Here is a 144,179-nt window from a genome sequence, read left to right as displayed (position 1 = left end):
ACGCACCATTTTACCTTATGGTTTAGCCAACTGACTGCTTACTCTTTGTTGTTGTGTCATTTTGTATTGATAAAAAAATAACAAAGTTACTGTAATAAAGAATAAAAAAATAAAAAAAGATAGACAGACAGACATTTACACAGACAGATAGACAGATAGAGAGCATGGACACTGAACAATTAGTGAGAACAGACAAACAGAAAACAGGTGCTGGTGTAAGTGGAGCAGAACAGCTCAGTGGTATTTTGCTCTGAAATGGAGCACTAAATTCAGAGGCGACACACTCGCACGCACGCACAGAATGTCAGGGCGTCATCAATGACACACAAGTCTGTGGCTTCAGATCTGCACTGACAACACACACACATACACACACACACACACACACACATCTTAAAACCACACAAAAATAAAAGAAAGAATTGTCACAACCCCAGCTCTCTGTTGTGCTGCTGTGGGTATACGTAAAGGAGATTGTGATCGCCGAAATTGAATTTCCCATCTCCCTCTGTCTGCGTTGGTATTACGATGTCAGGGCGAGATAGTTCCCTGTTTGTGGCTATTGTCAAGACGCCGCGACCACCCTCTCTGAGAGGGCTTCGTTGTGTTGGGCTTGAAACCAGAGGTTTACCGCACATACTTCTACCTCGGGGTCGCACATCGGTTCGAGGACATTGACAAACCTGACAACACTAATGACAATAAATGAATCACAAACGGGGCTCGAGTGCTGTTCTTCTGTGTGCTGTACTTGTTCACAAAAAACATTTCTCTCTGTGTGTGTGTGTGTGTGTGTGTGTGTGAGTGTTTAGACAGTGACAGAGCAGTCCACATTAGCAGAACACCTTTGCTCTCCAACCTGCTATCTCATTGGCCACCTGTTTCCAAGGCAACCGATAAGAGGTAGCTGATTGGAGCAAAGAGACAGGAAGGTGCAGTCAACTTAGGATAAGCATTTTGATGACTTTATTAGCCTGTATCGATACGGGCGGAGAGAGGGAGACAGAGAGAGGAAGGAAGGAAGATCCAGGCAGACAGGGCTGGAGCTGGAGGTGTGTATGTGTGTGTGTGTGTGTGTGTGTGTGTGTGTGTGTGTGTGTGTGTGCGTGTGTATGTGTGTGTGTGTGCGTGTGTGTGTGTGCATGAGGCATCTAACATGTTATCCTGAATGAGGAGGCCTCACTGCTCACTTTGTGTAGGGCGAATGACATGGTGCTTTGTTGGTATTCTATTGACTACATGGACACACACAGGCACGAAAACACACAGCGAGCTGCAAATTCAGCATTAGAGATTCAGCGTATATCTCAAGGTCTTGACCTCATTTAGTCTAAATAATGTTCCGCTCACAGAGCTCCTCTCCCCTCCATCCTTTTCTCTCATACTCTCTCCCTCACTCACCATTTCCTTCCAGCTTCCCGTTTCTCCGCCTTTCTCGCTTTTCCCTTTCATCAATTTTCTTTTGCTCCGTCCAACTTTTCTTTATTGCCCTCGCTCCCTTCTCTCCCGTCTCTCGGCGAGTAAATGAGTCATAGAATTATAGTGCTTTTCTCAGTGGGGGTGAATGAATTTACCTTAAGCGGAGCCAAATGCTGGAGGTAGACAACGCTGCCAGTATCAGCACGGGGATCAGCGGTGATGAGAAAATCTATTTGGATAATACAGGAGACTTTATGTGGCAGAGATGCCTTTGAAAACCTACCACTGGTCAACGACGGTGCCAAACCTCACTGGCTATTAAATCTCAGTGATCGGTACCATTGACACGACTTCAGCAGAATACCTTCATTTTGAAACATTTAGAAGAGCTCGCTCGCCGCCGCTGCAGCTGAAAGGATTTCTGATCAGTATTCATTATAAAAAGGAGACTTTTCAATGTTACAAAGTCAGAACGTTGTTTAAAAGACTTTCACGGGTTGGGAGACTTTTTTCTGTCACACAGAGTGAAAGCACATCCAGAGCCCATTCGGTCTTCTGCAGGCTCATTGCCTCTGAAAATGGCTTTTGGGTGCAGTTTCGTTAGCACCAGTGAACACAGAGCACAGAGCCGTGCCCACACCGCAATAGAGAACATCTGATCAGCTGTGACAGAGTGTGTTTCTGTGCACATCAATATCCTGTTAATATTCTGGATATTCAAGGATTCTGCTTTGGTGTTGCCGCATGTAAACACATTTGTAAACACAATATCCTGTTTACAATAACCCTGATTATATCTTCTCCCGATAACCAGGCTGCACTAATACTGGCATTGGCGTCTCGGGCCTTGGTACTGTTTTCATGTTTTGGAATTCTGGGTCTGAGTTGGTTTTGTGCCTGCAATTATATTCAGACACTCAAGATGGAAGCTGAAAAGTATTCAGCATTCTGCGTTTTGCTTAAAGGTTACCACACAAGAGATCTAAACAAAATCCCCCAATCTCCTGGAAGCGATGTTACAAATAAAGTTTTAGATCAAAATTCATCCAAACAATTTCAGATGACATTGACAATCTCCTTGAAGGAAACTTAATTTATTTATTTTCTATTCTGTTCTACTCACAGTGCCTCGTACATTGGAGCTCAGGGAAGTCGTGTTCTCATATTGCCACCGAGTGAAATAAGAAAACAGGGGGGGGGGGGGGGGGGGGGGGGGGGGGCTGTGAGAACTAACTCATCTTCTGTCAAAGAATAAGCATCAGCTTTGGGAATATTTGAACTGACTTTAACTTCTCTCAAGATTTCAATTGTTTCAACTGCATACGTCCATCTGTGAGCACACTAGCATTTTCATTTCTAGTTTCAAACTGTTGTGTTAATGACTGATTAAGAACTACAGGGTGGCAATAAGGGTGACTGACAGTTTATGTTCGTGAGATGTAAAAGGTACTTGTTGTTCCAAACAATTTCTTCCCTGGTTGGCAGCTTCCCATTTTTACCTTCGCAGCGCCGGAATTAAACTCAGTCTCTCAGACAGACACCGTTTTTCTTCTTTTTCTTTTTTTCATTCTGTCTGTGGATTTGGGTTACCTAGTTACCGCAGCAAAACTGAAGGATGTTCGGAGTGAGAAGAGAAGAAATGAAAATGGCTCCACGTCAGCATGAACTCAAACAGGATCCGTGACCCGACAGGCCTGACGTGCAATAACTTGTATAACTTCCCCACTTCACCTCACGGAGGCATGTAGCTCATTCCGAGCCGTTTTTATGGGGTTTTATGTGCACAGTGTCACAGTCTATTCCAGGAGGCAGGATCTCATTTCCCACTTCTTAAATGCACTGTACAGCAGGTACCCGTTGCCATGGCAAACACAGCAAATGTGGGTAGTTACTGTATGCAATAATAAACTCAGCCAAACCAAGAGACATTATCTTAAGGAAAGGGGGAGACTTATGGTATATGGATAATCAACTGTCAAATGTACATGTTCCCGCTTCTCCACAATTGTTGGCCGTGACATCTTTCCCCCCGTCATAGCCGGAACACAGTGTTCTGAACAAATGTTTGCAATGATGCTGATGACGGCTGCAAATTGGGCTTGGTGCATTGCAGATACAACTTTTACTTTCTCAATGTCATCCCAGTTTTATACTGAGGCACAGTGCCATGTTTTCAGTCTCCACCCTGCCCCCCAAAGTGTATATACAGCTTCTTGGGAATGGCTCCAGTTTGCTTTAAAATCAGTTTTGCCTGCGATAAGATGAATTAGGTGAATTGAGTGCTATAGGATGGCATAGAAAACAAAACACAGTGTAACCAGTGCACTTGAAAAGGTCACAATAAATAGCTGAAATGAGATCCTGATAAACAATCAAATACATTTTCTATTACATTTAATATCAAATAAATCTGATTAATAAACACAGAAGGCACAGAAAGGACACTTTTCCACAACCACATGTATTACTACATTTAGCTGCCATCTTGCAGGTACAGACCCTCCTAGAAATCTTACAGATAACACGGGGCCCAAAATGATCAAGAGGTCCATAAAAGCGTAGGGCTACATTAGCCAAGTAGAAAGGGAATGCCATTAAACTAGAAAAAGATGACGGAATCATCATTCTCTCCTACAATAATCAAGTCACAAACGCTCCCCGAGCAGAGATTTCGGAGAACACCTGGAAGTTTTTGAAAGGAGCTCAGGGAGATATTAGTTGAATGTCAAACAGCTGGTCTTTGATAAGGAAGGGAAAACCTACGCCGCATAGCCCGAGACCAGAAACCCGGGGAAAGCATCGGGGGAGGAAACCTTTCAGAAGAGCAAGGACAGATGCCAGGGGAAGGCAGCTATAGGTCAGTCACCCGGTGACGCAGTTTGCCCTTCGCCGAGGAGGAAGGTGAGGCTGCATTTTGCCAAAACAATCACGGTGGAAAGTGCTGACGGCACCGAGTCGTCTCCCTCAAGGTCTGTAAAACTTGTAAAACTTAATCAGCCCACGGGTTGATGTACGGGCAACATTTCAGTCGATCATGACGTTAGTTAGATCCATAATGAATTCTGTCCCGTTGCCTTAGTCTTAAGGCCCGTGGAATTGTAGCTCTAGTTCTGCGTCTGTAAGAAATCTTGCTTTGTAGTGAACGCATTGTTTTTCATTTTCATTATTCAGGCAGCAAATTGTGCTGTGATGAAGATGTCACATCCACTGGATCAAATCTGTTCATGTGCTGGTGAGGCCTGCTTAAAGAGGACCAGTGTGTAGGATTCATCGGCAAAAATGGAATACCATATTCATAATAATGTCCAGGGAACTCCAGAAAGTCAAAAATATTGGGTCCGGACCTTTTCTGGAGTTTGCCGTTCACATATGCCGAACGCAGCAGGAGATTGTCAGAGTCAGACGTGTTCACAGCAACATTTCCGCATCCTTCTGTGGCGTCTGGGTACTGTACCGCTACTGCAACTCCAGGGGGGTTCCTCCCCGGTCTACACCCATGGACCGCCCACCTGTACTGTACGCCCATACAGTTCCCATCCCATCCCTTTTTGGTGTCGTCAATTCCAGCCTCCATATCACAAGCTTCCCGTTAGCTCCAAATTATAAAATACACCCTGTGAAATTGCCAACTGCGTTTGTGATTTAATCTGAGCAATCCGCCTCTGTGCCTCTCTGTGACTGTAGATAGGTACAGTATTTTCTTTGCTTTTTAAATAGAATTAGTGAGTCTGAGAGTTTTCTGTGGGCTACCAAGTGGTTTTATGATTTGTCACCAGCCATTGCCTTTGTTCCTCACATCCCGACTCCTGTTTTTCTGTTGACAGCTCATCATTTGTTTAAACTAAACAATCCCGACTTGTTTTGCATTTCCATTATGAACTACTGTTGCTTCCTTATCCCTTATTCCTAGACGCCTGCAGGGTTGTAACAGTAGCCTCTAGAACAGACCAACCCAACACTGCCTCTGGAGAGGGCCTGCAACAATTTTGGAACTGCCATTTACCTTCTCTTTATCACACGGAAAATGTCATTGTTACCTGTCTTAATTTGAAGAATAAACCAAAAAAAAGCAAAAAATAAAACACGAAACAACAGGAGAGGTTTTACTTATTCAGCAAATATGGGATTAGTGCTGTAGAGCACAGCGGTTGCCTCGGCTGACTGACATTCAATTCTCATACATTGTTCCTCTCCTAACAACAGCTATGAAAACCAATCTGGTCCCAGTGCTGCTTCCATGAATACAATTTGTACCTAGCATGACATCATTGTCTGGTGTCAATGACAACAATGCCACATTCAATTCGGGCAATGAAAATGATAATGAAAACAACGCTTGATATGCAAATGATTACGATTTCTGACTTTCCTGGTGATGAATGAACAAAACCTGCAAAACTGTTTCTGTCCCCAAATTACAGTTTATGAATTATTGTATGTTGATTTTATCTAACTGACTAAATGATCAGTATGTTTCCTTCTGGTTTGAGAAACCATTGCTATCCTCCTGCTTTTCCCTGGATTATTTTCTGATTGAACGTCACACCTGATGCTTCACAGTTTCCTTTGTTTAAAACGTTGTTCTATTATATTTGAACATTGCCTGGCTGTGTCCTATCAGTCAGAAATCATTCACTGAACTATGTGAGTGTGAAATTCAACATTTTAGTTTAGGGTTGATTTTTTTTCTTCAGTGACCTAAGAAAGGAGACCTAATAAAGTTTTTACAGCCTATTTTGACAATGTATACTGCATTGGATTTGACGCCAGAAATATGTCAAGGACATGAGCCAATTTGGAGCACAATATATTTGATGATGGATGATGAAATTGTTCAGTATCTAGTTAAAAGTGACTGTAATGTGAGCATGTTCTCTCAGACAGCTTGCTCGATGTGGATAAAAGGTGTCGCACGCAAACAAGCAGGCGTATTAATTTCCTCTATGTGAATCCATAATGTTTCCTAGTCAAGGTTATTTGACTGTGTGCATTGGAAGTCTGAGTGTATCCAGGTTGTCTGAGCACCAAAAACAACAGTTGGTGATTTCACAAATTATTTTTTCCACTCTAATTGAAGTTAATGTTAAATACTTAAATGTTTACTTACAATCATGCACTCTAATCACAGATGTCTTTTTGTGAAATAGCATTAAATCATCAGTCTATGTATGTGCTATTAACAGGTAGAATTAAAACTGAGAAAAAATGTAAATTGAGAAATCATTGCGCACTCGTTAATTTGCTACACTCTTGCAGCTCAGATATTAACACTGTGAATCAAACTGTCATTTAATTCATCAAAAAGTGGTTTGTTGTAACAGACAAAGCAGTCATTACAAGTTGGTTAATCAGCTTCAACATGTATGATTCGACATGTATGCCAACTGAAACATGTGATCCACGTTGAGGGCCAAAGGTCATTTACTCGTCAGATAAATGTTCTTATTTCATATAGAAATAACAAGATTTGGTGGACTGTCAGAACTGAACCTCAACAACATATGAATTAATGAATTAGGAGGGGACAGACTACCCAGGGCACAAGGTTGGGAAAGGCCCCTGGAAAACCTTGAATTTAAAAGTGTTTTGTTTGTTTGTAATTAATGTTTTCTAAGTTATTAGTGTCATAGCATAAATTAAAAAATTTGCTGAATATATTGGTTGAGAAACTGAAATACGTATTTCAAAAAGTAGTGGAGGTTCTCCGAGGGCCCTCTCATTCCTTACAAAAGGCGCAAAAGGGTTAAGTCTGCCCATCACAACTCAGCATGAGAATCTGACAGCTAATCTACTAAAACAACTGTGAATTCATTTCTTTCAAAAGAAAGATGAGCTAACTGTAACTTTTACTAGCTGAATACAGTAGGAGTTAGGTAGCTAGACACTATTAGAACACACACTGTATCATAAATTAATCAGCATCCTAGCTGCGGGGGGGCCCACAGAGACATAGGGCCCAGAATTTGGTGCTACACCATGCATACGCCTCAGTGGCTGTTCTGACTCTACGGCACATCTTCATCAATTTAATTGCTGTCCATCTGATTTTTGGAAAGCTACCAGCCCACCAGTCACGACTGTTCCCTTTTGCCCTCATTTGTTTTACCGCGAGAGTCCGTTAACCAGCCAGCTAACCAGTAAAAAGGCTCACAACCAGTCACTTAGTCAGCCAGTCGACTGGTTGGACGCATGTTATTAAGCAACCCTGACGGTGCTTCCACCAATTACAGTAAACCAGCCAGCCCCAGTCGGACTGCGGAGTGTGTGCTCATGGAGCATGACAGTGTTTCCACACACCAATTACAGCGAGACAGTGGTACAGCTGTGTGGTGGCTTGGCACTCTGCCACACTAGAAGTACCGCTATCGATTGACAGAGAGACACAGCGAGTGGATGAGGAGAGCGGGCGAGCGGATGCTAAGTGAGGGGGGAAGATGCCGAATGGAAAATAAAAAGAGGCAGGTAGACTGAAACTCCCGAAGCCTTTCTCGCCGCCCCGTAATGGTATAATGATGCACGCGGTCAGACTGAAGTGTCGGTTAGTTTATGGAACGCGCGTCTATATTCATATGTGAACACCCAGAACAAAAAACAGCGCTACAGCACAGAGATGCTCGGGATGAAAGTGGCGGGCCTCCCTCATTCCCGCTCTTTAATCCTCTCTCCGCTTTCTCCTCTGATCCTGTTAATTATCGCAGTTCGACAGTGCAGCAGAGGAAGAAATTCGGCGGGCGGGGGGAAGAGACAGGCAGTGGAAAACAGAGAGAGTGAATTTGATTTTTTTCGCAACAATGAAATAAGACAGAGAGACAATGACAGAGACACAGAAAAACACTGAGATAGCGAGGGAGAGTCTCCAGCCCATTCTATGTGAATGAGAGTGAGAAGTTATGAACTTAACGGAGCCGAGACGCTTTATTCTGCTCTAAAACAGATGCCGCCAAGTTGCACAGTCACCCACCATTACCTGATCAATTGCAGCAGGCAAAGAAGTTGACATGGTTGTAATACACATGAGAATACATTAAAGTAGCGAGGGTAACTGTAAGAGAGCATCAAGTGAATAAGTGCATTCGATTCAAAGCACTCTGTCACACTTAGAACAGAATTTAACTACTGCACATTACACCACACAAAAACTCATTGGCAGAAACTCACACACTTCAACCAGGCTTTTTTTTTTTAATTAATAGCTAACTTTGGAGACACTAAAAGAATAGCAACAAACAATTTTGTTTTACCATTGCATGAGTTAAATAGTCTCAATGTGGTTTTTTTTCTTTTTTTGCTTGATTTTCAAGGAAGAAAAAAAACATTTACAAAAGTACAATATATAAATATTTATATAACATTGAATGTATTAAAGTATTTTGCAATATGCAAAAAAAATTTCACCAGTAAATGTCTGTTTATTGCTTCCACATTTTCACAATGGAGGCCACTGTGAGCAACAGGCACACCTGTTAGTTAGAAAGGACATTTCAAGCCATAAACCCCAATGTCACCACATGTATACCACATTCAGGTACTTGAGTGTGAAATTACAGCGCCTGCTCGAAAGTACTTATTTAGCTCAAGTACTTACAGCCAGCAGTATCTGCAGCGAGGAGTGAGCCACCTCTATGAACTGGAAATCCATCAGACAGCCAGATATAGATATATACCGGTGGTCCTCGGGTGCCCAGGAGGGGGGAGGGGTGATGGGTGTCACCCTGCACCCGGGGCCGTTCTCCATCCACCAGGAGCGATGCATGGACACGTTAAAAGTCAGCACAAGGTCAGAGTCCTGGCAAGACAGAGAGAGACAGAAGGTGAGTTGAATTACACCCTCTGAGGAACAAGGCAGAGGTAGGCTGAATGTCAGGGCAGGGTCTAACCACGTTTTAATTAAAACCAAACTGTTTGTCATATCCAGGTCTGAGATATAGACAGACATAGAGACAGAGAGCAAGGGGGAGGGCTAAATATAGATCTCAGATTTATGAATCCAGTGATCTAGGCTCACTTAGAATAGATCTGAATCATCTAATCATCACGTGCAGGGCAACAATGAGGACAAAGAGAGAGGGCAGAGAGGAGGAGGCTGGAGGGAGAAAGGAAGAAAGAGGGAAAAGGGAGCAATTGGGAGAAGCTTGATTTGATTTTGTGTTTTGTACGATGGTTTCCGCCTGAGAGAGGAGAGATTTGTGTTACGGTGTCATGGAAAGGTCAGCAACTGAAATGTTACTGTTTGCGGTTTTTAGCAACACCGTTGAAACCACTTATATAACTATGCAAGCAAATCAGTTAATCTGCCACCTTGGAGATTGAGATTAAAATATCTCAAGAAATGTATTACCATAAAATTGTGTAAAGTAAGTGACTCTTAACCGAGGATAAATCGTACTCTTTGGTAATCCCCCCAACATTTCCTGTGGTGCTGACATGAGACATTTGCAGTTCTGCGTGACAACTGTTCTTCGACTTTTACTGTACACTCGAACTATAGGGAGGATCGATACGAAATTTAGTTTGAGACATTCATGTTCCCCCTCAGTAACTTGTTTTGCTGAATTATGCACCGCTCCAAAGACTCGTCTTAATGTAGACGTGGAGATGTTTTCTTCGCTTTAGTAGCCCAGATTGTCCACCACAGGATGAACAGCCCCATCACTGAAAGAGACAACTTCAAATTACGAACGGAAGCTGCAAAAAAAAAAAAAAACGACAATAAAACCCAGGCACAACTGACAACCAGTAACTAAATAAACACTCTGTTCCTCGCTGTTTGAGTTCTACTTCACAGCGGCACAGAAAGGCCACAAACAGAAGCAATGGCCCCTGCAGTGACGGTGTCTGCTCGGGTTCCTCTTCAATCCTTTTAATTCGCAGAGCCCGAAAGAGGCACAATAAATCAGTTATGGCAGTCTTCTTGGTTTAAATAATGCACATATTAACGACTCCGCTTAGCAAGGAGAGGCGAAGATCATTCATCAGACATCCGCGCAAGCCGCCATGATGACACACACGGACGCCCAAACACACAATCACCTACGCACGCGTTTGCTCTTGTGCTGTTTTTGCCATCAACAAATGAAAAGCTGTTTGGACGCACGCAGGAAGCTAAAGATAACTCTGACCGCATTTGCACGTTTTCTGTGTGGTGATGCATCTTTTTTACGACGCTATCAGAAGACGCATAAAAACTCAAAAATCATAATACTTTGAATTCCCAGAAAGCCATATATTATATCTCCTCGGTTATCTCGCTGAGGAGGTAGTCAAATGGCCTAACAGAAAGTCCATCTTTGCAGGGGAGCGCGCTAATTTTCAACAGGAACCACATTGTCACAGTATTAAAAGCAACTTAATCTAGTGAAGGACACAAATCTTTAAACAGAACTTTAAATAGAGACTCTGGTCGTCCATCAGCACCGAGTCAATATTGTCTGTATCTACACTGTATATCCCACTTCATCTTTTTCTTCACCTGTCCCACTGATCCTCCCACCACATCCTCTCCGTCACCTCCCTCCACATTGTTCATTTAATCCCCCCCGTTCTCCTCTGTTAATTTATATCGTGGTCTCTCTCTCTTCCCTCGCCTTCCCTGTTCCTCTCCCCTCTTTTTCTTCCTTGGCCTCTCTCTCTCTCTCTCTCCCTCTCTTCTCTATTTCAGCGTAATGAGTAAACGCCTCATTAGCACAGAGCTCTGATTAATGTCATCTCCCCTTGTTGTTCTCCTCTTTTTAATGAGTGAAATCTCTTAAACTTCTCTCTGGCTCCCTCTCCGCCATCACTCTCCCGTCGTCTCTTACTGTTACTGCCTTTGCTCCAAATCTCTTTTTTTTTTAAATATTTCTTTCCTTCACCTCTTTTCTTTATTGCCCTTGTGTCTGTTTCTCGCTGCTCTCACCATGGGATCGGGGGGGGGGGGGGGGTAATAATTATTTCATCACAGACTGTATCAGTACTTAACTAATGAGCCTCTTGAACAAACACACACACACACACACACACACACACACACACCTTTGGATAAAGCCATGGGGGCTGTGTTCCGGTCTGTGTGCTAATCCAAGCTATAACAGCCTCCTCTGACCTCCGTTGTACCTGCACTGAAACAACGTCAGCGGGATCTCAAATTGTCTCTGTGGTTAGACTGATCAACATCAATACGTGAACACGACAGCTGACATCAAAAGGAGACCGAGACGAGCACGGTAGACGTTCCCGTTCCGCTTTTTCCATTGCTCCGTTGTGTCGGAAGAGTTCATTGAGGTTACAGGGTCTGTTATATAAATGGTTATTCCTTTAAATAAATGGTTATCTCCTTTCTATTCATCCGGCTGAAGTGAGCCACTGTAACGAGCCTCTACCAACACAGATGGAGAAAATGTGAAAAAAAAAATTTAAAAATAAAAACACACTGGGAATTAAAACCTATTTTTCTGAGGCACGTATAGCACAAGTGTTTGGAGGCAGTGCTTTTGTAATAACAAATAATCCAAACATGGGGAGTCTCCGCGTTCACAACCTGCACAAAGGATTTGGGGGCTGAAATTAGTCCATACTCACCATTGGAATGGAAAAAATAAATACAAATAAAATGCAGCTGTGTACTGGCATTGATGCATTGATTTTAAATGGTGGAATTTCTTCAGCATTGCAGAATTTAACCCATCGGGACGATGAAGCCATGGCGCCAAAATAATTATGAGATATTAATCTGCCTGGTGATGAATAGCCTTTTTGTAACTGCAAATAAAAAATATCAGCTAGATTTGTGTTAATATTTAATATCCAACAGTGTGTGTGTGTGTGTGTGTTTGTGTGCGTGTGTGTGAGAGAGAGTTTCTCAAAATGCACCATCCATTTGTGACTGTTAGTCTCCAGTCTCTCAACATCTTCTCTCCATATATTTCCTCACTTATTTTTTACATCTCTCACCTCTCTTTCTCTCTCTCTCTCTCTCACACACACAGACACACACACACACACAGTCATTTCGAGTGTGCTAGTCGAGGATCATGCACTTATGCTCTCAGGTCTTTGTCTCTGACTGTGGGCTAGTGACGCTCCAATGAACCACATCTGCTTTTCCTCTGCCTCTTTCCACCTCTCCCTCTTATTCTGCCCCCGCCTTTCTTTCTCTCTCTCTCTCTCTCCCTCTATCTCTCTCTTCTCTTCTCTTAATTTCCCCTCAATATCCCACCTCTCTATTTTCCTTTGTCTTCCACTCCCAAGAGATGGAGGGATGGAGAGGGAAAAGACCACTCAGAGCGGTAATTCCTCTGATGGTCTGTTCGGCACAGGAGGAGTGATGCCCTTGTGAAGCAACCTGGAGCTAAATTTAAGACATGATTTAACAAAGGCACAGACAATTTGGGGGGAAATGTGGTTACAATAAAAAGTTAAAGCTCTAAACCTTGGCAGCGTTAAAAAGGGGCACTGGGAAATGAACAATTAAGCTACATGGTGTTTGAATCGGATTAGAGCCGACGCTGATTAAATGTGAGTGTGTGTGTATGTGTGTGTGTGTGTGTGTGTGTGTTAAAACTGGATGGGATACTACTAAATAATAAGTTTAATAATTATTTTACTTATTTAACAACGTTCGAGTAAATTGTGAATGGCTGGACGGAGGGATGGATGGATAGATGGGTGGCAGAGGGACAGAGTGCCAGGTTTTTCTCGACAAGTAGCTTTAGCATCTGCTCCCTGGACACACAATATACCAACACAAAGACTTTAATAGCTTCTTACGCACAGTAAACATAAAACTGAAGCTCCGTCAATCATTCAGTGACACAGACAGGCAGTATATAAAACATTCACACACTCTGCCATGCTGCCAGATAACAACAGTCAGCCCGGCATCCACTCCGTCCAGTAGACGTCCACGTCAAACTAAAGGGCAGAAAATCAGGGGACAATATTAGCTTTATTCTCTCTAAAGACAATTTTTCACTCTATTTAACTAAACATCTTTTCTCTATCTGTGGCTTCACCCCCTGTTTCTGTTATTTTCTCTCTCTCGGCTCTCTTCCATTGTGTCGCTCCGTCTGCGTTATTTCCCACCAATATCATCAGTCACGGTGCATCTCCCTACATTGTTTTGCTGTGATTTCCCATGGGTGTTAGATGAGGCCTTAACCCATAAAGCCTAAAGCACTTTTCTCCTATCAGATTGGTCGGGGGTGTTAGGGAATTGTTTGCTTGTGTGCGTGCGTGTGTTTTTGTGTATGTGCGAGTGTGCGTGACCTGTGGGGTGGGTGGGTGCATAGAGATGAAGTCCATATCCGAATCCTGACCTAACACCAAACCCATTACCAATTCTACCCAAAATGCCTCTGCATGACCATTTTAACCAATTCTATCTTGTGGTGGGTTAATTACAGGGCTACTCCCCAAACTCCATGGGATCCACATATGGGGAGGGGGGGCATCAGACATCTTTCAATGGGTTAAGTGGCTTTTTATAAACCCTGTGGTCACACCTTAGGCAATAAATCAGATCTGTAGTAAATCAGAGCTGACATATTACTCTGGTTCATTAACGACCACAAATACATCAGCTGCATGTTAATACTGTTATAAACAAAGATGTTTATATTTGCTATTGATCAAATGTGTAATGCGGTGCTTGTACTGATGAAAACAGACAGAACTAAAATACTCAGAGAACGCAGATCTCCGCCAAGTTGGAGCAATACCCCGCCTACATGATTTACCCAAATCTACATCCCTTCTCCATCTGACCTACATATCTTTAAAATTAAGATGTGGCTCTATAGCTGCTTTCAGACGTGCACTTGATGTCCTGAAATTTTGCAGAGGGACGGTACGTGAGAGCGCAAATATCCACAAATGTTGCTCCGCACATTTTCCACAACTTTTCCTGCCAGCCGTCTAGTAAATTCTGCCGCAAAATGTCAGCGTGAGCCCATGCGAGAATTCAGCAGGAAAATCTCTGAGTAGGCATGTAGATGACTGTAAACCAAAAACACTGCTTTCGATGGCCATTGTCCCGCCCCCCGCTCTGCCCAGACAACACGGAATTTTCCAGAGTTCATGTCTGAAAACCGCCTAAATGTCAAGTTTTGCCTTATCTCACAATAGTGAAGAATCCTTCATAAAAATTCCTGGATCCAGAACCGTCAATCACATTTTTAGAATAATCCAGATCATGACCGATGCCAATGATGGAAAAATAATTCAGAATAAGGCCCAAGTCACAATAAATCAGAATTATCCTTTAACGTTTCAATGAAAGGAGCTTCTTCGGACCATTTTCCTTTCCACAGTTCCGAGGAGGCTCATCGAACAAATCTGCACAAAGTAGAGATTAAACCGGTTTTATAGTACAGGCAGTTGAGCAGTTTCCTCTGGCGCGGACAATAAAAACATTACAGCCACGCTAAATCCATTACAATCAGGCAATGAAATTATTACCAGCAGCCATCACCCAAAAAACCTGCAGCAAGTTTAACTGCAGCAGTCGAGTCAATCAAATTACTGTTATCTACTGCGGCGTACACACAATCTCTGTTAAATCAGCCTGTTCCATTTGGACAAGTCAAAAATAACTCCTGTCGCTGCACATGAAACGTACGGTTACAGTGAACAATCGAAACGAGTCGCCAGTTATAATAGCTTGGGGCTCTAATGATAAAATTGGCTGGTGGGAATCTCCCACTATAGAGACATGTTGATGAAAAAAAAGGGGCAATTTCATGCCATGATTCCAACAAATGCATCCATTGATCAAACACAGTCAGAGTTGATGCATCAACTCGGAGGATCGGGGCAGAGGATTATATACACATATGATTAAATGTGTGGGATCCTCTCATTCATCGTCTCAATCAGTGGTGAATATTGGGGGGGGGGGAAGAATTAAGTGACTATTAGCATTCAGACTGGCCCCGGCAATTTGTTTTCCGTTTTTTTCCCCCTCTACATTCTTCAGGGATGAATTGGGTGATTTGCAGTTTGATTTACTGTCATATTTTTACTCTGCAATTTATCCTGCAGCGGAAGCTCGCAGCTCGCCCTGCCCTGACAACAGCAGCTATTGATGTTGATATTAAATTGATATGAAAGGGATTTTCTTCTTCTTCTGTTGGATAAGCAATCCTGTCCTCCTGAGAGCTTTTGTTGCTCCAACTTTCTCTGTTTCCTACTACTTCTTTACTCCCCTGTTGTCTCTCTCCTTCCCCTCTCTTCTCTCTTTCCTCTGTTGAAAGCAACACTGATTCACATGTGGCTCCGTGCCACAGCGCATCATCTTCTATAGCTCCTATCATACCTACGCCTGTCTAAACCTCTCCGTCTCTCTGTCCGCCCCTGATGCCTCACTTCTCTACCCCCAATCTTTCAGTATTCTTTAGTTCCCCCTCCTTTTTCTCTTCCCTCCATTTTTCATTTAACTTTCTACCAATTTCCGTGCTGCCCCTCCCTCTTTCTCCCTATCCCGCGGCTCCATTGTGTGTTCTTGGAGTTAGATTAGACGCCCGGACAGACGAGGGATTTCGCAATGGCACTGTTGTGACACCGTCTGGATTTGGTGCATGCACATATTCTAGCATGTGCACGTTTCCTTGTAACTTATATAATGAGTGACAGTTGCTCCAACAACTGGCAGAGCAAAGTGACACCAACACACACACACACACACTTGCAGATGCACATTTTCACACATACAGTATGCAAAAAAGGCATAACTCCCCCCCCCCCCCCCCACTGGTAAATGACAGACATATGTGCATATCTATGTGTCTGTATCTGTATAGTCTCATCTGATGCCCAGAAGGTGACTGCATCTTTCATCTTTCTAGCTGTCTAAAACTGTGCGTGAGAGATGTGCATATGCAAGTGTGTGTTTGTGTGTGTTTGAGTGTGTGTGTGTGTGTGTGTGTGTTTGCAACCAAGCGACAGTTCTCCCTCCACAGGCTCCTCGCCAAATCTATCAGGAACAGCACATGCAGACATCTTGTTAGAGATTAATCCTATGGCATCGCTGCTATATTAGATAGTGTGGCGGCGAGTGACAGGAGGGATGGGAATGTGACAGACTGACGGTGTACGGTACAAATCTTGGACCTAAACTGAAATTACTGTCACGACAGGATGTAGGCTACACCTTATTTCGCCTGTATGGCTCGACGGGGGCCTTATGGAAGGAAAGATACACATTTGGTAGAAAGATCTACCCAAACGAAAAAGGTTTAACAAACTTGCACTTGTTTGGGAGAATATTAAAATAATCAGTGTTCTTCAATTTATTTTTCCCAACTCCTAAAATTCCTAGAAATTGGCCAAGGTTTCACAAAGCTTCATTTTTTTTCTTTGTTTATATCATCCTAAAAGTGTTTTTTTGGCACTGGTCACACCACATTAGCAATTATAATGGCTGATTATGCTCGAAACAAACTCAGCATAGTGTAGTCGGAATAAACAGTAGCTGCTTCCAATGGCCACAGTCAAAGGCATGGTGAAACGCCTCGTGCCAAATGAGGATTTGGTCTCTTCTCCACAAACAAAAAGTAGAGTAAGTTGTCGTATGAGAGTTAAAAAAAAAGAAAAAGAAAGTGCTCAAGGCAGAATTTCAGCCTACTTTCACACCTCCATACACCTGGCCAATCACGGGCCTCAAGTGGGCGCGCTCGTTAGACAGTCACACTTTCAGAAAGATTTTCCGACACGGCCTCTCCAGATTCAACGGCGAGAAGGTGGAGGGTGTTTCACAAGCTGTTCCGCCATCTGACACGCGTGTCAGTACAATTCATTCCTGTATGTTTACTTGAAATATACACAGTATGGGAGACTTGAGACATCATTTTGGTCTATATGAATTATATTTTGTCACCGTTGTCGACATCAACAACGATTCAATCAATTCGTAAGTTTTACGAATGTGAACGTTAAATTTGTGTGATTCTTTTGCCGTGAGTGATGATTTATAAAAGACCACTGCTCTGTCTGTAATGTGTAGTGAATTAGTGAATGAGGGAGTGATTGTGGACGCAGAATGACAGATGCTCAGAATCGGGGAAAGCCGGTGCATCTGCGTGTCTACGGAAAAAACGACAGGCGCAGTCTGCAGATGACAACCACGCTATGTGGTTAGAGTAGAGATTCTCCTCAACTTCTGTTTCTCGTCTCAAGAACAACCTGTCAAACTCAAAATAATTCATGAATAAAAAAAGGCGAGTTACATCCAACTCTGAGTTAGAGCCCCACCGCATGCGTGGGGACGCTGTCAGTGACTCATCACTGACGTGCAACATGCTCCTCACCAAGTCTTGTTACCTCAGTGTCATGATGTCTCATCGAACCAACTTTTACTGTGATCGTAACCGCAGACATCCGTCCCTCTGCCCAGCGGACTTCAAACTGCGCTGACACACTCTGACACATTTCCCTCCCTCACCGTCTACGCCACCTTCATTCTCACTGTCTCGGGTTAACTCGCCTCATTTAGAAGAAGTGTTAAAGGCAAACCTTTGCAACCCTCATCTCTCTGACTTTTGTGCCTCTGTGCTGCTGGGAGTGTTCAGCTGTCTGTTCTGTGCTCCCGTCACCACACAATGAATTAGATGGATTTGTTGTCCTCGCCTGCAAAAATCTCAAGTTCCGAAATACAACACAAACGTTATTGCATTGATTTGTAATGCGAGTATCCACTTACCACCCTGACAGCGTGATCATTGTTCTACTGAACCTATGCTGCCGGCACTGGGGATGCATCTGGATATTTACATCTTTTCATGGATAAAACTGAATGCTAGCACTGGAGACACGCACACTCACACATACATCAAGGATGATAACGTGGCATGAATCAAAGTGGGGTTGATTTTCTGCCTCTTTCATACACAGAAAGATGCCTCCGGATCTCTGTAATGAAGAAAAATCGAGTCTGTCGCTATCACTCTTGTCCTGTGACCCCGAAAGCATTGGCCTGAGCGTGAGAAGTAATGTATTAAACTGGCACACAGCACTGGCCAATGCATAAAGCCCCGCGCTATGATTTCCTATTGACCATAAATAGCAGTGCCTTCTCGACAGGGACACACTTCCTTGGCTTTGGAAATATTGAGGAAGGGAGTGAATGAAAAGGAGGCGAGGAGGTGAAGAAGAGCACGGGAAGGACTTTGCAGAACTAGATGAAAAAGACTTGATTATAGGGTGAGCAGAGGGAGAGGAGGGATGAATTACATGGAGATGAAGAGAGTGAGACATGGGAGGGAGGGAGAGGGGCCAAGAAAGAGTGAGGCAGCCTGAGGAAGCAACAGAGAGGGAGACGGTGTTCTTATGCAGCAGAGAGCACACCATCATTACCCTCATGAAGAACAGATTCATTCTGATCCGGTGTGCAAGATACAGAACAAGAGGCGAGGCTAAGGAGGGAAAACACGCCACTAGGACCAGGGTCCAACATCGGCACCTGCTGCCAATTGCTAAATAAGAGTCACAACGTACAGATATGTGGATATGTGAGTGTGGGGTGAAAGAAAGTGTGAAGCATTTTATTTGTGGTAGAAACTGTAAGGTGGGAGATTTTTAATCTTTGGAATTTTTTGTCAGCGTCCAGAAGGGAAAGCATAGATTTTCGAGGTTTTGAGTTTTTAAAATAAACCGGATCGATTGAGGAGAATTCAGTGGGGTTTTCTTTTTGAAGTTCTGCTCCACGCTCCAGCATGGTGCGTGTGGCGGCAATGCACCTAAAACACTAGGTGCCTCTCGCCATCACACCATGTGAAGACGACGAGTAAAGAATGTGCATTGGCAAACACATAAATGAGGTCGAACCCCACAAGCAGGCTGTTGAAACAGGCTTACTTTTAAAACTCACTTTCATTCAGCCATAGCTCCACACAACAGACGTGATGATGTCATTGTTGGCACCATAGGGAACTGTGTCGAGCTGAACCTGGCAGTAAGCGCCTACCACTAAGAGAGACTGCAAGTACGTGGCGGAACATTGCCGGTCTCTTATCAGTGTTAACATTTCATCTGATCCAACACATTGGTGACCATGCAGGCCCATCTCCTCGCCCTCTTAGGTCCAAGCTGGTTTCCCTTAGCTCTAATCCCTTAGCTCTATTCCCACTCAGTAACTACTATACAGCAACCTGATCTTATCCACACACTTTATGGCTGGCTAAAGTAACGTGGCTACCACTAATGGGATACACTTTTTCTGTGACTGTAGCAACATGCTGGTACTTCTCTCACACCCTCTAAGCTAAGAGTTTGTATTAATTTATATAATTACTGTGTGCTGGTTTACCTCCATAGGCAGAATGGGGGAACGTGGACTCTGGATTTTAGATGGTTCTTAGGACGGGGCAGATGAGGAGACAAGAGAGGAGGCAAGGAGAGTAGAAGAGGAAAGGGCAGAGGAAATAGAGAAAGATGAGACATGAAAAAAATCCAAACATATGAACTATATGGATCGGGCCCGGATTGCTGACAAATACGTGTTTTTCGTGATTTGTTGCAGTTGTTTTTCAAGGGTGTTGTTTTCACATTCATTTGTTTCTTTGTCAGCGCAGAATTAATCAATTAATCCCATTTCTTATCATTTTTCTAATAAAAATAGAAAAAAATGGTGCCCGATATTAAATTTACCAAAATGAGGACAGAAACTTTTCTAATAGCAGCTAAGGAACCATTTAATTTTGTAAATCTTTTGCCCCTTTTTTATTTTATTTTTTAACTGTGTGGCAGACAACAATTGTAGTCATTCTAGTTGTACACGTGGTCCAGTGTGAAAGCCCTCATTCAGTAAACACCCTCAAAAGGACAGTGATGGATTCGTATCTACAGTAATACAACAGCTGGAGAGAGGTGGGTGGTGGTGGTGGGCTTTTGTGGCTCCCTTCTTCCCCAGTAACTGGGTCAAGGTTGATATGCCCTTGAGCGAGGCGCACACAAACTGCTCTGGTCATAAAATCAAGCTGTTCGGCATCTGGTCTGAGCGTGCCTCCCTCTGATTGGTTGGCGGTTAAATGATAACGGTGTTCCTAATTAAGTGGCCGCTTCAACTCCATTAAAAAAACACATGTGTTGAATTTAGTCAGGAGACCTTGAAAAATAGTGTTTTTTCTCTCTTATTAAAATGAAGAGAAATAATAGAGTCATATTGTTTTTATAATTTAATGTGAATTCTAAATGTGGTTATATAATTGAAGTCATTCTATCTGATTAACCTTTGACCCATGCTGCTATATCAGATGTTGCCGACTTGAAGTGGGAGATTGGCTTGTAACTTCAGTGTGATAGACAGAAAAACCCCACACATCACTTCCCAACTGTTCAAAACCAGCCTCAGGGGCAGTGACAGATGTAAATATCATTGAAATGAGAAATCGTTGACGGTTGAAATTTCGAAACAGAAGATGGAGGGATTTTATACAACTGTAAAATTTGTGGCAACAGTTTGGAAGGCAAGAAAAACTTTACACAGGCTCACAGGCTGTGTTTGTGTTTGTGAGCGATTATTGAGCACCAGAGGAAACGAGGAAACTAGCTGAAGATTATGCGGTAGTTACGCTTCGGTCCAAACTGGCACTGATTAAGATTTAAAAGCTAGAAATACCAAAAAGATGAAGATGACGTGTGATATGTGGTACAATTACAGAGATTGAGTCTGATTTATGAAATGAGTCGAAGGTATATTACATAACTGTCCAATAGGACGAGTAATTAACAGCAAACTGTGGTGAGAAAACTGCAATCTTCTTTAAAATGCCCCACCACAGAGTGTAATCAGCCCCAATCAGCGCCCCCATCAAACGATTTCTTCTGTTTATGGACGCACTGATTGGCCCTGATTCATTTTCCAAGGTGATACAATTGAAATGCTGTTTGTTACTTCGGAACAGCTTAACTTTTCCAGAGACTTTAACAACGTCTTATGTCGTATGTCTCATATTGTAAACCGGCGTATAACACCAATGCGAAGAAATGATGCGCTTTCAAATCAGGTGGTGAGAATCTGGTTGATCAAACTGATATTTGGTGGCAAAAAAGAGAGTAAATGCTGATGAGAAACATTAAAGATGGGACGCGATCCGCTTGCCTCAAACTGCCACATTTCAACTAGACGTTGCAGAGGCGTGGGAGTCAACTTTTTCCAAGCTGCGTACCTCACCTTTACATCTCTCACTGTGTCAGCAAGCGGTCAGTGGAAGTAGCCCACTGACAAGGTCCTGATCCTGCGATTATAGCCGCTGAAGTTACACTGAAATTGCTCTGAAATTATTTGACCTTTCCTGTTAGAAGAGACAGGAAGGGAGAGACGTTTCGGAGAGCTCTGCCCTCGCTGTCAAAGTAGGGACATCACTCCACAGTCACACACACACTCAGAAAGGTGTGTTTGTCAGAAATACAATCGCCTCGTTTCAGAGAGCAGCAAGAGAGCCGTGTGAGAGAGTGTATCTCAAAACATGACTTTACACAAAGGTGTAATATGCAATATTCACAAAATATACACAGACGGGGGTCTGATGAGAAACGTGAGAAAACTTTGAGCTCAACTTGACGGAAGGTAGACTAGGCCAGCGTCTATTGAATGAACCTGAGCTGACTACAGCCCAACTTTAAATGAGCTAAAAATGTAGCAAGGCACTGTCACAGAAATGCAACAGCTGTCAACTTTGCCCGACCACCCACACCCAATGTCAGCGCGGTCAGAATCTGTCGGTGGAGATTTGAGTTGTGCACACGTCCATTTTCTTACACATTGAAAAATATGAATTCGTAACTGATTATGTAGCTGCGTGAAGAAGACGGAGCACAGCCCTAGAGCAACACCGTGCAGCAGCATTCATGAAACAATCTGGATGAAGTGAGAAATATCCAGAAATCACCTATATTGCATTTTATTTATATACATGCTGCTCCGAGTGGTCAGCAACTCTTCTGGCGACGGCGGCGTGTCTCCCTCACAGGCAGGTGTGTGAGATAGTTACTATGGCTACGGGGAGGCTCTGCCTTTGTTGCTCTGAATCTTTCTAATAATAATTTGTAGGTTTTTTGGTTGGAATGAAATCATAAATGTAACTGGTCTTCATCAATGAAACATAACACAACAATCTGAGTAACATTAATTAGCCTCATCGATGAAGTGACACTAGAATCACTATCACAAGTGTGAAAATCAAGCCATCATCATGAATTGGTGGCAGTTATCTCTTGTTTAATCTGACAGTGCCAACAGGTTAATAATTTCATCAGGTGTCAGAAGATGATCAACCTATAGTCTTATCAGTAAATATGTGTAATATTGTACGATGTGTTTCTCTTTGTTATGTTTTTACATTGGGATAAGAACATAACAACAGGCTGAGGGCACAGGCGGCCGAGTGAAATCTATTAAAAATGCAGCCAAGTGTCGGTGCACATCAAGCATTTAATTGACAGTAACTATCAAGACACAAAAGCTGGAGGAACGCTGTCCTGGTTATATTAATGTGAGGTGAGAGAGAACAGTGAGATGTGAAAAAAAATGCTGATATTTGAAAATATATGAGTAAATGACCATAAGCATTTTATTCAAAGGCAGATGTTTGGCAGATAAAGGTAGACCTGCATCTCTATTCTGTTCACACTCCAGGCAGCTCTGTGCCCATCAACACCTTGCAGCTCTCACTACATTCGAGCGGAGCGGAGCAGAGCAGGGAGAGTCAAGTGAGATGCAGCTATTAAGTGCAGGATAACTGAATTGAGGCTCGAGTCTGAGGCTTCAGGCCCATTCTAACACCTAGTTTAAAGTATGAGCTCGCTCTCACTCTCTCTCTCTCTCTCTCTCTCTCTCTCTCTCTCTCTCTCTCTCTCTCTCTCACTAAGATTTCAATACACACAGTACAGTTGTGGATGAAGTAGAAACGGTGCCTTGAAGTGGCGCAGTAGCCTTATGATGTGTTATAACATCTCAAAAGTTCATTATTGAAGGCATCCCTGTGCTCATCAACGCTGTTGCTTTTACTACGTTCAGGAGGACAACACAGCAAAATTAGACACAGTAATATTAGTGATCTGGCTAAGAAATATGCAAATTTGTGTTTCAACGTGTGAAAATTGTGATGAAAATTGGAGTGAAAATGATATGTCTGTTGTCATTCAGATGGTGAACAAATCCTGTTAAAGGATAAGGGAAAAACATTGACAAGAGCACTCAAAGGGCGCAGACCTCCTCCAAGACTGAGCGGTTTGGCAAGATCTCGCAATGGTGAACAATCCTTCAAAATATTCCTAGATCCAGATCCGGATCTGTATCTCTCCCAGAATTCCAGACCCTGGGCATTTTTCTTTGGTAACATTTCAATGCCAAAACCTTTTGAGGAATACTGAAACACAAACAGACAAATACTGAACCAATCACATAACCTCAGAAAATTAGAGACGAAGAACATAGTAGGTTTTAACAAACAGATTAAACTAAAGGTTAAGCTACAGTTCTCATATTCCCAGTAATGAGGGAACAAGTCACAACAACCATGTGGCTCATTGGAGCGTTTTTCATCGTTTCTGGGGGATGATGAGGTTGATAGGAACAGAGGAGTAACATATCCAAGGCTTTAGGTACACAGCCAATGGGATCAATTCATTGCTTTGGTCTTTAAAGGGATTTATTGACCAGAAAGATGAAACAGACTTTTGCCAGACTGCCTGCATCTGAATTTTGTTATGAGACACCTGGATTAATTGTGAATGAGTCAGAGATCCGACCCTAAAACTCGACTCTAAATCTGAACTTGTACAGTAGAAGAGCTGATGAGGATACAGAAATAGGAGGAAAATGTTTCCTTACTCTGGACAGATCCCCGACCTCCAGGTAAAAGCAGATGATGAAAACATTCCAGGTCATCCACACCACGAGCCAGGCTGCGTACTGCCGAGACACAAAGAGAGCGAGGGAGGAAATTGAGAGGCAGACGAGAATTGACGGGGCTTTGCAGAAGTATTATAAAAGCATCTTCATGTCTTGCATCCGGAGCGAGCAGGATGGAGAGAAAAAGACAGAGGGAGGCTTCACTTTTGATCTTGTTAAGATGCAGAGAAACAAAAACAACAGCGAAGAGAGCAACCAATCACCTGAATCAAGCCAGACAGCGAGAGAAAATGGATCGCACGACTACGAGTGTGTATGGGCGTAAAAAACCCCAAAAAAGACTGACTGAAAGATGGAAGGAAGGAGGCAAGGCTGCATTTATAAGCTTAGATCAGACTTTCACAATCTGAATCTTCTCACTGAATAATGAATGTGTGTGCATGTGTGTGTGTGTGTGGGGGGGCGGGGGGGGCCCTGCTGTGGGAACCTGTGAAAGATTTCGGAAACATAAATGATTTTATCGACAGCTGCCAGAAACCGCAAAGTGAAGCACATAATTCCACTCGGTAAAATATTCCTACTACTCCCACGACATATCACCGTTCTAACCTTTTATTTACTATATGCATGATATATTCAAATTTACATTGTTTTCCTTCAAACTTAGATCCACCAGTAAGACATGAGTCAATAATTAATGAAGGCAGACTCATATTCCATGTTATATATGAACCAGGTGTTTTCCACATTGGAGAGAGGATCTTATAATAAGCTTATTATATATAACATTGTTCTGTACACAGTGCAGTTAAAGATATGACTATGATGCAGTTTTCATGGATGGTGACACTATGAGAGATCTACGAATTACAAAATAAAGTGTGTGTTCAACCCACCCCAGTGACGTATCTCGGCCTGAACTGAATCGTGCCAAACAGGCCCAGGATGACGACGATGATGTGGAGGAAGTTGGTCAGAATGGGAGCCCACTGGTAGCCCAGGAAGTCTATCACCTGACGCTCCAACACGCTGACCTGAGAGGAGGAGGAAGAGGAGGAGGAGGAGGAGGAGGAGACGTGATCAGTGGCAAGATATCATATAGTTTTCAAGTTTTACTGGGAGAATTAATAATGGTTTTATTGGACAAAACAAGCAATTTGAAGACAAATTTCGAGGCAAAAAAAGACAGAGAGACAATAATTTCTCCAGTTGAAGAAAACCCTGTTCACAAACAGGGGTTTATAATATTAATCTGTGATTAATCTCAGATAACTCAGGGTTAACCAGAATTCAAATGACAGACAAGTGTGATCCACAGCGACGGACTTAATAAAGAAGACATGGGGTTGAAGAGGATGAATTTACAATAAGCGCCTTCATCATAATGAAGTGAAATGTAATCAGTTATCTATGCATTTGTGTCAGGATCACAGTGCTCTTCTCTCTCTCCAAGTCTGTGTGTGTGTGTGTGTGTGTGTGTGTGTGTGTGTGTGTGTGTGTGTGTGTGTGTGCGTGCGTGTGTGTGTGATCATTATCATTCAGGCGCTGGCGCTTCATGCTGAGATAGTTAATGAAGTCAGCACAGCGTATGATATGGCACTGCTAAATATATTAACACAAGGGCTGACCCAAATGCTTCGAAGCTTCGACCGTTGCTATGGTAATCGATATCCAACTCTGTATTTGCATGCTGCGTCTTTTTGGTACATTAAGACGGACGGACGGATGGACTGACAGACAGACAGACAGACAGATGGAAAGAAAGAAAGCGTGCGTGCGTGTGTGTTTGTTTCCATGTCAGGGCAGGTCTGCTGTGCTTGCACTTGACAGCTTGCTGTTATTGGACACACTGGGCTCAGCTGGCACCACAATGTGTGTGTGTGTGTGTGTGTGTGTGTGTGTGTGTAAGATAGGGAGACATTGTGTCTTTGTCTTTGAGTGGCTCCATCTCGGTCTCTTTGTGTGTGTGTGTGTGTGTGTGTGTGTGTGTGTGTGTGTGTGTGTGTGTGTGTGTGTGTGTGTGTGTGTGTGCGCGTGTGTGTGCGTGTTTTCTTTGTGTCTTTCAGTTTATTATGTAAAAGTGTGTCCTCCTATTGACAATTATAGTGCTGCAATTGTACCTCTAACACAAACACACACGGTGCGCATACAGAAGCCAATATAAGAAGTCAGAGGCCTCCCAGTCCATTACTAAGGCCCCTGGGGGCCCCTTTTCCATCACCAATAATATAAACAGTCTTCACTCCAGATGGGACACACACACACACACACACCCTAAAAAGTACACACTAAATCACACGAACGTAAGTGGAGGAAAGAAAATGTGATAGGAGGAACAGAGAATTTGTTTGCATTATGTAACAAGCACATTGATTTCTCCTGGTCATTAAAACACACATCCTGGTCAGTCAGCAAAAATCTTTTTTTCTTTTGCTGGTGTTTATGTTCTGACCTGGGTTAATATGGAAGCCAATAAAGAGCAATATCCAAAACCAGACCATCTGTTCCGTCACATCACACTCAGTTTTTGATGTGAAATCCTCATTACATGGCTCAGCTGCAACACAACTAACCTCAGCTGTCTCGGTACATCACTCTTTGTAATTAAGTCACTGAGATCTCATGACATTAGAATTAGACAAAGAACGCATATAGACCCCACTGCCGCAATACCAGCATCCTTTGCATGCGTCAAACGACAGAAACTTGGAGTAAGATGTGAAACCGCCCGACCTTTCAACAGCCAAGGCTCTCGGGGGAGAGAGACGGAGAGGTGCGCGCACGGAGCATATAGTCGCTAGCAGCAGCTATCTTAGTGGATATGGCAGTTTTGTGACGTGTGCAGCTGATGAAAGCGTCGGCGTTGTACAGGTGGAGCTTCAAGCTGGCTGGCCCGGTCCGTTGGGATCGTCAGTGACAGGCTTTGATGCTGCTGACAGAGATGCTCATTTCAGTGCTGCTGCTTGAAGCACAAGCGCAGAGGCATGCTCCCATTCAGCACGTCTTAATCGGGGTATATATACTGTACCCTGCTTCCACCTGTGGACACAACAGGTTAGTCATATGCATTGTTGTTTTGTTTTTTTAGTCCATCATAAAGTAGATGAGGCTGGTCTGTGGTCAGTTATTATCATTTATACATCTCTATATTTTTAGAGATAAACAGTGTTTTATATTTGTTTTCGGTGTATGTAAAACTTCTGCAAAGTTAAAGATAAGCCTGTGGTGAAGGGAGCTCCTCTCCTCTCCCCGACAGAAGACACCGCTCCTGAAGCCCCTGAAACGCCTCGTCAGTGATGCTCCTCAAATTGGCCTGCCCTAGTCTGGCAAGATGATATGATTCACGGCAATGATTTCAGAAATAGTTTTTTTTTTTTTACTATAATGTTTCAAGTTTCATCTGATATCGTCAAATAAATATTTTTCTTTTTTTTTATTTGAAAGCAAGTTGAAAAGTTTCGAGCTGGTTTCACCTGTGAAAGAATGCACAGAGGGAGGTTGGTGTAATAACACACCCTTGAGTATACATCTACATCACTGCATCAACGTGAGATGGGGTTAAATTGCTCTTTCAAAATAGCCGGGCGTAGCCAGACTAATACTCAAATGCGTAATATTCTATACCGACATTGCCTCCGGACGCAACTGGATAGACGAGAGCAACGAATCATGTGATGTCTGTTGAGCGACACTGAAAATGTCAACAGACTAGAGCAGAGAAGAGATGCCTTTGGTGATGATAATTCAATAATTTATGTGTTGTCGTTATCGTGGGAGAAATATGAAAATATTCTGTACTTTTAGTCAAATGCTCATTCATCAGCGGCAGCCATCTTGGTTGTTTACAAAAGTCGCAGCTCTCTGCGTCATGGTATAAACCTCGCCAATTATCAGATAATCTGTTGTGATTGGACTGTCAAGATTTCAGCCGCTTGGAAATCACTTCACAATCAAATGAGCTCCCAGAATTCGTCCGGGTCCCGGGCTACTTTAAAAATGCAAAGAGACAGAAATTTTTCATTTATAGTGTAGAGGATATTTAACATTGCATGTCTATACAGCGTGAACCAACACATTCTGCCACAGAACCACACACACACACACACACACACACACACACACACACACAGACACACACACACACACACACACACACACACACACACACACACACACACACACACACACACACACAGCTGAAGTGATATAAAATGACACTCACGCTCAAACACTTAGGGAATAGATTGGCAGCAGAATGTTGAAGGTGATGAAAGGGACAGCAGAGAGAGGCAGAGGAGACTGAGTTTGGGGAAAGATTTTGGTCTATTTGATAATGAAAGCTGGAGTGATATCAAAGAATTATTATTGCCCCAGACAGAGGGACAGCTGCACTGTGTGCCCATTATCAGACACTGCGGAGCGATAGAAGTGTCTCTCATCTTAAACAGAAGAGGAGGACAGAGACGAAGTGGGAAAGGAAAAGACGGCGAGGGACAGGCCAAGAGATCTGATGAGGGAGCCTGAAGCGACGGAGAGGTGATTAAGATTTGATGTTACTCGGCAAAGGGAAGAAGATGACAGTGAGACTGTGGCTGAGAGGAGTGAAAATGTCTCATCTTCTGTCCCGCTGTCACACGATTCCTCCTTCCTTACCTTCTTCCCTTTCCCGCCCACTCTGTCCTCACTCGGATAATCACCTCTCATCTTCTCATTTCCTCCCTACCAGTTTCTTCTCTACTCTTTTAATTTTCACCCCCTGCTCTGCTTCATCGTCTTCCCCTCCTCCTTATTTCATATGCATTCATCTTTTACCAGATCTGTTGTGTCACAAAACAGCAAATTGCCTCATCTGCCTCCCCTCTCTTTTCTTCTATCTTTCCTCCATTGCTGCACTACCTTCCTCTCCTCCATCTCCATCCCCATCATCTCCATCGTGTCCAGCATCCACCAGTCTTCTCTCCAAGCCTTGTCTTCCATTCCCTCACTCCTTCCTCTTCCTCACTCGATTCTGTCGGCCCGTAATCTCTCCCGTTTGCCTCCTCCCTTCCTCGATCTCATCCTTCCCTCCCTCGTTCCCTCCGGGCGATGTGACTAAGAGTTTTCGCTTGACCTTTAAAAAACTGCTGATCAAATTCTGCTGCTCATCCCATTATAGACGACAGAGAGGAAGGCAAAGGGGAGGAGGGATAAAGGGAAGGAGCCGAGGCCAGACGGGGTAGGGTGAGAGACAGTGAGGAGAAGGAGATTGTGGAGGAGAGGAGACGGGAAAACAGTTGGGATGGAGTGGAGAGCGAAGCGGGCAGAGGAAGAGAGAAAACATCCAATAAACACTGTGACTCAGACGAGGCGCATCACGACTGAGTCGCAACAACAAGTAAATCAGAAACACGTCGAGGTAACCATCTACCCTTTATCGCTCCTCAGCTTTCATTCTGAAACCATATTTTTTTCTGTCTTTGTAATCATCTTAAACTTTATTGTCCTAATAAAACTCCGAAGCAATCGTGGTTTACTGTTAACTTAATTAAGGCCACCTGCCTGTGCAGTATCCCACTGTGTACAGCAAAAGCAATCTCCTATCGATTCAGTTTGCACAACGATCAATTCATCTCCATTGGAGGCTATTAGGGACCATTTGTGGCTACTTAGGGCTCGGAGAGAGAGGGAAGACGGCGGGGTAGACGGGGCGGGCAAAGCGAGAGGGGAAAGGATATAAGGATGTAGTGAAAGGGAGGAGGGGAGGGATAGAGGGAGGGAGGGAGGGAGGGAGAGCAAACAAGTGGAAGCAAATGGCGGAAAAGAAGAGAGGGAGATGGAAGAAGGGCTGAGATGGAAAGAGACAACGATGATCCAGGCTGAAAATCTGTCCATTAAATATTCAATTTCCCCCCATTCAGGCCCACTCATTGTCATCACAACTATTCAGTCATATCTGTAACAGCCATAATGTCCTCAGTCACTCAGCTATAGATAGACTACACAACTCCAACCGAGCGTCCCACTTAAATTAACATCACCGGACGGCCATTAGGCTGGTATACTTTTGGCTGTGGTAATAAACCTTAAAGCAGGGCCTTAACTGGAACAGGCACTGGTAAAATACCGGTGACTCACACCAGCTGATGTGGTACCTTTGCATGAGTCGGCTGAACTTTCCAGAGCTTGTGTTAAGCTCCGTCTGAGCCCGGTGGCGCACACCTTTCAAATATCCCGATCTTAAGGGCTTTCTGGGCTGGTGAGGGAGAATATTAGGAGACGGCTCAAATTTTTCTTCTGTGCAAGCATTTCATCACACCATCATATCTACAGCTTTACATGCGGAAAACCCACACTCATATGGGTGTTCACTCGGTGGAAGTACCAATGTTTAATGGCTGGAATTCAATTTTGTGTCAGAATCTATAGATTTAAATTTGCTCCACACATCTTAAGTCTGAACAGGTAAGTTGTGAGCTGCTTTTAAAAAATGTTCACCAGAATTTTTTATGGAATTCTTAATTTGAACGGGAGACAATGTAAAGATGTCAAATGTCAGGTTATGCTTAAGTTTGTTTGCTGTCCACAGACCCACACAAGTGTTTGTAGCTGTTCAGAGATGGCCACACTTGACAAAAGTTGGTTTATCGATAGAAGAAAAATGCAAGACAGAGCAGTGGTGAATAAAGTATGGTGTGAAGCATGCAACTTCAGACTTCAGTGAAGCTTCCCCTTCACAGTTGAGACTGAAAACAGCGGCAGACAACACTATCACATCCATGTGAAGTGAGACTGTAACGTTCCTTGAATTAATATATTGAACAAACATATATGTCATATTTAAATCGGGCTTTGTTTAATTTACATTTTATTTCATCCATTTTCTTTAAATTTTAAAAAACAACTGAGATACATTTGGATAAACATCCCCCAGGAGACGTTTGAGACACAATAATCATTTGATTAAATATGTGGACAATAGTGCAGAGTTTCAGACAACCTCTCCTCTCACAGAGTTGTACCCACATAAATTAGTGTTTTCCCTACACATATCTGGTCAAAATCTTTGGAGCAGCATATTTGATCACTGGCAAACAAGGTGAAAAGGGATTTACAGTTGTCTAGACATGGCACAATAAGCAAGTGTATGTACTGTTAGCAACATACTTGTTGCAAGTTGCAAAACACATTGATGAATCAAACACTTTGCATGCTGGACACCGAAGAACGGATCACACCTGAAGCTGTTTCTCTGGACAATTTACTATTGACATACTGTACTATACTTTGCAAATGATCTGCTCATAGTTCACACACCTTCTAAGGATTTAACTAAAACAAAATGTTGTTATCATGCAACAATGTCTGGTTTTATTCCCCCCATTAGAACGTATCAACTTCCTGGTTTTAAGGAATCTCTCGGATGGCCTTGGATCAAAACTGATCATCATCTATTGAAGGATAGATTGTAGTAACAGTGACAGCGACTCAAGAGGTCAAAGGTTGAACAATGAAGTTCAAAAACATGGGCCAGACAAAAGGTTTGTGTGAACGGTGGAAGCAAAAAGCAGCTCAGTCCACGAGTTTCAAGACCAGTGACCCCGGGCGGCTTCTGCACCTGAGTTTGAAAGGCAATGATCTGCCCTGCCCAAAACAAAGACTTGCCATGTGGAACGACTGAGATGAATGAAGAGGAGAGTGTGTTAACGAAAGCTGTGCTGTAGAGGACAAGATGTAGGCTGTCAGTACGGTCACTCATCTCCACGCTAGACAGACTTCTCGTAAATATGATGAGCAGCTGCTGGCCCACAGGCGAAATCTTGTTTCTCACCTCAGTTGCAATAACACTCTCCAGAACCTGAGCAAATTGTAATTACAATTTAAGTCCCACAGACATCCGGCATACTTAAACATTCTTGTCATTGGAAAGACGGACACACGGACCTCACGTAAGTCTTATTTCTACTACCCAGCCAGAGATGCCACAGTGGGAATTCCCTTTCTCCTTTACCGTGTGTCTGCTTCTCCTCTCCTTGTCCTTCAGACATTATCACTGTCAGCTTGGAAAGTGTTCTCACTTCAAACAAGTACAGTAGTATCACGGTGCCTCACGTTGAGGAGCTTTTTCAGCCCAGCAGTCAAGATGAAGATGTTTCAAGGTAGACAGCATGATTTCACCTATTATCACAATGGGCTGCGCCGTGTTCAGACCATTGACTTAAAAGATGGCTTTGCGAGAGGTTTCATTTTACAACCTACTGTATGCTCCAACATCAGCATCCCCGCTACGTACTGCTACTTTGGAAAAACATTAAATAAATGGTATTTATCATGTTTTGCTGGTCCAATCATGGTTTGTTGAACACCATTGGGTGTTGAGGGTCATTTTCACATCATTGTCTGACAATAAAGAAGGAAAAGACTTGGAGGAGAATAATAATCATAAATATAATAACTCACATAATTAACATTTCAAAATATCGTAGTTCCTATTTTTGTGACATTGCCATCGATACCAATAATACACCGTGCTTCCAATGCTCCCTCTGCATTTATCCCTCATCGTCTCTGTCCCTCGCCATGGATCCATCTCACATCTCCTTGTGAATTAACATTACCGATTAATATTCCTGGGAAACATTTCACTTTATGTAAACGTGGCATTTAAATGTCAGAAACACTGGCTAATCAGTTTGGTATTTCAACAGATCTTCCCTCTCTGTCTCCGACTGTCCACCCCTCTGTCTCTATATACTTCTGCCAGTGTTCTTTTGTCTTCTGTCGGGTGGATGCTGCTCTCTATGCTGGGAAACTGCAATGAAAAGAAAAGCTCTAGCTGAAATATATATGTTTTATTATAAATAATGGTACTGTTATTTGAATGTCTTTGACATTCTTTGTCTTAATAAATAACAATAAATAAAACAATTTTATCATTATATCACTCAAAGGTCCCCTTAAAGGTCTTTAGCCAGGTGTTAGATGGATATAATATGAATGACAATATTCCACAGTCTGGGGGGTCTGGATGGAGAAGACAGTCTGAGGCGATGGGATGTGTAGGCTGGTGCTAAACCACACAGAGCTACAATAACAAATGAGAGAAGCGTCATATCAATTGCAAGTTTGACGGGTAACTAGTGGAGGGAGGCCAGTGCAGAGGAGAAATTATATCTCTCAGCTACCAGTGGGGAGTGTCACCGCTTCTCTGAAAGACTCCTGAAAGGAAGAAAAGGATTTCTTTGCTGGTGATGCGGAGATGTAATTGTTTATTGTTTGTCATGTGTAGCAAAGAGTCAGAGAAGAAACCTAGATTTCGGGCATGTGAGACCCCAGAGAGTTAGGAGGGATATTGGCCGCACCGATAATAAAATATTTTGTCATTTAGCTGAGGACATTTTGGCCATGCATCCAAAATTGAATATCTTCAATTTAATTTGACTTAAACAAGATTTAAGTTCCGGAGTATCCCTTGGTGTCGATGAGAAGCACAGTTGTGTGTCGTATGCATAGCACAGGACAAGGAACAATGAATGTCCTAAAGACAGAGCCTAGCGAAGTCATATATGATACACTATTAGAAAGATAACTGGACTGACGTATGATGATGCCGTAGTCTTGTACAGATTTTTTCCATTTTTCAAAGCAGGATAAAATCTTTTTTGGACAGATCTGCAGAGTCAGATTTGCATTTTTGCGCGCGCGCGTACTTTTTTACTAACCTGACAGAAATATAGGGAGCATTGTATTTTCAGTAGAGTTGGTATCATAAAGGACAAAAGGTCCATTCGTCCAATCAAATTAGCTGTAACTTGTCAAAGCAGATCTACAGAATACCTTCAAACTGTGAAGCACAATTAATGACATGTCCCTGTGCCACTTTACGGACAGCGGGAGGGTTTATTTATCTGAATCATGGTGCACTCACAATTGTATGTACACCCACACGCATTCACATCTACACAAATCCAAATACACAGTTGAGCATGGACACAAGTTAAAACCAGACAACTTGAGTATGTAGAAACACACACACGCACAGGGCTGGAGGACACTGTCTCTCTGCAGAGTATCAATCAGATAAGAGAGTGTGTGTGTGTGTGTGTGTGTGTGTGTGTATATACTGAGCTGAATGTGTCATTAGTAATAATTGTAGGTTGCAGCGGAAGCTCCTCACTGTTATTTAGCATGATTGACTAACTGCTAATGATTAAAATCACACGCACCATCCAAAGAAATGCACCTGCGCCTTCTTCTCACTTGCCTCTCTTTTTCTACCTCTTCCCTCCTTTCTTTCTCTCATTCCATTCCTTTGTTTCCCCTGCCCGGTCATCCTCTCTCTGATGCTCTGCCTCTGCCTTATTAATCAAACTATGTCGTGGCAAATTGAATGTCTTTGATGGAAAGCTTGACCATCTGTTTGTCTCCCCGATGCTGCCTTTGAGCACTTCCCCTATCAGTCTGTCAGATTAGCTTTTTTTCCCCGTCTGTGATCAGGACAGACCAAAGAATCTCAGACATTATAACAGAAAAGCGGAGAGAGCGAAACGCTCAGCTTTGTCTCGATAGGTTTTATCTGCTCTGATGTAAATTGGACCGATTTTCGACAAAAGCACACGTGTGCAGAGAAGACAACCGAGACGGACAAGGCTCACGTGCGCTGCCGTTCGGATCAGATAACTTGCTCGGAGAACGAGAAGTGGGGGGTTCTTAACATTTCAAATCATGTCTCTGATATGCAAGTAAAAACCTTGTGATAGATGTTTGAGCTGTTAGGAGTGAAACCTTCTCTTGTGCTTGTACATTCAAGAATTTGCAGTAAAGCCACAGTGAATTCAAACATTGTTCTTGTGCGTTTCCTCTCCTGACTCTTTAACGGCTCAGGCTCCGTCTGCTTGTTGCCTTTTCCCTCCGTTTTTATCTTCCAACCCTCCAGTGACGCTCCCTTTCCCTCTTCTCACTCCTTTTTTCTTCATTTTATCAAAAAAACCTCTTCCCCTCTCGCTTCCTGCTAGTCTTTTTCTACTTAACCCATCTCTGCTTTCTCTCTCCTTTCATTTTGTTTCCCCCCTCCCTGACTCCATCATTTCTTCCCTTCGGTTCCTTTTCTGTTACTATCAGCCTTTTGCTCTTTCTCTCTCGCGTTCTTGCCCCTGCTTCCATTATGTCCCCTTCCTCGTATCCTCTCCTCACTCCCCACTCCCTCCCTCATTTAATCAGTTTCTGTGTTACCACACACACACACACACACACACACACACACACACACACACACACACACACACACACACACACACACACACACACACACTATCATCCCTACACAGTCAGCCTGTAAATGAATTATCAGCCCGCCAATAGTTTTCTGTTCGTATACTCTTATATCTTAATGGTCAGTCTATGCAGGCAGTGCTTTTATGAGACTAAAATGCTTGTGTGTTTGAAAGCGCGAGAGAGAGAGAGAGAGAGAGAGAGAGAGAGAGAGAGTGAGAGAGGGTAAGAATGAGCGGGGGTGCAAATGCTGCATGATAAATAGTAGGTATTAGGAGGCACCTCTATTGTACCCAGGGGCTCTTGTGGTGTGTGTGTGTGTGTGTGTGTGTGTGTGTGTGTGTGTGTGTGTGTGTGTGTGTGTGTGTGTGTGTGTGTGTGTGTGTGTGTGCGCGTGTGTCTGTGCACGCGTCTGTGCATGCGTGCGTGTCTGCATCCCACTACTTCCCAGTGTGTGATGTAGTGGGACATGAAGAGTGGAAATGACACCAGACAAACCCACAGATGGACGCCCAGCGGGCGGAGAAACATTAAGACTGCATAAACACATTAACACAAATTAACACACACACACACACACACACACACACACACACACACACAGTCACACACACACACACACACACACACACACACACACACACACACACACACACACACAAGGGTAAGTAGATACTGGCCTCTCCTGCTCCCTGACAACCTCATGGGAACAAAATGAAATCAACCACATCATTGGTGGTTGTGGTGTGAGCATCTGCGTCCATATACACATGTACAAGAGCAGGATGCAAGTGAGTGTGTGTTGCATAATTTCAGCTTTTTGATAGGTCCTTTTTCTTTGTTACTAAATGATACAAAACACCCACGGGTGCTATTCACATGTTAGTCTATCGTGTCTGAGAACTGACGGCAGCATGAAAACAAGAAGGTAGACTTTTCTAAACACAAGCTGTTTCCCACAATGTTTCAGCTCCTTCAGTAAGTCGGAAGACAAAAGAGTTATTGTGTGCGATTCGCAGGCCAAGACTAAATTAACTTTGTGTCCTGGGCTGAATGGGGAGACATGAAAAGAACCTGTGGTGCTGACAATGAACTGCCGGCCAACTTTGTCACCCTATTTAAATGTGCGTGATTGTGCTGGCACTGCTCATAGCATCAATGGGCACCGGGCGCCTTATTTCCTCCTGCCCACTGTTATGAAGCAGAAATGTGGCCATATTTCCATATTATTACTCAGGGTGCTATCATCAAGACCACATTGCTGATCGCCCTAGTCACCGTCGGTGGAGTACATCCAGCCAGTACTTGCTCCCGGTGCATGTGGACACGGAGGCTCGTCTGTGTGTTTACTGTACAAAAACACCCACGAGCAGCCTGCACTTAAGCCAATTACGACGCCCGTAAATCTGGAAGCCTTTGCAGCTTTACCGTTAGCAGGCTACCTGCTACTGCATACCAAACAAACAGCGCTTTTTCCCAATGAGGCCAAACAAGTTCTCCTGAGTGCTGAGCTGAACTTGCCCGATATCTGCTTCCCTGGCACATTGGGTCATGGTTTCCTGTGCAGAGTCAATATGGGGGGTCACCTGTGGCTCACACGTTACGTCTACAAATCCTGACTTTACCCATGGTTCGTTTTGTTCATGGTCACTGACATATCTTCACAGAAAACTCAGAAGGAGCTTTGAGTCTAGGGTTAAGGACAGAGTGTCACACAAATTGTGATTTGTGAATATGGGTTATACAAATAAAACTTGATTGATTAATTAAGAAACAGATTCATAGTATTTCTAGCACCAAGAGTCATGACGTGATGATATTGACCAATAAACTCATATAGGCGGCGACTTCTGAGTATTTACATTGTTGATTAATCTGCTGGTTAAATTATTTGGTCTATAAAACGCTTGAAAATACTGTGAAACAATAACTATTCCAGCGCCGAAGGGGGTGTCTCTGTATGGCTTGTTTTGTCTGACCAACAGTCCGAAACACAAAGATATTCAATTGAATTTACAAATAAATAAAATGGAGAGGTAGAAAACAGTAGAACAAGCACATTTATGAAATTTGTCTTATCAATTACCATGCTATACTATACTATACTAAATTACTGTTACTAGAATTACACTTATACACTTATCCATATTGTTAGCGATTACTCCTCTCTCAGTTGACTAAATACACACTACTTTAACATATTGCAGAGACAAAAATCCAAGCTTCAGCATTGTTCCGCCTTCTCAGACACAGAGGAAAACAGAAGGGACAAGTGTGTGTCAGCATGTGTGTGTTTGTGTCTCCATGTTTGTTTTTCATTAAGTTAATGGCATGACAGCACTCCCGTTTTGGTGGCCTTCGGGAATAAGAACTATGGGAGTGATGTGTTATTAAACTTGACTGATTAATTTAAATCAAAGTAATTATCATTTTTAGAATCTGCTTTTTTTTTTAAATGAGGAATTCGGGGGAGTCTTTGTTTCCACACTATCACCTCTATGGTTGCCATCACACTGATGGCTGTGTCTATTAACTGCTCACTCTCCTCTTTTACTGATCACAATAAGACTGAATCACTAACGTGTAATACCACCTCAGCGATCGGGGGAGGATGTTCATTATGGAAATGTCACGAACACTAAATGGTATGCGTATAGAACATGGATCTGAGAGATATAATGAGCTCAGAGGAAATCTTTAAGTCCTCCATTAAACTGTTTGCTGAGCTTGTTTTTTTCCCTTTCTGTATCTAATTCAGTTTTTCTTTTTTATCACAGCCAATATAAACTCACTCCAGCTTGCAGCCATTACAAATAGTCTTCAGCGCTGAACAAAAAAAAAAGAAAGATAATCTTCAGCCTGATAACCTAATGAATATAAATCAGTGATGCTACATAAATTAAGCCTAGCATGAGTTCAGACAGGCCACGAAGTCAAGCTCGGACACGATCCGGTACATCAGCTGGCAGTAGAGATCTCTGCACCAGCCCACATCAGATGATGGCTCAGCTGATCCTCATCTACTCATTCAATTCAATTCAATTGGCAAAACTCATATTTAAGCTGCTTTAGCCCGTCTACTCTTCCTGCTTTTACTGCACGTCATACCCTTCCATGAGGGCTCATGGAATGGTAGGGAGGGTTGCATGTTATTTACCATCATAACAGCAAGGCCTTGTCCCCCAGTTTGAATGCAAGTGGCACTAGGACCTGGGGAGTCACTGACCTGGCAGGCACACTCCCTCACACACAGATACACATTAGTTACGTTGCATCTCACCTATCCTGCTGTGTCCTCTTGACTCTGCTGAAAACCAAACCCTACACACACCAGCCTCCATTAGCCACGTGTCTGCCCTGTCACACACCCTCCGTCTGAAACCACAGTCAGGGACACAGGCATGCACGCACCCACGCACGCACATTCATCCACACCTCAGTGCAAACAAGCACTCATATTCACGCAACCCTTACTGACGAATTAGTGCACACACATCACTTTGAGGGTCACAATTAGCATTTCTAATAATAACCAAAATAGAATCTAAAATAACTTGCGTACTGAAAACACACAAACCAGTAATTATTCCAACTTCATTCAAGGAGACAACTGTAATGACACACAAGAAAAATGTAAGTGTGACTCCACAAAAACTGAACGTGGACCTTGAATTATTGAATATACAAAATTGTTTCGCACAAATAACTGGAATGTATTAATGGTGTGAACCAATTTTAAATAAAACTTTTAATTGTCAGTGGATGAGCACTTTTTTTGTAAGAAAGCAGAGAATTGTCATGTTTCATACAAGGACCATTGGTTTGGTTGAGCCAAATTATAATATTTCTATCTCTTTTCTTACGGTAAATGAAGTTAGTCTGTGCCAGGACATTGTGCATTTACTATAAAATCAATCTCTCAACACGCTGAGCCATTAGATTAAATCCTATAGCAGCTACACTGCTTCACAGAATTCCCTTTGAAGAGAGGAAATCTACTACAAGGAAATCTAAAGGCATTGTTTGAGTGAGTATTGAGTGAGTATTGAAGAGATGAGAAGATTAAAACCACTCTCAGGTCTGTCTTTTTCATCCGAGGTTATATGCAAAACTTGGCCGAGAAAATAAAATAAAAAGATTCACACAGAATAGTTGTAGTGTGTTTATAAGTAAGCTTTAGGGCGCCTAGTGGGTGAATTACTTACTGCACTTTAGCAGCCATAGTAGTTGGGTAGGTGCTGTGGATGGATGGGTCACCAAAACATAGCAGTTTGTTTCAGGTTAAAAACTGTCCGAGAACTGTTTTTTTTTTACCACAATCTTTCCATGGCCATAATGACTTATTTTTAATATTGTAACCAAGGCAACAAAGGTCTCTTAACGGCGAGAAAATGACTTATTTCAACCATAAACTCTATGTCCTGGAAATTGAAGCCAAAGCAGAAGTCCGTGACACCTGTATTCTCTCAAATGACCAGCAGGTGGCGACTCCACAGTTTGTAAAAAGATGTCTATGAGAAAATGAGAAAACATACATTGATAACATAAGGAAACATTTTCCTGTGGAGTTTATCTTCTCAATCTGTAGTTTCAAGTCTTCAAAACAGCAGCTTACAAAAGCAAAGGGTGACGCCACGGTGATCTTGTCCTAAACCCATGTCTTAATTTCACCAAATCTTATTCGCAGTATTGTCTCATCATAAATCCTATGTATGTGTCAACAGTGATTGTGATTCGTTTTTGGAGGCACCGATGTGTTTTGTTGTTGGTCGTGTGTGTAAAAATAAAACCAACCAGTGATCTATCAAACAAAGCCAAAGCCTGAAAACCACCAACACTTAAAATATGATTTTCACATTTCAGCAGAAATGTCACTTGCTCAGTTTTTGTCTGTGTGTGTGTACACCACTTGCTGTATACACATCTCTTGAGCTTCCCAGCAATAAGCACATATCCCATATCCCCCGCCACACCATAACGTGTCCTTCACTCCTCTCTGTACATTCATCCTTCCTGCTCCCTCGACATCACCCCTCTCTGCTCAAAAAATGACTCCTTCCATCTCTTTCACACCCATCCTTCCCTTCCTCCCTGTATACTTTTGTCCTCGTCCTATTTGTCCCGTCTTCCTCCCCTTCATAGCACCTTGTCTCTCGTTCGCCGCAGCTTTATTTAACCATCCATCCATCTCCCACACCTTCCATTTCTTCTTCGGACTTTGTCTGGCGCACATTTCTTTTCCTCCCTCCATCATCACCTGCACTCAGGTTTCCACAGCAACACGCACAATCACATGTGGACAGACTGCACCATCACCTTTACACGCACACACACACGCGCACACACACGCACACGCACGCTCAACACCATAATCAACCCCTCACTTGCAGACTCACACACCGCTGTTTTGTTTCTCTGTTGTGCCTACGTCTCTCGTACAAACTGACTCCCACACACACACACACACACACACACACACACACACACACACACACACACACACACACACACACACACACACACACACACACACACACACACACACACACACACACACACACACACACACATTCTCTCAGATGTAATCACCGTGAGTGCTGAGAGTGCAGTGCAGAGGTGTGAGACTTCTAAATGCTACCGCCTGCCATCAATCATAAAATCCTTTCTGGGGATTCGGACAGCTGACAGTGTCAGCATTACGCATCGTCTCCCTTTATTTCAATCAATCATGTCCTCTGCTCTGGGAAAAGGCCCACATATTGCAAAATGATATTGGCTTGCTTTCATCAGACCTAGTGAATGATTATGTTGGAATCAGTGGAGAGACTCGCTTTGTGTTAATGTTTGTTCAGGATTTTTTTTGTGTTTTATTCTTAAGTTTTATTTTTTTCATTTGCTGCCTCTGTTGGACACCGTCAGTATAATTACTACTGCTTGCGATGCTATGATATGGATTCGACTGCAAAGTTTGCACCAGTATAGAATGGATTTTAAATGTCACGCCGCAGAGTGCAGCTGCTTATGTAGTCAGTGTCAGTGATGAAAAGTCTATAAAAACAGACGGCGATACAGACACAGTGGGGCCTTGGTTGGTTTTTAAAAGTTAGATGCAGAAAAAGTTATTTCCAGAGGCAGTGACATTAAAAATAAAAATGCATATTACCTCAATAATTACACATTTACATTAGTATGAGGGAAGTGATGGTCAAATGGCCAAAAATGTTAATCTAGATCATGCAACTACAGTCTCTGTAGGTCTTCTCCCACTGGCATCTCACTGTCATCAGTGTTGTCATCAACTTTGTCGTGACAGCGGCAAAATTGAGCACAGCATTATACTGTATGTTGCTATATCACTACGATAAAAGTCTTCAAGTGAGGTCAAGGAGATGGGTGGACGTAAGTGTTGCCAAAAAGACTCTTTTAAGAATAACAGTGATCTTTCCCTGACCACCATCTTTTTCTAAACTGGTTAAAAATCTATACCTAAACGTAGGCATGGCAGAGCAGGTATGAGTCATTTTTTCCGTTATCTACTGTACAGTGCATGGGCCACTTTGAAGGCACTGACAACAACTGACAACAAATTCTGGTTTACAGTAGGTGTGGGTAGTCCCAAAGGATTGTTCCCACACACAAATATACCAGCAGAAGCCACATTCTATTGGTATGATAAGGGAAAATAAATACCACATAGTGAGATTTATCTCACACACCAACATCTCTCATCCTGATATAGGTCGGGTGATATCCAGATGACAAAACATATCTCAATATAGCATATCATCTGTAAATTCAGTGAATGGTTTAAATGAAATGAAGGTTGATTTCCTATTATATTCAGAATGATAAAACAGTGCTCATGAATCCCTGTATGGTCTGACATGATTCCTGCTTAGGTGGAAAAAGAGGTTAGTGGTGTCTTCAGCCTGTTGCTAAGACCGGTTTGCTCCATTATTGTACAATTTTCCTGCTCTGTCATCCTTTTCATACTCTAACCACAGAAGAAGGAAGCCTCTCTTTGAGGTGCGAGCTTCTCGTTTTGTCTTGGCTTGTCCAATTCCTTCCCCTGTTTTGCGAAATTTCCCCCGTTCCGTGTCACGCTCACTCTCACTCCCCCCATCTTTGCTTGTGTTGCCTTCAAGCAAATTTCCTGGCCTCGTGGATGAGTGCAAAGCAAGAGAGCACACGAGACAGCAATAGTATTTTTGCCTTTAGTCTTAATGGCATGGAGCACAGTGTTGTTCTATACACAGGAATACAGTATGTGTGGACCTCTCTCCACACACACACACACACACACACACACACACACACACACACACACACACACACACACACACACACACACACACACACACACACACACACACACACACACACACACACACACACACACACACACACACACTGATGCCACCAACATGTCTCCCACATTCCGTGTTTCTATTCTGGTTCGACGTTACCACAGTTTGGATGATGTACTGATGCCGAGCCAGGCTGAAAGCCGAGCCTGTATCCGTATCTCACTTTAGCTGCTGTATTCAAAAAATACAAGAGATTGCCAGATCTGATTACTAGGTGTGTGTTAGTGCGTGTGTGAGTACGACAGAGGGAGCAGAGGAAAAGAAATAGAAGGCAGTAGTCATTGGTATACAGTATGTGTGTGTGTGTGTGTGTGTGTGTGTGTGTGTGTGTGTGTGTGTGTGTGTGTGTGTGTGTGTGTGTGTGTGTGTGTGTGTGTGTGTGTGTGTGTGTGTGTGTGTGTCTATGTGAGAGTGGGAGATAAGAGTGGAGCCAAACCAGAGGGCAGGTGTGTAAGGTAATAAGACTAAATCAATTCATACTGAGAGGAGCGGAGAGAGGGATGAGCAGAGAGAGGGATGAGCGGAGAGAGGGATGAGCGGAAGAGGAAAAACGATTACAGGTTAAGATGAAAGTGTGTTGTTGTTGTTTAACTCTTCCTCCTCTCAGACATCAACCGATACCATTGCTAGTCCTTTAAATGACATTAAAAAACACTGCTGCCTTCAGGGACCACGCATGGAGAAGAGCAGCATCTTTATAACCGGCAGTGCATGGATATGAAATTGTGGATTGCATGACAATGTTTGTTAATTTGTGCGTGTGTGTGTGTGTGTGTGTGTGTATGTGTGTTTCAGAGAACAAATACCCACGTAATATATTTATAGATCAAACATAATGGCAGCTTTTGGAGAAGCGACAGGAGACTTTGGCAGGCAACAGTGAAAATGTGACCCGTTACAGATTAAAAACAAAGGTTCTTAAAAAACACACTTTTGAGCTTTATATATATAATATTTTTTTTCGTGGTACATTTATTTTGGGGGATAGGGCATGAAACTGAATATCCTTCGTGACAGCCATTTCAAACTAATTCCTGCCACTTTTTCAACACGATCAACTAAACTATAATATGTATAGAACAATTCATTTGTTTTATAAGCTTAGCTTAGCATAAAGACTGGAAGGAGAGCGTCTCACGTAACAGCTGTATATCTTTGTGGACTTTCCAGTAAACATGTCGAGACGGCCATCTATTGTGCAAGCAGACCAAATGTGTTGGACACAAACAGTCTCAGCATTTATAAATCAACTCTATAGTCCCACTTGAGGGTCTTTTTGGCCTACTTAGGAAAAGTTCAGTTGTACAATAGCGAGATTCAGCACAATCTGGTCCAGATGTTTTTGGCAACAAACATGTGACAGAGATATCGAGCAAAAATGGGAACTGAAAAAACTTTTTTCTGTCGTCTAGGAGAGACTCTGTGAGGTGCATTGTATTATAATGCAAATAAATAGGCATACTTAACCTCCATCGTTTCTATCTTTTGTGCAGAATCTAATTGCTCTATAATGAAACCATCTTAGAAAAATGTTTCAACTTAAACGTACCGTCTCACCGTTGCTTCGCTCACAAATTGAAATTATAGGGCTGCCTGATTCCCTGACTGCAGCTGTCGTAAAGAGGATCTTTGCATCGATTTCATCCGTTTCTAAATGTCCTGCAAAGTTTTGCCCGACAAGTTGTGATAATACCTTTTTTTTTAAAGCATAAAGTACGAGGAGTACAAAGAGAGTGTTTTAGGTATTATCACATTAGGCGTGGTGCTACACTACCTTGAGACAGCATGAAACACATGCCGTACCATCTGTTGGGTTGCTGCACTGAAGTCCAGAGAAGTGCCAAAAATAACTAAGAAACTTAAACTGCTCGACATTTAAAGTAACATGGGGAGAAATATGATTTATTTATCTGCATGAAACTGGGTGTTAGGAACGCACATGTCCCACGAAACTCACACACACGTTCACGATGCCGACATTGCACCAGATTGAAAGGGTCGGTTAGGTCATACTGACTGCAAGAATAAACTCAGAATTGGAAAAAATTAAAAAGTATGTCCAGGACAAGGACGTACAGTATAAGAGTTTGCAGTTTCCTCTTGCTCCGACAGCCGTGGACCGATGGGGTCAAGGTTCAAAATTAGATCTCTGATCCTTGTGTGAATCGATCGATCCTCTGAACCCGAGGAAGAGTCTGTATCGACCAATTGAGGGTAAATCTTTCGTAGGTAAAAATCAATATAAAGGTCACAAACACCGTATTGGACAGTTACTTTATCAGACAATAACGCTTGGTCTTGGCATCGTTCTCAAAACCTTTGTCACTTCCTGGCTGCCATCCACCGTCTCTGACTGTGAGCCAGTCACCTCAGAGAAAAAATGAAGCGGCTCCACATCAAACGGGAGCCTTGTTAGAGACGGACACGAGAGACTCGTTTAAACGAAAGAAATGAGCTGAAGGCCTCGTCGGGACACTTCCAGCACCAACGCTAGCTTGTCTTGGATTGTGAGATTGCTGGGGGGGTAGAGTGGGTCGTCCAGCAACCAGAACGGCGGCAGTTCGATCCCCAGCACCTCCAGTCGTGTGCAGGTGGAAGTGTCCTTGGGGCGAAACATTGAGGCCCAAATTGCCCCTGATGCCTCTGCGGGCAGAGTGTGAATGATGTGATAGAGAAGAGCTATACATAGAAGCGCTGCATGAATATGTGTGTGAACGGGTGAAAGTGCTTCGAGTGGTCGTTAAGACGAGAAAAGTGCTACATAGACGCAGTCCATCAGCCCAACGCGCTGCAGCAGAGGGGGGAATGAGGTGAAGCTTGTTCATCAAGCAGCTGCGTTTCTATCTCTCCTTTCACCTCTGTTCAATTTCGACACAGTAATACTGTCATTTCAGCAATTTCAGTCATTTCAGCAACAATTTTCAAAAGTATTAAGGTGATCATAAGAGAAACAAACCATCCGCTCAATGTAAGTGACTCGTCAGTTCACGACAGCTTTACCAGGATGTTTCTCTCAAACTATTTAATGTGTGCGAGTGCGTGGCGAAATATCCGATTATAATAAAATCTTAATAATGCCGCATTGTCAAACCCACAGTGGGAATCTATTGAGGCTATTGGATGAGATAAAAATAAAAAGGTGTGGATACAGTCCACATGTAACTGTGACAAAAGCAAAGTGGTTGTATAGTTGACATGCATTTTTTGGTCTACAGTCCCAGGGGTTGCAAATTTACAGTCTGTGCAAGTAAGATTTCCGGAACATGTCAGCGAGCCCATGTGAGAATACAAAAAGTAAAACTCATAGAGAGCGAGTGGACGCGTTGACGACTGTAAACCGAAACACTGCTTTCCAGAGCGCAGTTATCGCCATGTCCTGCTGGTGTGACTCGGACAATCTCATGCTGAGTTCATCGTATTAGACAGGTGAACTCCAGGAACTCACTGTCCCGATTTCCTGTCTGAAAACAGCTCAAGTCTGCTCTCCCGTCAATTTTTGTGTTTTTCCCTGAACCCAAACATACTCCAACCACCGCTGTCACCCAGTCGACACCCAACCCACCGGCTCCCTCCGCTGCGTGCCCTCTATGACCATTACTGACAACTTTGCAGCGTTATAAGCGGCCCATTCAGCCATTAATCATCTGTTCATCCATACATCTTGAGGATCTATCGTCATTGATCCAATCCTCGCTTGTTATCATCTGCACCTCCCCTCCTTCCCCAACTCTTCTTCCCCAGCCCTCTCCTCCATTTGTTCGCGCAGACCTCGATCTCTTCATCCCAGCATCGATCCATACACAGACATTCATCTATCCTCTAAAAATATATCTATCCAAGCATCCTTTCTTCCCTTCCTCCCATGGCTCCTTATCCCAGTTGAAGGGCTTCTACAGCAAGACTTGACACGCTCCACTACCTCCGCTGTCGCTGCAAGTGAACACACACACACATACAAAGGCCCTCCCAACAGTATGCAGAAGCAAAGACACACAGACATCGTTTTCACAGCTCTTCACAGCTCCCTGAGCAACTCAAATGGCCCGGGAGAGACTGTGCAGAGCAGCGAAAGAGAGAACAAAAGAGAGAGTGAGAGAGACACAGAGAGAAAAATTACAAGGCAACAAGGGCAACAATGACACAGAAAGAGACGCAGACATGGTGGAACAGCATAAGAAACCTAAGAACAGACATGGTGAATAGACTAAAACAAGACATAGGGGACAAGTTTTTTACCATGTTTTATGTAATTGTAGATGATATGATAATCTTTTCTAGACTGCCTAAGATGTTTAATCAGAAGTAAGTATTGCTATGTCGTTAAGAATACAATTTGTTGCTGTCTGAGAAAAAGAAAGAAAAAGAAAAAAGAAAGAAACTGAAAGAAATGAAATTTCACCTCTACTCCCACCTGACAACCTTGAGACTCACTTTTCTTCCCAGCTAAATTTACACTGTTGATAACATTAGTTCTTTCTGCGCTGAGCAAAAATTCCCAGCCCCATGAAGCAAAACAACAAAATATAAAGAGTCATTCTGCAAACACGGCTGGTTTCTCTCCAGATAGAGGGTTATCGTCTGACGGCAGTCATATCTCCATCTCATAATTATGTGTAATGACGCTCGAGGCATTGCTTCGCAGTCGCTCGCCATTATAATTCAAGAATTCCTTTGATGTAATGAGATCAAAACGTCTGCGCAGGAGAAATATCAGGATTCACAGCGACAACGACGACGACAACAGCAGCTACAACAACTACATCAACGGGATATGAGTTCTCAGAGAACAATGGAGGAGTATTTCACCTTGAGGGCTAAATAACAATACAGGAGCAAGCAAAGGGAAAGTCGGCGCCACAACAGTTTGAAGTGTATTAAAATAAAACACAAAGAACAGAAAGCGTCTGTCGGCGCGTCTGTCTGTCCACCTGTTATTTCAGACCGCCTGTCTACCTGTGTGTAAATATTGAGTCGGCGGCATTTGGCCGAACACCATCTCGGCTCATCCGTCATCCGTGGTCGCGCACAAGGTCAGCTCCCAGCGCCGCTGATACACGTTTTAGCAGCTCGGCGGGAACACACAGTCGGTGATATGACCTTTGTCGCATGTCGCCACCTCACTTTCCTCTGCCGAGTGTCAATGCGAGGCTTGCGGCGATTGTTCGCAGATGGGGTCAGGACTCGGGGAATATGATGCAGGGAGGATTGAAATGGGCCACCGGATCGCTCTGAAGGAACAAGCCTGCGAGAATGTGACTGGCTGCAGTCGCTGCAGTCCGTCTCCTCCACTGGCGCAGCTTGAGATGGAAGGTTCAAACATCACTTTGAAATCTATTAAACATCTACACCAGTGTGTTCACTGCCTCTGTGTTTCTTGCATCAGCGAAAAACTGAAGATTAAACTTCCCGCATCTGAAATGCAGCGCCATGGGAGACAATGATGAACTGCGATTTTAGGAGGAGGTCATGTGGGGAAAGGCCCATTCATTTTCTTCATCAGACAAACTAGGTCATTCACAGTTGGAACATACAAAACTCTCCCAGTCCGACAGGACAAAAGATGAACAACTACATTAGAAAACATCTGGTTCTTTGATAAAAAAAATCTGTGTACGTGCAGACACAAATATGAGACGTTGACTACAACTCCCTAGGTACATGTTTCTACGAATCATTAAACAACTCTCTTTTTTAAAACCTTTTATCGTTTCCAATCGATTTTTTTTTCTCTATTAGCAATGAACTACATCAATCTTTAAAATGACAGACATCGCTGTCGGAGGGTAGGATCAGCCAGAACTAATTAACGTTAAGCCTTTGATGACCCAAAATGAAAAAGTTGGACTGTTCTGTTGTTCTTCTCCTCATGCCCTCCCTGCAGCTGGTGTCTGTGACACATCAGTCAGTAACACCACTGCATGAACCCCAGTGTTGAGCAACTGTGTGTTTTCAACTGTCAGTGTTTCTGCCTTCTCCGCCAACAGACGGCGATCAGGCGTCTTTGAGTTGTAATCATTTTGGCCTTCGGTTACTCGCAAAACATTAAAAGGGTAAATTCTGACGAGATTGTACAAGCAGTCCCTTATAGAATTCAACATGGTGCATTTGATTGAGATAAAATAATATCAAACCTGATCCAACTTCAGTAAAAAAAAGGCCTGTAATATTATTGTGTTGAGAAAACTGATAATCGCCACTAACACAATTTAGAGCCATAATTAAGCCAAACGAGAAAATAATTCAAACTGAAAAATGTGTTTTTCTGTTGAGTGCATGAAGACACGATTAAAAGAAGAAAAAAAATTGTGTAACAAATGAGGTTTGAAAGCATATCTGGACAAAGGAACACATTTACGCTGGCCATGAACCAAAACCTTGTCCATCTGAACCAATTAAGCACGGCATTCACACTACTAAGTGATAACTCACAGTATTTGCTGTTAGATAACAGTGTGTGCCACAGTGCAGTGTCGTACCACTGCCACACAGAGTCACAACAGCGGTCTATGCAGCGGCTGGGATTTCACACAAACCGAGTGTCAGTATCACTGAGACTACAGAACATATAATCCAAATGTGTGAGGGTTCAGTTTAATGCCTCCACTGAGCTGTGGAGGAATATAGATTGAGTCAGCTTCTCCAACTGAAATAAAAAGATTTCATTTTTTCTACTGATTCCACTTTTCCACAGCTCCACGGATTGTTTTACGATGACAGTGCGAGTTGACACAGCATCGTGGTTGTGCACCCGCTCCGCGAGCCTCTGAATGCCTTAACAAGACGTGCCAAAATCTCAGCTGGGAAAAGAAGAAGAAAAACTGATGTTGTTTTTTTCATAAAAAAAGCATTGAGGGTGGAAAATTGCAGTCTATGAGAAAAGTTTTCAAAGGAGAGAAAAACAAAGTGGTACACTGGGGTTGCTGTGAGCCTGGTGCTGGCGAATCCGTCTTGTTTAAAAAGTTCAAGACATATACTGTATCTTTAACTTATAGGACAAAACTTTATTAAAATATCCTGCGCGTGTTGTTGTTGTGTTGTGTTATTTTGGGTTCTCGTTGTTATTCCTCAATACGACCAATGAATTGCATTGTGAGGAACATGGACACAGTTGCTTTTCTGTTATTGGATGACATGGGTAAGTGTTCAAATTCAAATAACATTAGGTGTTCATGTACAAAAAATAAGCATCGCATTTGAAATGTTGTATCTAAAAAGTAGGAGACATACTTATGGACTACGTCACAAGTTTTAGCATTTAAGAAAAGGCAAATGTAAGGGAATCTCTGTGTGATAAAACATATTGAATAACAGATGCTAATGGAAGACGAGTTAAGACAGGGGAAGGGTTGACAACTCTCAAGCGACTAATTGACGTAAATATGACACCAGGAGCTAAGAGTAGGCACTGGAATCACTAAACAACACACTTCCGTTACTCTATCTGACCATCAAAGATCAATTGGTGAAGGGTCATGAGAGAGAGGTCCCGTCACCTCCAGATGTTTTGTGAGCGCACCTCGTCGTCAGGCAGCAGCAGTCAAACATCCTGGCTGGGAGGATCTAACAGCCTTGGACACATTCCAGAGTAAAAACTTCACCTTACCGCACATTTTCCATTTTTTAAAGTTGGTCTTTTTCCAAACCTTAATGTATTGGCTGAATTTACAGAGTGCAGCTTGTGAATGGTGCGTGTGCCGTTTTGCTGACAGCTTTTTGGATTGGCTGAACAACAAATATGGTCTCACACTGACAACCACAGAGCATAGATTTCCCATTGTGCAGCATGATTTGCTCAACTATTGATCACAACTCTACACTTTCCAGATATACAAGTTCTCTTTATCAACAGCTTCAGTTGGAAGCATCCTTGTTCACAACATCCAGGCGTGGCCAACCATGAATTATTTTAATTTCCTTTAGTCATCAGTGGAACATTGAAACTAGTTTAATACATTTATGGACACATACACTTTTGATCATTAACATCTCAACCAACTCAATGTTAGCTAGAGGTGGTCAAAACTTTGGCCTCAAAATGCAAAACCTGCTTCTTCTTCTTCTTCTCTGTATTAAAGGACCCATTGTTTAAAAGGACATTGTGTTCTGTCGACAGATGAAAGGAAGAAAAGTACAATACCACTTATTCACCGAGAACAACCTGAACAGCACTGACCGCAGCTCGCTCTGATCTACAAGGTACGAGGTCTGATGTCAGACGTATTTGGCACAATGGAACTACCTCAGCAGGATCGGCAGGTGAACGCTTGTTTTGTGCAAAGAGACATTGAATGAATCGCCTGACAAGTCTGTGGCCGAGGTGTGATGGCTGCCTTCCTCCGAGCGAAGACGGGAAAAAACAGGAGGTGGAGACCGATAAAGAAATGAAAAAAAGGACCAAAAGAAAAAGATGGTGAATGTGGGCATACATGAAATGACAGAGACCAGGGGGTAGAGACTGACAAATTAGAGACTGCGCTAAAAGAAAGAGCGACGAAAAAATCTGCAGACTCAGAGCTGAGATTGTGTGTCCCCTGTTGAAAGCGACATTTTCCATAAAGGATAGCGAAGCCTTTTTATCTCACAGAGTAGTGCAGATGAGGAAGGAGGTCTGAAGATTACGTTCGATGCCATAGTGCGGAAGCTGCCTTTGCTTTCAAATGGAAAAACCGCCCTCACAAGGATTTGCTTCAAAATTCTGGAAAACCTGACAGCATGAGATGGAGGCACATTACAGAAATAACTGAGACCGACTATTGCTAATATAGTCATAATGATAAGGTAGTTGAGCAGGAACCAGGCTGAGTGGGAGAACCTTTTTCGTGAAACGGCCATGTATTGCAATTTACAAAGAAATGATCAAACTCGTGTCACCACTAAATGTTTTTGAAATTGGATGTTTTGACGATAACCTCGGAGTCAAAATAACTTTAAACGATGTTTCTGGAAAATCCAGCATGTCAACATCGATTTATCCCCCCCGGCCCTCAGAAAACGCCTCCTGGATCAGTATTGACTTCTAGGTTTGAATGTCTGCACAGTCACTGTTTTGCAATCAGGTACAACGCAGCACACGAGCGGAGGTATCGTTTCTGCATTCATGTCACAGCCTCCATGTGGTAAATTATTCATCATGTCCCTCAGTGTTGGAAATGTCAAAGGAATGTACTGCCACAGACAGACAAACATTGTGTCTCCAGTACAGCCTATGGCTGCTGCATGGCCAACCTTGTTTCATGTACAGTGTGGCTTTGCCTTGTTCACTTGTACTTGTATCTTTAACAATTTGTGTTATGCCTGATTTTTAAGTAAATGTTTTTTTAAGGATTTTTAAAAATAATTTCTATTCCACTGGGTTATTAATTATCATCTCACTGTGATTGTGCACGACGTTAAATCACACTGCTACACTTGTAGCTCCACTCTATTCAATTAACTTATACACCAACAACATAATTAACATTGCATCAACATTAACACCCACCGACCGTCTGCACGGGCTCCTCTGAACCAGCCAATGGAGCGAGGACACCAGTTGCCATCCTGTTACCTATCACACCATTGGATTATTTAGTCAGCATCTTTTTGACAGCAGCCAGTGGGTGTGTGGACTGATATAGCAACAAGGACCACAACCATTGCCACAGCAAGTGAGTCACCAGTGACATGTGTGTATCTCCCTGCGTGTGCATGTGTGTGTGTGTGTGCGTGTGTGTTTGTGCGAGTGCAAAGGTGTTGGTATAAAAAAATCATCTGACCTGCTACGATCATTTTACTCTTTTCTTTTCCAACATCATAATTTTTCCCTCTGTTCTGCTCACCGCACCATGACACACTTTGACATGACACAGTTTGTATGCCCTTAGTCTCTGTCACCATATCACTGTTGCCATTTGAAAAGCTTGTAAGTTGAACATAAGTGAAATTAATGAACTAGGAAATTGGCACTGTTACTTTACAACTCATACAGACTTAAATATCCCAGTAATTTTAATGAAAAAGTTCAACATTTTAGGAGATACTCTTGTTCACTTGGTTGCTGAGAGTTACTGTAGACAGTAAGATTGATACATCATATATCTTTAATTTAACTGTGCAGTGACATACAGGCATTTCTGCTGGTTGCCTTGGAACCTCAAATTAACAACAAGACTGGTGTCACTGCCCAAAGTGAATGAGTAAATGAATGAAAGACTGTCAAATATCTAAATTAAATCATATGATTATCATACTCAAGCAATCCTCCAATTAGAGTGAAATACCGAATATGAGTCGCTTAAATGGAGGATCGCCGATACAGCCTTTGAAATGTAGACGCAACACTTAGTCGATTCACTGAAATGTTCTAATGACAGAGAAGACATTTGCAACAATGATGTGAGTAATTCTGTATTATCTGGCCATTTTTCCAGCAAAAGGGCAGATTGTGAGGATTTATAAAAAACTTAATATCTTTGATCTCATATATCTATATAATACATATATATATATATATATATATATATAAATAGATATAGATATCCAGATATCTTTATCTATATACTATATCTTCTGTCACCTTGAGCTTTAGGAATTGATGATGGGCATGTCTGAGTATTGCCTGACGCATTATAGATGTAATCATTACTTGAGAATATAATTAGCAGATTAAACAATAACCAAGATAAAATTCTTTGTTACAGCCGTTCTTTAATATGTCTCAGGGGTTTCCAAAGGGACCAAAAAAAGGTGTCCAGGGGTCTAATTAATAGACACTAAGAGTTATTGTGGGAAAAACAAAACCAGTCTGGTGACCAAGTAAATTAAACTAATAAGCCTAGTGCACAGGAGAACACTACATTTGCTTTAATGTGAATTACAACCTGGCACATTGTCATCTGACGGGACCAGCCTGGCACTTGGTGACGTCAGCTGCGAAGCGGACGCACTTCCTCTCCCACCTTGGACCATTGATCCACACTCGGCTATAGTGACATCAGATATCTCACCAATTAACCTGGCTAACGAAGCAGGAACAAAAACTGCTGTTAGCAGCTACATTAAATATCAGTTCCACTACATAAGACACACTGACCCGCATTGTTTTCCACTCGAGGCGAGGTCAATTATTAGGTGGAAGCTCACGCAGCTAAACACTGCTCCCTCCGACAGGGCCTCAAGTGGAGAAAAGGAGAAGCGCTGACTTCTTTAATCTGTGGTCAAAAAGGGTTTGATATTGAAGTCAGTGTGGTTTCCTGTGAGCTCGACAGAACTACAGCTTGCGTGAAAAAACGCCAACCACATAACAATATCTGTATCATTGCTTACAATGCAGAGGATTTATGCATTTACCATCGGGAGGCCTATGTCTAAATGGATTCAGCTCTAACAGAGCTAACTGTGCATGGCCAAACTGTAAAAATACAGTAGTGTTAGACCTCCAGCTCAGCCAGTGGTGGCATCAGCTGGCTTGGCTATTACAACAGTCAGCGGTGCAAAACATGTTGTTGACTATGGCATGGCATTAGTTCCACCACATTAGACACAATGACTATCACTATGACAGCATCTCATTTACACACACACACACACACACACACACACACACACACACACACACACACACACACACTTTTTTTCGCTTATGGAAATACCCAGTATCCCCATTTACAGCACAATGGTGTGTTTCATGCCTGTACAGTGCATGTGGGAAATCTCATTGGCATTCCACTGTAGACATGTTGACTTAAACAGCCGTTGTTCCTTTTTTTTGGGGGGGGGGAGATGAAAACATGCACAGCGATGTCCCATTTCACAGCACAATAGGCCTTCTACAACCACACACTTGCACAGAAAAAGGGGTTATTCACAGTAAATTAGGTGGCTTTCATGTATCTGGTGGTACTGAACACAAACACACACATCCGTGCAGACACACACACACACAGGGTATTATGTCAGCAACAGTGCCCAGTATTCAGCATGACAATAGGTCTTAAGTTTGCACACACTTACTGTACATGACTCCATGAGCAGAGAATGCCACAGCACTCTCGTGTTTGAGTCCGTGCACATGCTTGCACGTATACAGCGTCCTATTCTATATGATAACAAACCATCAGTCTCTCTACACACACTTGCGGGAAAATTACACCCTACAATCCTCTTACGAACGGTCCGCCTGTGTGGTTTAGAAGAGAAATTCAGGATACTTTTTGAGATGAGTGGTACGTCTTTGCCTAAACCTCTCTCCTCTGCTTTTCCTCTGATCTCCTTCGTTTCCCAGGGTAACATAACCTGCAGAGAATCCTGGAAGCCTGGACTTACTGCTTGGTCTTGGTCAATGAACAGTAATAATGCTGATATGGTTTCGGTGTAGCCAAGATGAAGAGTTTTGCAGTAGTAACAACAAGCAACCAACTTTCTTTCTTTTTTTTTGCATCTTAAGCTGTTTTCAGGAGATGTTCCTGCTGCATTTGGACCTGGGACTCACTCAGAGAGTCTCCGGATATTTTACTAGGGGCCTGGCAGGAAAAGTTCCCGGTGAATGTCCGGGGAAACATCTGCGGACATTTGAAGTCTCACATACAGCCCCCAACGGAGAAGTTCACGACAATGTCCAGACTCAAGCGCTTGTCTGAAAGCAGCTTTTGTCTAAATATCTTGTTGCCGTCCAACATATTTTTGGGTTATTAAAGCTGCAATAATTTAAATATTGAGATGAACTATGGGAAAATTATTGTTTGTAGTGCCTAAAGAAAGTATCACCCAAATCTTAAATTCCCTCCGAACCTGCCAAGGTATTCCTGTTAGCATCCTTTTGGTTATTAGTTGGTTGGTTAGGGGCCAGCAAGTTTTGTTTTGGTTCACAGTAACCTCTTCCATTAATCTTGTTTACAGCTGCAGCTGGCAGCTATTGACAGTGAAAAAGTTTCTGATAAATTCACTCTAGACACACACTACCTGCCCAGCACAGACGACGGAAAAAGACAAGGATAGGGAATAGCCGGTGAAAATATGGCGGGAATTTGGCAGCTGTAGTGCCCAATAATTTATTTTTTTCCACCCTCAGGCGTCATTGGAGACCGAAAATAAAGCAACGGGGGTCAAACATTTGTCCACTGATCAAGAACATGATTCTAAATGAATGCACCTTGGCAACCGCTGGCAGCAATGCCATTAGCAATGTCTGCCACTTATTAGGCCATAAGAGATCAGCGTTATCTCCTTCCACTTGGCCTAAAAATCGAGGAATGCTGCTTCAAGTTTGTCTTTATTTCCATATGATTATTTTTCACTTCTCGGACTACGCTTTCTCTGAAAATACATTCCACTGTACTACAGCTGTATTGACTCGACTGAAGATCACCAACACGTGGCCATTTTTCTTGTAGGAAATAGAAAGGGGGACCCGCCGCCAACAAGTATGATATCATTGTTATTGTTTCAGGGTGGCTGCTCCCCTTATTATTAAGAATTTAGAGGCCTGAACCGATAGAATAATTGGTGTGTATGCTCATATGCACACTTCCTACAGACCCATTCCTCCCTCCCTCCCTCCCTCCCGGTTGTCTTGCCTGGCACCAGTTTCCATTGACACAGACGGTGATGGGAGAGAGAGAGATACAAAGAGGGAGAACGGCAGCGGATGATACCATCAGTTTATATCATGTCAATCCATCCCGTTCCCGTAATCCATGCATTTCTATCCATAAATCACACCGCACCTGCTCCCTACCTCTGTCTGCCATACACCCACCCATACCACCTTTCTATTTTCCTCCCGGTGTGTCTTCATTTATCACTCCCTGCCTCCTCCGTCTATCCATCTCAGCTCCCGCCGACAGCCATCCATCCACTCGTCTCACATACTCGTCAATCTGTCTCTGGACGCGGGTCCTGCCTTGAATCATGACCTTTTACGCACCTATTAACTTCTGAAACCTGACCTCTCAGTCATCCACATTTTTTCCGCCCTCCGCCCACCTGTCCCTCTCCTTCGCGTCAAGTCACCAGGATGAAGATGCGTCTTTGTCTGTTCACCATCTCCACTTGTTTCCTGTTGAATTCTTACAAGACGTGAAAAACAAACAGACCACTTTTCGTGTTCCTGCTCGATCGTCCCGTATAGCCACCCTCTCGCAGGATCAATAGCAATCTTACAACACTTACCAGCTGCATGCCACAGATGAAGGCCAAGGTACACCTGCCACTACAGCACCCCATGGTGACCTCCTCCCTCTCTCCGGTGGCCCACGTGGTGAAGAAGACTCTGGGTAACTCCCAAATCTCCAGCAGGGACCTTCAAAAACCCAGGCTCCCTCCACACCCCCCGGAGGGCCGTCTGGTTGGCTGGCAGCCCAGGTACAGAGGCGCAGAGCAGAGCGCGGCCCCCTGTACTCGCTGGAGCTCAGGGGAATGAAAGGCTACTGCTTCATTCGGATGGAGGAGCCGCTGACAGGTTAACAGCCTGAAATGTGGTCCCGTGGATCTCCGACACACAGGGGTCAGCGATCATCAGACGGAAGGTGGGCGATTCATGTGCACAGACTGTTCCAGGTTGCAGGCAAAGCACTTCCCAAGCCTCTGCGACCGAAGGCAGTTCAGTAGCTGGATGGATCAGGTGGTGTGGTGCATTTTCCGATTGATTGGTCCAAAAAGGCTTCGTTAACTCAGATTTCTGATCATGTCAAATTCTTGGATTAAAAAACGGGGGGAGACTCCGGCATTGAAGAAAGGTTACAGCGACTCATCTGTGTCCACAAAGGCTGCACTTGTCCACACATCACCTTGTGGTCTACAAAGTCCGGGAGACGATCACCTCCATAAGTAGCCTCCTCGGCATGGTCCTGTGACGGTGGCCACTTGATGAAAGACAGGAGAAGAACTGAGGCAGGGCAGAGAGGGAGAGGTGATGAGATTAGATCATCTCTCCTTCGACCAATCCGACTGAATGGCACTCGGATTAGCCGGATTTGAAACACACCACCGGTCTGTTGGAGGGCGGAGGGAACAAGTGAAAGTGGTCCCCTGCCTCCTCTCGTGGACCAGCTCCTCTCCTCTCACGGCAGCATCACTTAACCCTGCGGCTGCGTCTTCTTCTTCTTCTTCTTCTAGATTTCTGAGTGTTTATCCGTTCAGGAAATGAAGAGTGGAATTGTTGCCGGGGGGGTAGTGATGTGTCACCAGCCAGTGGGGAGCAGTCGTCGGTGTCTCTGCAGGCTAACAAGTCGTCCTCCTCCTCCTCCGGTCCATCTCCCCGTCAGCTCCACGACACCACCGCCGTCGTCGGATCAGCCTCCTCGGTTCATTCACCGCCTCCTGCGGTGCAAGCGAGTAGAATCCCTACAGTGTTGAAAATAAAAATTAGATGAAATAAAGAGACAGAGAAGCGTGTCCACGTTTCGGTTGTCGGAGGGACAGGGTGAGAATTATTGTTTTTGTTGAAGGGTCGGTGGAAGTCTCTCAGCGTTAATTGCGGGGGGGGGGGGGGGGGGGGGGGGGAAAGGAGCGCTAAGTTTAGTTGGTCGTGTCGGAGCTCGTCTTCAAGGAGTGAAGAGGAGACAATGGGAACCGGGACGGACCAACGGACCGAGGGAGGGAGGGGGGGAGAGAGAGAGAGACAGCCGAGAGGAGCGTCTCTCGCCTGCCATCTGTGAAGTCAAACACCGCGGAACGACAGTAGCTCTTCCGGATGGGATTTCCACAATAAAACGCTCCGGCTCCGGCTCGTGTTCCCACGCACGAGACAAGACACGGTCCGCCGGGAACTCTGTGTCGAAGGGAACTTCGACAAAAAAAATGCAGAGAAGAGTCAACAAAACACAGTCAGAGTCCAAATCTTCATCAAAACTAAATCTAAAAGGTTATAAAGTCGGAGGTTGAGGAGTTCCAAAACGGCAACAAGCCGGAAGCGGAAGGGGAGGCGAGTTCCACCTGACATGGAGGTATGTCTGACATGCCACGTGACAAGAATGAGGTCATTCATTGGTTCATTGGCCCACGCGTTTGCTGTCATTTTATACTCATTTTAATGCTGCGATTAGCTCCAATCGAGTTAAAGTTGAATTCCACCCTCGATGCAGAGTGAACATCAAGCGGCAACTTTTTTTATGACCTTAAAATGAAGAGTAGGCTATATTGTTTTATTGGTTATTGGTAAAGAAACTTAATATTTTGAATGTCAACGTACATGTATGGTACCTCTCTTCTTTTGCTTTTCCGCCATATTTGAATATCTGCCACAGTCAGAGGAACCCATCACGTTGCGATCTCTTATCGTGTTGTGGCCCCACAACAGCGCCTCAACCATTGCTCCTGAAATGGCCGCCCAGAGGCAGCTTCATACCACAGTCTACAGACATGGGAATAGTTAATAGTAGTTAATTTCCTCAGTGACATCTCTCTCTACCCCTGCAGGCTGGTAAAAAAAAAAAATTACAAATTTCTAATGCTTCCCTTTTGGCTCTTTCATTTTAACATGCACTGACTTGCTTGCAATCTTAACAGGGTCTTATGTCACTCAAGACCCTGATACTGTAACAATTGTCGAAATGGTCCTGTTGATTGGTCAGTTTTATTGTCAGCTGATCGCTTGTAGCTTCAGTATTTAAAAAAAAGACCGGAGCAAACTATGAAGTTAGGAGTCAGGAGGAAGTTGGGGGTGGATGATTCCCACGTGAAACTGATTGTCGTTGTTGTTTCAACAACTTAGACTGCTCCACAACCTTGACCGCATTGTATACAACTGTATTGTAGTACCCATGACAACAAAAGTCCTCTAACCATAACGAAGTGGGCCAAACCATGAAATCTGCATGTTTGGTATTACAGTGATGATGATGGTCTGGCACATTTGCCCTCTGATATGTTCCTGTGCAGTATCAGAGGATCAGGGGCACGTGATCGATATGGTCATTTCTTACTCTGGCTGGCATCAATGAGTATTGAATTCTTTGCAATGTTAGTTGGACAGAGGCATGCTCTGTGCTTTTATGTTGAAGGCAGCCGGTCCTGACACCCATCCCTGTTGCAGCTGCCTCTGGCCGCCTTGATGGGGCTGATGTTCCGCTCGGCAGGGGAGCGACGGCCCTTTTCACTCACTGAAACACACAAACACAGATGCAGCTTTTGGTCGGAGTGCAGCTGCTCAAGAAACATGGCCTTCAACCATCCAACCTCATAATGAATGAGACTGAGTGCACTCAATCTCCCTCTTCCTGTGGAGAGGCCTGTCTGACTTGTCAGGATAATCATTTTATCATCATCTCTCATTCACTTAATTGAGGGCTAAGGGGTTCCCGATAACCTACTATTAAGACTGAATATTTAAAAAGGAGGAGAAGTGTGCAGTTAGTTCAAAAATTGCATGTAGCTTATTCACACCGTAGTCCCAACTCCATCAGTTTTATGGAAGGAGCCGTGGGGTAACACTTCAGAGGCTGATTGCCTAATTTATCCCTGTGTTGTCCCCACAGTGTCTGGAGTTCAGCAAAGGCATCACAGCGGCGGACTACAGCCGAAAAAAACAAGAAGCTGCCGAAAACAAGAAGGTTCCCTCCAATTAAAGGTGGAGTAATCAGTGTGCTGTGGGGTCACTTGTGCCACGACTATAAAAGGGCCAGCAGTTTAAACAGACATGATGGTGGAGAGGCTATCACTGCTTTGGCTTTACAACATATGGCCCTGCTTTCCCCTAACCATCAATCTATGTCATAGCATACCCCTCCCACACACCCACACACCCACACAGACACACACACACACACACACACACACACACACACACAGGAAAACAACTCACGCACTCGGATTCACACACCCATGCGCACAAAGGAGTGCACGTACACGGACACACATTTGAACCACATGCAGTGCAGTTAATTATCCCGCTAATCTTGAGTGACAGTGGGATGTATAATGGCTGATTCCCCCAGGGCCGTGTGTCAAATCATCCACCCATCCACCCATCCGTCCCTTCTTCTATTTATCATCTTACCTACATAGTCATCCACTATCACCCCATCCACCTATATTTCCACACAGCGCCTTCATTTTTTTTCATCTTCAACATCCTCTGCCTTTTGTTTTGCATCTTTCCCTGCTTCTCTCTTTTCCTTTCTGTGCCCCTTTTTTAATAGTTGATCAGTAAATTCAAATGTAATAATTTTACCTTTTGTCTTATATCATCTGCTCTTTCACAAAGGTCACTGACCAGGCCAATTGGGCCAGGTGGGGCCCCTGGTGGTCAGAGGCTTGTTGGCTCATTGGTGAATACCACAAATATTTAACTGTGTGAAGCCTACATGCGAATCTGAGAGAACATTGGAGCCAATAGCACGATATGCAAATTTGCACTGAAATGTTATATTAGATTAGATGTGAAGATGAAGGACAAAATGAGTCTGCAGCAATTTTACAAATCAGTTAACAAAGGTTCCAGTTTCTTACATGTGACTCATTTCTGTTATTATTTGTTCTCTACGATAGTGAAAACAAGGCATTTGATGTTGTCACCTTGGCGCTCCATAATGAGCATTTTTCTCTATTTTCTGACATTTGTATAATCAAGGAAATAATTGATTAATCCTTAGTGAAAATATAGCTGCTTCCTTAGGAGTTTAACCACGTGATGTGCCAATTGTTTAAAAGCCCAAAAGCCATACAGAATACAGATCAGTCAAAAAGGTGGTTGTGAGATTTGCTTCTGAATTCTGCAAAGAATTTCTGTAACGGAACAGCAAGTTTGTCAATTTGGTAAATGTTGCACTGTCATTTGCTGTTGTGATATGTACATTTCACATTATTGATATTTTATATGATTTGTATCCAAATTTTGCAACTGCAGGAGTAATGGGTGCATCAATGCACAAATCCACAAATGGAGCTGTCAGCTGTATTACATGTTCTTCCTCGGCGGATGAAGTTGTCCATATATATATATATATATATATATATATATATATATATATATATATAAATATATATAGTAATTTTACATTCAGTTGAAAATACAATTTTAAATTGGACTGTGACGGAAAGAAAGAAAAGGAAATGAGAGAGACCATGATCAAAGACGGAGGAAAACAATAGAAAGAATACATAATTAAAATAAGTGAGGACAAAGGGGCCGAAATGACTTTGTCTTTGTAAATGTAATGGCTGATACATTACTGTAGGTCACTATCTTTTAGTTGTGGTTGCAATCACTTACCTGAAGCATTGTGCTGCTTCACCAACATGTGCTGCTGTGACAGAGATATGTTTAAATTTGATTTCGACAGAGGAAAAATGGAACAAAGGGAGCGAGAGAGTGACTGACACACAGAGAGAGAGAGAGTGAGAGAGAGAGAGAGAGAGAGAGAGAGAGAGAGAGAGAGAGAGAGAGAGAGAGAGAGAGAGAGAGAGAGAGAGAGAGTGGGACAGAGGGAAAGAGATAAAGATATACAGAGTGAGAGACAGGCTGCACCTCCTTCCAGATAGTGAGATAGTATGTGTTTGTTACTTTATCTGTCTGGACCAGATGTCACCAGATGCCTGCTGCTGCCAGCCTATCTCAACCCACACACACACACACACACACACACACACACACATACACACACACACACACACACACACACACACTGACCTTGTGCCACTGTGACGTGCTGCACCTCCTCCTACACCTTGTCATATCTGAAACCAACTTACTGCATTGCCAGATTGTTGAAAATAGTCCCTGTGGATGCACAATATCAGGTACAGTTATTTGGGGCAGGGAGAGCAAGTGAGGGGTAGATGAGATAATGTGCTGTTGAGAGAAGGGAACCTCTATGTTAAAGGTTTTCTTGTTAAAAATAGGAAAATTAGGACCACATAGGGGCAAAAACATGAAAGTACGATTTACTTGTGTTATAGTGACGGGTGGGGGGTTGGAGATTATTTGGCAGTAGTGGAGCATAGGAATAACAGATGTAAAGAGAAGGACTTAGACTTCAATACTGTTAGAGTAGATGTGACGACTTACATTGACTGATCAATGATGGGTTGCTGGACAGGCGGAAGAAATATCACAGATTTGGTTAGATGTAAATAGACTTTTTCCGTATTAAATAAGACTGCAATCTTTCCTAAAACCCGACCAAGTGCTGTGAGTGTCTAACAATGACCATTCAAAAAATTCCAATGGTGCTGTAATCACTACAAGCGAACACTGTAATGCTAGAAGAGGATAGAAGAAAGGATACGACAGAGGTGATACTGAACGAGAACAGTAAAGTTGTGGGTTTTAAAAACACATAGAGCTGAAGAAGCTAAAAAACGCTCCATGACACAGAGGGAAATTACTGTTTGGGTGATAATGTTCTCATTCATCACTGAGAGCAACAACTTTGACTTCATAATTTGACCCACTCCATTTTAAAACATAGAAGCCTTTAAAATTAGTAATTTTACAGTTTATTCTAAAATCAGCTGCATGGTAGAAGTAAATTACCACAAACCACGAAAGAAGGCAGCCTCAGTTTGTGTGTGTGTGTGTGTGTGTGTGTGTGTGTGTCTCTGATGTGTTTAGTGTGGTTATGGACAGTCATACCATGAATCACACACTAATTCGGTTATATTTTTGCTCCTTGTCTGAAGAAACATTTTACCTTCTTGAGAGGCTGACCTCAAGTTTGTGTTTGTGTTTGTGTGTGTGTGTGTGTGTGTGTGTGTGTGTGTGTGTGTCTGTGTGTCTGTGTGTCTGCCTGCCTGGAGGCAGAACTGTAAGTGCTATTAGACCTGGATATTGCAGCAGTAGCTCACAGGAGTTCGATACAATTTAATGCATTTGTTGTCTAAATGTATAATATAAATCACAACAAGCTGTAAGTCCGGTTATCAGATTCAGCCCTAGATTCATTTTATATCCTGCATATTCAAATTATTATTAGAAATGAGTGCAGTTTATATTTTGAACTGTTTATATCTTTATGTCGGTTTAAGAACAATATTTAAGTTCCCGTTTAAAATAGGTAAGCATCTTACTGTCGCTTTAAGAGAAATAGCTAAGTGGCTTTAAAGTCCCTTAGTGCCGCTCAAGTTTGTTGGCTCGTTGCTTTGAAGTTATCTAGTTTGTTCAGTCGAGGTTCAGGAACCAACCGTGCCACATGATTTTCTTACCGTCGTATACTTCTCTGTACAAGGGATACTTGGCTCTGGATACTCCTGCAAGCTTTCGCCATTTGCGGGATAAATGTTTTTGTTTTCTCCTTTACACCCGCGTCCTGTGAAACTATTGCCTGCTACGAGGAGTGTACGCGAGTCAGCCCAGGGAAACCGACGAGACTCAACTCCCAACAATGGCCTCCATGCCTGACGTGACCCTGGGTTTCCTCGTTGGCACTGCACTCACCATGACTCTCAGATAAAACTTGGATTATTACTTCCCACCTGGAGAAAGGAGTGGATGTACAGACGAAGAAAACAATCCAGCGCCCGCGGTTCCTTTCCGATCGGCCCAATTCAGCAACCGCAGCGCTGGAAGCCAATGTAAGGGCCCCTGCAAGGACGGACCTTACACCCGTGGTCAGCGCTGCTGTGCGCGTGGTCAGGTCTGTGGTCAGAATTGCACGTACATTAAAGATTCCTGACGCAATTGTAAACTGCATTGCTGCATTTGTGTAGTTAAAAGCAGCTGTGTCCAGCGCTCTATCAGCTGCGTTGAACATTGTGGGAACTGTTACTATCTATTTAATTTCTTCAGTCAGTAAATGGTTAACCAGGTAGTTGTATGAGCACGGATGTTGGGCTACAGTGCACATCGGGGCACCCGTTCCACTAGTTCTCCATCCATCTGAGATGCACGTCCTGATTTTGCCAAGTGGCGGTTGTCCATGAACTAGCAATTTTTTAATATGGTAAAACAACTGCCCTCAGCAAATCAATGCTAACCCTGAACCCCTAACACTAACCCCAACCCTCTGACCCTGACCCCAAACAAAATCTTGGTCTCAGGACAGCCGCCACACAGCGAAAATCAACAAAAGCCCGTCTGAGCTGCAGTCACAAGAAGGCAAAGAAAGAAAAAAAAAAAGCAGCTCTGGACCAGCCTGACCTCCCCAAGTCCCGCCCTGTCCTTTCACCCCCTTTCCCTCTTTCATACAATTCCTTGTATTCCGTTCTGTATCAAGGTCACGTGTGGGTGTTCCGGTTTGTCCCACAGTCCCAAAAACATTTAAAGGGGATTTTGTTTCTGTAAATTCGATCTTTGAAAAAAACTTTGAATTTAGCTAAAACTAAATCACCGTTCAGCAATAATAATGACAATTATTAAATGCATAGGTGCATTTTTTGTTGTTGACCAAGCAAAACAGAATTCAGTTGTATTAACAAACTGGAGGAAAATAAACTGAAAAATTGATGAAATTTAACAATATTGTCCTTCCAAGCACTACTGTACATTGTACATCTTTACCTATTCCGGTCGGGGAAAAAATGGGAACAATTATAATATTTCCCATCTTTGATTTCTATGCTTGAAATGCAATCTTATTAACATCCTATTTAAAGCGTCAGTTGAAGGAATTCCATCTACAGTCTACCTACTGCTTCAGGTTTTGTTACATGATTATCATTAATTTCACAATTAGAATTATTTAATTTGCCTCCAAGCATTTTCCTGAATGAGCCAAGGCATATTTACCCTCTATAATTATTACAGTGAGGAGATTACACCCTGTTTTCTTCTCCACTGATTGTGCTTGTAGACTAAGAGAAGAATCGTATTTTTGCAGCAATCAAATAGGTCATTTATTTATTTTTTCGCTGACTTTGATAAATAAGCAGAGGGACTGAATTTTGGCCCTCGAGAATGGCCTTCAATATTTTTCTCAGTTTACCTTGAAGGGCAAGGACATTGAAATACAACAGCAGATGCAACGAAACCAGCATTCACTTAACACCACGTGAAGTCTCCTTATAAAATCCATATTTAATCGTCTTACAAAACAGTGTCTGGGAAGTATACAAAAAAATTGTGGCCTGCTACAGGTTAGGATGCAAAAATGAACGCAGCCTCAGTGTGTGTGTGTGTGTGTGTGTGTGTGTGTGTGTTTGTGCCTGTGCCTGGAGGCAGAACTGTAAGTGCTATTAGACCTGGATATTGCAGCAGTAGCACACAGGAGTTCGATACAATTCAATGCATTTGTCATTTTGTCAGTCTAAATGTATAATGCAAATCACAACAAGCTGTAAGTCCTGTTACCAGATTCAGCCCTAGATTCATTTTATATTCTGCATATTCAAATCTGCAGTTTCTTGCATTTGTATTTCTGTCAGTTTGCATTCATTGATTCCCCCCAAAGCACAGTGGTTGACATCACTGATTAGCATTCATGCAGCACTTTCAGCAATAAATGCAATTTCATGTTTAGAAAACTTAAGGCAATATAGAAAAGTTTTCATTGCTTGATTGCAGTATACCCAGCAGGAGCAGGGTATTCATCAACCCTCTCACGATTTTGACCCCCTGACCCTTAATCCTTATGTGTGGGTTTGAAAATAATAATAAACATGCATGAAGTAAGCAATAAAAATGTCTGGACTTACATGATTCAATTCTGTTGCATACAAGAACTGCTTGTAGTCTTCAGAACAGTGATGCATGCACTGTAAGAAGAAAAATTAAAATGGTTAAATTTCTGGCAGCAGTGGCTGCAAAACATATACCATGCAAAAACGAAATTACTAAAAAAGAGAATTCCCCTGCTATCAACCATCTTCAATCAAGTTTTGCAGAGAAACGCTGTTATCTTACAGACTTTTACAGGATTATTATGACCTTTAATAGCAACCAGTTATTCATTGTGCAAATCAGCAGATATTAGCTGCTCATTATTAGATGTCATTCGTGTTCATATTTCCCGTGTTATGACTTTGGGGTGATACTTCATACAGAAATTGTTGGCTAAAATTTTGTCCTGCAAACATGTAAGAATGAATGGGGCAGAGAGTTTTTTGCCAAATGCAAAGTGCATGCCGTGTGATGGGTCGTCGGTGTTTTTCTAGTCATTTGATATACGTCTCAGCAACAGATCGGTTTGCAAGTGGCTACTGCCTGATTGCACTCGAGGCCTGGTGAGATGTGAATTTGCAAAAGAAAAGTTGCGGCCACCTGCAGCTCAAGTGAAAATGTGTCCTATTATCAAATACTGTTCTGTTCAATTTATTTAATTCTTATGACAGACAACACTGTTTGGTCAGGCTTGCCCTCTCACAACCACATCTGTGACCTGCTGCATCTCCAACTGAAAGCAACGCAGAAATACCTTTTCAAACATGTTTGTCCTCTTAAATATTATGCCCACACCGATATTGCTTTGAGTTCAGTGAATCAAAAGGTAATTTCACCTCAGAATGTGTGTGTGTGTGTGTGTGTATGTGTTCGTGTTATGTGCTTGCAAATACAAATGTGTACTGCACTCTGATGTGCAAGTATAAATGCTTGGGTACATTTACCAAAATTAAAGAAAAAATATACTCACTTTTTGTTGTATCCATACCAACTTCTAATAATCATAATCTTCAGAACACACCGTCAACACTGGGGCAACTGTTTCATATTTCTTTGGTAGTATAGCAGAAGCTCCAGGGTTCACAGTGTGGTTTTATGCGTGGTCTGAATTATAATAATCCTGACCCTTGCATTATTACAGTAAGAAGTTAAACTTTTTTTGTCATGCAATTTTTCAAACTAATGAGCATAACCAACATCATCCTGTGTATAGTAGGGGCAAGCAAAATTGCCCAGTGTTTCAAAACTTGCACAAATTAAGCCAAAACAATTCACATTGCATTGATATCCGGAGGGAAAGAGAGAACATATGTTAAATATTTCTTTTTTCTTTAATCTTTTTAAGGGGTGGCTGCAATGGCCTTTAAATGCCTATGCATGCATGCAGGGGCCTGTGCTCATGTTCTTGTTCTAATTAAGACAAAGTAAATGGTTACTGGTGAATTTTAAAGTTAGTCAAATGGGGAAGGGCATTTCCAAGCCCTGTATTAATTAAAATACCGAAAGAGCAACAAGAGAGAAAATAGACAGAGAGAGAGGGGGATTGGGGGATTGGAACAAAGAAACACTTAAGAGCGAGCGAAAAAGAAAGCAGAGAGGGGACAACAGATTGAGATGAGAAAGATAGTGTGGCTAGAGATGGGCCGAGAGATCCGACAGGGTGAGATGAGGGAGACCACACAAATGAATCAGCTTTGCAGCCATTCAAGGAGAAAAGGTAACGGAGAGAGAAAGAAACCCACAGATACAGTACGAAGAATACAAAGTTAGGAGGAAGGACGCCAAGGACGGAGAGAGGCCGAGACAAATGGTGCTATACAAAGAGAGGAATCAAGAGACGTAGAACAGTGGATATTGATCGGTTAAAAATGCATGAGGTGTCTGCTGTGCAGCTTCTCATTTCTACTGCCTTCTGACCAGACAGGCCGAAGTTTAGCATTGTCACAATGAATGAACTGTCTTTATGTCGATCGCTGCGCTGAATAAAGTCGGTCTGGCAGCCAGACAGGCAGACAGGCAGACGGAAACACGCGGTGAGTAATTCAATTAGTTTAGTTTTCAGTCTCTAATCAATCAGCGAACGTGTTAGCCACTCCGAAATGAAATGAAGTCACTGATTGAAAAGGGTGTCCGCTCTCTGTTGTTGTAAAGGCAGTGGATTTTCCGCAGTCAGATGCCAACTACAAATAATGTTCATTATTCTGATGAAAAAATCGTCCCTAATGAGCCATCAAATATGTTGTTTTACCTTGAAACATTGTCCCATGTCCCTCCAGATTTGAACTTTCCATTGTCTTTCCATTTGCCGATCAGCCGGGGAGCAGTGGCGATGACGCTTTGTCGGAATTCCACACTAAATTCTCCGACAATACCAACAAAAAACTAACAAAACAATCGAGAAAGAGAGCAGATTTTAGCGAAAGCTTGTTGGTAAGTCAGCTAAAGCTTGCCAAAAGATAAGACAAAAATAGCTCCTTTTTTTACCCCAGTTATTAACCATGGTTGAATTATGACAATTTTGATAAATTAACTCTTTATTAGCCTAATTTGTTTTGTTATTCCGCATGAAGTGGTCACGCTAAAAGGTGGGCTAGGTGAGCAGAGTGGCGGCGACTCCCATCTCGGCTTTTGTTCATTTCACCATGAACACTATGTGACACGATGGAAAGCTGAAAGAAAACAATATTTGGTATTCGGTTTGCTAAAACACAATTTGTATGCCAATCCATCAATTAGATGTAGAGATACATCACTGGAGGGGGGGAAACGTCCAACCTGCTGGTGTCACTGGATAAGAAGTCAGGGAAATCACCTAAGTCATTTGGCGTCATCATCTGGAAACCATGGATATCTGCAATATTTTGTGCCAGTCTAGTTATTGGTGAAATATTTCATATCTCTGGGCCAAAATGTTCACCGACCAAATCGATAAATAAACCAAAATATTACATTATAATGTTAAAAGTGATGGATGATATTCAGTCAGCCAGTATATGTATAATATTAGTCTCTGAGCTTTAATTGCTCTCCCTGACACTGTGACTTTAATTTCCAAGTCCTCCCTGCTCTCTGTTGTCTTTCCATCTGTCTGCTCTGCCTGTGCCAACACTGTTGGATAGTATGTGTGTGTGTGTGCATGCGTGTGTGTGCATGCGTGTGTTTACTGTTCACTCTCCAATACATTTCCATGTCTGTAAACTCGTATCAAAACACAGCAGGGGTTGGCAACTGTGACCGGCGAGTGCCAGTTTGATGGAAGGAGCTGCAGGCCCGGCAGATCAGAGTCTAGATGAGAGGACTTCCACTTCCTGGCCGAGCCACAAAGCCAGAATTACTGCAGAAGTTTGCCGGAGCCGTCCAGGTTCTTGTTGGGTGCATCCACCTGGCCTGCTTCTCCATGAGTCAGTGTCCTGTGAAGAGCTGTTCACAGCCAAACATGTCCTTTAAAGCTGGCACGGATAACGTAGTGCAGAGCCACCACAAATGTGAAATGTAGAATTGCTTCTTTTTCTCCATAGATTTGGGTGAGCTGAGCTTGTAATGAAGTCTTTGAAAAAACGTCCCCGACTCTGCACACTCTTTACTGTTAAATATTATTCTTAAAAGGTGCTAAATGGTAAATAATGATAATGATTTCATAAAAAGGTTAATGACACCACATCATTTTTTTTGTTTGTTCAAAGTGAATTATTTTGTTCACCTTAAATACAAACCAGAGTGATTTGGAGATCAGCATCTTGCACAAGGACACTATGACATTTGGACAAGAGAGGTCAGGTGTCAAACCACCGACTTTTCAATCCCAATGCATATCATTAATAATTTTCATGTACTATTCTATTCTAACACAGTGTCACTCCAAGACAGATATAAAAAGCCCCAGGCCCATTGTATTAAGCAGATTTCCTGATAATATACACATCAAATCCAATGGTGGACATTTTTTAACTGGCCAGCACACAAGGCCTACAAACTGTGTGTGTGTGTGTGTGTGTGTGTGTGTGTGTGTGTGTGTGTGTGTGTGTGTGTGTGTGTGTGTGTGTGTGTGTGTGTGTCTTATCCCATCAGTAGTATAGCTTTCGGCTGGTTTACATTTGCATAATGAAGTCAATAACACTGGCCTCCTGGGAGAGAGCATGGTGACATTATTACTAATTTAATAAGAAGATGTGTGCGTGTGTGTGTTGGGGGGAAGATGACGAGGGATAAAGTGAAATGGAGAGAGAGAGATACAGATATGTAAGTGGTGAAAAGGGAAGGACAGATGAAAGGGAAGGAAGACCGTTCATAAGCAGAGGAGAGGGGAGGACAGTCGTGTAGAGAAAGGGAGAATGGGAGCACAGTAAATGGTGACTCAGGGAAAGAAAGAGGAAGAGAGAGAGAGGACCAGGAGGTGAGGGTGGAAAGAGGACATAAAGTTAGAGAGTGGTCAGAGGGAGAAAGACGCCGGACAGAGGAGAACAGAAAAAGAGAAAGTGTGGGAAGGTGATGGAGTCAGACAGTGAGTCAGACAGACAGCTTGTGTTTGGAGACAGAGATGTATAGTTGATTTGTGACTGTTGTGTTCACTTCTGCTTTAATCACTGACTCGGCGTCCGCGCCGTCCTCTGCTGGTTTAAGGTCCGCAGCCGTCTGCGCTATGAAAAAAACAGGCCCTACAGGCGTACACCCTGTGGCAGCATCACTCACAGAACGCAGTTATTTAACACCCAAAGTTATTTCAAGTGACACAGAAATTAGGAATCGTTCGCCTTGTGCAGCTCCCTCTATAATAAATGTCTTCATTAGAAGAGTGAAGACAAATATAAATCCCATTGCTGTAAGTGACACTTTCTTTGTTTACCAGGAAGAAATAACTGCACATTTTTCCAGACAGTCTCACCAGATAAATAATGCCGTGCCAAATTCATTCTAATCCTCATGTTACTGTCATATTGTATCGTTGCAGTTCACAAGTCCCCAGTGATTAAAATACATAGAGATCATTGTTGTAATACACACCACTGAGCCACGCTGTTGCACTGGGTGACATACTCTGTGATTATAAGGAACATGGCCATTGCAGCTTACCACGAGTCAAGCCCACATGAAACTATACTATAATATAAAGCCAAATGTGTATTTATCATATGAATAAAATACACTATTTACTTCTGTTTGATGGATCTAAACATGGTTACAGTTGGACAGTACGTCAATGGAGAGGTTGTTCTTAGTGTGTGTAGCATTAGCAGCTTCTCTGTTCCGCGTTGACCCTGAGGAGGCAGCAGCCTCCGGTCAGAAGAAGTTCTAGAGGCGTCACATGGAAACAAAATGTCTCAGAAATATAATTTGGTCTCGGCCTTGTGGGTGATTCTTCAGTATGAGTGTCTGGCTTTTAACCAACAAATAACTTTTTAGTGGACTAGTGACTCTTGAAGGAATGGCTGGAGGTCATGTTATTGGTGTTATACAGGAACTTGTTAAACTGCACTGAAAGGCATCAGTTCAGCAGGAAGTTACAAGTGGTGCTGGATGTGCGACAGTTCACCTCTAGGCTGTCTGAGGTGCTGAGCTGGCACCAGCAGGACAGGATACCTCTGTCGCTGTCCCCGGTTCTGAACCTCAGCCGGCCCCTGAGAACCTATAGGTGACATTCCTCCGGCTTTGCCCCTGGAGAATGTGCCAAAAATACCCATCAGTTCTGAGTGTGATGCTCAAAAGAAACGTCTCATTAATCCTTTTGAAATGCACCACACCTCTTCAATATCTAGAGTCAATATCTGGATTTACAGATAGAAGGAACACACACACACACACACACACACACACACACACACACACACACACACACACAGTACTGTGGTGCAGACGTGACTGTTGTTCTAGTTGATTGCTCTTGGTTTCATCAGATTTACTGTGCATGGTTGGTTTCATCAGAGCATCTCTCATGGGTGTGAGCATTTTAGTCGTGCGTGCAGCATCGCGGCAATCTGACATGAAATGATCGAAACCACAGATGAGTAACTCAAATCAAGACTACAAATCAAAACATGGTCAACAGTGGACCGTAATTATGTGGCTGAGAATGTGACTTTCATTGAGCCTGAATGAACATTAGAGCTACTGGGAACTTTCTTTGTGATATGTATCTATGTAGATATAGATATATCTCTCTATATATCGTATTATCATATTTTGGATTGTTACTGGATTATTATTCCTAATTTATTAGTGTGTATTTCAAATTGAGATGAAACTGAATTTAACTATTTAATAGTTAAAATCAGAGGCATCATTTGTTTTGTGTGTAAAATATGTTTTGTACATAAAATCTTAATCTTGAGAGTTTAAATTGTAAAAAAAATTAAAACTAGCATGAGGCTATAGATTAACTATGACAGACTGGATTACAAGCAAAACCAGCGAGATGAACAGACGAACTGACAAAGGGGGACTGGGAGCACAGAGACTAAATCCACAAGGGAGGCTCGGATAATTAACAATAGGGTGGGGCAGACACAAGAGAGTGAAACGAGACAAAGACAGGAAGTAAAACAGGCAAAAAGATGGGAAAATTACAAAGTAAAACAGGAAATAATATGTTTAAAGTCCAAACTGAACGTTCAAAAGGTCCAAAAGATTTCATAAAGTTCCAGAAGAGTCATTTTTAGAATAGGAGCAGATCATAACATCAACTGTCATGGTGGCAGCAATACATTACCATAAAGTCCAACTTCACTTATTTCCAACTCCTGATTTCTTGTAAATTATTACACCTTATGTATTTATCTGAACATCTTGAAATGTGTATGCTTTGCCGAAGAAAATATTAAAATATGAATAACGCTATAGGCTCTTGCCTTTTTTAAGAAGAAAGGTCCCTAATTGTATCTTAGATACATTGTCTCATAGAGAATAGAATAGGACCTGAATTGTGTGTGTTTGTGTGTTGGTGTGTGTGTGTGTGTGTTGTCCCCCAGCCCCCAGCCCCCAGCCCCCTCTGTGCGCCCTACATAAGAAGCCGTCCGGTCCTATGTTAACTGCAGCTGCTGTCTGTATTGCTAATTATAGCCTCTGCAGCGCAGGCTCCCAGGGCAAGACTGGGGGTCAGGTTACTGCTTCCCGCTGCTCTGTCGCACACACACACGCAAACACACACACACACACACACACACACACACACACACACACACACACACACACACACACATACACACACACACACACACACACACACACACACACACACACTACTTTAAACTGGGCCTCCAAAACAGGTTGTGGCAGGTCTTAAAAACTCACATGGGCCTCAATTAGATATTTTATTTACTTATTTACCCCCGACTTTGAACCCTGTGTGACAGGGAAGGGCACCTAGGGGGATATATTTTTCCCCGGGAGGATGTACAGTAAGACGTTTAAACTTCCAAAAACTTTATTCTAGAAGTTGTTGTCAAGGGCACAAAGTGAATACGTTTGGTCTCCAGGCAAACTCTTGATAAAACTGCTAGTGCTGTTGTTGTTGAAGGACCCACCAGCCATTTGATTTATTAAACATATAAGAACCATAATTAGATAAATATGTAAATAAATTCAAGCACTACTTGATTCACATTACAGGTGTAAGGGAAGTGGCTTGATACTTTCAACAGCTCAGTAGAGGTGAGGTGAGGAACGAAGCAGTGGGCCTTTCCGAGGAGGAGACACATGATGTAACATCTTCATCACTGCAACATGATTAATAAGCTCAGTGTTTCTGAGACACAGTGAGGGAGACTTTTAGACCCTCACCTCCTTACTTTATGCTCTCCTCCATTTTTTCCCTCCTCTCCATCCATTGATCTTTGCCCCCCCCCCCCCCCCCCCCCCCCCCCCCCCACACCTCGTGTTCATCCTGTCCCTTCTCTCTTCACTCCTTCTCCTCTTTGGAAATCTCCCCCTCCCTCCCTCCATCTCTTTAACTCTCTATTTTGGACCCTCGGAGGGGGCAGGGTGAAGCTCTGTGGGTCAACCCCTTCTCCCTGCTTCACTCTATCCGTCTCTCTTTCTGTCTCACTCTCTCCAGCGGGAAACAGAATCTCAGACACTTTGAGGTGAGAATTTCTTGGAACACAAATCGAAGCCTTAGAGACTACTTTGAAAAAAAACAAAAAACAACAACAACTAAATAATCTGAAAGATTGTTCACTGGATTTCCTTCCATTTTCTCCCGTGGGGAGGGTCTGTGTGTATTTTTAGACCCCCGTGTGATCCAGCTTAACACAATTGCTGTGCGCCTTTTGCTACCGGATTTGAGTGTTGCCTCCATCATCTTTTCTCACGTTCCTCTGGGGACAAAGAGGGTTCTCAGAGAGGAGTGACGTTTGTTTCTATGGTAACACTGCGTTTCCCTGAGCCTTTGAAGGACTGAAGGTTATCGCCGAACATACAGCCAAGTCCAAGGTACGGTAGAAAAATCCATTTCACTCCGACTCGACTTAACAATAATGATCCGACACTGGTTTTACTTAACACTCACCGTCATTTAAAATAACTTTTTAATTTTAATGTTTTGGTCTGATAATGAAAAATCAATGATTGTTTTGTGCTATGATCTCTATTACAGGTTATATACAGTATAAGCCATCATCCCCTGTTAATACGTTATAATTTCTCAAGAGAAACTAACCAGTGACTCTCGTCCTTGTTGGCTTTATCAATTTGTCCATTGTGATTTTTAGAAGCTTGAATAGTCAAAAGTATCCAGTGGCCCATGTTACTGTTTTGTTGACATGGTGGTTGTGGCTGGTCAAGGTGAAACTACTTTTCGTATGTACAGTTTATGAAGTTTAGTACAGTGGTTCTCCACCAAGGGGGGTTAGGGGATGATTTATAGGAGATCTTGATCTGAAAAAGTAACAATAGCTACCTGTTGCTGTGGGATAAATGTAGAGTGGAGTATTTCCCACAGAAATGTAGTAAAGCACAGATAGAAAATGAAGCAGATTTTAACTTGAGCAAATAATGTTCAGTTACTTTCTTATGACCCGTTATGACCCAACAAAGTCACTAAATGTGCGCCGCCATGCCTGTTTGTCAGAAGGTTTGTGTACTCTAACACAGGGGCACGCTTTTGATGAGTCACCCTCTTTGCCTTTGTCGCCTTCCATTTGTCCTCAAATGCCAGTTAATAGCCTGCCCCCACATTGTTCTAATTCTTTTCATTCCTCCGGTGTGGATGAGGCAGCAGCCGCGGAGGGCGGTGTCCTCGTGTGTGTTGAGATCGGCTCAGCACTTGGTGGTAACAACAGGTGGGCTGGGTCAACTGGTATTAAAGGGAGGACGGACACGCGTGTGATTCACTCTCATGAAGCACGGGCTCCTTAAGAGGAGCGTACTGCACAGTGCAACCTTTCCTGCTCTGTCGTCTGTGGGACATTTCCACTGTACTCCATCCCTCGGTCATTGTAACATCGTGACTGTTTTACCTGCTGTGGATCAATACGTTGGCCCGACCAGCCCTCACTGGATCAATGGCTTTTGTATCGCACACACACACACACACGCTCTGAGGCACGCTCGGCTCTGCTTCTGAAATGACACGCACGGCAGTTGTTGCTCACCAGATCAATGGTTGGCTTTCTCGAATCGGACGCACACACAAATGCACTTTTGAGTGTGTGTGTGGACAGAATTATGTGGCATTGATTAAGTAGTTTGTTTTCTGAAGGCAGCAACACAAAGGTCAGCATGAGACCAGCTCCTGAATCCAAACAAATCAACAACTCTTCACATTGTACAAACATCGTACAGACAGACAAACAAACAGAGGAAATAATACGTACACAAATGGAAACAATGGGACAATATTGTCCATCAACAGTTCACTCGATGTCTTTCTGGAATATGAATACCAACTTTTTTGGAGTGTATTTTGATCACATTCTCCGAGTTGAACACCCTACACACTCAAAAGCTACTTAGAATTAATGAGCAGTGTGGGTTGAGACACAGGCAGGACGTTTGAACAACAAGGGTTTACAGGGAATGAAAAGAAAGAGAATTTTGAAACGTTGCTGCATTTCATTTTGACCATTGTTTTTCTCACCGTCTCACAAGGTCCCCACCTTATTAAAGTACAATGCTGAGTAACCCACTAATCAGTGAATCAGTATCAGCTAATAAAGGACAATGTTACTGTAGAAAGGAAGTTTTATCAGTAATGAACGGAAGAAGGTTTAGAGGCACCCATCTCTGAATCATTGGATTTTAAAAATGCCAAATCTAATCATATTACAACTTTGCACCACTGAAGTAATAATAATAATAATAATAATACATAAAAAATGATTCACCTGCAGTTGTACCTGATCTCAAGGCTCTGTCTTGAGGAGGGCATCCGTGTCTCTAATCACTCTAATTTATATAGTTCATTTTCCAAAATAAAGTTGTTTTTAACATTAATAATTGGCCATGTTGCATCTGGAATGGGATTACAGGTCTCTAGAAAGTTATCACGTAGCATGTTTGTATGTTGCAATCGTGTTATAACATTAAAAACATCTAGTTACAATAGAACATTTTTCATTCACATGATCACGTGATCCTGTTCTCATCTTATTTTCATTATTCTGGTGTGGCAGCAATACATTTGTAAGCTATTAAAATATGATGTATTATTATTAGTATTGTGTTTCCGCACCATCATGTTTTTGTTATTTTTGATCAAACAGCTTGTTGTCGAGTGCACGCTCTTTTGGGTTTGAGTGCACAGCCAACATAACCGCCGATAACATGAACAATTTTCAAAAGAAGTAGCGTATATACCGAGGAAAAATGTGGCCGTAATTGTACCTTGAGGTATAAGGAGGAACATTGTCCGAAGCACGAGTCCAAAACCTAATTCTCTCAACCGGTGTGTGAGGAACGGTGTTTAATAGCAGCTGGACCAGCACACAGCACACAGCACATCCTTCAGGGCCTCATTACTAATGATAGGAAGGACGTACTTCTTCCAAATGAGTCATCCCTGTTTTAATTCACAACCCACACCAGAGTAACTATCACTTTACATTTGCCGATAAACTGTGCGAGAGGCAGGCAGAGAGAAACAGAAGGAAAAATAAATCATCTCGGGCGTTCACCGCGGCGCGCAACGTAATAAACACAAACAACCGAACACCGGCACGTAATCGTGTTATGGCGCACAGCCCCAGTGCCGCACGATGATGAAAACTCTCCCCGCAGAAGTCATTTTTCGTAAAGAGACGATTTTTCAACGGGAGGAGATGGAATTTAATCTCGTCATCACCTCGGGTAATTCCTTGTCCTCTCTCTTACTCTCTCCCCTCCTGCTCACCTCGCGTCTTCACGTATCTCTCTTTCGCCGCCACTGACAAAAAGTAACAGAACACACCCGAATGATTCAGCGACATCCCCTGTTGTGAAATACCTTTAGATATTACTCATATCATGCACAGATTAAAGTTACACAAATTGCTTGTAGTACCAACAGCACCATGACCTATGACCCTTACAGAGGCCTATCTTTTTTGTGTGATATCCAGAGCACAATCTTTCCCGAATATTAACCGAGTATTATGAAAAAATTACAAAGTTTAGTGATGCTGTACATGTTGTGAGGGCTTATTGTGCTGCTTTCAGGAAATTGATTCCTTCAGAAGCAACATTTTACGACATGTCAGATATGTTCATTAACAAAGGTTCTTCATTCTAATAAAAAAATAAAAAATAAATAACATAATTTAGGCAGCACTATGTTTCCTCCAAAACAAATTTGCTTCTGCAGATTAGTTTTATACAAACATCATTTCCGGGAGACATGGTTGCTGGAGGAGGTTTGCAAAGACTAAGAAGAAAAAAAATCCTTTGATGATGACATTAGGGTTGTCACGGCTCAGGATTGGATCTTTAATAGAGAGCAGAAAGTCTGCGTTACAAACGTGGGATATGCAATGATAAAAAAAAGGCGCAGTGACGAAATGATTTTCTTCAAATGACCCAAACCTGCTGAAATCAGTGTTAAGACATTTGTGATCGCGTTGGCTGATGCAACCATCTGTTGTGTGATTAAAAAAAACTAATTTTGCATTTTATTTTTGCTGGGAATTTCTTTGAGTCATCCAAACACTGAACCTCCCCCCTCTCCTCCTCTAAACTTTACTATCTGTCTCTCTTCCATGTTTTACTGCCCCAGCTCTCCTCACCAATGAGCAGTCAGGCCAACGGCGGGGCGGTGGTCCCTTCAGCTCGGACCAATCAGAAGACATTTTTGGACGATGTCATTTTGACCTTCAGTTCGCCGATGGCTTGGCTGCTGGTTGTGGCGCTGATCCTCACGTGGTCGGGGGTCGCCATTGTTCTGTTTGATCTGCTGGATTATAAGACTCTAGCAGGTAACATTTCATATTTTAATACAGGTATCTGAACTTTCTGTTTATTAAATATCATTATTATTTTCATTATAATTTTATGAAAATGTGATTGTGATATGCTTGCAATCTTTGACACTATCTAATGACACTTTCTGTCCACCCATGCATTACCCATTTTTCGCATTTCATTCACACGTCCATAATTCACGTGGTACATCGTTCAACAGCCTTTCAGACATTTTTGAAGCACACTTCAAAAGTGGAACGTGCTCTCACGGTGGCCGTCATTTTCAACGACGTCCGCGTGTCAGACGACGGGACACACGCCGGCTCACTTTTTTCCTTTCAACACGTGTTGATAACATCGCCACGTCTCACCACCTGTGCCGCTTTGAGCGCTGCGTGTGTGAAAAAGTGACACATGGCGTGTTTCCAGTCGCTTGACAGACACATGCATTGAAAATGACACACCGTTTTCAAGGGAGAGCGTTTTCTCACACTCACACACTCACTCAGACTCTAACATTTGAGAGTTTATGTACCAGTGTGGTCATACAGCTGAGTACATGCTGAGGTCTATCCACTCATTCATTTTCACTTCAGTGTCTGACTCACGCACACACACACACACACACACACACACACACACACTCAAAGAAGTGATTGAAAGCGGTATGTTAACATGCTTACTGTAACACAGACACAGGAGATATTCAGTCCTCATTGTGATTAAAACATCAAGTAGTTTACTTTAGAGTTGAATGATATCTCTCATGTGGACTACAGAAGCTGTGAGTGGACTTGTTTTGTCAGATATTTTTTAATCCTCCCATCTCCCCCCAGCCCAGGACTGATTTGTTTTGAGTGATCAAATTTCGCTTCCTGTGATCACGCTTCAATTACTTCTTTGTCACGAGATAACGGAAAACGAATTTCCCTGGGATACAGATTGATTAAAGTAAATGCAGCAGTCAAGATATCGCCTTCAAACATGTTCGAGCTGCTTAAGGCTGTCTGCTCGCCGCCGCCACGTTCAGGCAGACAAAGCGCCACGAACCCATTAAGTTATGTCTTGAGATAATGAGAAACGTCTGATTGCGGAGTAATAGGATGAAGAAGAAAAGAGCAACAGCGACTCTCTCTCTGCCTGCCCCGTGCTGTACTGCAGCATATTGTGTTATTTTTGTAAACACAGCATCTTGGTTGATTTCCCCAGATATCAAAGAAAAAGAAAAACGTACCACAGCAGCTATTAAGTACTTCAATTACACAGACTAGGGGACTGCAGTGAGATTATTACTGTATATATGACAGTGTTAAGTGTTGGGTTATTACAGTAGTAGCACTTTGAGAGCACACATGGTCATGTGAGTGTTTATTTGACCATGAAAATTGTTAAGTTAATTTGAGTTGCGTGACATGATGGTGGTTGCAGATTCACTTTAACTATATACCACTATAACTTTACCATAAGTATATATACCATTGCAACTGTGCATCTGTTGATGTGATGCAGGTATCTTCCTAAGAGAACAATCATTTTTTTTAAGCATTCATTTTAAATTACAGCGAAAACGATTAACTGCAATTGTATATTGAATTTTTTAGTCCGAGGTCTTATCTAGTTGAGTCAGCAGGTGAGAGGAATGTCGGAAAAAAAGCATTCAACATACAGAACATGGAGAGTAAAACTTCATGCAATACATACATCATTCATATTTAGGCTATTATGGTTTAAATTGGGCTTTCTTTCAATGATGACAACAAATTGAATTGGTCTTTCCATAAAACTTCTTGGACCCTTACAAACATATCCAATTCCATATATTTGAGCATAAAGAAAGCCGCATGCGATCTAAACACATATGGCATACAAAGGTCAAACTGCCGGCGATCGTCCAACCACACAACAGAGAAATCAATCACTTTGATTTTGTCACAAAGCTGCGGTGTATTCCAGTACTCAGTGCATTTACTGATATGATAACCTTTCTGTCAGTTCTGCTCACATCCGCTCTTCATCACTCCCACCACTACTACACATCACCATGAGTTTGGACCATCCTACGGTGCGAGGATGTTCCTGCGTCACACATCCGACATCCTCACCTTTAACGCGTCTCCTCACTTTCCTCCTCTCTTTCGTCCCCAACCCCCACCCCTTCACCGCCTCTCCATCCTCATGCTGTCAATCACCTGCCATCCCATCCAAAGAGTACACATCATACTGTGACGACCCCGTGTGTTTATCTTCTGGTAAAAAGAAAATCCCCACAACACAGCACCACTAACAGTTTAACTGCACCGCTCGCTTGTACTAGAACGATGGCCGTGGCAGAGCCGTGTAAAGATCAAGAGAACCCTTGTCCAGTGTTTCCAGTGTTCCAGACTGTGAGGCTCTGCATTTGACCTTTTTCAAGTGCAAATCAGCATCAAATCAGGACAAAAGCACTCTCCATCTGGTGAAAGTGGAGACTGGAAATCTTCTACCAGCAGGGGGTTTTCCCCACCAGCTGTCAAAAGCTAAACATCTGCTGTGAGCCATGATACAACTGACTTGGGTGAAGCCATGCTGCTTGACAGTTTCAAATGAGTCAGAGCGATGTAGCAACAGTCTTTTCGGCTTCGGCGTGGACGGCTTTAGCTACTTTATGCTAGAAAATGGTTCTCAAATAAATCTGTGCGCAGCAAAGTGTGTGAATGATCCTGCCCGGTCACGCCTTTTCTCTGCATTGTGCTGTTTGATCCCATCTTTTCTTCCCTAACTAACAAGCTTGCTACAGTAACTCTCAGTTACCTCGGCTTTCGCAAATCCTTTTTTTTTTTTAGCTCTTTTACCCCAAAAGTCTGGCAAATTAATGGAAGAACATCTTCTGTTTTAGTGGTCTGAACAGCATTCTTCTTCAAACAGGGCAGACAAATCAGTCCAAAACATCCCATAGGTGTACAAATGGGTGAATTGAGACCCAGTGACTGGGAAGGCCGAGCATACGACTCACATCATTTTGATGTGATAATCAAACCGCTCAGTGATCCTTTGCGCCCTGTGTGAAATAAATTTAGCATTTTCAGTCCCCAGGCTTGAAGTGCACGACACCTCAACATGTGTGCTGCATCGTCGGTGTGGAATTGCAAGTGTGTTTGTCATGTTGTCGGGACCTAAATCGGTTTCACTGTCACATTATGGGGGCTTGTCTTACTTATGGGGACCCCAAAATTTAAATCATCGGATTATAAGGTGAAGGAATGCTTTAATGTTAGGGGTAAGGCAGGTTTCGGGTAGTGGTTACAGTTAGGAAAGTGGAAGTCGGGGTTCAAGTGAGAGTAAGGCTTCAGAAACTCAAACAGAAAAGGGAATGCAGAGTCCCTGAAAAAGCTTGATTCGTACATCACCCACACCTCGTGCAGAGCTATCAATAAAAAGTTACAAGTATTTAAAGTCCAGTAAACATTTCTCCCAGGGCTAAGGATTGTCCTGAGCTGAGGAGGAGCTGCACATAAAGAGCAAGTGTGCCCCCCCCCCCCCCCCCCCCCCCCCCCCCCCGTACATTGTTGTTATCTTCCACTCCCCGAAGCAAATATTTGCAAGTCGACAATGACAAAATGCTGGGCTGCATTTTTAATCACACGGCTCTTCTGCCACCCTGACATTTCAATAAAGGCCAGTGTGTGTAAATGAAACAGCACGGAGACATTGCTTGGACAACGAAGAAGAAATCCAATTCTCCCTGTCGTGAAAAAGCACAGAAAGAAGTTTTGTGTGTGGAGAAGAGATGGACACCGGTGCACCGGAGAAGGATACAGTTAAAGAGACATAAATAAACACATTGTTTAGTAAAATACAGTAACGCAGGCGAGATAAAAGCAGATCGTATAAAGCAGTAGACAAAAAGGTGGTGGATGGGAGACCGCGAAGCAGAATTGCAGATGGTGAGAGTTTCATCAGTCACCTTATCGTAGATTTGATTTTTTCTCTCTCTGTCAGAGAGACAAAGGCTCAAATGTTAAAAAGAAAAAAAACTCCTTAGACTGAGACGGTTGGAAATGTTACAAAGGGAACAGGCGGGATTTATTTTCTAGTGCAGACGTTACTGAGTCTGAAACTAAAAAAACCTAGTAGGCAAGGTGTGAGGGAAGGACGAAAAAATGGAGCACAGGATGAAAAGAGGGAAAGAAATTAATGAAGGTGGACGAAAGTAAGAAGAACAAAGCTGTGTATCATTAAGCTTCTCTTATCCAGCTTAGATTTGTTTCTTCCAGCTGCTTTATGTTCTTCTCTTCGTTTGATGTCCATGGGGTTTCTTTCTTTCTTCTTTTTTAGATTTCTGCTGCAAAATGTGTATTTTTCATCTATTTTCTTTGTGTTATATCATTTTGATGTGTCTGCTTAACTACATTTAACTAAAAACACACAGGGCAAAAAGGTAGGGGGGGGGGGCAAAGGCATGAAGGGAAGACACGGCATGAGCATATGAAAGTAAGACTATGGGAGAAAATAGATGTAAAGAGATAAGGGAGATGAAAAGGGACATGGAATGAATTAGAGATAGGAAGACAGAAAGACGGAGGGTGGAAGTGATGTGGGGTAAGGGGGGTGGGGATGGGGCTTCTATTCCTGGTGTCCCTGGCACTGAGTCTGGAGTGCCAATCAAAGAAATGCCAGCGCATTAATCAGTTGTTTATGAGGATCCATTATGATTCCTCCGAAACCGGGCTACAAACAGGCAGCGAGCTGGGAGAGGGAGGATTAAAGGGGTCCGCGGAGACGACCAAAACAATGCATTTAGCACTTCAGAGCCAAGAGTTATCATAATACTCGCGGAGGAACGATGAATGTGCTAATTCGCGTGCTCCTCGGAGGGACGGATGCAAAACACCTCCATTGCTGCGGCAGCTATATGGTCCCAGTTTAACACCGCGACCCTGAGAGCAGTCTTCATTATCAAGGCCAGAGTCGCCTCCGTCAACGTTAAACCATCATCTGGCTTATTACAGACAAAGAGGCGCAGCTAAACATATGGGCAGAGGCCCATCAGCAGGAAGTCACGCCGCACGCGCCGGCTGTATTGAATAAATATATAATCAGAACAACCCCGCAACCCCTAATGCAACGTGAAACAGATGCAGCAGCAATTCGTTTTTAATGAATTGTTCAAGAAGCCGAGACACACTGCACCACACAGTTTGTTGGAAAAAATATCCACACGTCTGATGACATCAGTTGTTGAGTTATTAATGAAATCATGAAAAAAAGGGGGCTAATGAGTGTAACTTTCTAATTAGCCATCACGTGTGCAGTTGTACATACTGTAAGTGAGCCATCACACTGGTTTCTCGCCGTCTAATAAGGCAACAGCAAAAGCTAGTCACATGGGACAGACAATGTCAAAATGTTAGTAAAACTGTGTGGGGAGCGTTGAAATGCGGCGGGGAAGCTGCTGTGTTGTTGTTGCTGTGTTGTTGTTGCTGTGTTGTTGTTGCTGTGCGTGTTCTCACTCAGCATGTCCTCTGCATCTTTTGATCATGTTCGTGGCGTTATTGTCACGTGGATGTAAATCTAAAGCTGTACGTGGCTGTGAATGACTGAGAACGAAATATTCAGCGAGATGAAGACCACTGGTCGTTCTGTACGACTTATTGTCTTTATGTCATTTCTCTTCTGTTATGTGTCAGTTCCCCTCCCTTTTTTTTGCCCTCTCTCCCCCTTTTTTCTTTTCCCCCTCTGCGTCCTGTAATCTGCTGCCTCTGTTAATGATGCGTTCATGTGTCTCTCCCCATCAGGTCTCCCTCCTCCTTCCGCCATTGCTAAGAGAGGTTTGAGGCCCAGAGGCAAGCAGGAACTCCTAAGTTTAAAAAAGAATAAGAACAATATTCAAAACATACTACCTTTGTGAAGCTTTTTATATTTCTGTTCAATCTGTGTGTTGTGATTTAAATCTTAAGTCATTTCTGAATTTGCACATCACAGTGCCTGATTACATTCACTGTTTAACTCCACTTTGAATGGTTAGATGGTCATTCTGCTATTTGAATCTATTCTATTCTGTTCAGGCGGTGTCCGTCCAATCAAATCAAGCCCGGCCGGAGTCCCTGGTGGTGTCACAGCTCAGGAGGGCATTGATTGGTTGGAGATGATATGGACGTTTGCAGCCAGCTTGGTAGCTCCCGATGAGGAGGAGGAAGGTATTCACCAGCTAACTGAAACCCTCACATGTAAGAAAACATCACCTCACTCTAATAAACCATCCCATGACAAATATGATTAATAACAAATGTCTTGAAGAAGGTGATTAACCTCGCGGATGGATTACTGAACGGGCACAAGGGTCAGGGGTTCGAAGGGGTTTGGTGGTTTGTGTCCCGGTTCCGGTTGTGTCATAATCCGTCCATGTTTATCCTAACATCTTGTTCAGGACAAGACCAATTACATCCTCCAAATCATGAATAAAACATTTTTTAATATTGTGAATAAAGATAGAATAATAATCTGCATGTAAATGTTTTTAAAATGGAAAATTCTTCTCTCCAACTCCTCTCATGTATTTGCTAAAGCCAGATGTTTTTATTGCGGATGCTTGTGGTCATAACCCAGGCCGTGCAGATAACAGTGATGACGGAGCTGTCAGAACGTAATCACTCACTGACTAACTGGGTTCTAATGAACACAGTGACCTTTTAACCCCTCGGAAATTGTGTGAATACAGTCGGCAGAAAATAAGCTTTTAGCATTAGCTTCTTTATTCAATTATCAAAGCCAGTGTTGCTTACAAATTACTTTTAATTAGCTGTGATAAAACCTTGACCTCGGGCACTTATATATTTCACGACACTTGCTCTCATTCAGACAGACGGTGAGTCGTAGAAAGATTAAGTTTGTCGGGGAAGCTGTTGATTTCCAGTGGAAGAGGTTTAAGGCCAACACAACAGAAGAAAGAAAGAAAAAAAGATGATTGCTTGTTAGGCTTAGTAATATCAGCCAAGAAAAATGCTAATTCCCTATAGTTAAATGTTTGTTGAATAGCACGAGAAATACTGTCGCTACAATCAGTAGTTTGCATGTGTGTGGTTCCTCCTCCCCTGACATTTACACCTGCACTAACTGTGATTGATGAGCTACTGGGACTGATGAATGACTAATGTTTCCTCCCCTGTCAACCAGCTTTCCACTCTGAGGAGCTCTGAAAGAGAGGAGCGTGGAGAGAGAGAGGACAGTACACAGAGCCTGAGAGAGGACGGGGAGGCAAAACGAGACGTGCGCGTCCGACGAGAGTGGACGAGAGAAAGTAGAGGAATGGAAAGAGGATGTAAAAATATATCACACAATATAACAAATATTTCTTTGTCATTAACTGGATAATTTGATGAATAAAAACTGCCAATGTCACTTCCTGGCTTCTTCTCGGACTGTACAGGCTGCAGTGCAGACTGGGTATATTCAAACCAAATAGACTCATATCATATGTCACTTACTCCGAGTCCAAGTCACTGAATTAAAGAGACTTTTAAGACAAGATGCTAACTTAAAGACCAAAAGAAGGAAAAGAAAAACTCCTCCACATCATTACAGATGAACACGGGCCTGGAGGAATCAGACATGGAGCAGTTAAAGACCTTCTCCCTGTAGTAGACCCCCGCAGTATCAGACTGGGTGACTCAAACAGGGAGATTGAACTTGAAGTAGATGATGGTGGGCGACAGAGAAAAAACACCAAAATTGCGAATTCATAATTGGAATTGAGATAAGAAGGGATGTAATACTTGCACTAAAAAAACAACGACAGATGACTGAATCAATGAAGCCTGGATATAATACAAACAGCACAGTAGAAGAACACCTCATACAGTCTCACATAGCCATTCAACATGTAGCCTCAAGGTTTTGCATCCAGGTACACCGAGGCTGTGGCCGTGGTGTAATGTTTGAAAGAAGAAAAGACTTATTGTCATGTAACTAAGCAAGGACACAGTCAAACACTTTCACTACAATGGGCAATTTTCGGTTTCCCAATTCTCATAACCTGTATGTGGTTGGACTGTGGCAAAATGGCCCGTCGCTGCTATTGGATCATTATTATTGATGTATTGACATGTAAGACGAACACTATTGTTGTAGCTGCTGAGGGGGCATTGGGCTTTGTTTCATATGATTTGAAAGGCTTATAAAAGTATGAAATAATTGTAGTGGAGTAAAAAGTAAGAATTTAAAAGGTGTGAAGTAGAAGTCTAAAATGGCATAAAATTGCTAAAACTGAGGTAAAGCACAACAACCTCAGACTAAATGTCTACCTCTACATTAACATCGACCTTCAACCTTTGTAGAAGTTTGATCCCACCGAATGTTGAACGTCATCCCGACTATTAATCATCCCAATTGTTTTCCAGACAAACCAGCTCCTGCCTCTTCCTTCCTGATTATCTTCTTCGTTGTCCACTACATTAAACGGCTGCAAATGCGTAGTTTACAAAATGCAAGGAGGGTACATTAATTTTTAACTAAAATGAGCCAGCCTGCAATCAGTACTGTGGGACCGCGTTGCCGGCGTAATGAAATTATCACGAAATTACAATGAAATCATAACTTTATCACGGCTCTAATGGGTTTTAACCACATTGCAGAGAACATACGAGTGCGGTAGGAAATCCCCATGGCTGCACAGGGAAGGCGTCAGTAAATTACATCACATTATACATTATCATCTGTTGAGCGCCCTGCTTAGCGGGATGTTTTAACTGAAATCACATCGGGCAATTTTTCAGAATTACAGAAGATGTCTCCTGAAATAATCGTAAAAAAAGAAAAGAAACTAATGAAAAGTCTGGGCTTTGATTTGTGAAGACAAACACGCCATCCTCTCCCTCTTAGCACATGAGCAGCGGATCAACGCCTCTTTCACTCCGGTGACAGTTTTTCGGGGCGCTGAGCAGCATCCAGGCGATGGTTCGGCACAGAATGATACGTAACATGATGAACTGCTTTCAATTCAACTTGAGTGTGAAGGTAAAAGTAGAGGAGTACTTTGACATCTTGTGAAACAGACATCAGACTAATGATTCCACTCTCATGTCTGTACAGTAAATCTAAAGACAGTTATCTTAGCGTAGCATAAAGACTGAAAACAGTGGGAAACAGCTCACCTGGGTCTGTCCACAAGTAGTGAAATCTGCCTATCAGCACCTCTAACAGCAACAACGACAATATCGACAATAATTATAACAATTAAAAAAAGCGCGCAACGCTCTATCCGTGCAACATCACAACATATGCAACAAAAAGATAAAAATGCCGTTTTTAAGACAAAGAACTGACCTAGGAGTCGTAGTAGTAGAAACAAACATCACTTGTTTGGAAGTGGTTTATATATGAATATTTCATTTCTGTATTTGATCCACCGACGACTCATAACAGACAAATATAGGTGTGGTCGAGTGTAAAGAAGGTTCCTGCTGGAGAAGGTTTCTGAACCGACAACATGCTGAGGTACATCCTTGTACTGGTCAGGACATGCTGGCAGAATTATAACTCTTATGACCTGGAAAAGACTACGGCAGCTCCCCTGTGTAGTGCTTCTCTATAGTTAAATGTCTCAAATACGAGGTTATGCCCAGAAATCCAACAAAGCCTTTAACCTTCAGGAAAAAAAACCGTCCAAAAATGTGTTTGAAATGCTTTTAAGCATATTCCACTAGAAATGATATGAAAAAAAAGAAAAAAACAGTTTTCATTAGCGGCGTTCGTCATTGTGACTGTAGATGCCGAGACAAACGGCTGCGTCAGCTGTCTAAGTTGTGACCAGAATCTGTCCATTTACCGCTCAAATTGGTGATCAGCATCCATTGTTGAGAATTTCATGACGGGCATCAAAATGTAAATGTGGTATTCAACTTCATCAACACGATAATTTGATGGAGCAGGGGCGGTTCATCTTTGAAGAATTTACCCCAAAAAACAGTACTGAAACGCACACACACGCACACACACACACACACACACACACACACACACACACACACACACACACACACACACACACACACACACCTGCCTTTAGATTCCCGGCAGTAAGAGCCATGAATAATGGATCTTAGGTTTCCCTGGCCTGAGGGAGAAGCTTTTAAACATAATTTGTTGCTTTAATTTATTTACACAACCTGGCTACTCTAGCCCCTCAGGCTAGGTGCGTTAAGGGGGGGGGTCCATACACACACACGCGCACGCACACACCTACACCATGAACAACAGATATTCTTGTATGTGCTAATTAATTACAATCTGTCTGTGTTAGTGTTAAAAAATCAATGAAAGTGCAATAATGGCAGATGTCAACCATCAGTCTGCAGCTATCTGTCTCCTGAAGTATGTTCATGGAAGTAATTCATTTCAGTAGCAGAAGTATAGTAAAGTATCGTAAAGTACAACATATATAATATACTTTCTGGAGACAGGTGGTGGAGACACAACAATGGTTTGGCTAGACAGTGTTTAAATATATTTGTCCAAAAGAGAAACTGCACATCTAATCTAATGGCCTGTGGCCACCTTGATTTTGTGGGTTTATAATATTCCTCTTTGCAAAGACAGCTCAGATTTAGTGATGGCAAAACAAAAATACCAACTTGTGAACTTTCTGTAAGACTCATCTGTGAGATCATCTCCCCGGTCTGGTATTGAGAATAAATACTTCTGCTTAAGACGTCAACCGTCTCCATAAAAACCTCATTCCTTCACCCTGCCAGATTTCCTTCGCAACAGTTACATAAAATCAATATTTAGAAAACCACAGATTATTCTGACGTATTGATAAACCACAGTGTTTAAGGGGGAGAAATCCATCTGTAATGGCAACTGCTATCATAGTGTTTAGTGTCTTACTAATAAAATTATACAATATTGGAACTCTGATGATTTTATGTCGGAACTATTTTCCCAGTGATTTACAAGGACTGTACAAAGCTAGATAAACTTTATTAAACCTACGGGCCGCCACCATCAAGGAGCAGTGTTAGTTTACTTGGCAGGCGCAGAAAGAACAAGTTACAAAACTCTGTTGGAAGCTGCACTGATGATCCATGAACATGGAGCGTTCTTCCTTCTCTGCTTCTTTTGGGTGATGGATTGAGTTCTTAACCCTCCCCTCCCCCGTGCCGACAAGTTCAGACATCAGCGGCATCTGCTGAATGCTGGTTGGGTTGCCAGGTCCAAACTGTCGTTACAGATGTGTCACATGTGGCAGAGGTTGCCTGCTCCTGATGGTGTGTGTGGGTGTGGGGGGGTCTCTCCCTCTATTGATGTTTCATATGAGACTGCAGCCTTTTTTTTTATGTCTGATATTTTCCACCCCGGGCATCTTATTAATCCAAAACAGATTTCAGGATCAGCGGTGCCACCAGCCTTTGATGACACTCGCCCCATGATGAGTTTCATGTTGCCAGAAAATCTAGAGTGTGTTTACAGGCGGTGTTTACAGCACTCCGGTTTGCTGCCCCTGATCCCGCCGAGTTCTGAGTCACAATAAGCTGTTTACTGTACATGCGTCTTCACATCCCCATCATTAATAATTCCTCGGATGGTAATATTACGCAGATCGCAGCACTAAGCACAAGAGCCAACATTTGACGGGATGATGAGTTTGCAGGAGCCTGCACTCTGGACAGTTTTTTTACAATAGCATACTGCTGCTCCTCTTATTAATGTGACAGCAGGACATTTGTGGGCTTATCAAAATTGGTTATAGCCTTACACAGGTTATAGCACAAAATATTTTAACCCTCAGATAGAAGTTTTGATATCAAGAGCACCATTTGAATATTAATTTTATTGTGGAATCAGCCATTGTCCTTTCTGCGACATGCTATGCAAGGTGGTGACTCACCGTGACGTCACCCATTGGTTTGTGAACAGACAATACCCAAGACTCCAAGATGTTAATGCATCCCAGACAAGAACTGCATACACATCACAATTTGATATTTGAGGCGCTGTTAGACAGACCTTGTTCCTTTCAGACAAAGCCACGGCTCGTCATTTCAACTTTTCTAAGCCAAGATAACTTGGGCAACAAAATTCTAAGACAGCAGAATTAATGATCTGGTAAAATGCTGCACGGCATGGGAATGCAATGAATTGAGCAATGAATATAACAATCTGGCAGAGACAAGCATTGCACAAAGTGTGCTGCACAGAAGCAATGAATCTTTCCCAAAAGTAAGTTCCCTTTTGTTTCAACCGGCCACTGTGAAAACTCTGTATCTGTTCCTGTAGTGTCGCATGTAGTTTCTAATTAGAAGGGATTGGCTATGGTTTAGCGGTATCACATGAACAGCATCTTTGATGTAAATTATAATTTTCCAGCCAGCAATCCTTGTGCTCTATCAATACTTCGGAGATCCATTTTAATCTTCTCACAGATGAATTTGGCAAAGTGGTGCAATCTGTTTAAAGGCACAACGCGGCCCTCTGCAGCGCAGCACAACACCGTATTCTCCATTTTCCGGAAATTTTATAATGTGGCAGCTTAAGATGCTGTCATATTATTTAACATTATATACGCAAACAAATTCGGTCTGACTGCACATGCAGGTCCTGTAGCCCAGTGAAATGAGGAGGATATTAAATCCGCTGGTGAGGTTCGTCAACCTGAGAGCGCTCCTCTCCCTTCGCGGCAGTGAATGGTAATCTGTTTCTCCGTGCTGCTGTCGTGATCAAAGAGATCGCACTCCCATGACTATCACACACAAAACAACCCACGCAGACACACGCCGAGGCACAATGAGGCACACAGATTCACACACATGAATTGCAGAGCCTGCAAAGGTACAATACACGGACACAGATACTGTACATATGTGCTTTCACATCGAACTTATAGTGCAAAAAACAAAAGCGCAGCGACTTACACTACATTCACTCACACACACACGCATACACACACACACACACACACGCACACACACACGCTTTGAATACACCAGTAGTCAAAGCAGCTGCAAAACAGAATCCAACAAGAGAGTAAATGATCAGATGAAGCTCCCACGCCATTTCAGATTGCAGAGACAGCGAAAAAAATTTCAATTTTTTTTTACATTTTATCATTCCAGGTGTTTTGTAAAAAAAAAAAAAAAAGAAGAAAAAGAAATCCCACATTTAACACAGTACTGTGAGACGTTTAATGGCAGCTTGTAACTCTCTCTTTCATTTAAATTGAATTAAAACGTGTCTCACGCTGTGGCTCAAATGTGTTTTCAAAGAGTGCACAGCTGACAGTCTGAAATGTCTGACAGCTGCTGGAGTTTTGACAGAAGGGTTTTTATTCACCAGAGAGGCGTACGACTGATCTGAAGGCTGCAGCTAAGCCACAGATAATGCAAGGCCAGTGCAGCATGGTTGTACTTTAGTGGCTGGTAAATGTCGTTTTCTACCCAGGCACACATTATTGTTCTAAAGATGTGCCGTGCCGCCGTTAATCCTTTGTGTGCTGCTGCAGGTTTGCAGTCGACATCACACACTGTACCAAACCCCCACCGCCCCCCTCGCAAGGGACTCTAACCAACACTCCTTTCATGCTTTAGTCACCCCGCCTGGACTGCTGCAACATCCCTCCTGGCTCAACTCCCAAAGCACTCTTTAGCCCTCGAATCAAGCACACACACACACACACACACACACACACACACACACACACACACACACACACACACACACACACGCACGCACACCCCCACACAGCCCGCAGTCCCACCGCCGGTTCCACAAGGCTGTTTGTATTGAATACAAAACTGCGGTGCTCAAACCTCCAGGCCACTACAGTCTAGTTGTGCCTGTGATCTGCATTCCTTCGTTACCTGCCACTTAAATGTCCTCTCCCTGCGGCAGGCTGGTTATCCCCCCTCTACCCCCATCTCCTCCTCCTCCTCCTCCTCCTCCTCTCTAAAGGTGGAATAAAGTTAAATCAGCACAGTCATTCCCTATTCCCATTGCAACCCAAAATCCTGTCTCTTCAATAAATACATCACGTCACCTCAGACATTTTGAAATATATATATATATATATATATATTCCCCTTCTGCCTCTGCTGCAAATGCATTTTGGAGTGGGGCTCATGTGCAGGTTGTGCTTGCTGTAACAGTGATGGAATTGCACTGACAGGTAAGATTGAAGTCATTTAACTATTCATCTTTAAAAGTCTTCATTTTCCTTCCTTCCTGGTGACTTCAACCAGAGGGTGCTGCGGGGCGAGCGAGCACCAAAGAGAATAGGAAAAAGCACGAAGAGGGCGAGAGAGAGATAATGAGGAAGGGCAACACTGAGACAGTGGAGAAAAAACACGGAGGAAGATAAATTGCCAGGACTATACAGACTGAACAGCTGGCTGTTCTGTGTTGTTCCACAAAGTTGGTGCACGGGTGGTTTATGAAAAATCTAGTAGATAGCGTCAGGTAAAAAAACTAAATCAATACAAATTGTTTTTATAATCCAATTTCTACTCCATACATTAAGATTCAAGCATTTATAAGTGAATGAAACAAATTATTGTCTAAGAAGTACTCATATAAGGGATGAGTTAGGCACCAACAAGCATTCTCATAATTAAATGTTGGTTTCTTTGTTTTTGCTTTTTTAAATTTAAAAGTGTCCATCACAGTTCCCCACAGCAAAGAGTGAATATTTGAGATCGCTTGCTTTGTCAAAACCAATGGTTTAGCCAAGCAAACAGCATGGCTCTGTCCGTCGGTCCTCCACTTTGAACTGAAATACCTCAACAAGTACTGAAAGGATGCCCATGAAAATACAGACAATACAGATATCCTTGGTCCCCTCAGGTTGAGGAGGTATACGCTGACTTTTCATGTGCCAAAACCATCAAGCTCAAATGAAAATGAAAATGTTCAATCCAATACATCCGGAAATCAAATATTTGGGTTTATGGTGAAATACCTCCGTAAGTACCTACATTCCCATCATCATCAGCTTAAGACTATGTTGTTAATATACAGTCTATGATTTATTGCCATTTAGCAAATGTTGTTGAACATGGCAAACCTTCTACCTGCTAAACATTAGCAGGTAGAAGGTTTGCCATGTTCAAGAAGAAGCCAGCTAGTGAAAAGCACCAATTGGCCTTACAGGTTCAAAGAATCAGTGGCATTAATATAGACTCAATAAATAAAATTTGGTTGCCCATTAACTTTCTGTCAATAGACGACTTGATTAATCGCTTGATTAATCTTTCCATTCCAGCCGTAGAACCAGTTTATTCCTGTCAATAACTGGCCCATGTGTACTTCAATGTCTAACAGTGAGTTTGGCTGGAAGTGCTATGAGCCAGTGAAACAAGTAACAACACAATATGAAAAAACAGTTTCCAAATTGCAGGTTGCAGATTAATTACAGATAATTTAAAAGTACTGGTGTAGACTGTCAACGGACAACAAAGGGAAACAAACTGAGAGAGAATAAACCACATCTTTTTTTCAGCTGGTGCGTAACCCCAACCCCCTTCAGCCCCATTCAGTAAGTGAAGGGGGGGGGGGGGGGGGTATATTTAATCAAAAAAAGTGTCACATTAATTCAGACAAATTTAAGCAATCTAGTTTTCTAATAAAGCTGTCATATTTGCATCCTCTGACTTACACTCGCCATCGTTTTAGATTAATTCCCGTCACAACCTTTTGATTTATGAATGCATAATAACTGAGGGCAATGTCTGTGACTGAGCAAGTGTATGTGTGTGTGATGGGTGTGTGTGCGTGTGTGTGTGTGTGTATGTGCTTCTGCCAAGATGAGAGAAAATCACATTTTGCAATAATTGACCATGTTAAAGGAGAGATCAGAGTTGCATCATTTGGTTCTGTGTTTTACAGCAGCTTCTCGTCTTCCCTTACCCCGTGGCCGTTCATATGATGGCACTAAACTCACAAGGATTTCCTCATTGTTTTTTCATACTCACATGTTTAGGTGTGAGGAAAGGTGGACATCCGCTCTGTCCACTATACGCAGATATTTGGTGGATTTATGTCTGTAGCTGTTGGTATTTCTTCTTTTTGTGGCAACGGCTCAGGAAAAAGTTGCGAGGTATTCTCTGTAGAGAATGGGGGGGGGGAATGAAGTGGGTTAAGTGACTGCAGTGGCATTGCAATGATTTCTTCCATTAGTTTTCCATTGCACATGGATTTTATGCAATATAAAAACTAGGATTTCCTCCAGTGTGGTTCAAGTCAATTCCTCCTCCCTGAAGGACTATTATTAGGAGGACGTTAATCTACGCAACCTTGTCATCTCAAAAGACTTGAGATGTTGCCTGAATTGTGGATTGTCATAGTAAAAACAACAACCATACACACCTGTTAGACTGTTTGGCAAAATACTGTTTTCACTTCAATGCAGCGGCGTTAAGTTACCGAAGTGCATTTAAGGGGGCTTCAGAATGAATCTAATCCTGTTATCATAACTCAATCTAAACTAAACAAGAGTCTGGTGTTTGTCATCGTATCATAGAAAGCTGAGCTCTTCTGCAAACATGTCTGGGAATGTGAATTTGCGTCGCATTCACCTTTGTGTTCCAGCAACTGGAGTCAATCCGGAGAAGTACCGAACAGACGATGGAGCATCTGCTGGAGGGTCTGGTGTTAATCGTACAAACCAACTGTGATCTAAAACAAGAGGAGTCTGGCTTTAAGATCTGTGCTCTCTGATGTACGCTGCTTTTTATGTCACTTCACAAGAGTCGAAACAGATTTGAGCATTTCAATGATCAACTACCAGGGAATGTCTTTGCATTCCTGAGTTTTGGCCATACGCAGTAGAAACTTAAAGTTTCTCTGTTGGCTACTCAGTGTTTATTGGATGGTCTGAGGGTTTGGATCAAAATGAAGACAGATTGCACAGTTGCTATCTTTGCCCTTCTGGGAAATTGGGTCGTCTGTGTTTTGTTCAATGGTAATTTAATTTTGGTTTTGAGCAGCATACCACAAAACATCCTCATTATGCTTTTGGGGGGGAAAATTTGTTAACATTCAATCTATTTCATTGGTAAAGAAAGAGAGATCGTTTAAACATGTTTTTATCTCTTGATTATGATTCCAGCCTTAATTACTTGTCGGAACCAAAGATCTGATGATTGACTATAGATTGTACAGAAGTCAAGTGCCAGGCGTTTAACCAGAATCAGGCACAACCACTTTTGTTGTTGTCCATCTGACTGACTTGCATTAAGGACAATGTGACTTGGTTTGTGCTCTACAAATAAAGATTCTTTACATCATGAGATTATAATTTTTTCATTTTTTAATCTGATCTGTTGGTTGCTATCCTGCCTACTTGACATTTTGTGCTGGCAATTTTCATTGTTTTTAAAAGTCTAACATGTTGAAAATTGTCACATGTTGTAAAAAATCCCAGTAGTCAGAAATGGGACCCAGCGAGTTAGAATGAGACGCTTGTTTGTTTCTAATGCAGGTGCCATCTTAAAATCTGCTGTTGCACTGTAGACTATGAAAAAAGGTTAGACTGGAGAGCAAACCAAGCTTCTTTGCTTCTCTATTACAATGCCTGCATTCACTGGATCAAACAGATGGACTCCTAATACCCAATTGCCATCTTCTGGGCAAAGGCGTTGCAGTAAAGTATATGATTAAGTGACCTCTTTTTATTTATTTCCCCCCCAAAATATGAAAATATGAGAGAACTTTGGTTGTGCTCGTTGTAAATGAAGCATCAAATCCCTCTTTTGCCATAACTAATGATGGTGTTTCGTTCCAAGATGCCGCTGAAGACGGTTCAAAGACTGAATCTAAAATCAAAAGCCTCTCAGCTGCACGGGCATATAGCGCTAAGCTGCCAAAGGAGCAGTCACACATTTTCAGTGTCTCAGACAGACTTTTGTGCTTTCATTGTGTTCCCCTCAATTATGATCTTGATTTTACTAGCATGGACAAGAAAATATATGAATACGTATAATGATATAATGATCAGTCGTTCTGGCTCTGGCCCAGGTGACCCAAATTGTTTTTCTATTTCTGTTTTTGTTTTTAAGTTAAGTGGGCGCAGAGCAGCCTATAGGTCAACTCTGGAGGAAGCACTTACAGAGCACTGCAAATGAATATATTATAGTCCATATAATACACTAGGTTTTTTTTTTAAAATTTGAAATGATGATTTATTTTTTGAGAGCCTATATATAGAAAATAGAATCTTAAAAATGACTAGAACGACGCAGCATATATCGTGAAGTGGCTCTGATTTATTGGAGCAGGTTAAAATGCCATAGTGGTCAAAAGTTGTACAGTGCTGCCATCTGCTGGTCTCACTCTCCAGGTGAACTTGCCGTGTTCTGGTTTTGTCTCAAGAGATGATGGAAGTTGGAAATAATAGCATTTGTTGTTCTGTTTCTTAAATCATTTTTTGCCGGAAGTTCACGACGACCATCACACCAGTCGCAGGTCGATCCGTGCTCTGCGTCACGACGCAAGTCAGCATTCCAAGTTTCACTTTCTCTTGTCCGGAAGACTACATATACGCTTGTTGCTGAACTAATCGACATCTAATTTGAGGAAGACTTGCTTGTCACTGACACCAAATCATTCAAGTCGATCATCTGTGGAGCGGCTCGATCTAAAGCAAGGTGAGTGGTTCTCTTGCTTCTCTCCTCTTCTTTGCGCCAGGGACGTGCGGGGACGCAGCGACTGCGTCAGAGTCAGAGTCAGACATTGGTCACTGATCATTTATCACTTCGCTTTATGATTGAAAGTCCAGTTTTGAGAAGCTTCTGAGCTTGGTTATTGAATCTACCATTCTTGCAGTCAGAAATGTGTTTTGTTAGTAAAAAAAACTGATGTACTCCACTTGACTCTGCGTAAAAGAAGGTGACGGAAGCGTCCTGTAAACCCCTCACGCATACGCCCCCTTCGGTGGGTCAGAGGTACTGGCTGCACTATTTTAAGTGAAGTGCGGGCATATAATAAAAGTGTCTACAAACATTAGATTGGTGACAAACGGTGAAAAAGCAAAAGGCATGCAAGCTGGGTTGAGGCACCAGTGCTCGCTGCCTCAACTCGCGTATCTCCCCTCTGGGAACAGGAAATATGCAAATTTAGCGATTTTGATAATAAAAATGATTTAAATTATTGGAATCGTACATAAATTACATTTATAGCACAGATCAGTAGACAAATATCAATATATATATTTTTTTAATTTTATCATCATTTGTTTTTTCTTTTCATGATGCCTCCCCTGACAGCAGAGGCGTGATTTCACAACTGTTTTGGGTCAAAATATTTCACAAAAACTCAATTCGAAGAGAAAGGGGGATTCAGAGAGATGCACGTTATAAATCCCCCACCTGTCCTTATTCAGTTTTTTTCTTTATGTGAAGTCATGTCAGCTTTACTGGAGGAAATACGGCACGTCAGCTCAGAGGCAGCCGATCAACTGGAAGGTAAGTGAGCTTTTGTCACATGTCTACATGCTGTATGTTCATTTAACAAGCAAGTGTTAAGTCCGTCCAGAGAGGCACTTACTGTACACCCATTCAAAAATGACAGAAAGTGATGATGACATCACCTCACCTGTCCTCTCCCAGGAGCGGGTTTTCACACGGACTCGGACATCCAGTCGCTGACTCGACAGGACCTGCACGAGCTGTTACCTGGAGTGGAGAAACTCAAATTGAGAAAGGAAATCTTTGAAATCGTACACAAACGGGTGAACTAACACGTTGAAATGTTTCAGTGCGATCAGAGAAGGATCCAAAGAGAGATGTAGAAAGAATTTAAGCTAGAGGAATAAAAATGGACTTGTAAAATGCTCTATTAATATTATTCGTGTGTGATATTATTTCTCTCTCAGAGGCCGATAGGTGTGCTCCTAGAAGAACTGATAAAGTTCATCCCACATGAATCTGTCAGTGGTAAGTAAGGCACTTCTAGCACTTAGACATTCACGTTTCTTTTGGATTGTGTTGTGCACTGTGTAACAGTATTGAACAGTAACTTTAATTGTTTCTCTCACACACACACACACACACACACACACACACACACACACACACACACACACACCCCCAACCTGTTTCCCTCCCTCCAGCTGCCCTAACTGACAATGGTGTCTGGGTCCAGTACCTCCAAAACATGAAGGACATGAAGACCTTACTTGGTGTTCATATCGATCTACTTGAGAACATTGGCAAAAGTCCGGTGGACCAAGGTGCCGCCACTTTTTGTTTTATTTTTGTCACTGTATCTTAAGATGCATAAGAAACATTACCATTGTCACGAGGGACAATATTAGAGTTGTATTTGTTTAACAAATCAGTTGCTCCAACCACAAATAGAAATATATACAGACTTAATTATATAATAAATAGAAATATCAAATATGAAACAATAATATATAAGAAAAAATGAATATGAAAAGGTAGGTGCATTGTTTGCACATATATAAATATATTGTTATTATTATTATTATTATTATTAATATCACAGTATACAGGATGCACAGGTTATCTTGTCAGGATGCTCAACTGTTGATGATTGTAATTTAGTGGAAATCAAAACTGTGTGAAGTTTTATGCTTCACCTTGGAAAAACTTAAATATTCTACGTTCAAGCTTAACGTCGTTGTTCAGAGTACAAGTTCAGAGACAACGAAGTAAACTTTGCGTCTTACCAGAAGAGCAAAAAGTAGTAAAGTACAGAGTATGTACAAGTAATGGAACAGTATAGACAGATATATACAGTTAAGTATGAGGTATAGTACAGCAATGGTATGTACAGTATATGTACAGTTCATTATAAGAGTAGTATAGATAGGCAGTATGTACAGTATATAAACAGAGTACTATAGGTGGGATATAAAATAGTATGGAGTAGTGCAATACATTTAAGTAAAAGTTTTCATAAGTCATTGTACCATTGTATCCAATAGGTTCTTTGTCAGGCAAGAGTCATCCAGTGGAGCCCCACAGTAAACAAACTGATCGCCAGCCACAAAGACCACAAGGTGAGTCTCTTTCTCCTCCATGTCACACGCTTGTTACATGTTAAATGAGTAGAACAGCCGCACTAATGCTTCATTTGATTTAATTTCTGCAATTGTCCGACTCGCACCGTTTTGCTGGTTTAGTCTAGAAATACCTTCAACTACAATAAAGAGAATCATAGACAAACTGGGGGATAAAGTGTATGATATGGAATAGTTTTCTGACCTGGTACTGCAAATGTCCAAATGTTGGGATCATTTGCTAAACGTAGATTAATCTGACTCTGGATGCAAATAAGTAAAAAAAAATTCTATTGATTGTAAACGCTGTTTTATAGGAGATACCATCACCACGTTGTCTCCACAGGCCTCTCAGGAAACTGAGTATACTCACTAATACTCAGCAATTAAGTTAGTTTGTTGTGCACAGAATAACCTCTGTGAGTGTAGTAGTGGTTGCAGTATTAGTAGTAGTAGTAGCAAAGGGCGAATCAACTCGGTCTAATGAGACATTGTCACTGTTTGTATAAAAGGGGAGATTCAATTTATCAATGAATTTTCTCATTGAACATGACAACATCATTTACGTTAAAAAAAAGTATGGATTTTGAGGAACAATATTTTAAGAATCATTTAAATCTAATTTTAGGTTCAATAAATTCTTGTAAATGTATTGATCTGTGTCAGCAGCACATCCATTGTCCTTCCTTTTGCCACAGTGATGTACCAGATGGTTGTCCGTGGCGAAACCTTTGGATCCCATCGACAGCTGATGCACCAAGTGCAGACTGGCGTCCATAAAAGGATGCAGCTTATTGAAAACAGTCAGGACACACAGATTGCTATTGTCTTCTGCCCAATTCGTTCACGCGTGCTGTCAGATGTTGATGCAGTGATGACTCATGTTAGAGGTAAGCACATTTTTGCATCCCATTCATTTTGAACTGAGCTGAGTATAATTTGTTTGTAATTAATAGGTTCTCTGTGACCAATAGGATCGATGTTAAATTTTGAACATATTGAGTGGTGAAAGGAAATATTATGGTATTTACAGAAATATAAATCTTTCTATTATCTTTTGTGGTTAATCTCTGTGTTCCGTGCTGACAATCACTGACAATTTTGTGCTCATAAGTTCTAACTATCTCACATTATTTTTCTCTTTTGGTGTCCACAGGTGACAAACCTTTCATTCTGGTATTAATGCACCATGCTTTTGAGCCCAAGATCACAGGGTGTGGTTATTTTGACAAGAATGCTGTGTTGGTGGTCAATGTTTTCTTCCATGAGACAAAATGCCGGTTACTAAAGTGTTTGGAAAACCAATCGGCTGTCCGTAAGATACAGGAAGAATTATTGAAGCACTGTAGTCATAGAAGTAAAGACACATCAGAGTGGTACATGGTGGAAGGGTAGGTAGTACTTCTAATGGTATTGGTAATAACACACATACTGCAAGTATTTCTAGTAGTTTTTGGAAGTTCTATTAAATAAATCTTGTATCTTTATCTTGTGCACTGTCTTGGCTGAGAAGCAGGATATTGTTTTCACCTGTGTGTGTGAGTGTGTGTGAGTACAAAATACCTCAACAGCACACAGACGGATTTTCAACAAACTTGGTGGGATTATTCCTTTTGAGGGTCTCTTCAGATTAGTCACTTTTGGAGTTGATCGGTCAAAGATTAAGGTCAGATCAAATCAAATCAGTCAGATGACTTTGTGCATAGTTAAAAAAAGAAAAGAAGCATTTTTCAAGGTATTGCTGCTTCCTATCGTACTCTTGTACTCATGACCTAAAGCTTATTTAATATTGAAAATGACGTTACTATGAAGTACTATGACGTCAATACGAAGTAACAATCTACATCTTATTTACAATAACCAATCATTTGTCATCATTTTGTATGAATGTCTTGTCACTATGAAGTGCTATCATTACAATATAAAAAGAAGTTTAGCATTGCTTGATTTTGGTATATACAGCACACTTAAGGTAAATGATGGTATTATTTCAGTTAAAACGTAAAAAACAAATTGTAATGGAATGTATTAGCTGCAACATTAGAAACAAGAAGCACTAAGAGTGTAAATCATGAATGGATCCTGAGTTGTGCATTTTTAATTTATGTTTATATGAACCTATGACTGAATAAAGCTAAATATATTTTATCAGTATGTTAATTAATCGGCTTAATCAAATATTAGATCTCTGAGTAGAAGATCACATTGCTTAATGATTTTTTTCCCCCTTTATTTTCTGCTGTTACATTTCTAAAGCTGCCATCAATAAGTGTATTGTGTCTTTGTAGCAGTCTGGGATTTTGGACATTTTACTAATTTAGACGATGATCGCATCAATACTTTTTCAAACCTGTTTTGTACAGGACATTACATTTAGCATATTAGCGTCAATTGAGCATCAAATGTTCACTGCACTTAAGTTTATGGAAAGGGATTGTTAAAGATAAGCCCCAAAGTAAACAAGACTGTATAACACTGACAATGTGCAATTGAGCTGTGCTGCTGTTTGCTTAGTAAGCCAGCGCACCAATGTCATAAATACAGCTAAGCTTGGAAAAGGTACCATTAGGCAGAGTCTTTAGATTCTCCGTAGTTTAATAAGACTTCAATTTACCGTACGAGATGTAACAGTGCAGAGGTCAATAGTTCAGTGATCAGCCAAACTTTATATTGATCCAGGAAAGCCAAAACAATGCATGGATACACAAATAAACTTCAAGTATGACTATGATCATAATGTCTGAATTATTCTTTAGTTTTTAGATGCTAAATATCTGATTAACTCCCTCATAAGGCTTTGAAAAACTTCACATTATTTATAGTAAATGTACTTTTATTCATACAGTATGATCATCAGCTGAGGTTTTTCAGTATTAACTGATTTTTATATGGCCCACAATGATGGATAGTTTTGACTTAAAGTGTTTCACGTGTATCACGATGTGGAAAATGTTTAAACATTTGAGTCGGACCACGTGATTGAATCTATTCTACCGATGTATGCCTAACTGAATCCTTTACGTCAATAACTGGCTCAAGTCCCAAGGGCTTTTATTGTGGAAAACAGCTTTTACTCTGAAAAACCATGCCGGAAGTTGATATTGTTTACTTAAACGCTGCTTCCGGGTAAAATTCCGAAATTAGCGCCTGCCTTAATGTAAAATTCAGTCATTTGTTGGCACTTTTTTCTGAAACACAATGCCAGAGACGCGCTTTCTGCAACGACAACACAAGGCCAAGTTATGAAAAATTATATCCCGGTCAGGTTTGCTAACTGGAAGCAGAACGCCGTTAGAGACGGCTAACAGTTGGCTAGCTCACTAGCACAGGTTACGCAGCGTGATTCATTTCAACAGGTGTTAGCTACAGTGAGTGGAGGTGTGTCACCAAATGCCCCTCACCGGTAACTGCCTTCAAGAGAGAGTTCAAAATATCCTGCTTTTTTGCGATTACTTGGCTGTGTAACAATTAGCCAGCTGTTCACGTCAGATGTATTCGTGAGCTCAAGTTTGTCATGCTCCTCGGCCGCGTCCCGTCGAGCCTCAGGTGGACGTGTTCACGAAGTGTTAATTTACAGAGGATTTCTGCGGTCAGTGAAGTGTCAGTTCGGAGGCTGCTTCACGTACACACCGGTCACTGTGGAAAAGTCATTGCTTTGAAACCACCTGCACTCCGGTTAAACCACAAGGTAACACCTTGAAAGTCTTATTGGGGGCGAAGAAGTTCTGTCCTCATTTGAGTTTACAAAAAAAAAAAATCGATCATTGTGACCCGGTTGCATCATTCGTCGCTGTTTAAGGCCCTACCTCAGAGCTGTCTGTATCAGCTCACAGTGTTGGATATGCAGCCAGTCAGTGTCCCCTGTGGCAAAGAGACCACTGCGGTTGCCTCAGATGGTGGTGGTGCTGATGAGGGTGGTGGGGATGGACAGCAGAGTGGGATCATAGAAGATGATGCCTCGGGCCAGGTGGAAGCAGTCACCGAGCGAGTCCAGCAAGGGGCGGCTGGCACTGGAGCCTCCACTGTGTCTAGTGAGTAATACTGACTGACTGAGATAATGTGTGGGTTTGCCAATATTGCCATACTGCACAGACTGAACTATTTGATTGGGTATGACAATCAAGCACATGCTGTTAGTGAAACACTCAAAATATGTTTGAATACATTGGTAAACAATAGAGAATCAAACAAAACATCTTGCAAATCACTCAACATGTTTATATTCAACTGAAAAATGCATCATTGTAGCATGCCTTAAATTTTAGTTTAAAATAATGTTTGCATGCACCTTAACAGATAGTAGTTGAACATGTTTATTATGCTTCTCTACATGGTACAAAATTGCATGTCCTAAGTCTTACTTATCCTCTTAATATAATCATAATAATAATAAAAAAATAAAACAGATATTTCTATGGCACTTATCTTGCCTTGACTTAGGAGCATAGGGAATTAGTACAGTAGCTCCGTAATATATCTGGAGGACCAGACCATCTGTGAATAGAGATTCAACATCATGGGATCAACCTGCACTCAAGCATCTGTTCTTCCCCTCCAATCCTCTGTCGTGATGGTACATGTATTTATATATCACAATATTATGTTGATGTGTAAGTCATCAAATTTTGTGGAGGGTCAATTGAAACTACCAAAAAAACAACTAACTAGACTTGAATGCAAAAATAGTCAAAAGTCCAATACATCAGTGTTTTTTCTTGGTGAAAATACCAAGTAATATTTTACGGGATTGGCTACTGAGTTGTGCAATAGAAGATTATTTGAATCATACCCATCATCATCACATGTATCCCATGTGTCTGAGCATGTTTTTATATCCATGCTCATTCATTTACAGTATTTGTACTTGTTGCCTAGTAATGATTTTTTTTTTACACAGAACCAAATGAGAAGAAGGCAAAGAGGAAGATGAAGAGGGACAGGAGGAAATTGATAAAGAAAAAGCTCAAGTCAGACCACAGTTTGGACAATTTAATGTCCGAGCTCCCATTTGCTCTGACCAGTCCCTCCACATGGAAGCAGCTAGGATGTATGTACATTGTTAATTTTATTTTCTTATTGTCTTTGAATGAAACTTTTGGATTTTATTTTTTTTACCTGTTGAAGGCAAAAGACTAGCAGGTCAGATTTACGGACTAACAAAATTTGTGCTGCTGTTTATTACCTGACTGGCTGACCATGATTTCAGTTACAATGAATGTTTATCCTCTGTAGTCCCCAACCCAGAGTCAACGCAGGAGAAGAGGAAGAGGAAGAGAGGAGACAGTGGAGGGCGAGTGGACAGTGAGGAGGACGGAGACAAGAAGAAAAAGAAGAAAGAGAATCAACGGCCCAACTACTTTGTCTCCATCCCTATAACTAACACACAGGTAAGGAATGACTGTATTTACTTTTACATACTTTTGTCCTTAGAAATCATGCTGGAGTCCGCACACATTTCATCCTGGGTATTACAAATTACTATCAAAAAAGTTGCCATCTAATTTTCAGTTGATTCACTTTTTGTTTGATCACTTGTTTCAGCTTACATGGACATCCGTTGGCAATGATTAAAACAGATAAATACTTAAGAAAATTTGCTTGAATATATATAAACATCAGTATGATCCTTTGTCTAATTTCTACATTCTTCAAGCCAATTAAATCAATCCTTGTTTAAGCTGCTACCACTTTGTGTTATTATCACCCGGACACCGACCCTGCTGTCTCCTCATTGGTCAGCAACAGTAGAGGGAATAGAGTGGGAACAAGCAGTTACCATATTTGACCGTATCTGTCTCATTTAAACATCTGATGAATGAAAGTAATTTTTTCCAATGACAGATAAGCTCAGCTGTGACTGAGGTGCAAGAGGCAGTGCTTCAGCAGGAGCCCCAATTGGCCAAAGCCATGATTCCCGTCCCAACGCTCCACATCACGCTGTTAGTCACCCATCTCGCCAATCAGGAGCAAGTAGACCTGTGAGTGGATGCACATGCCATCAGTTACACAAACATACAAACAAACTACGTATATTTATATACATATTATGTACATATCAGTCCCCTATTGGCTGTGCTACTTCAGAAATGCAGAACGCGAATTACTCAAAGACAGGAAAAATAACTGCAGAGAGCGATATTGGTTTCAACTTTAGTTGAATTAAGTGGTGAAAGTCAAAGTTGGTCAAAGCAATGACACAAAAAAGTCAATGAAAAACAAATGTCCTTTTGCATGGCAAACAATTAGACTTGTCAGAGCAGGAAATGACCGGGTTTAACATTAATGATGGCTCCTTTCTATTATATCTTTATCTATTACACAACCTGGAACTGGCTCATCTGTGCTTTTAATTACACATGCGCATTTTCTACTGTGTCATTTTGAAAATGTCTGCTGTGGAAAAAGGTCATCAGGCCTGAAAATTGTAAACTAGATCATGACATCATACAGTCTCATTCTTAAAGGGCCCATATTATGCCCCCTTTTACACAAGATACATTGGTTTTCAGGTGTGTGCACTACATGTCTTTGCCATTCCATGTCAAAACACCTCAAGGATCAAGCCACACAGCACCCTCCTCTTTCTGTATAAACAGCCCTGTGAGACTATGGCCGATTCCAGCGCTTTCCTGCTCACATCTCCTCCCCCTCCCTTCGTGTACCGCAAGGTACAGCGAACACGTTCTCCATAATTACACACAGAGCACAATTAGGGCTGGGCGATAGAACGATAACGATATGTATCGCGATAGACACGTAATCAATAGAAAATTCCTTCGATAGAACGTTTCGATAATGTTTTTGTCCTCGTTGGAAGAAACGGGAGCAAAGAGTCTAGCCATGCCGCGGCCAGCCGTGAGCTACCCCGGCCGGCCGCAAGTGTGGCTACGCCGCGGCCGGCCACGAGTCTAGCTACGCCCACTGGCCGCGAGTCTAGCTTGGCCATGCCCGCAGTCGTCGTTTGCTTGCGGGGAGAAAATTATGGCGTAGACGCGATCTGTTTTTCCGCAATTCAAGTGGGGGGGTGCTGCTCAGGTTGGGGCCGTGGTTGCCCCAGTAGCAGGAGTCAACTTACGTCACTTGACGCCCGGGCTGTGAATGGCTCGTTTAGAAGACCGTCTGCACGGCCAACCCAAACCACGAATCAACGACTCATCGTTTTCTTTTCATTCTCTGTGGGCTGGCAGTCACCCCAGATAACCAAATATACGTGGAGACAGGCTGAAAAGGTGCCTGGAGAATAATATGGGCCCTTTAAATGATGGAATTTCATGTCAATATATATTGGATTATTGATGTGTGAATCCCCTAATATAGTTTAATTGTTTTTTTTATCCTTTTATGAAGCACTTTATAACCTTGTTTAGAAAAGTGCTATACAAACAAAGGTTATTTGTATCCATAAAGATAAATACTAATCTTTTTTTGTGTACATACACTGACCTGAGCTGTAGATTATTTTCTGGCTTTAGCTTTCTCCATCTCCTGTATTGCTCCTGCCTAAACTGCTGAACTAATTAATTCCCTGTAATGCTCTACATTATCCAAACATCAGCGATCTGATTGACCAAGGCTTGTTGCAGCAGTGACTGTACACATTAAACTAGTGCTTGAAGACAGGGATGCGGTGTTTTGATTAGAGTGACTAATTATCAGCATGTCACATTAAATGCAGCTCCTGCTTTATCTCTTCCTCCCAGCATTTCCTAGAAAACTGGTAGATAAGTCTATAAATTCTCCACGTTTAGATTCCTGCAAAGAGCCTTGAAAATACTGTTGAGGTTTTTTTTTTAGGAAGGACGATCACAGAGGCTACGGATTTGTAGACTGAGCCTTTTATATTAACAATCATACGTTTAAATTTATTTCTACTTCTTATGAATTTATACTCTCCCTGCACTCGTTGTCCCATGTGAATAAAACATCCTATTGTTCATTTTGGCATTTTAACCACCATTTAGATATTGAAACAAGTAAGAATGGCACTGGACCAAATTGCAAACAGTCATCGATATCAGTCCCCTAAATAAGCCGACTTTTTTCATTAAGATCCATGAACCATACCCTAGGAAACTGTTGTAAATATCAAAACATGAAAGAAAGTGAAATTTGTTTTAGTGGATCTTCCTCATTTTTCGAATCTACGCCAAATTTGAATAAGTTCTTTCTTGGCCCATGTCCCATGCCTCCACTATGTTTCTTGGAAATCCGTTTTTGCTTAATCCTGCTGACAAACCAACCAACCAACAGGGTCAAAAACATAACCTCCTTGGCAGACAATGTGTAAAAACCCCACCAACTGATGTGCTTTTAGTATACTTAAAAAAGAAATACTTCCTCCACTGTGTGCTAATACGTGGTGCAGAAAAAGGATCATATTTCAGTGAGTGATGGTTATTATTCTCACATTTCATGGGGGAGTGCTGCAAATGACAGAGACATTATTGTGTGTTGTTCATTGGATGACTGATGCATAATCTACATCAAGTAAAAGATTGTGTCATCAGTAATCACTAGATTCTCCTGTTATGTAATGTGAGTGGGATGGAGGGAGAGGATTAAGTTGTGAATTGGTGTGTGTGTGTTGTGTATTTATTCATGTGTATATTTCCTTTTAGAGCAGCAAGCGCGCTGGCCCAGGTCAAGCCGTCATTGGCTGAGCTGCTGGTTGGGCGGGATCTGGTGCTGCCCTTCTCAGGCATCGGTCATTTCAGGAAGGAGGTGGTGTTTGTTGGGCTGGCCCGCGGACAACACAGACACACACTGGATAGCCTGGCAGGTCAGTAACAAATGTCATTATCCATCGTCTCTCTAAGTCTGTTTAATTGATGTATAAGCTCTAAATACGAAATTACAGTTTTTTTTAGTAGGTGGTCAACATTCTGTGATTTGCTAGACGATAAATTGCGTTATTGACTTGTTTTGCAGTATTTGTCTTTTCGAGTCCCTGTGGAAGGAGGTTTGAGTTTAGGGTCAGCTGAGGAGACCCACAACTGGGTTTAGTTTATTTCTTGAGGACACTTCAACTGGGTGCATGCTTGCTGTCATGGGTGCTTTGCTATTGGAGGTCAAAGATTAGACAGCTTTGAGCTGTGAGGCTAACTCTCACGCTTTCCCATTCAAAGTTTATATGGCCTAAACCTGACTTTTTTCCTGGAGTGACCATTTTAAAGAGAGATCATTTTAAATTGGGGAAAAGGACAGGCACCTCCAGTAAAAACATTTTGCTTAATGCTGGATCAACGAATTATCACAGAAGGTTTCAGGAGAGATAAGATCCGGACAATTCTCATTAAAGGATTTTACTTGCCGTGTAGTGACGTTTGGAGCAAAAGGCTCTTCCTAACAATGGAGATCAGGTTCAACAGTAGATTAGAAGAGAGAAGTGTGTGAAATCGCGATTAAAGTAACCAGAGACCTTTTTGAGTGTTTAATTGGAATAGAACATGGTAGAAACACACAGTGTGCTGATGTATATACTGTTTGTTCTAGTCTGTGAGGAGCAGCAGTAAGTGATTTTAATCCAATGCACTTTTTGTAAAATACAGCGAATGTATTTTTTCCACCCCTCATGGTCCGCTAGCTGTCGGTTCTATACAGAAAATAAATCTGGGCTTTGGTTAAGCCCTGGTCTCCAAAACCCAACTTACTTTTCACTTCACCTGTGTGTGTGTGTGTGTGTGTGTGTGTGTGTGTGTGTGATGGGGGGTTCACAGAGGCAGTTGCGTGTATGTTTTGGTTTTATACCACAGACAACAACATTAAGCCAACATTTCTAAGAGGATTCTCATTCTTGTTGCTCTTGTGACACCAACACACGCACGTCGACTGTCCATTTCCACTCTCAAATAATAAGCTAAATCAGAAATAGGCAGTGATTTCCTTAAGTAGACGCATGTATCTGTGCACACTGCCACAATAGAAAATTAGGTTCACCATTATGTGACTTGTTTTCGAGCTCTGGGAAAGTTGGTGTTCTTAAATGTCTACAAAATTGTCTGAAAATACAGTATTGAAGCAGCATGATTAGATCTTCAACTTCAGTGTGGATTTCCTAGCTGCGCATCCTGTGCATTAACTGCCCAGATCCAAGCACATACCACACTTGGCATGTTGGTAATGGCCGAGCTGAGACAAATGCAAAATGCATTTCATCTCTGCTTGATGTTACATGAGAAGTGCCATAAATTAATCTTTTAGAGACATAGGGCTACAAGGCCCAAGATTCTACGTACAGACATCAGCTATCAAAGGTTGTTGGGGTTTTTTTTTTATCCCATCTTGTCTTCCTCTTGGAAAGATCTTCATTTCATAAGATCTTCATTTCATGGAATTTTATCATTGTTAATCATAAGGTACAGAGGCTGTGATTAACTTTTCAAACCAGATTGCCAGAGAGCGTAGCAGTGGAGGTTGGTGTGTGTGTCTTCCTACTTGAAAGACGTAGATTTTGCAGCCTCTGATTGGATTTACATTTCCCCCATCAAGCTTTCTGTGCCCCTCAGCAGACACGAGAGGCAGACCCTCCTCGATTGGCCCGGTCAAACACAACAAATCCTCAGCCTTGAGTGATTTAAGTATGACGCAGCATTGAGCCCAGGGTGTGTGGAGAGAAAGTATTAATAGAAACAGTTTTACTCAAGTGCTCATTTAATCTTGTGCCTTTTTAGAGTAATAATTGTGTAATAGTATGGTGATGGTTTGAAAGTTAAAACAGGTCAAAGCAGCAAATGTACAGCAGCACCTTTGTTCGCTCTCAGCAGCTCCTTGAACTGCCAAACAAAGTGAAACAGGTCACTGGCAATATAAGTGTTTGACTGTGCTTTTGTCTATGAATTAAATTAAACATTTATTCTGAAACATGAGTCTACAGTATGGGTTACCTTTTCTTACATAATGAAATATTAAAACTCATTTTGTTTTGTTTTTAACCTTCACTATGGCACTTCAAAAAAGGTGAGAGGAGCTTTGCTTCAATTTATTAAATCTATTGTTCTTAAATTCCTGAAAGTATCATCTAGTTTTACTGTTATTACACATTTTTTTACTAAAATTAAGGAACATTCTCAAAGATTATAATATTAGTACCATAACCAAAACGCTGGTGTTGAGACAGTAAAATCTGCATTTACTGTATGTATCTATAGATTTCCTTCATCAATGATGTACTGTCACAAAATTCCCTTAACAGAAAAAAAATTCTCATTGTTGTTGTTGGGAGAATAAAGTGAGGATGAGGCATGGAGTCCGAACCTCTTGTCCTCTCGTCTGCTCTCTGCCACTGTTATTGATTATCTACTAACCTTTCTCTCCCTGGGCATCTCCTCTTCTAAAAATACCTCCATTGTTTCACTGTGAACCTCATCAGTTGGTGTGTGCGTCTCTGTCCTTGGAGCTCGGCTGTGCATTCGTGCCCTTGTTTGTGTGTATTAGTCTTTGTCTGCGCGGTCAAACGATACTCCAGCAAAAAGCCTTATTCCGTCCTCTGACGCACATTCTCGGCCATCTGCATCTTAACTATCCGTGTCTTCCATTAGGGCTTTTACAAAAAGTCCATAAAGCAGATTTGAGATGGTTAATTGGGAGGAAGTAGAGGTGGATTTACAGTATCCTCTTGATGTTGGGGGTTTTAGTCCATCTAATGTCTCTCCTTTCTATATATGGTAACATTTTGCATTATCTCAACTTACATCCTTTCTCTGTGGCCTTATTCATAAATGGTTGTGTATTGTGTACGTTTGTTGCAGGGTTGTTGCGGAGCCGTTTTGAGGAGCAGGGTCTCGTGCAAGGAGACAGTCGTGGGTTTGAACCCCACCTCACCATTATGAAGCTGTCCAGAGCATCAAAACTACGATCCCAGGTATGTTCAGGTTTGAACACACACACACACTCACACAGCCATTATCAGTAGTTAGGTCATGAAAAAAGTGTATATAGAGAGGAGAGATGCTCAATGTATGAGCATACCATGCTCTTTTTTATGCTCCTTCTTCTTAAAGACAATTTAAATTCCTTAACATATTCTAACCCATTTATTACTTTCACTTGCGCCAAGAACGCTGAGTGCCAAGAGGCTCCACATTTCCTGTGTAAAGAGAAATACAGTATGTTCCTCCACTCATCAGGGACATCAACTAACCTGAGGTGGATGCATTATGCAGACAGATACAGTATGAGGAAATGGCTCATTGATTTTTTTTTTTTAAACTATTATTAACTATGGTGAGCAAGACATCACATGAATTATTTATTATTATATGTTCACCTTAAAGTTGCACCCACACAATTTGGTTTTAACGATCAAGGAACAGTTCAAATTTCTCAAAAACAAAAAAACCCAACCTTGTTACATTTTGATTCTTAGCTGAAACATTTTTATGCATGATGCATTTTTCTCTTTTACACAGTCCTGCACTAGCTCGTTTTTTTTGTTTCAAAGAGACCACCGGACCACAGCAGTGTTTCTGCTCTGTTCCCAGCGACTGTTTTTATTCCTCTCACCTCTCAGTGGCTGTTAAATGTGTCATCCAGTAGTTGAATCCCAAAATATTGCTCCAGCCATCCAGTATATAAATAAGAGGGAAGAGGTGGGTGAAGGGTGGGGAGGACAAAAAAAATGAGCAGAGATGAGCAGTGGTCAGGAGGGGAGAGTCAGAGGAAGGACGGCATCTGTCTTTTCTTTTAAAACATGATGACATCCTGCCTGGTGCCTGCTGGGGTGCAGTCTTATCCTCCCCGTGTGTGTGCGTGTGGGCTTGGATGTGTGTCAAGAATTAACGTGCATGTCCTATATAGAGTGTGATAAACATGATATGAACAGCATTTTCCCTGCGTCTCTCAGGGTGTAAAGCGAGTGGACCCAGCCCTTTACTCCAACTATACTAACAAGTAGGTGTCTGGTTTTTCATATTAATAGCTAAATATTTGGGCAACTGAGTTCACTGACAAATGTTTCAGGGTCTGTATTTGAGTATTAGTCCCACTTCAAGGGTGAAAAACCCTGAGATTTCGAGAATAAAGTTGTAATAATGAGAGAATAAAATCATAATTTTAGGCTGTCATTTTATAGGGGGAATATCAGAAGATCAGTTTGTCGCCTGCGTTAAATTGAGGAATGTGGAGCATCTTGTTAAGTTATACTTTAGTATAAAAAAAATCTTTCTCTTTTGGCACATCAACAACCACATTATCACAAATATCAGAACTCAGAAAATATTGTATAAGAAACTTTTGTCTGTTCCACATGGCAAATTGCCTCTTGTGGCTGAAGAAATGGCTGTTAAATGTTTACTTTACTTTAACTTTATTCTTGTAACATTCTGACTTTAGTGTCAATATGTCCCTAATACTATGTCATAGCAAGTGCAGTGGGACATTGTGTACTGTTGTGTGTCCACACTGCAGGCTTGTTATAGATGTTTTAGTCAATATCTTGTATAAATAGTAATAAGGAAGAAATACTTCTTGAAAACGTTTGTATACGTTCTTATATTCACTTTCTCTCTGTCACTGCAACACTTAGGTTTTTTGGAGACCAGACGGTGGAGCGGGTGGATCTCTGCTCCATGTTAAAAAAGAAGCAACCAGATGGATATTACCACACCGAGACGTCACTACAACTTGGTTAGCACACACACACACGAAAACACACTAACACTATTGAGCCACTAGAGGGAGCTGTCAACACACAGCATAGCAAGTTCCACTGGGGCAGTGGTGTAAAATGTGCTTGCATCATCTCATTTTTATGGTGATAAATGGAATAAATTTTTATTTGGTTGTTTTTTGGTTATCTAGTCAACATGTTATTTAGTGTCATTTTGTAGGCCGTCTGAAACCTTTGTGGATTTACAAATGACATTGTGACTAATGAGATAGGGGTTTGGATAATGATATTTTTCATACCAGTTTAAAAAAGATTGCAGTGCAGGTTTTATGATGGGCAGGTCATCATTTGGAATAGGTCAATGTAACACCATCAAACTTCATGTGCTTACCAGAATCTAAAAGGAGAGGCCCGATCAAATACTCTGGGGACACTCATTTCCATTTTGGACATTACCACAGTGCGGGTTCTTTCAAAGGTTGGCACTGTGGTGAGAAAAGCAGCATTCATGGCCACTGAATAAACACAGTTTGACAGATGAGATGTTGCAGTGGTGGGTAAAATGTTGAACAGTTAAATGTAAGTGGAACATAAATGCATATATGTACATTTCCTGGCTTGAGGTAGTGAAGTCTGAAAAAAATGATTGACTTTTTTTGTCACAGTTTTATATGAACGTAGTAAATTTATTCTGGCTGTGTTGGCAAAAGTACACACATACTTGTCGTGTCAGTCTGGAGTTGTAGTTTTTAAATGAATAGAGGAAGTGCTCAGCTCAGTGGATTTGACTGTATAGTGATTACCGTTTGTTCCAGGATCAGATCAGCAGATTTCTGTATTGTGTTTTTGGTGCTGCCTCTTTATTGAGCTTGTTACGGAGCAGTTACATACTAAACACTACCAGGGAATTTGATTTCTGACCTGTGATCTGATACTCAAATGCGTATTGGTCTGGGAACTTTGGGTTCATTTTCAATTACCAAGAAGCGTTACCAACGGACGCAGAGAGAGCAACGAATCATGTGACGTCTGTTGAGCGGCGCGAAAATGTCAACAGACTAGAGCTGATGAGGATTCCACAATGTCTGTGAACAGGCGTTGTGGTTTTTGTGGGATAAATATGAAAATATCGGGTACTTCAAGTTAAATGCTTGTTCATCAGCGGCAGCCTTGGTTGTTTACATCACGGTATAAACCCCGCCCATTACCAGAAAATCGGTTGTGTTTTTTCTGCCGGAGGAAATCACTTCCCAATGGAGGGGATCCAGACCGAGTCTTGCAGAGGAAATGAAATGAGCGCCTAGAATTCGTCTGGGTCCTAGGCTAGATCTTTTCTTTGTGTCCACTGATACAAGAATTCATCATAATCAGATTTTTAGCAGCCTCTCTCTGTTATCTGATTCAGTTTTGCCACAGCAAAAACAACAGCCCACGCACAGATTAGAGATGCAACAGTTATGTGGCTTTGTGAGCCAAGATCAATTGGCAGTGATGACAAAGGAAGCATGTCATCTTTTTCAAATTGAATGTAAAGACATGAAATCAGTGACTGTATCGTTGCCTAAAAAATAAGTCTGACTTAAGAATCTTCTAACTCACACCGTCTGTGGATGTATTCAAACAAGCATTATGATGCTCACAACCACAGAAACAGACTGACGAGTAAAACACACATTTTAATGACAGCTGTCGCCAAACGATATGCTTGTTGTTTCACCATTATAGCTTAGAATTTACTTAATTCTGTAATTGAAGATTCCTTATGACATTTAGATGTGCTGTGTAGATGTTAATGTGTTAAGCAGTAATATATATTTAAAAAAAATCACTGATGACACACCAACTTATAAACATATTGTAAAGTGTGCATTTGTGTTTCAGGATAACCAGTAGTGAGGATAAATATTCATAAATAAGTGATGACATTTTTGTCATGGTGTTCCACCTCTGAGGACACATAAGCACATTTGCACATACAGTACAGTATATAATGCATTCGCAGGGACTCCCCAAGTCCCAGCCAAGTAGTTTTTTAGTGTAATTGCTGAGTGAGTGAGTGAGTGAGTGAGTGAGTGAGTGAGTGAGTGAGTGTGTGTGTGTGTGTGTGTGTGTGTGTGTGTGTGTGTGTGTGTGTGTGTGTGTGTGTGTGTGTGTGTGTGTGTGTGTGTGTGTGCGTGCGTGCGTGCGTGCGTGCGTGCGTGCGTGCGTGCGTGCGTGCGTGCGTGCGTGCGTGCGTGCGTGCGTGCGTGCGTGCGTGCGTGCGTGCGTGCGTGCGTGCGTGTGTAAGTGAGTGAGTGAGTGAGTGAGTGAGTGGTCAGCATGGAACTAGGCTGTCACAATGTTTTGTGGATGACTGGGCGCTCTGAGAGAGACAAAGAGTGACTGTGTGTGTGTGTGTGTGTGTGTGTGTGTGTGTTTGTGGGGGGGGGGGGGGGTATGTTTTTAAACTGGGACTAGGTACATTTTTAAAAGAAGTTTCAAGTTGATTTTAACAATGCACCGAGACTTTATGTTTTGAAATTGGTAAGCATTCACACTGGTGCTTTAAAAATTTTTGTAATTTAGAGCCAAAAGCTAATGATGAGCAGAAAGCGATGCCACACTCTCTCCATTGTATAGCAATTACTCAGCCAGCACACAGTCGTCATACTGAAGACAATTATACAGTGGGGAATGAAACATTGTCTCCTCGTCTCACAATTCAACGGATCTGACAGACGCTCGTACCATAAATCATTGAAATTAGCGGACAGCTTTATTACATGCTGTTCATTTTCATGTTCTTACATCTAAATAATTTATGAATTACTGAATAATAATAAAATCATATATCAGTCATTGTCTTCATGATGAAATATACACCATGTGTGGTTGTTGGATTTACACCACTAAGTTTGATCCTTCTGTAATTTACACCAGAGAAAACGATGGCTACTGGTTGGACTGGTTTATGCTCCTCTAACATCCATGTTTCTGGAAGGGTCCTGCTGAGGCAAAGTGTTTTTCCCTGGTGGAGCACAGTGGTCAGTGTCTGATTGTGTGTTTATATGTTAATCCCATAATCCACAGTCCAACATAATCCTCAACAGGCCCACTGATACTGTACACAACCAAATGGGGTGAGTTTGTGCATGGAGATGGCGATGGAGGCCATAATATTACAGTCAGTGTGAAAAGACAACTGGGCAGTCAAACAGTTGTCCCTCAGAGATGCCCTCAGACACAAACACACATCATCAACAAGCTAACCGCACACACTCATGGACAGATGAAGATAGATTGCTGCTCTATGACTTTTTGGTATTTCATTGAGATAAGGTCAGTCTCTGCTGTACGGACTGTGCTGCTCCGCCTTCTCCAGTGAAATGAGTCTTTGGCAGTGCTTGATTTCCAGTCATCGACCACGAGAGCCAGACGATGCAGATTGCTAATTTGCATGTAAGTGGGCTAATTTCTCTCTGCAGAAATACTGAATCGGGAGACTGCAACATTTTGAGGGACCAGGTTTGCGGAGTTAAGCTTTTCTCAACAGTACTCAGGGATAATTAATGCCTTAAATGCTAACAGTTATGTAACATCATTAAACTGAATTAGTTATATGTGCACATTATAGTTTATTATAGAGGAAACATCTAAAGATAGATTCACTATTTTTTTTATCATTTAAAAAATTAATTGCTTTGCATCCAATGCATTTCTCCCGTTTCAGTGGAAAATTGGATCAAAAATGAATTATATAAAAAATTCTGTGTGGAAATGTAATTTTTTATAATACTATTTCAAATTGTAGTGTAACAGATTGTTCCTTGGGACTCCGCAGCCCATTTGCATTTTGTCCCAATTTTTCTAGCGGCAGGAAGTAAATGTTCATTGGGACAGAAACACAAAAACCTATGAATGTGAACATGTGACGTTGTTGCTTCCTCTCTCACACCCCCTCCCCTTCATAAGAGTGAAAGAGCATCTGAATCTCTAACTCACTGGATAGAGCATCTAAATAAGGTCTTTGTTGTGGTATTTCATTCCACTTCAGACCACAGGAGCATTGCCAAAGTTTGTTCGACGTTAGCAGCATAGCATTCTGATACGACTGAGGCTCAAGTAACTTCACATCCTGAAAAGCACAGCGGGCCGTAATTATACAGTCTTAGGAAATACTATTTGAGGGGAGGAAACGATAATGATAATCCAACAGCCAGAAAGCTTTTCTCGGACTGAAATTAAAAATCCTTGATTAAATGTTAATTGCAACAAAGGTCTTTCACCCGTGGTACTGGTGCGTCTGATGTAGACTGCATGGTTATGTTGCAATTAGGCTTGACTCTGTAGTTGTCGTCACCGGTGTTATGCGGTGATCAGGCACATATTGATTAAATAACTTGCCCCACGTAGCGAAATCTAACGTCAAAGATTTTAATAAGCTCTCCATAGATACTGAACTGACCGTGTCCCGTGTGATTGGTAACACCGGTGTTGTCATGACTATAGCATCGATAGAGCTGCAAACGGCTTATATAGGGTCCTTACGATGATCGTAGAATAGCAACAATGCCCTGCTAGTGCTTTTTCAAAGTAAAGCAAGAAAATTAAAGCTTATACATAGCATCCCCATGTCGGTATGTAAATCTGGACTGGGTGCAGCAAACGGTAAGGACCTGAAACTAGGTGCTTGCAGGAGTGAATGTTAAGAGGATCGAAGAAATGCTGGAGTGAGATTAAGCAGAGATAGAGGTGGTCATGAGAAGGCGAAGGGACGCAAATGAAACGGCAGTGACTGGAGGACTGAAGGACACGTGACGGAGATAGAAGAAGAAGATGGAACAAAGGAATAAAGAAGATTAGACATGATGTTGGATTAGAGAAAGAAGAAACAGGAGGGGAGAATGGGCTTCCCGCAGCAAAACAAATCAAACCACCACCATATACTGTGAGAGTGAGTCAGACAAGCTTCAACAACCTCAACAGTCCAAATGAGCAAATAAAATGACCGTAGTGCAGCCGTGTTTAACCCAACAAGTGCCTGAATGGTCTTTTTGTTAATTGGAGCGTGAGTGAATGCTGTCGGAGCAGGGGAGCATGTGAAACATGCAGCTTTACATTAAGTTTAGCAAATTGATTCAACATGGTAAGCTGACCTGCATAACAAGGGCATGTGATTTTTTTTCTCAGCGACAACACACGCATGTTAACATGTCTGCGGTTAATTATTCACAGAAGTCCTGTGACGAAAAGAGAGCCATATCACCAAGCCCCGGTTGTTGGGAGCATGCAGTCGTTTTCATCTCTTTGTGTGCTTTGTGACTAAGTGCTGAGGCACCACAAGCCGACCTTGAGCTACACAAAGTCAACACTGTCGCTGTGTTTTATTTTTGCCGTCTCTCTCCGCATTGTACGACTCAAAAGAAAATCATATTTATTTGGCTCTTAACCAGGTACTCTCACACTTTTACATTACACCATGTCTATGGCATAATTTTCAACTCGGATGGAACTTTCAGAAAAGAAATACTGTATGTTGTGGCAAGACACAGGCAGGAAATCATCATATATCATTGTGTTGTCTGAATAATTTAAAGGTAAATAGCAGGGCGTATTTATAGTACTGCTGGAAAAACTATATACCAATATGGAGCCACAACATGTACATTTGCATACAATGTGATGCAAAAAAAAAAGTATTTTTCTTTGTCACTTGGATTATATGTCCTAGAATTTGTATGTTGAAATATCGAGCCAAATGGCAGCAACAGAAAAGAGCGGTAATTCATATTTTGAATCTCTAGCCAGAAACAAACAGCAGGGATGAGCGAACTGTTGTAATTGGGAGTTTCCTGCAGGTTTGACACAGGCATAGTTTATCACAAGAGCAATATATAGTGACAATGGATTGACAACAGTGAAATATATGACCAAATTTTGATAAAAGAACTAAGTCCATATTCAATGGCAGCAAACATAAAAGATGACTGTTGGACATGTAGTTATTTGTGGCTACATCCGATCAAACTGGCGTCTGCACCAAATTGAGTCTTAAAAGAATTTCTAGTAGAAACGTTACAATACCAGGCATGTCACAAACAAGCTCGACATTATTCATAACGTACATACGGCGGGTGCATGTTTTTTGATCCTGCATATAGTGGTGTGTGCAGTTAGTGTTCATTTTTTTTTCTTTGTTTGTGGTAATGTCAGCATGTCAAGAGTTAATTATTCAAATAAGTGATATGATGAACGCCGAGCTCTATCCCGAAGTCCCTGTTATCTGCAACATGCAGTTATTCTTCTTTGTGTGCATAACCCATCTTGTGATTTAGTACTGAGGCACCATGAGCCAACCTTCAGCTAAACAAAGTCAACACTGTTGCAGTGTGTTCTTTTGCCCCGTCTCTCTCTGTCTCTCTCTGTCTCTGCATGGGAAGGCATAACAGAAAGCATATTTAAGATGGCACAATAACAGGTACTCGAATATGTCCTGCTCAGTGAAAAAATCCCCAAGGTGTTGAACATTCAGAGAACTAATTGTGACCGTCCCTCACCATGGGTTTGACAGGACGAGGCAAAGGACATAAGAGAACACAAATGGATTTAGTTACATGTTTGCGAATACCGTTACAAAATTCAAGTTTGGAATTCATCTTGTTTTGAGTTGTTTTTTTGTTTTTGTTTTCTCAACAAAAAGATTGATAAGTTAATATTGACAATGACGCAGCCGCTATAACAATATAGCCCTTAAGAGAATCACCTGATTTCACACGGATCACGGGCTGAGCTCAAAGCAAACCAGCTGACCTGATTACAAAACCCGCTGGACCAATCAAATCTTTTGTGACTAACACAGAAGAGCTACTTTAATATAGAGGTGTTCATGCCATTCATACTCTACAGTGCAGCGTTCTGCTGCATAAGCCAGTGAAAAATTTACCTTGCTGAACGTGAAATATTATTTTGACGCATGCGGTGAGTGACTTTGAGTTCAGACCCTGAGGTTGAAAAGATGCACAGGTTAGCGAAGCTCCAACAATAATCATCTATAAAAAAAAATGTAAGTGGGTATAGGAACTTTAGCTAGTTCTGAATGTCGCTGTAAATTAACAAATGTTGCCTGCAGTACTTCGTATCGACTGACAGTAATTGAACTTGGCGGTTGTGAGTTTGTGTGTCTCTCTGCATGCTGTTGTCAGTACTTGTCAGAGATAGTTTGTGAGAGATGATCCGCCACTCTGTAACAGTAATGTACAACCATGAGTGAACCGAGTGTTTCCGCAGCTCCAACAAAGTGAGACACCCTTTCCCCAGTCAGTCATGTAACATCACTGTCAGGGGGTGGCGTCCGCCCGACTGAACTTTCATCCATATCATATCAGTGATTTTTTTCAATTATTAACTGTTTGAGCCTTGACTTTCAGTATTTGGATCAAGAAGGTCTAAAGGGGTTATGTAATCTGAAGCTGTGGGAAATATGTCCAATACACAGGTTATTTAATCAACATCACATAATGTAAATATAGATATTAAATCTGTAGATATAAAATTTTAAAGGACTAGCTTGAAGATCAAAATACTTGATGAGGACATCGCTGATATATACAGTTTGCGGCAGAAGTGATAAGAAACTTTGTGTACTTTTTTCTTTTCAAATAAAATAGTTTTGCTTATAAATGTGTATGTCAATGACGTGAGTGTGTGTGTGTGTGTGTGTGTGTGTGTGTGTGTGTGTGTGTGTGTCAGCTGTGAGCTGAATGCAGCTGGAGACAGCACGCCACTGTCTATTCACACAGCTGAGCTCAGTGCATCATGCACAACAATGCATGTGGTGTGTAAGTGTTTAACATCACCCTTGCTCTTCACACTCCCCTCCTCTTGTTTCTAATCCCCCATTAAGAGTAGAGATGTGCTTTGAACTAGACCCTCTGTGTGGGTTTTTCGCTCATGGGCCTACAAAAAAACGGCAGCCCTGGAAATTGCTGAGCGTCTTTGTTCTAGTCAAGGACTCATCAGCGGAGCTGGTAGAGGGAATGTTGAAAGGGCTTCAACCAAGGCCTCCTGGTTGAACAGCAGTGCCTCTAATCACCTTGCTACCTGCATCCTCACACCAGCTACACATTGGAGATGGGTCAATTTTCACAGATAGATTTGGTTAAGTAACCTTTTTTTAATTAAAGTTTCATTGTTTGTCATGTGTAGGTTAACAGAGGGTTTACTGTACAATTCAATGTGTAGGATGAGAGAGCGGGTCAATCAGCAGAGAAAAATTCAAATGAAAGAAAAACAAATAAATAGGGTACAAAGACTTAAATAAGGGAGGGATGGCATAAGGATACAATAAAATCAGAAGAACAATAAAATACATTCAATTGTTATCCTTCGTTGTCTGGTAAAGTTCATCCAACTATAACTCCATTTCACCAATAGAGAATAATGGAATATGTTACAGCAGAATAAAATAAAGTCTTTTCTTTCTTCTGTCAGAATCGAGCTTTCAATTAACATGCTGCTGAGCTACATTGACTGCGAGTGCACATCAGTGCCATTCTTAGCTGATATGAGAGCAGGAATGCCTGCCTGCCTTTTTAGGCAACACAACATACATTACATTCCAAATTCTTCCGCTAGTCTTATTATATAGCTATTCGGGCAATTATGCTAATTTTGTGCACTGGGATTAAGTATCACCTGAGGCATGGTAATACACAATAATGACCGAGAGACACTCATAAGGAACACTGTGGACTGTCATATGGCTGTACTTGCTGTTTACTCGCTCACAGTGTTGTACTATTCTGGTGTCATCTGAAATAAACAAGGATCAACGCATAAAATAAATGATTATATAATATCCTAGATCAAGAAAATCCTTATTTTAATTTATGTTTACGGTCATCTTCATGCTCACTGTGAATTTTCCAGAGATTTTTACAGCTATATTCTCACATGGGCTCACTCCGACATTTTCTGGAAATTTCTATAGGAGGGGGCAGGAAAATGTCCGGACATCAGTTCATCTCTGAAAGCAGCTTTGGTCAAACAATCCAAACACTGGCTCTTTCAGGGTTTTTATGTTTCCAAGAGGCAACCGTAGGTTATTCTACTGTTCACGCACAGCACTTTGGCAAAACGATTTTACAGTTAATAAAAGTTATAGATCAAAGAAGCATTTTTCTTAAGTATACTTGTCTTTAGTCTCAGTGGTTGAAAACCACAGTCACACTCATTGTGCACACGAGGCCTGAACTCTTTGAGGAAGAATTAAGGAAATAACTTGATTTGCTCCATCTTGGCAAGCTCAGTTTGGTTCAAAGTGTAAATCAGAGCTCTACCACACTTGAGTATCTATTATTCATTGTATGCGCAGCATTTTTGAAGGACTGCAGTATACAGATTCATATGAAATAAATTTAATATATTTGGGAAATTGCTGATAATCTCCCCATGTGTTTCCATATTCCCTTGACCCTCTCTTTGGGATGTCTGTCTTTACTCCAGACCATTATCTGTAATCCATACTTGACCTTGTACTTGACCTTTAAACAATGACGTTTAAAAGATATTTTGATTGTATTTATTCTTTTAATTTTTGCAAGATATTTGGCTACCTAAATTTACAGTATATTGGCACAGATACATGCAGTAGCAGGCTGCAGCTGCCGGCTGTTCAACAACCATTATTCAAGCTACAGTGACAAGTGTAGGTGGAGCCTCTAGCCCCCTCCCCCTCCACACGTAGACACACATACACTCATGCACACACAGCAGTGTCTGCTGTCTCCTCACATATACCGCTCCCCTTCTCCTCGTCCATGCACTTGCCACACTCTCACTCTCCTTTTCTTGAATATACATTTTCTCAAGCCTGCTCACACAACACTCCCCTACATGCACACGCGCACGCACGCACACACACACACACACACACACACACACACACACACACACACACACACACACACACACACACACACACACACACACACACACACACAGGCCTCTTCTTTGCACATATTTACACACATTAAAAAAATAAATTTTTTGTCTCCTACATACACACACACTCGCATTCTCTCTTTTTCTCCCACCCTATCCCACTCTTTCCCCTCTCCTTCTGTCCCTCTCCGACACACACGCACACACACACAAACACTCACTCACCCCTCCTCCCTGTGTCAGTGCAAAGTAGAGCGCGAGCAAGGAGCCACTCGTTCATTTTTTTCCCCACCGTCTCCTGCCTTGCTCCGTCTTCACCGGGGCTGCACAGAGGGGAGGTGTTTTTTTTTTGTTGCCTCCATCCTCACCGACTCGGTCTAAACGTTCAAAGAAGGAAAAAGCCAGGGAGATTAAGGAGTGGGATAGACGGGGAAGAGGCAGGACTCGCTCTCCATCCGTCAGTCGTACAACAAGGGGAAAAGGAAAAAGAGGGGTAACCGCGGGGAGAGGGGAACAGGAGGAGAGGGAAGGAGGCGCCATGGGTCAACTGTGCTGCTTCCCTTTCTCCCAAGCCGAGGAGAAAATCAGTAAGTGTCTCTTGCTCCTGTCTCCATGCGTGGGTGTGTGTTGTGGCAGAGACTGTGTGCATGTAGTGTTGGAGTATAATCTACAGTGTACATTCTACATTGTGTTAGCCATCTGTGTGCACACGGTTACAGCCATAATTGTGTTTGACCTAAAGATGGACAAGTAGCACACGTGTGTAAGAGAGTGACCGTGCAAATCCCTTTGTGTGCAGTATAGTATTCCATATGTTTTTGTAGAGTAAGTAATTCAAGAGCTTCTGCAACAAGATGAAATAGCAAATAGTGACTGATAAATCTAACGGTCTGCAAATATCATCTGTGAACAATAAAGTTTAGGTAATCCTTGTACTGATACGGTCTAGTTGACGCATCCAGACAATGAAGACTTAAAGGTGCTATGTGGAGTTTTCTTTCAAACAAACAAAAGTTATATTTACATTCAGTATTAATCCCCAAAACACGCTAGGCATCCTTGTAACCTATTGAATGCATTTCCTTCCTTAAAATTCATTTGCAAATGCAATATTTTGAATATTCTATACCATTAATTGCTTACATCCATTTTTGCTAGTGGGCAGTTTTCTTCTTCTTTTTTTGGTGCTGTGCCTCTCTGTGCCTTACTGCCACCTGCTGTCACTGAGTGAAATGGCAGGAAACCAGTTGTTTAAATGTAGAAATAAACTCATTTGCCTTTGTTTTATGTTGTGGTGCACTGCTCTGCTCAGCGCAACAAATCGTATTTGTCCTATGCCTGCCAACATAAACAAACTAGTAAAGTGAGTGAGTGAGTGAGTGAGTGAGTGTGAGAGAGAGAGAGAGAGAGAGACTGTAAACACAAGATCCTGATCATGATCCTCCTGTCATAAATGCAGACTTTGACACTGGCTGAATTGGCAATTTGTAAATTAGGGTGTGTGTGTGCGTGCGTGCGTGCGTGCATGCGTGCGTGCGTGCGTGCGTGCGTGCATGTGCTATTTTGCAGGACCTATATTCAACTGGACTGGGCTAAATGTACACACACATTACATTACAATACATTTATCCCAGTTGAATATTCCTGTGTGCTCTGTGTTCCCTCCTTTCTCTTCCTCTCTCCTGTGTTTTTCCCCATTTCTCTCTCTCTCTCTCTCTCTCTCTCTCTCTCTCTCTCTCTCTCTCTCTCTCTCTCTCTCTCTCTCTCTCTCTCTCTCTCTCTCTCTCTCTCTCTCTCTCTCTCTCTCTCTCTCTCTGCTCGCAGCTGCTTTGCTATAAACAGTCGGGCCACTGTGCCCTACTTCTGAGCAGTGAGCGATGGTGGGAGAAGGGGAAAGAGTGTTGCAGGGAATGAAGACTAATGAGGGGAAAAGCAGGGAGTGGACTTAAAGAGAAATTTTGATATTGAGTCAAAGGCAGAGGCAAAGAGAGGGAGAGTGTGTGTGTGTGTGTGTGTGTGTGTGACAAGGTGTCACACAGTGGTTTTAAAATTGCATCACATTATCCTTTTATCCATTTAAACACTAATTATATATATTTTTCAGAATGACTGATGGCCAAATTTGTTATTGTGAATGGAAATGAATAAACAACTAAATAATTAGCTTTTGGAATTTTCTAGATATGTGACAAATTATTTGGACATTTGGATGACAATAGTGGACAGGATAGGTTGTGTGTTCGACCAAGGTATACTCTTCACATTTCCTATTTGAAGAGTTAGAAGAGTCTTAGTCTTATTTTGTTCAACCAAGAGCTGAAAAACCCAACAACATTCGTTTCGGTTTAATAAAAGAGCAAATAAAAGCGACACATCGCAACATTTGAGAAGCTGGAACAGGGGAATATTTGCCATTACGCCTGAAAAATCAGCTGTGACTTTCTGCTGACTGATTTTCTGCCAGTCAAGTGGTAAAATAGAAAAACCACAAAGTACTTTATAAATGGCCACGTGGGGGTGTGAACTGCGGTTCCTCCCTTGGCCAGTGGTCCAACTCTCCGCCAGATTGTGCTTAAACGTTTATGAAGATTTCCTGCCAACTACGAGACAAACAGGGCTGAAAATATTGTAGTTATTCTGTTTCTTTCATAAAGCTGCATTCAAGTCTAGTGAGTAAACTGTGCAGTAGTTGTCTTTACGCTCCCTCACTGTTGCTCTTTGCGAGGTGATGATTGTGTACATCACCTCTCTTTTCTTGTTTATTGTCTTTGTGAGCAGGATCACAGTCATCACTTTGTGCCATGTTGCTCTTTGTGATCTTTCAAAAAATAAAAATGCACAACCAAATGGCTACACTCTCTCCATAGCATTGGTTTGGTTTGTCAGACAGTGTGACACAGATTGCCTGGAAGAAGCGTATGAAGGAGGCTCAGCCTCTGGTTGGCCACTGCACGAGCTGTTCACCCGCATTAACAGTACAACAATAGCTGTTGTTCGCTGTCAAGGTTTGCACGACCGTGCAGTCATGAAATAAAAGATGGTTTAAAAATTCAGCTATACGGTTGTTTATATGAGTCTCAGAGAAGAAGGAGAGACCGCATGTGAGGAAGAGGGGGAGGAAGATGAGAACAGAACAGGGCGGAGGATTAAAAAGCGGAGGAGCAGAGAGACGGGAAGAGATACATGCAGCACTGCTTAATTCATCCTTGTTTTTTTTGGGTCTCCCATCCATTCATTCCTCTCTGCCAATTTTTCTTCTTTCATTCTGGTGCCTCTCTCTGTGTGTGAACTCTTTTCTTGCTCCACCACCGTGCACATTGTTTGCATCAGTGTGAGTCTGACAGCCAGCGACAGCTCCGTGAGCCGGGTCACTGAGCAGGAACAGAAAATACTCACCGACTGCTTTTTGCGCCAGCTCAGGTTGTGACACGGAGGAGAGGGAGGCACAGCTGGGTTTAAATTACGACACACACGCCCTGGAGCTCGGCCAGAGGGAATAAAGGACCTAGGTTTTGTTCTGCAAAGGCCAAATAGAATCAGATCAGTTTCTGCTTTTTCTAAGGGGCAATCAATAAGAGATGTTAACAACATCTTAAGTGCTTTGTCTCCCCCTGTTTGATTGGGTCTGACTGGATCACAGCCCGTCTCTCTGTTTGGCCAGACACTGTTAAAGCTTGACATGTTTCAGAACCTTGCCAGACGGTCGCTGCTCTTTTCTGAAGGTGTTAAGCACACGGTAAAGCTGCAGTAGGTAACGTTTATGGATTGGAGTCATAAAAAATCCCCCGGCGTCTCAATTCCGTGCGTGGACACGGGGGCGAAGCTAAGAGGCAGAGGCATGTGATTCCTTGTGATCCTTTGATATGAAGTCATTAAGATAAAAATACTGTTATGATTTATGCCACTGACCTTTCCTACCGAAACCGCGCTACATCACGTTCAGTCACAGTTGGGGCTGTGCTGAGCTGATAAAGCCAAGTCATGGCTGGTTTCTAAATGTCGTTGGGAGTTTGCTAAAAGACGAGGTTGCAATCAGTTGTGCTTTGACTCCAGGCTGCAGAATGTGTCAAATCAAAGCGTAGTATGTGTTTTCGAGCGTTCACAGGGCGACTTACATGTCCAGCTGATTAGCTTTATTGTTTGAATCCCATTTTCACAACTTTAAACCTCTCTAGTCGCAAGGTTCTCTGGATGGCATCTATTCAACTGTCTTGAAAAGCATAGATCCTATTGATCCTGCAGAGCCACCACGATGGGGACATTTTGTATTACCATTGTTACAGTGAGCATGTTAGCATTTATTGCAAAGCACCACTGTGGCTAAGTACAGCCTCATATAGCCACTAGCATAGCTATAGATCAAATACAAAAGAAAAGGTTGCATTCATTTTCACTTAATAAAGTTAAAATAATATTCTTTGTACATTGTTCAAGGAACATTTGTTCGGCACTAGTATGTGTTCTCTCTCTCTGAATCTTATTTCTCTGAAATGTCTTGAGAGCAAATCACCCACATAATTAGTTTATTATTATTATTATTATTCAATACAAATGAGTTTGCCCTTGTTGTAGTTTCTGTCTGTATTCTATGACGGCACAGCGTCAGGTTTATTAGCACATTGCCGGCACTTTCCGTCAATTTCCCATCCGGTCTCAGCCCCTCCTTCAGTCTTATTCATCCTCGCTGTGTCGTTTTGAAGGCGCGGGGATGAAAATAGAGCTTCGTCGGTGTCCCCCCGTCTCATTGGAGCAAGTTTATCAGCCATGATATTGTCAATCAGTGCACTGGAAGAGAGGAACAGACTCACACACTTCCATGCACCGACACCCTGTGTATCATTGTTCGGGCTCAAGGGAGAGATTGTCAGAAATGTAATTATTTCCCTCTATTGTTGCATTCAGCGAAATGCAGGTGAATTAAGCCACATTCTAGGAAATGTAGAAAGATCATGGAGCTCAGGTTTTTAATCATAGAATCTCCTAGTGGTGTTTTTAATCTTTTGCTTGACAGTTCTTGTTTTACATGCATTAAATAGAGTTCGGTGCAGTGTCCTTGGAGAATTTATGGGATTAGGGCCTGGCTCAGAGGCCATTTGATGAGGACATTGGGCACCGTGGTGTCTCTCAGCCTTTTCTTCAGTCTAACAGCTTTGGTTTATTGATGTAACTTTCTACCTCCAGCCAAATGTTTAATTTAGCGAATTAATCTTCACAGAGTTCACGTCTAAACAGAGAACCCTGATGTTACTCTGCATGTGTTCACGCAGTGCATCTGTGTTTAGCACTTCGAATAAACGGTCTGCCTGGTGTACAACAGCAATAATCCATAAATGGGTTTTTCGTCAATAAGACAAATACAGGCTATATAAAAAATATGAATTTGTTGAACTGGGCTGCAGTCAGAGAGCGTCTCTGGTATTTCCTGGGGAAACCGCTCCACAATAATACCCCCACCTACCCCGCAGCTCCACAGTCTCTTCATAACCCTACTGTCTTCGTCCTTTTCAAGGTCTGTCCTTCCTCATTCCTCATTCCCCATTCTCCTCCTCCTCCTCCCTCTCCTGTCCTCAGATGCACCCGCTCCCTTTTTTATCCCCTTGCTTTGCTTTTTCATTTCTCATTCGTATCACCATTCAGGAGGTCGTAGCATTGCACAAAAATATGCTTGCCCTCCTCTTCCTCACATCACATACTGTAGTCTTCCTCCACCTCTTTCCCCCCTCTTTTCCTCCTCCTAATCTGCTTTTTCTTAATTTATCCTCCTCCTCCTCTCACCAGATATGTTTCAATACATTTCTGCTCAGGCCTCTGCTCAAGCTTTCAGGAAACCAGTTGATGTTGAGCGAGAAGAAATTAGTCATAGCAGCAGATTATTAGATTGGATTTAAACATAATCAGTTAGGCCACTGTTGCCAGTGGATTTGATTCAGGTCTTTAATGGGATTATTTTGGGTCCCTTTGATAATGCACTTACATGTGAATTGCTCGTGAATGGGTAGCTGCCATCAGCTGGAACTAAAAGGTATGCCTCCATCATGTTATTTGCAGGAAGAAGTTGTTACAGAACAAGATAAATAGGTGTTTGTGTCTGTGCGTGTGTGTGTGTGTGTGTGTCTGTGCGTGTGTGTGTGTGTGTGTGTCTGTGCATGTGTGTGTGTGTGTGTGTACGCGTGTGTGCGTGTGCGTGTGTGTGAGGAAGTTTGAAATAATGGCGTTAAAAGGTTCTTACACCACACAAAATAAATCTCGTCAGAGTGTCGCCCAGGAGAAGAGAGGAGAAACAATACTAACAGCGCAGAGCAGTGATGCTGGGAATTAAATAAAAGCACAGCAGACACACTGAAGCTGTCACTTGAAATCGTACAGACCCGCAGCTCGGTAACAGTCATAATCCTCAACACAGCAGCTGTACACCGACAATCTTTCAACACATCTGTCTGCCGGAAGGACTAGAATCGAGCACACGTTAGAGACGGAGAGACGAGAGAAGAGTCGCGTGAAAGAGGAACAAAGTCGAAGGAGAAAGAGGAAACAGCTCCGGTACTTTGAGTGAAATGCACGTGTCTCAAGGCTGTGTAAATGTTGTTTATATTGTAAATGTAATGTCTTAACTTCTTGGATTGTCGGTTGAGTCTAACAAGACATTTGAAGGCATCACCATGGTTTCTAGACAACTGATGAACAAGCAGCTCTCTGATAGATCAGGAAAATAATCAGCACTTTCATCCACTACAATGGCACTCAGTGGAGCGCATACCTCCACCAAGGCCAAACACTCCTAGACATGATTGTCTAGTTCTTATAGTAGAAATGTAGCAGAAAAAAGTTAGTGGTCTGGTAACTTAAATTATTTCGTTAAGAGGTTGCCTGTTGTGTTTTGTAATCTGTGATAATGTCAATTAAGACAAACAATAAAACCACAGCCTGGTATGCAATTACTGTTGGACAGAAAACAACATATCCTGGACTCATCTTATTTATATATAGGTTTAAACAGAATCTCCCAGGCACGATAATAATTTTCCACGTTAAGCCGTCCTCATCACTACTGCTTACCATTCAAAGACACTGCAATTATCATCACACTGAATGAGACAGAGACTGGTGAATGAACTGCATACTGATTTAGGAAGGAATGTATATTATAATTCTGCATCTTCAGAGGTTTTCAGATTAGTCACATTCGTTTTACTGTTGTTTCCTTATGTTGAATTTACAGCTTAGCCAGTCCACAAAGAAAAACTTCAAAAAGGATGTTTGGTCTCAAGGTCTGAAAACATGAGAGTCAATAAATGAGGGTAAAGATGATCTACAAAGAGACAGGTGATGTGACAAATGGAAAAGAAAGATAGGTGCAATGGAAAAAGAAGCAAAAGGTGAGGGAAGAGGACACTTGGACACAAGAGAGTGAAACCTCCCAAAAAACAGATGTAATTCGGCTCAGCCTCCTGTGTTGTTAAAAGTTGAAGTGGTTCTTATCCCGTCACCATGACAACACGGACAGCAAAAAAAAAAAAAAAAGATAGAAAGAGACAGCGGCGAAAAACATTTAGATAAAGAGACAGAGTTTAAGAGAAGTAAACATGAGGAGAGGATGGAGGCAGAGTGGCAGAGATGGAGGGAGTATGAAAAGATGGACAGGTTGAGGAGAAGATACAGAAGTGATGTGATAGGGAGGATATGAGCTTTGAATAATTGTGGGCGAACTGACAGTGTTTGTATGATGCTGTTGAACTGAACGGATTTGTGTGTGTGCGTGTGTGAGGGAGAGATGAATTGAGGAAGAGATATCCTGGTGTCTGTAAGCCTTATTGCTGAGGAAATGGTCTATCCATAGTGGGGAAGGCTTATCTGTGTGTGTGTGTGTGTGTGTGTGTGTGTGTGTGTGTGTGTGTGTGTGTGTGTGTGTGTGTGTGTGTGTGTGTGTGTGTGTGTGTGTGTGTGTGTGTGTGAGACTGTGTGTTGGCAGTTACCTAGGGCAGCTTTACTGCCATCATAAAGGCATCAAATAGGCAAATAAAAAAGGCTTTTCTCACAATCGCAGACGCCCAGAGTTATATAGCAAGCAGAAGTCTTTTTATGTGAGGTCAAAATTACAAGTTAATAATTTCTGGATGTTAATAGCGACAGCAGGAACTGATCTGATTAAGAGGGTGAGATAAAATGAGGGATTTAGTCCACATATGCCATTAATCATCCCTTTTTAAAATCAACTGACTCATCTGACACATATTTTTGTCGATGCTTGCATTTCTTCCCTCTTTGAAATAAAAAGGTTCCTGTCCCCCTATTTTTTTTTTACCCTGTGGAGTCTAGCAGCTTCTGGCAGCATGACAGTCAGTGGATTTGGATAACAATATGTCCTCAGAATATTTGCTCATCCATTTTGGCTTATCACGTAGCCCAGGGGTCGGAGGCGATCTTTTGAAATTCCTGCTTCCCAGCACGAAAAGTATCATGCTTGTGTTAAGAGACAAAGAGCCTTCTGTGACCCGCGCCGCTTCTTTAGTGTACGAAATCCACGAGACACTAAAATATGGAGATGTGTGTTTTTTTGTTTAATATTTGATTTTGTGCTTAATATTTATGCTTGTCTTGCAGATTTGCAGAGTCCACTCTGTGCCAAACGCTCAAGTATGTATGAGGGTTAGGGAGGTTCATTTGATTCCTAATCTACATCTGATTATGGGCCAGAATTGCCCTCCATAATGTAATCCCCTAGACCAATCAAACTCAGGATGAGTCATGATGTGATTGCTTTCACTTCTGGATTACCTTTGATCCTATTCATAACACACAACTCAATGAAAACGCCTTTTTCTAATCATCACCTGGATCAGTAATATGTTTTCAAAGAATCATCGTCAGTTTTTTTACACGTTGTGACTTATCTGTCGCTACTCACCAAGATTTTTATAAATGCCTCTTAATTTTTACCAATCACAATTCTAATCAATAAAAGAGTACCTGCCAGCATGTGATCTGTGATCATGTCGTGTACACTGTCAGATCAAATGTAGTCCAGTCTGTCTGGTTAAAGGTGGCAGAGCAAGAAGTGATTATGGACACGTCCATTAACCGCACTGCCCGGATGTATGGCAGCGTAGTGTCAGTGGTCCGCCCCCCACTGCTGTCGATCTCCTTTACACCTTCTATGGTAAACTGAATCCATCAGCTTGTGTCTACAGCCCTTAAGGTTGTACTTATTGGTATTTGCATTTTGCATGTTTACCTTCGAAGATTTTAATCACAAATGAGGTAACAACTTCCTTCTCCTCTTTATTTGAGCTACTGTCGCACACTCTGACAGTGTAGTTTGTGCTGAGGAAACTTTCACTGCGGTTTCCTTCTTTCTTTCTTATATGTAGTCGACATATCTTGACAGCATTTCCACAGTTGCGGGGGGAAATTACTCTGTGTACATATTTAATTTGTTTGGGTTTATGTGAGGAATATGTTTGAGCAAAAGACTATTTCTGTTTGTAATCATCGGCCGATTATATTTGGTCGCCAGAAAACAGTCACCCGCAAACGAGAGGGCGTTAATACCGGTGCAAAAAACAATGCAAAGCCTGTATAATGGTTTGGTCACTTGACTTAAATCATGTGACCTAACATCTGATCATTACTGCCAGATTCAGTTGCTCAGAAATGGCCGGCGTAGGAGGAGTCCTAGATATTGCCATCAACAGTTTAGTGTAGATCTAGAACAAATTCAGTCTGAATTGAACCTGCAGTCCTGAGAGTGAAGTACTTCATCAGACAGCGGTCAGAGGTGTGAGTCTCTTAAACTGACCAACAGGCCACAGCTAATGAAATAGCACTGCAGTACAACAACAGCAGGGCTTCTCAGTGAGCACAACTCAATAAACCCAGAGTTAGATGTACTACAGCAGAACATTATATTGGTTGCAAATCAATGTAGATAGAATAAACTGATGTGAGCACATGGTGACCATATTTGAGTGAGTGTTCATATGGTCTGGTGAGTACTGGTTTCTGTGGATGACTTTTGCAGGATGAGTATTATGCATAAATAACACTTGATGCATATTTCATGTGAACAGAACAAGCTGCTGGTTGTGGTGCAATGTTGCGGTGACATCCATGTGACAGTGACAGTAATTTATTCCAGTGGTCTGGGTAGTAGTTGTCAGCCCAGCAGAAACACCTCAGGGACGAAGACAGGAAAAAAGTTGGTGAGATAGGAGCAAGTCGCCATGGACTCAGACACCTGCAGAGCATTATTTCCGCTGTATTAAATTCATAAATAGCAGAACTCTCACACCTCGAGTAGAGGGTGCTGGTTATATATGTCATGTCTGGTATGCCGCCAGGTGCATTTCACCTCAGCCAAGGCTGACTGGTCACTTTATCACCATATTGTATATATGTATTGAGTTAGTGGGAAATAAATCCTGGATCCGCCCGTTTATCCGGATCCGCTCCAAAATTAAATGGAAATCAGTTCAGCAGTTTTTTGGCAGAGTTAAATATTAATACAAAGGGTAAACAGAGAACTTAACAAAACTGAGCTTTATTTCGTAACCAGGGCGACAGTAATTTAAATGTTAGTTTGCCAAAAATCAGTGACACAACTCCTTTCAGCAACGCTGCTGTTTATATTCAGTGTTACACACTGTTGTTTCAGAGAAGTCTGTTGCTCGTGCACGTGAACAAATCAAACTCAAGCCCATTCAGAAAAGCACTGAAACATTGCCCCACAGCGCTTTGAGAGAAAGAATACAAAATTAAAAAGCAAACATTAACAGCAACACTAGGTCGGTCAATCTATATATAATTTTTATGGATGAGATTCTGACCGCTGCCTCGCGCCTGTAGCCTCTGTCTGTTCCTATTATGAATAATAAATCATCGCGCTGTTGTCAAATGCAAACAGACCTTTGGGCCCTGTGGCAATTTGTGGTATAGAAGATTAGCTTGGGGATTTTATGTTTGCCTCTGTAAACAAATGTTGAGGTGGTTATCGTGTGTTTTGTACCACCGCAGTAAGCTGTTTGTGTTAGACCGATTGGAAGCTTGAATGAGTTTCTATTTCTCTCTTTCTGAATGGCTTAGTGACGACTGTCCATCTCACACCCAGCCTGCCTGCCTGTCTCTACATGAATTATTGACTTTCTGCCTGATTTTTTTTTTTTCTTCAATCTAACTGGCTTTATGTCTGTCTGATCTTTGTCTGGCATTTTGTCCATGGCAAAAGCAGAACCAGCGGTGTGCTAAAGCTACATTTGTGGAATTGATTTAATCCTTTTCAAACACTGCAGGAGGTGAATTAAATATAAAAATGCACGAACAGAGGCGATGATAGATCAACTGGATTAGCTCTGTCCATCTACTATACCACTTATCCTTTTGAGGGTCGTGGGGAAGCTGGGGCCGATCCCAGCGGCTATTTGGGCGGGAGGTTGGGACAGGACCCTGGACAGGTCACCAGTAGAGACAAACAACCATGCATGTTCCATTCTCACCCGTGGGCTATTTAGAGTCTCCAATTAAGCTGCATGTGTTTGGACTGTGGGAGGAAGCCGAATTGCCTGTGGAAAACCCAAGGGGAACATGCAAATTCCACACAGAATGAAACCGAGAACCTTTATGCTGTGAGGCGACAGTGCCAACATCAGCATGCCATCCCCGCAGCTTATCTCACCTGTTATTAGTAACACTCTATTGTTGTCATATCCAATCTGTTGTGGCTGGATTCTCTCTACGATGAGTGATTGTATCGTCATTTACCATTGTCAGTTTGATAGTGACTTTCTGCTTTCATTTTGAACACAGTGGAATAATAATGACACTGGCCCCGTTATCAAATAAAAAGAGACTGAAGACGACAGGAAGCAGCTTAGAGCTGGAATCAAATCCACCGTAGGGTTTATGGCATTATATGTCACCATAGTTAAGAATATGGATGTGTCATTGCCATCACATAGTAGACCACCAGCATGGCATCAACATCAGTGGAAAATCCAGTTTGATCATGGCTTTTAAATTTAAATTTAATAATGTTGTTATATTTTTAGAAATTGCAATTTCAAAAAGATTAACAATCAAAATTGAAGTTTGAGAGAGATATTTCCTGAAGGAGTTGGTGGAGACCATAAACGGAGCTAAAAGGGTCTTAACAGTTAAGTTAGGACATGAACACATCTCCAAATAACCACAATTATTGCTCTGTCTGCTGGGTCTGTTTGTTTTAATGGGTGATAATATTTTAAGTTGAAGATTGTTTCACTGCTCCCAAGCTGTGAATAGGAATCATTTAATACATGTTTTCAGGACTACACAATTTTTCAGAAAGTTTTCCTTTTGGATGATAGGGAAAAAAATTTCCACAAAAGTGACTCAAATTCCCCTTCTCCCACAAAAGGGAGGGTGGTTGTTATGTTTGTGAACGATAACGTGTAGAACGTGTTACTGATTGAATATAAAAATTGATACAATATATGCTTTTGTTGTGCTTGTTCTACCCAGGTGGGCGTCGCCGGTCCGAACCTGACGAGGCTGAGCTCCTGAGGGTCAGCAGGAGATTGGTCGAGGATGCCGTCAATCGCGCCTTGCAGCAATACAAACAGGAAACACTTCAAAATGGGGGCGGGCCTAATGCCACGGCCGCGCAGCTCCCCGGAAACACTGAGGATACCACTACAAAGAAGGACACTACAGCTAACTCCACCACAGACAACAGGAAGTAACGTCATCGGACCGAGGTCGACACACCGAGAAACCAGCCGCCCATAGGACTTTAACCGGGGCCTGGCCATCCAGGAGAAGAGTCGGCGAGGTCTGGGCAGAAAGCCTGAACCAGCCAAACCCAGTCAGCCAAGTTTTGCTGAGCAACTAAACCAGCTAGACAACCACAATGGCTAGACAGCCATGCTAACTACCTGCCCACCTGACCTGGCTTGACACAGTGCTAGTTGACCAGATAATGTAGCTTAAGATCAGCGCGACTAGTCGGCCGTCCCAACAGGCCAGCTGGCTACAGCCTGATAGTTAACTCACTATCTCTTGTGTCCTATGTTTATCTGTGTTCAGACCAAACGCGGATTGGATTTTTCCCACAACGTGATTCCATGCATTGGCAACCAAAGACCGCGAATAGCTGCAAAGTCGCCCCCCTTGTGACACAAAAAGACACCAATACGAGTGTGTGCAGGTCGGAAAAGTTTCCGTTTGATTGAAAGATTTGAGTTAAGATAAGTTCCCATTATATTTTCCTGACGTCACAGAGAATCAGAAATACAGGGCAGACTATATAGAGACAGTCCAAATTCAAAATAATGTGTCTGCAATTTGATTCCAGCTATCGTTTGTGCTTCCCTTCGCACCAAGTTAGCAGTAGCATTAGCTGCACTCCCCAGTGTGTTAGTCAGTTACTCCAAAAACAGTCCTGCGGTAATTGCGCAAATAAGACGATTTCACGTTTTGTCTGAACACACCACAACAGTGAGGACAGTGCCCCCCCCCCCCCCCCTCCTCACTCATCTGTGGGTCTGCGTTCGCACATCTCCTCCCGAGAGACACGTGCACATGGAGGGTTCACTGTGACCTCTCACTCACACTCCACTGCCCTTTCAGAAGATGAATCATGTTTTGTAGACAGCTTGGATTATCATCACCTGCACTTAAGACAATGACTCAGTATCATCCTCCTCTGACTGAAACCCTCCTTTCTCCTCCACTAAATCGCTTCAGGTGAAGAAGTTTTTTTCTTTTCTCTGAGCTTAACTTCTTTGCGTCTGGTGCGACACATGGTATGTTGGACTGCGCAATTTCTTTCGTTGTATTTTTGCAGCGAGTTTGGGTTCAAAGCACTTTTCTATTTATCCACTTTCACGAATGGATCTCCTTTAAACTTCCAGCATCTTAGTTTTATGTTTCTCATAAGAGGTCTGTCTGCGAACCAAACTGCAGTTTTGTCTTCTTCACTCTAAGTTGTTTATAGAAAGCGGCCCCAGCTGTGCTCTAAGTAGTACAAACTGCTGTAGTCGAGCCGAGGCTGCACTGAGACAATCATTTAGTCGAGTTTAATTCCGCTCTAAAATTGAATGCCTTTTTTCAAAAGTGGTACCAACTTTTCACAACCCAATCTGGACGCCTCTCTCGGGTCTGCACATATAGAACAAACCTCAACCACAATAATTCATCTCTCCTAAAGATGCTAGTATTTCACATGACAGGTGAATTGGAGACAATAAATTGGGGATGTTCAAAAATGATATACCACTACGACGACGACACACTACAAACTGCCAAGAACGCATTTTTACTCATTACATTAATGACCCCGGGTGCTTGTCTCGATGAAAGCTATTCATGTTTATGTGATGATGTTATTATTATTAGATGCAGGCATTCATTTCATAGCCCCGCTTCCTCTCTGTAGATCATTTCTCAATGTTAATTATTTTTTGTTCAAATACTATATTGTTAGTTTTTGTTTTTGTTTTCCTCTGTGACATGAACCTGAAGCGAACGTACAGAGGATTTATTGTCGGTTTTAAAATCCACTTGAGTAAATTGTTTGGGTTGAAGTCTGCACCACAGCCGGAGGTCTGAGAGTTTACTGCGATTATTTGTGCGGTTGTAAGGAGCTTTTTTTCCTCAGTTACAGCCAAACGTTTTTTCAGATGGTAATGCTCATGTCGGCGGAGGTTAACTCAGACAATCGCTGCTGCCAGCTGAAACCCTCAGGCACTTCCTTTCAGTGTCTTCCATCCATAGAGATGCCTTTCGTGTGCTGAGGTCGACCACACAGCTCACGAAATCCATTCAGAAACACTTGGCGCCAATGTGGCTTTAAGGGAGATAGTCTAAATAAATATATAAATTTAAAAGAAATTCCTGAGGGATGAGGTTTTTCAACTGACAGCAAGATGATGATACGATGATGTTGATAAAAGGTGGTTCACCCTGTCATTAAATGTTCTCTTATCCTTTATAACTATATTATTTATTTGCTTTGCTGCTGCAGCAGAATAACTAGCTTCTCTGTGAGACGAATGGATTTGAAGTGAACAAATGAAAAGATATTTTATTTTTGAACTTGGGGGAAAAGAGCACTTTTCGTTTGAAGGTTTGAAAAAAGAAAGCACAAAGTTTTGATTTAGATTTTTTTAATATGTCTCATTTTCACAGAGCAGGTTAAATAAATAGATGCTTACCAAATTAACCCACCTCTGTTCAAAGTGGCCTTTCGTCACTGTAACGAATTGACGTGAATTTTGTTTAACTGTCAGTGCTCACGGTGATAAGGTTTACAGGTTACATTGTAGCCAACATGAATGACTGGGTGATGACAATGTTAACCTGTTGCTAAACAAAAAAAAGCATCCACCAAAAGACGGAATTCATGTTATTTCTATTGTAAAGGTAAATCTGTGTCTCTGCACACGGATACCTGGAAACAGACTCCGGCTCAGATTCTCAGCCATGTGATGTTTGTTTCCCTCCCACAGGTGTGAGCCGCAGAATGTGCTCTCATCCCTGTGAGATCCACACAAATCCCGTCGCTGCGGGCTCATTGAAACGTCAATAACAAGGCTGAATTCTGTCTTGAGGTGGTCTTTTGATCGTTTTTCCTTTTGATCTTATTACTGTCACCGGATCCTTAATCTCCTTAAAATCCCCTTTAATACACAACTTGTCCTTTTGGTCTGTATGGTTTTTTTTCTCTCTTCATCTTTCTCTGGGCACGAGTGTGTGCGTGTGTGTGTGTGAGTGTGTGTGCGTGTTCACAAAATGACTGTCGGTTGTTTGATCAGTGGTTCCCCAGAGAATTCCTTGTCACTATCAGTCACGACAACTCGGCGCCGAGTGTGTGAACGCCTCGACAAATTAGTCTTGTCTGTTTGTCTTTCACCTCGTCCGTCCGTGTGTGCGTGTGTGTGTCTGAGTGCGAGGGTGTGTTGTTTGTACCCTGTGTTTTATCATGTTCTGCCATATTTGAACAATAAAGCAGGATATGAGATTCAACACCAATATCCTTCTCCCTGTCTCCTTATTTCAGTAGCGAGTGTTCATCTAGGTCCACGGTGGTTACAGATTGTGAACGTACGTAGTATATCTACAGTATGTTTACATCACGACAGGAATCTAGAAATCTTGCCTCACATTACAAAAAGACCGTGTTGCCCACAAATGCCTTCTAGTATTCTAGACTTTGTGAAACATGGTATTGGACAGTGGCCATATCTTCTAAAAGGACTGCACTAAAAATGTTTTCAGGGCTGCTGAATCAATTTGGGCACTCCATTGTCATCTTGTAATCCATTTTTTTTTTTTTTTTTTAACAAAAACCCTTTTAAATTCTACCTGAGATTGTTTATGTTTTATGGTTGACATTATGACTCATCACGACAGATGCATGTTGTCGGCCCTTCATACCCACGGGCTAATTAATGTGACTTGTGCTGAATATTCATGAGGCCGATGATTGGACCACATGTTTCTCCTTCAGAGAAATCATTTACAGTAAATTAGGATAACGTAGAAGAATATGACAGTTGTTTATTGTCCATTTAACCTTGAATATATCATCCTAAGTGTTTCTCTTGACCATATGAGCACTAGCAGGTAGGTTCTCCTTTTTCCCAGATTTATTGCCACTGTTAATCATCACATGACTGTTATTCTGCTGCTTCATCAAGCTAGTTCGGGACAGTTGGAGCCTGTCGCCCACCCACTGTCAACCCAGACAGAGTGCTCAGCATGTAAAAGTCATGTAAAATTGAGGAATTCATAGGCTGGATTACAAAGCAGGCAACTGCTGAGGGGCCCCCACTCCATATTTGCACTGTAGAAGAACAATATCAGGTATGAGGAGCCCATGACAAATGTTTGCCCTGCGGCACATTAGGAGTTTAATCTGCCCGTACATGAAGGTCAGTTTACTCGAGCACTAATCAGTTTGTCAAGGCAGTTATAGTATAATGTCTCCTGTAGCTCTGGAGGGAGCTCAACGTATCTTAACAATTTACCAAGCAGGAAGATGCTCATGAAACGCATTGCGGGAGGTTTGGGGGTGTGACTCATACTAGAGATCCTTTAATTTGCATACAATCGGACACTCTGGCAACACGAGAACGTTTACTTTTCATCAATCAAGTTTTACAGTGCTTTACTTTTTGTAATTTTTTGTAAGTAGACATGACAGCTGCATTTGAAATGTTAGTCAGGTAAAAAACATTCCCAAGCAGTATGGTAGAAGTAAGCTATATTTAAAAGTACTCACTATGCAGCAGAATGAGTCATGGTTGTGTGAAAAAAATAAATAAATAAATATATATATATATATATCATGACAGCTGATACATTTGATGGAAATTAGAAAGACTGGAGTTCACACTGACTGTCTGTCAAAAATTGAAATCAAGTCATGGGAGTTTCAACGTGTGTGTGTGTGTGTGTGTGTGTGTGTGTGTGTGTGTGTGTGTGTGTGTGTGCGCGCTCGTGCACTCTCTCTCTCTCTGAGGCCCACAGGGTTGTTCTCTACTCGCAAAGACAAAATCCCATCTTTTTCTATTTTAGTCTCAGTTCATGGCTCCATCTGCCTTGAACACATGCATGCATGCGTGTGTGTGTGTGTGTGTGTGTGTGTGTGTGTCTGTGTGTGTGTGTGTGTGTGACACGTTTCAAGGTTAAGATAAAGTTTACGTTTAGCCAAACCGGAGATATGTTAAGGTTACAGGACATTAAAGTAATTCATTGTAATGTGCTCTGAAAAAGTGATTGCGTAAGAAGACTGTACACTGTTTGTGCATGTCTGGCCAGCTTACTATACTTATCGCAACCCCCCCAGATCTCACTTTTTTTCTTCTTCTCCTATTTCAATGGACAACAGCACACAGTGAAGCTAAACACACACACACACACACACACACACACACACACACACTGTATTAATTATAAAATGATGAGAATAGACACCATCTCACGGAGGGTGTGGGCTGAAAGTGGGCAATTATCACAACAATAATTGGAGAAATCGAAGGGCAGGCGGAGGGAGGGGGACAGAGGAAGAGCGCTTATTTGTGATGAAGAGCCTCAACTGCAAGGTGACTCAAACACGACTGGAATATGAACAAGCAAACCCCCACTCACCCACATACAGGTACACAATCCATTAGGAGGAATCAGCTTCTCTCTCTGTTTCACACGGCAAGGGAAATATAAATTACAGCTCCCTTTAATGCAAGTAGGAACACATTTTTCTTCCTTTCTGTGTTTGGCTCCACAGCTGATATAATACTATAATACAGTAATCAGTGCTTGAGTGATACTGTATTATTTGGGGAATGTGTACAGGATTAAAAACCCATTCGTCTCAGTATTAATTGTTCCCTCAGGGGAATGTTTATAGAAAACACCACATGCTGGAGGTATATAATGTGGTATAAGAGCATACCCACCTCTCCAGGCACCGCTGCACCACTGATGGAGGTATATAATGTGGTATAAGAGTATAACCACCTCTCCAGGCACCGCTACACCACTGATGGAGGTATATAATGTGGTATAAGAGCATACCCACCTCTCCAGGCACCGCTCCACCACTGATGGAGGTATATAATGTGGTATAAGAGCATACCCACCTCTCCAGGCACCGCTCCACCACTGATGGAGGTATATAATGTGGTATAAGAGCATACCCACCTCTCCAGGCACCGCTCCACCACTGATGGAGGTATATAATGTGGTATAAGAGCATACCCACCTCTCCAGGCACCGCTCCACCACTGATGGAGGTATATAATGTGGTATAAGAGCATACCCACCTCTCCAGGCAATGCTCCACCACTGATGGAGGTATATAATGTGGTATAAGAGCATACCCACCTCTCCAGGCAATGCTCCACCACTGATGGAGGTATATAATGTGGTATAAGAGCATACCCACCTCTCCAGGCAATGCTCCACCACTGATGGAGGTATATAATGTGGTATAAGAGCATAACCACCTCTCCAGGCAATGCTCCACCACTGATGGAGGTATATAATGTGGTATAAGAGCATACCCACCTCTCCAGGCACCGCTCCACCACTGATGGAGGTATATAATGTGGTATAAGAGCATACCCACCTCTCCAGGCACCGCTCCACCACTGATGGAGGTATATAATGTGGTATAAGAGTATAACCACCTCTCCAGGCACCGCTCCACCACTGATGGAGGTATATAATGTGGTATAAGAGCATATCCACCTCTCCAGGCACCGCTCCACCACTGATGGAGGTATATAATGTGGTATAAGAGCATACCCACCTCTCCAGGCACCGCTCCACCACTGATGGAGGTATATAATGTGGTATAAGAGCATATCCACCTCTCCAGGCAATGCTCCACCACTGATGGAGGTATATAATGTGGTATAAGAGCATAACCACCTCTCCAGGCAATGCTCCACCACTGATGGAGGTATATAATGTGGTATAAGAGCATACCCACCTCTCCAGGCACCGCTCCACCACTGATGGAGGTATATAATGTGGTATAAGAGCATACCCACCTCTCCAGGCACCGCTCCACCACTGATGGAGGTATATAATGTGGTATAAGAGTATAACCACCTCTCCAGGCACCGCTCCACCACTGATGGAGGTATATAATGTGGTATAAGAGCATACCCAACTCTCCAGGCACCGCTCCACCACTGATGGAGGTATATAATGTGGTATAAGAGTATAACCACCTCTCCAGGCAATGCTCCACCACTGATGGAGGTATATAATGTGGTATAAGAGCATACCCACCTCTCCAGGCACCGCTACACCACTGATGGAGGTATATAATGTGGTATAAGAGTATAACCACCTCTCCAGGCACCGCTACACCACTGATGGAGGTATATAATGTGGTATAAGAGCATATCCACCTCTCCAGGCAATGCTCCACCACTGATGGAGGTATATAATGTGGTATAAGAGTATAACCACCTCTCCAGGCAATGCTCCACCACTGATGGAGGTATATAATGTGGTATAAGAGCATACCCACCTCTCCAGGCACCGCTACACCACTGATGGAGGTATATAATGTGGTATAAGAGTATAACCACCTCTCCAGGCACCGCTGCACCACTGATGGAGGTATATAATGTGGTATAAGAGTATACCCACCTCTCCAGGCAATGCTCCACCACTGATGGAGGTATATAATGTGGTATAAGAGTATATGTTTTACATGAAAGCATTCATCATTGATTAGTCCTGATAAGTTATTTTATCTAGACCATCATCTTGAATCAGCAGCAAGACTCGAAGCAGGAGGAAACAATTCATTACAGTCCAACTCAATCTAGCACTTCTACATTTTACTAGTCAACAACATGTCTTATCCCATTTGTTTGACCCTCTGATCCGGAACCTGTCGTGTGCGACAGATCATGGTCATGTCACAAAAGTCCTCATAACATTTGATCAGTTGATGCCAGCAACTTACGGTTTGTCTTGATGGGAAGCGAGGCAGGGCTCCCGAAGGTTCGTAGCGCGGCCTGGAACTTCGGGGTCCTTCCGGAGACTTTGTACAACACGTCCATGATGATAAATCCAACATTGAATGACATTTGAATCTCGTTTTCAAGACGTAAAAGGCTTCTGTTGTTGTTAGCGCACTTCTAGCCGTCCATTTTGGGCCTTTGACCAATCAAAGGCTTTGATTACAGACTTGTACCAATCAGACGCTGTGTTGTCGACTGGATTGAAACAAACAAAGATTTTTCACTGAAAACAGGACCTCTCACTCCTCCTGTTTACTCCTACTACTACTACTGACACTCCTCTGTGTCACTGCAGACAGGAACTGCTTTGCAAAATGGCACAAGTGACTTTTTGGGTTGAAAAATCAAAGGACTTATTTGTAGAAAAATGTTTGTAACTTTTGATTTGCATTAGTAATAATGTTTTTGAAT

At 42.2% G+C, this 144,179-nt stretch overlaps 4 protein-coding genes and 2 long non-coding RNA genes across 11 annotated transcripts in view; 3 read left to right on the top strand and 3 right to left on the bottom strand.

Moving 5' to 3' along the window:
- nkain2 (sodium/potassium transporting ATPase interacting 2) overlaps positions 1 to 58,336 on the bottom strand; it is a 71,584-nt gene extending 13,248 nt beyond the window's left edge. Inside the window, exons 1-4 of one of the 2 annotated variants that reach the window (XM_035617028.2) lie at positions 57,007 to 58,336; positions 25,141 to 25,278; positions 24,224 to 24,304; positions 9,005 to 9,205 (exon numbers count right to left, since the gene is read on the bottom strand). In XM_035617028.2, coding sequence (XP_035472921.1) covers positions 9,005 to 9,205; positions 24,224 to 24,304; positions 25,141 to 25,278; positions 57,007 to 57,060 — 474 coding nt within the window. In that variant the 5' untranslated portion in view covers positions 57,061 to 58,336. Of the gene's footprint in view, positions 1 to 9,004; positions 9,206 to 22,964; positions 23,760 to 24,223; positions 24,305 to 25,140; positions 25,279 to 57,006 lie in introns of those variants that run through there. The other variant, XM_035617029.2, reaches the window with a different exon arrangement.
- A 15,990-nt stretch (positions 58,337 to 74,326) lies between these two features.
- Positions 74,327 to 86,110, top strand: trdn (triadin). Its single transcript, XM_035617030.2, has 6 exons — positions 74,327 to 74,445; positions 78,549 to 78,747; positions 80,941 to 80,982; positions 84,508 to 84,555; positions 84,778 to 84,939; positions 85,886 to 86,110. Exons 2-6 carry the CDS (start codon positions 78,561 to 78,563, stop codon positions 85,906 to 85,908), a joined length of 462 nt encoding a protein of 153 aa, XP_035472923.1. The 5' UTR covers positions 74,327 to 74,445; positions 78,549 to 78,560; the 3' UTR covers positions 85,909 to 86,110.
- Positions 86,111 to 94,177: 8,067 nt separating this feature from the next.
- LOC118289885 lies at positions 94,178 to 98,484 on the bottom strand. The gene is made up of 3 exons (XR_004786268.2): positions 98,291 to 98,484; positions 95,275 to 95,374; positions 94,178 to 94,803 (listed from the first exon to the last, which is right to left on the bottom strand). It is a non-coding gene; the product is annotated as an uncharacterized LOC118289885 (long non-coding RNA).
- LOC118289881 lies at positions 97,055 to 101,209 on the top strand. Its single transcript, XM_035617027.2, has 8 exons — positions 97,055 to 97,344; positions 98,098 to 98,160; positions 98,305 to 98,426; positions 98,571 to 98,631; positions 98,808 to 98,927; positions 99,648 to 99,722; positions 100,421 to 100,612; positions 100,879 to 101,209. The coding sequence occupies exons 2-8, from the start codon at positions 98,100 to 98,102 to the stop codon at positions 101,115 to 101,117; spliced, it is 870 nt and encodes a 289-aa protein (XP_035472920.2). The 5' UTR covers positions 97,055 to 97,344; positions 98,098 to 98,099; the 3' UTR covers positions 101,118 to 101,209.
- An 804-nt stretch (positions 101,210 to 102,013) lies between these two features.
- On the top strand, positions 102,014 to 139,251 carry LOC118289880 (A-kinase anchor protein 7). Of its 5 annotated transcripts, none has more exons than XM_035617022.2 (11): positions 102,014 to 103,410; positions 103,549 to 103,753; positions 104,620 to 104,769; positions 104,955 to 105,109; positions 105,564 to 105,700; positions 108,341 to 108,501; positions 111,470 to 111,582; positions 112,564 to 112,610; positions 113,245 to 113,345; positions 131,851 to 131,883; positions 135,742 to 139,251. In XM_035617022.2, exons 1-11 carry the CDS (start codon positions 103,237 to 103,239, stop codon positions 135,960 to 135,962), a joined length of 1,497 nt encoding a protein of 498 aa, XP_035472915.1. In that variant the 5' UTR covers positions 102,014 to 103,236; the 3' UTR covers positions 135,963 to 139,251. The 5 variants fall into 5 exon arrangements, with proteins under 5 accessions (XP_035472915.1, XP_035472914.1, XP_035472916.1 ...); XM_035617021.2 differs by having other exon boundaries at positions 103,522 to 103,753; XM_035617023.2 differs by lacking the exon at positions 131,851 to 131,883 and having other exon boundaries at positions 103,522 to 103,753.
- LOC118289884 lies at positions 104,022 to 143,920 on the bottom strand. Its single transcript, XR_004786267.2, has 2 exons — positions 143,711 to 143,920; positions 104,022 to 105,698 (listed from the first exon to the last, which is right to left on the bottom strand). It is a non-coding gene; the product is annotated as an uncharacterized LOC118289884 (long non-coding RNA).
- Between the last annotated feature and the right edge of the window lie 259 nt (positions 143,921 to 144,179).

The sequence above is a fragment of the Scophthalmus maximus genome, chromosome 18, assembly GCF_022379125.1.
Source record: "Scophthalmus maximus strain ysfricsl-2021 chromosome 18, ASM2237912v1, whole genome shotgun sequence".
NCBI lineage: Eukaryota > Metazoa > Chordata > Actinopteri > Pleuronectiformes > Scophthalmidae > Scophthalmus > Scophthalmus maximus.
This window is presented reverse-complemented; position numbering and strand designations above follow the sequence as displayed.

Bases quoted from the DNA above. Each gene is read 5' to 3' on its own strand.
- trdn (XM_035617030.2), top strand. From the start codon at position 78,561: ATGAGCAGTCAGGCCAACGGCGGGGCGGTGGTCCCTTCAGCTCGGACC. The intron at 80,983-84,507 runs GTAAAAAGAAAA...TCTCCCCATCAG, and splicing joins CCCCGTGTGTTTATCTTCTG to GTCTCCCTCCTCCTTCCGCC. The intron at 84,556-84,777 runs GCAAGCAGGAAC...TATTCTGTTCAG, and splicing joins GAGAGGTTTGAGGCCCAGAG to GCGGTGTCCGTCCAATCAAA.
- LOC118289881 (XM_035617027.2), top strand. From the start codon at position 98,100: ATGTCAGCTTTACTGGAGGAAATACGGCACGTCAGCTCAGAGGCAGCC. The intron at 98,632-98,807 runs GTAAGTAAGGCA...CCCTCCCTCCAG, and splicing joins CCCACATGAATCTGTCAGTG to CTGCCCTAACTGACAATGGT. The intron at 98,928-99,647 runs GTGCCGCCACTT...TGTATCCAATAG, and splicing joins CAAAAGTCCGGTGGACCAAG to GTTCTTTGTCAGGCAAGAGT.
- LOC118289880 (XM_035617021.2), top strand. From the start codon at position 103,237: ATGCTCCTCGGCCGCGTCCCGTCGAGCCTCAGGTGGACGTGTTCACGA. The intron at 111,583-112,563 runs GTATGTTCAGGT...TGCGTCTCTCAG, and splicing joins CATCAAAACTACGATCCCAG to GGTGTAAAGCGAGTGGACCC. The intron at 131,884-135,741 runs GTATGTATGAGG...TGTTCTACCCAG, and splicing joins ACTCTGTGCCAAACGCTCAA to GTGGGCGTCGCCGGTCCGAA.